Raw genomic sequence first — 144,179 nt, forward strand, 5'->3', positions numbered from 1 at the left:
TCACAAGTCTAAGTGAAGGCCATAAATAAAGAATGGGGTTTGTAGGATTGGATATGAATCTAGATTGGAACTTCTTATGGATTGTAGAATCTAGGGAAAGAAGTTGTTGACTGATTCTTTTTGAGGATGAGGTAGGGCATCCAAGATAAGATTAGTTGAAGAGGACCGATATTCTTTGAGGATTCAGGTTTGGGAATCCAAGATAAGAATAGTCCTAAAAGTACATACCTCGTAGACATCCAGATGGGGTATGTGTCTTGAGAGGTTGTGTGGAACCTTACGTAAAGCCTCCTAGCATAATGATCATAATTAAAAGATAAGTTTATCCAGTTAAGGCCTTCAGGGAAAATGTTGGTTATGATAAATATTCTTGACAAAAATATGGCTTATCAATTCGACTCTTCTTATTAGAATGCTTCAAGATTGAGATTCCTTGTACCATGAATACTTCCCTAGTTAAGAGGGAGTGTTGAAAATTGTAACTAGGTTTGATCTTCATAGTGATGTAATTGTAATCATGACATTGTATATTCTTTATAAAGAAAGAAAAATAAATTATATTTTATTTTGGAGTATGGGTTTCATACTCAAGTTTGAGTCAAAAGCATGTTCTTCGTGCTTTTAAGTCTTCTAGGTATTTCTAGGATAAAGAATAATATTGGTCATGTGTCATAGTCCCATTTGGACTCATTGTAATGAAAAAAAATATTTATTTTGTCGAGAAAAATCCATGGATAATCCCAAGACCAAGTCAGCCTAAAGGGAGGAAATTCGACCCTCAAGAAAGGCTATATAAAGGAGTGATGCTTGACTCATTTGGACACTCATCTCAAGCAATTTCAATCTGCAATAGTGAAGGTGAAGAAAATTAGTTGGGAGGATGAAGAAGAGGAGCAAAAGTCAAAGTTTTTCAAAGAATTTCCTTCCTTGTCTCGCTAGGGTTTGTGAAGTTGTTATTTGCAAGAAGCTTAAATTCTCAAGCAGTTGCAGGAGGTTGAAATTGCAAGGCTGAAACTTTGTTGCAGGCGCCGAAGTTGTAGCACCAAAGAAGTAGTATTGAAGTTCTAGAAGCTTTCTCAAGGAAGATCTTACTGGGGATTGGCTTAGGCTTGGAGGGTTTGTTGGTTTTGGTCTTTGGGTCTTGGAAGTCTCTTTTGTAAGTAGATTCTAAAGAATAAGAGAAGCATTTTATGGGTTTTCCACTTGGAGGGGTTTTTCCCTGGCGTAGAGTCTATATCTTGTGTACTCTGTCTCTTGTGATTTTTTATTGTTTCAACAGTTGTTTGATGAACAAAACTAAATAAGTAATTAAATACAAACTGACATAAAAAAATAATTATCAAGATAAGGAAAATCATTTATAAGTTTCAAGTCTCCAGATTTTCAAACAAATACTAATCTCCTTGCATGAAAATTGGCAAATTGAAAAAGTATTAATGAATGAGGATTCCACTGCAAAAAGAGTCAAATGGATTTTATATCAAGAAGCATGTTAGGACTTGTTGTACTATGTAACAACCCCCCCATTTATAGGGATGAATAGTTAGTATTTGACATATAAATGGGGACCCTTTTAAATTTTTAGCTTTTGAAAATAAGCGCTAACTCTAAAAATTTGCCTTAAACCTTTAGAATGGAACCCATACTTAAACTTTTATCATTGAAAATCACATTTCGCAGTTTTCATGTAACAATTGTAAACATCCTAAAGAAAATCCCGAAATGCGATATGCGATAAAGCCTCCACTGTGATTTGCTGATAACGACACTCTAAGAATATGTGATCACACTTCACAAGTCGCAATTTAATAAGGCATGCCATTGTGTTAGCCCTTAAAAATTGTGAAATGTGATATTGCGATGTTTCGCAATCACATTTCACATTATCTATGAATAATTCTATGTTGCAACATTTGAAAGTCGTGATGCGGAAAATTAGGTGTAAAGTGTGGGAAGTTATTGAGTTTTTAATGAAATATCAAGTGGGTTGACAGAGCAATTATTGTTTAGCAACTCAAGGAGAAAAGTTAATATTTTCAAGTCATGGCTAGTTAATATAGAGATTACGTTCAAATCTTCCCATGATTCAAGTCATTTCAAAGAGCTCTTCAGCCTTAATTGCCCTCTACTATTTACACTGATATATATCTGTCTTTCATTTCAGGAAAGCTACAAAAGATATTTCCGTACGAAAGTAATGCAAAACAAAAGCAACAGAGTGTTTCAGAATCTGAGGTTACAGAGATGTCACCCATATTTTCTGATACGGTTTTCACTGCTGATGGAGGAGAAACAATGTGGGAAGCTATCTATAATATACTTGAAGATCAGTGACCTAAAGTTACTGTTACCAAGGAAACAACAGATTCAATACAACCCTGGGCAGTTCAATTCAGAGACGCTGCTTGCTCTTTTCTTCACAGAATAGGAGCAAGAGCCAAGATACTACCATACACATATATGGTTATATGGGTGGTGGAGAATGTCAATATTGAAGACAGACAATTCAAGAATTCAAATATGGAGCTGATGGGATCATTTAAAGCCAAAGACCAGAAATAAATGTATCATCTTCCCGACCCTCAGGATATATATGATAGATAATCCTAGCCAAGTTTGCAAAGCAGAATGAAGAAAAGATGATTCAGGGGTGGAGAGTCCTAGAAAACAAATTCAAATATGATAAGATGAGTATGTACCCCATAGCTTCTTTAGAAAATCCCCATAACTATGCAGCCTCTATGTTATGTAGATTGTATGGAATGCCTAATAATACCAAGTTATCTATAGAATGGATCCCTTTAATTGATGCATGTATCAATTCTCATATAATGAATTGGGCTACTATCCTATCCGACAACTTAGCTATGGCTATTTCTGAATATCGTCAAAAGAGATCCACCTCCACAAAAAACTTTCCTCCATTTTATATGAGTGCTTATATCATGGACTCTATCTGCTTCTGTACTAAGTTTCCAATTATGGGTTGGAAATGGACCTTGCAAGACCCATACCCCATCCATCTCAGTCACAAACAAATGTGGGAATCCCATTTTATACCCCATTTTTACAAGATATGCCATGGTGTTATCCTACCATTACATCAAATGATTTTTGATAAAAAGGCCTCGAGATTTTCTAAGGAAGTCGCTACAGACCTTCTTGTAGTAGGCAAGCACTTTGCTGAGCAATGGTTCACATATATCAAAGTTTACGATAGTACAATAGAACCACATGTACTTCCTTTGTATGTCCCCAACAAGCTGTTAGCCAGAGAAATAGCTCACCAAACTGTTGGAAAAGGCTTAACCAAGACTTTGAAAGATAGCAAAAAATCACTATGGCCACCCTTTCCCATCTGGTGTGGTTCTTTTTCATTGGCGAACTTCAACCATGCAAACAAATAATTACCAAACATAGAGAGGCTCAGGCTGGCTACTCTGCCAAAGAGGCAATTTGACCCAGAGAAAGTAGCACAAAATTTTACTACGTCACTAAAGGTCAAACCCTTTATCCATGAAGATCATGAATTTGAAGATTTATTACAATCAGTTGAGTCATTTGAACAAGCATTCAATTGGGAAAAGGTGAATTTGAATCCTGACGACTTCGAAAGGTTTCAGGAATTTAGAAATCAGAGGCTTGAAACAATCCCATTGAATTTGTTAAGCACTGATGACAAACCTACACCCAATGTGACCATTAACAACGAGGGACCAAATTCTCAAACAAAATCTCAGGTGAATGCAGCCTAGAACACAAGGAAGACATAGGAAACAAAGGCTACGATAGAATCTAACAAAAGATCAGCTGAGAAACAGGTCAAAATAGACCTAACTCAGGATACCCATCCCAAAGGCGAAAGCAACAATATGGAGTAGGAATGGGACCGGTTTAACAAAAAACTCCAAGATACTGCCAAAGCAACAAATGTCCAAGAAACTACAGGATATCATACTCCACAACAAACTCAGAAAGTTTCAGAGTCTGATCTAATGAATGAGCAAGGGACAAATTCACAGAATGCAGAAATCGTACCTACATTTCCGACATCTGAGATTATCCTAAAGGTTACAGAAATACCTCCTTTAGATTTATTCTGCAGCCCATTGCATCAGGCTGTAGTAAGAATATAGAGGAAGAAGAGAGTGGAAACACTTGAAATCCCACCAGGGAATGAACCAATGGATATAGTCTGGAAGGATATTCCTTCAAATCCAACTGAAAATTTAACTAGCATGTCACAATTTCCAAGGGCATATGCCACTGCCGCCATTGATAAGGCCACTGAAGTATCTATTTTGTTAAGGGAAAGAGAAGAAAGGATAGCACAACTTTAGAAACAACTAGAAATCGAGAAAACAAATGTGAACAAGAAAGCCACATAACAAATAGTTCAATTGCAGCAAAGTATGGAAGTACTTAGGATAAGCCACGAAGCAGATATCTCAGCAAAGTATATGCAAATCCAAGAGTTACAATAAACTATGGTGAAATATAAATATGTCCCCACTATTTATGAGTTCATCAAAGAGACATTGGAGCTAAACTCCATTCTGTCATCAAAACAACAAGATATATTTTGTCAAAAAATGTCCCATATCACCCCTATTTGAATATCAATGATCAATTAATAGATAAGGCAATTGATCAGAGAACTGAGTTTAATGACTTAAATACTAAGATCTCTAACTATATTGAATGGCAAGAATCTGAAGAAGGAAGAAGCGCTAATATGCCAGAGATTGAAGAGACACATAAAGACATATTATTCACAGATTGGGATGCGCGGATCAAGCAGGCAGAATTGGCAGTAGCAAGAGCATAAGGAGTGGCAAAGAATATAATAAAGGAATTCAATCATACTTTGCACAAAACCAACTTGATAAAAGAAGGTGATCCAAAGTCACTACCAGATTTGAAATACTTGGATAAAAACTGGAAAGCAAAGATGAAAATCCAAAGAGAGGCAATCACAAAATTATCAAAGACTGACTGGGAGGCATATTGGCAATTTCTTGTCAAACCTCATAGCCAAATTATGACATTGAATTGTTCACTCAATTCAACACAAAGAATGTTTCCACCTCTTACAGATGCCATCTTTGCAGGACAGGTCAGAACGCAATTCAGAGCACCTCCTCAAGTAAAACCAATGTCCGACATATGCGACCTCAAGGAAAAGCTGGCAGACAACAAGACATTTTCATAGCCTCGAGTCATCAAATCGATTTTATTTTTAGAGTTAGTTACTAGTTAAGAGGAAGGTTGTTTGAAACCTCCTCAAATATTTTGTATAATATATTTTAAACTTTAGTTAGATAGTATTTATACACTTCTCATGCATTTAGAGAAGGGTCCACGATTTTATCAAAAAACATTTGCAAAGAATGCACTTTTTGTAAGTTTGTAGATGCCTTGATGAAATTATGGAACATGGTCATTACTTTTGAATCTCAAACTACTTTCTTTTGTTAATGCACTTCTGTATGCTTGGAGAATAATTTGATTGAACAAAGGAGCCGATCTATGTCACTAGTCAAACGAGCAAAACCTTACACATATGGTACTTTTATCTTGTTTGATCAATTCTGTTTTATTAAATCAGTGATAAAATTTCATTTCATGAATTATATATGGAGTATATTCTTTCTGTTACGTTTTAATTGCACTATTGTATAATAATTGGGTGAAATAATTTATTTTCATATATGATCATTAAATATATGCGATATAATTTACACATTTCTTTGACTAACTATTTAGTCAAAGAAATTATCTTTACATGTTATCATCTCTGTTTAACACATGAATGATCTTTATCACCACGTACCAAACAAATATATTTTTAGATCACATATCACACAGAATACCTTGGGTTTATATTAGATTAAGTTAATTAGAGATTTGCATGTTAGAATAGGTCATTTAGTTATCATTATCCTTATTGCAATTACTTGAAAACCACCCATCATCATTTTCAAACCCAGATTAGGAAATTTGTCCCATCATCCCCAGTCGGAGCCACCATACCAAATGGAAAAGGAGTTGCTTTCTCAGGTCGGTTCGGGTGGTTATCGCCCATCTTGGAGAAGCAGAAATCTAAGGCTTCAACATTTTGGCGCTAGAAGGAGGGCCTCAGACTATGAATGGCATATAAATCTAAAGATCAATTGAAAAACATTCATAAGAGTCAAAACCCCTCCACAACCTCTACATCTTCTAGATCTCGTTCAAAATCTCCGGATCAGAAATCTGAAGTTATAGAAACCTCTCCTCGTCTCCTGAAGTATTAAGACACATACCTTCTTCATAGTACATTCTTGAGTCTCCCGAAGTTCACTCCTTAATACATAAATTGCAACAAATATCCATTTCTGCTGAGAAACCCAAAGCTTCTGAAGAAAGTTTCACTTCCCTATTACGATATACTGGTGTATTAACTCGATTACAAAGTGAAAATCTTGGAGTAACCCCTTTTGAGTTTCCCATTCATTCACGACATAAGAAAGTTGCCACATCAAAGTTTGAATCAGATACCAGCGAGATCACATCATCTTCCCCTCCATTTACTCCTCCATCCACTTCTACTCAATCCGCTTCTTCTCAACTATCCATTTTTTCGACTCAAACAGTTAGCGATGCTACCAGTAGTACTAGTCCAATAGTATGTTCTTAACCATCCCTAACTACTTCCGGATCTGCCTCGTCATCTTCACAACCCTCAACACAAGTTATGGCCAATCAACCTACTCAACCTTGGACAAACCCTGGTGTTTTACTGGTTGCTAATCCAAATGCTCTCCCAACAAACCCAGAAAAATGGTTACCTAAGTATAATCCTGATGATGGTCTTCCTGCTGAAGAACATCCAAATAACTTTATGTTAGCCATGAATCTTAATGGAGTTGCACATGAACATGTTGTTATCAGATTGTTTCCTTATACTTTCCAGGGATATGTAGGATCCTGGTATTTTTCCCTTCGAGCAGGTTCAATAAGAACCTATGACGCTTTTGAAGAAATTTTTCGCGCAAAATTTGGTGATGATGGAATTGTGGCATCTTTAATCAATGATATTTCCAACTTAAAAGAAAGTTTCGATGAAAGGATCAAAGAATTCAACTCCATATTCAACAAGTTATTGAAAAAAATCCCAACTGCCTCTAGACCTACAGTAGATGTACAAATAGAGTGGTACATATCCTCCCTTCCCTCTAATATTGCAATTTTTGTAGATAGAGCCAATAAGGCTACCCTTGTAGAAAACATGAAAGAAGCGTTGTCTGTAGAAAGAAGAATTATTGCCTTAGAAAAGAGATCACAGATAGAAGAAAGGAAATCAAAGAAAGTGACATTCAAGGAAGATTCAAAAAAGAAAGCTCCAAAGGACCCTTTTGACCTTGAAGGCCTTCAAAAGGTGCTAAAGACCATGTCAAATGAAATGGTCGAAATCAAGAAATAGGTTGCAGAATCATCTGCTCCCAAGAAAGCTTTTCTCCCATTCAAAAGAAATCCTTCTTCTACATCCCAGCCACCAAATACTATTTCAAATGCTGAATCCAATCAAGAACCAAAAGAAGATTCATTAGCTGAAGAAGAAGCAGAAACTGAGGAAGAAGTTGAGTTAAATGGAATGTGGGATTTTATTCTGCCAACTGAAGAGGAAGTAGAAGTTATGCTAGTAACTTCAAGAAGTAAAAACTCCACTGATATGTCAACAACAAATCAAAAACAAAAAGATGCTACTCCTGTAAAGGATAAAAGAGTAAGTAAGAAATCTAAGGCTACTCAAACTAATTCTATTCCATTAGATCCTCCAACTTCTTCTAAAACTTTAGTAATCTCGGACACAGTGGAATACAATATAGTCGAAGATATGAAAAAGATGAGAGTAAATATTTCATTACATGAATTGACTAAACTCAAACAACAACCAAAAATCTTACTTAGAGTGTTAGAAGTAGTTCATGTAGCTCCTTTACAAGCTGCTGTAGTTACTCAAGTTGCTAAAGATATGGGGAAGCCTCCTTCATCTTCAAACAAAGTAAATCCCACATATCTATTTCTAATAAGTGATAGATCTATTTCTCATACTCCATTTCTTCTTACTTATGAGATTTTCAACAAAAACGTCCATAATTTCCTTATTGATCCGGGAGCCTCTTGAAACATCATGCCAAGAACTGTGTGCACTAAATTAAATATCACACCTCAAAAATATGCTATACACATAGTTCAACTGGAGAGGACAAAAGTAGAAGTAATCGAAGAAATGATATCTGTTTCAATTAGGCTTTCCTCCAACCCAAATGTTTCACAGGTAATCGATATTCTAGTAGCAGATATCCTTGAATTCTATGGTTTAATTTTAAGTAGGGATTGGTCTGAAAAGTTACACGGATACTTTGCAACTGATTGGTCTGATATGTGGTTACCATAAAATGGTAAACCTAACCAAATCAGAGTATATTGTGAGAAATTCATGAAGTACACAGTAACTGATCTCAAGGGGAGCAATGAACTAGTAGCTTTCAACAATAATATCATCGGAAATACTCAACTGGGTCATTCTTGGGATCCTTTAATGCATAAAGGTCTCCCTTTCCGGATAATGTTGTAGTATCTTAGATAGAAATTTTTTCACAAACAGAAGCTTCCAAGTGTATAAATGTAGTTGATAAACTAGTAGATAATTCATTATTCTGGACTCTTTATTTTGATGGTTCCAAGTCTGAAGATGGTGTAGGTGCTAGATGTATCTTAATCAGCCCGCAAGGAGAGAAAACCATGTTAGCCTGCAGGATTGAATTTCAATGCACTAACAATACTGCAGAATATGAAGCATTAATTCAAGGGCTATACAAAGCCATTGGCCTTGATGTCAAGTATTTGCAAGTATATGAAGACTCCGAGATAGTTATTAAACAAGTAAGAAACACAATATATTGTGTATCTGGGCATCTCAAACATTATCAATCCCTAGCCCATAATCTTACTTCTCACTTCACTGCTTTTAACATTTCTTCAATCCCCAGATTACAAAATGCAAGTGCTGATTTACTTGCTAATGTAGCATCTAAGCTTATACCTTCAGAGGAGTTTAGTCCAAATAGATTTTCTATAGAGTTAACTTTTGGGACCATCCATTCCAGATAATGTAACAAATTGGAAAGTGTTTAATAATGATGCTGATATAATTGATTTCCTTACATGAGAAAGATCTTATGAGGAACAAATCATAGATGAACACAAACATGACTTGCAAATCAACCATAAACAAGATCAAAATTGAATTCCAAAATCTGTAGTCAAAATGGAATATCTCTATGATTTTAAAGACAAATTTAAAAATATTACCAACTCCAAGACTCAGAGTTCTACTTTGAGATTTGAAGTGGTAAACCTAGGCACATCTGAAAAACCTAAAAACGTCAACATAGGTCTTGGTTTATCATCCGAAGAAAGGATATCATTCATCAAATTGTTGAAAACATATAAAGGTGTCTTTGCCTGGGATTATTCAGATATCAAGACCTGTGATATCTCTGTAATTCAACACACTATAACGATGACCTCTAATGAGAAACCAGTTCAACAAAATCTCAGAAAGATTCATCCAAATCTTGAAAGCCAAATCAAATATGAATTAAACAAACTTATGAAAGAAAAAATAATCTTTCTTGTTGGACACTCAAAATGGGTATCAAATATGGTTCCTTTCAGGAAAAATAATGGAGATATTAGGATTTATATTTATTTTAGGAACCTAAATAGAAATTGTCAAAAGGATAACTTTCCTTGGCCTACCATGGAAAACTATTGCAATCAGTTGCAGGCTTTGAGTTAATGTCTTTTCTAGATGGATTTTCAGGATACAATCAGATTCGTGTATATCCAGATGACAGACTAAAGACAACATTCAGGACCAAGTGGGGAACATACGCTTATCAGAAGATTTCTTTTGGACTTATCAATGTAGGTGCTACATTTCAATGTGCCATGGACATTGCTTTTAAAGGTCTGATTAATAAATCAGTTGTTATTTACCTATATGCCATTATAGTCTAATCTAGAAATAGAAATTATCATTTGAATGAACTAAAGCATATTTTTAAAAGATGCAAGAAATATGGCATTTCTTTAAATCCAAAAAAGTCATACTTTGCCTTAGCAGAAGGCAAAGTCCTCGGATTCATAGTGTCCAAGAAAGGAATTTATATTGATCCTGATAAAATCCAAGAAATTGAAAAGATTCCTCTCCCACAAAACAAAAAGACCATGCAATCATTCCTAGGCCAGATTAATTTTGTAAAAAGATTTGTTCCCGATTTTTCACAGATTGTTTTACCCCTTCAATCAATGATAAGAAAGAATGCAGTCTTCAAATGGGGTAAAAATGAAAGAGAGTCATTTGAGTTAATCAAAAAAGCTATTATCAATGCTCCTTCTTTAACAACTCCAAACTTTCTTAAACCTTTTGTATTATACACATTTTCATCTGATACATCATATGCAATAGTTTTAACACAACTAAACAATCAAAACATTGAGGCACCTATATCTTTTTTCAGTTCCAATTTACAGGGTGTCGATCTAAACTACTCAGCTGTTGAGAAATACGCTTTTGCTGTCTTTAAAACCTTAAAACATTTAAGACCTTTTCTCCTCAAAAATCATACAAAAATAGTAGTACCTTACCCTATAGTAATGAAATTACTGATTCAAAGAGAAGTGGGGGAGAAAAGAGCAAATTGGGTCACTGCACTTCAAGAGTACAACATAGAAATCCGACAAGCTAAAATTGTTAGGGGCCAAGGTTTTTGCAGAATCCTAACTGGAGCTTCCAATTTATCAACAGAAGAAGACCAAGGTGATGAAGTACAAATATAAGAAGTAAGCCTCAACGATGCACAATCACAGTATGATGATTTGAACTTTTATTTAAAGAATGGATATGCTCCTAGGCATCTCAATTACAAAACAAAACGTGCTTTAAGGTTGAAATCAAATCAGTATGAATTAATTGATGATGTATTATTTAGAAAAAATATGATTAAGTATTATTAAGATTCCTAGAAAAACCTGAAGCTGAAAAGGTTATGTAGGAGTTACATGATGGACCAGCTAGAGGTCATTTAAGAGGAAATACCATAGCTCACAAAATCCTGCATGAAGGTTATTATTGGCCACCACTATTCAAGGATGCACATGACTATGTGAGAAAATACAAAATTTGTCAAACTGCTGCTGGAAGAGAAAAGAAACCAGCATTCCCATTACAACCAGTGAATATACAACAACCATTTGAACAATGGGGATTATATATAATTGGTGAGATTATTCCTAACTCTTCCAAGAAGCACAAGTACATCCTTACAACTACTGATTATTTCACGAAATGGGTAGAAGCATTCCCACTAAAGGTAGCTAACACATAAAGTATTACAGACTTTATTGATTAGTACATAATCACTAGATTTGGCTTACCTACAACTTTAATGTTTGATAATTCATCTTATTTTTCTCAAAATACTATGGTGGAATTTTCCTTAAAAAGAGGTTTCAAACTGTAGTATTGAACCAACTATCATCCACAAGGTAATGGATTAGCCGAATCAAAAAACAAAAACCTTATCAAAATCATCAAGCGGACTATAGACCAAAATCATAGGAATTGGCACAAGGCATTGACATTTGCTCTTTGGGAAGATAGAATAACACAAAAGGCCTCAATCGGTTCTTCTCCTTTTGCTTTAGTTTATGGAAAAGAAGCAGTTCTCCCCACAAACATAGCAATCCCATCTCTTGCCCTAGTGCAATTTATTAATGAAAATCCTTCCTCTTCTCTTCAAGCAAGACAATTTCAGATCCTTAAGCTTGAAGAAGAAAGAGAAAAAGCTAAAGCCACCCATTCCCATCATCAACAGTTAGTCAAAGCCTCTTTTGATACAACCTCTGCTAGTCATAAAACCTTTGAAGTAGGTGATCTGGTTTTGAAATGGGACAAAGCACACGAGGAAAAGGGAAAACACACCAAATTCCAAAGGTTGTGGCTTGGACCATTCCAAATCATTGAGAAAATTGGTCCATCAACATTTCTTTTACAAGACTTGTCAGGTAGAATAGATTCTTTGCCTGTTAATGGGAAAATTTTGAAAAAATACTTTTCCTAGAAGAAAACCTCTTGTAATTTTGTATCATATTTTCTTTAAGATTCTTAGGAAAATAAAAGTTAAATAGTATTTACTTTTGGCTTCTCAAAATAAAGTCTCTGAGAATATTTCGATTTTTTGCTTCTATAAATAGGAAAAGTTAAAGAAATAATTAGAGCATTTGAGTATCAAAATGAACCCTATTTCTTTTGAAAAAATTGACCTTGCTAAAAAAACTTATTCTATGAACAAGCTCTTATCTTTATAAAGTATAGATGTTTCGTTATCAGTCAAGAAAAGAATATTTAACCTAGTAAGGACTATCTACAGATTATTATCTCAAAACTCTATTATTATCATCCAAAAACTCTTAAAAAGAGCCAACGATTCACCACATTTAATAAATTTTTTATTTTTTATTTATTTATTTATATTTTTTTTTCCAGAGTGTAATTCAAAAATATGCAAAACTTAGAAGATAATAAGTCATTACGAGCTTGTTTACCATGATCATAGGGGAATAATTAAACTGATATTACTAATACTGCATATCAAAACATGGTAATAGCCAATGATCTAATCAATCAAAGGACAAGGGTTCTCATCAAGAGCCAGCTTGTTTAGTTTAACTACAACCAGTGAATGGCGTTTTCATTAATGGGTTACCAAGCCTAGACAATGTCCTTTAAGAAACTTAAAAAGAAAAATTACATAAAAGGAAAAAAGAAGATCCAAATGAGAAAGAAAGCAAATGAATATCATTTTGAATTTTGAAAATTGCTTTGGATGGGACAATGAATCATTGTTGGTTAAAAGATAACCTTGTCGAGGCTATGAATGCCTGCTGGTAGCAGAAACTCTATCTATGATAAATGAGTAAACAATAAAAAATAATCTGTAGAAGACACCGACTATATCTCTTTAAATCTTAGCATAGAATGATGCAAACATTTATATTTTTATCATTACAAGAGTGAAGTACTTGAATAATTAAATTAAGTGAGTAATTATGATTTCAGAGAAATGTTGTTTAGTTTGTAACTCATGTAATTATTATTCCTATAACTCTTCTAATTTTGAAAGTTTTAGATATTTAAAAAGACCAATCAGAGATAGCTGGTTCTCCCAAGTGAATCGCTAATTTTTGTACTATGTAACAACCCCCCCATTTATAGGGATGAATAGTTAGTATTTGACATATAAATGGGGACCCTTTTAAATTTTTAGCTTTTGAAAATAAGCACTAACTCTAAAATTTGCCTTAAACCTTTAGAATGGAACCCATACTTAAAGTTTTATCATCGCAAATCGCATTTCGCATTTTTCATGTAACAATTATAAACATCCTAAAGCAAACATTGAAATACAATATGTCATAAAGCCTCCATTGTGATTTGCTGATAGCGACACTCTAAGAATATGTGATCGCACTTCACAAAATCGCAATTTAATAAGGCATGCCATGTGTTATCCCTTAAAAATTGCGAAATGCGATATTGTGATGTTTCGAAATCGCGTTATCTACGAATAGTGGTATGTTGCAACATTTGAAAGTTGCGATGTGGAAAACTAGGTGTAAAGTGCAGGAATTTATTGTGGTTTTCAATGAAATATTAAGTGGGTTGACAGAGAAATTATTGTTTAGCAACTTGAGGAGAAAATTTAATATTTTCAAGTCATGGCTAGTTAATATAGAGATTGTGTTGAAATCTTCCCATGATTCAAGTCATTTCAAAGAGCTCCTCAACCTTAATTTCCCTCTACTATTTACACTGATATATCTTTCTTTCATTTCAGGAAACCTTCAAAAGAGATGTCCTTACAGAAATTAATGCAAAAATAGAAGCAACAGAGTGTTCAGAATCTGAGGTTATAGAGATGTCGCACATATTTTTTGATACGATTTTCACTGCTGATGGAGGAGAAACGACGTGGGAAGTTATCTATAATAGACTTGAAGATGAGTGGCCTAAAGTTAATGTTACCAAGGAAACAACAGATTCAATACAACCCTCGGTAGTTCAGTTCAGAGACACTGCTTGCTGTTTTCTTCACAAAATAGGAGCAAGAGGCATGATACTACCATACACAGATATGGTTAGATGGGTGGTGGAGAATTTCAATATTGAAGACAGACAATTCAAGAATTCAAAGATGGAGCTGATGGGATCATTTAAAGCCGAAGATTTGAAACAAATGTATCATCTTCCCGACCCTCAAGATATATATGATAGATCATTCCTGGCCAAGTTCGCGAAGCAGAATGAAGAACCCTTCAAGATGATTCAGGGGTGGAGAGTCCTAGAAAACAAATTCAAATATGATAAGACAGGTATGTACCCCATAGCTTCTTTAGAGAATCCCCATAACTATGCAACCTCTATGTTATGTAGATTGTATGGAATGCCTAATAATACCAAGTTCTCTATAGAATGGGTCCCTTTAATCGATGCATGTATCAATTCTCATATAATGAATTGGGCTACTATCCTATCCAACAACTTAGCTATGACTATTTCTGAATATCTTCAAAGAGATCCACCTCCACATAAAAATTTCCTGCATTTTATATGAGTACTTATATCATGGACTCTATCTGCTTCTGTAATAAGTTTCCAATTATGGGTTGGAAATGGACCTTGCAAGACCCATACCACATCCATCTTAGTCACAAACAATTGCGGGAATCCCATTTTATACCCCATTTTTACAAGATATAACATGGTGTTATCCTAACATTACATTAAATGATTTTTGATGAAAAGGCCTCGATATTTTCTAAAGAAGTCGCTACAGACCTTCTTGTAGTAGGCAAGCACTTTGCTGAACAATGGTTCACATATATCAGAGTTTACAACAATACAACAGAACCACATGTACTTCCTTTGCATGTCCTCGACAAGTTGTTAGAAAGAGAAATAGCTCACCAAACTGTTGGAAAAGGCTTAACCAAGACTTTGAAAGATAACAAAAAATAACTATGGCCACCCTTTCCCATCCGGTGTGGTTCTTTTTCATTGGCAAACTTCAACCATGCAAACAAATAATTACCAAACATAGAGAGGCTCAGGCTGGCTACTTTGCCAAAGAGGCAATTTGACCCAGAGAAAGTAGCTAAAAATGTTACTACGTCACTAAAGGTCAAACCCTTCATCCATGAAGATCATGAATTTGAAGATTTATTACAATCATCTGAGTCATTTGAACAAGAATTATATTGGGAAAAGGTGAATTTGAATCCTGACGACTTCGAAAGGTTTTAGGAATTTAGAAATCAGAGGCTTGAAACAATCCCATTGAATTTGTTAAGCACTGATGACAAACCTACGTCCAATGTGACTATTAACAATGATGGACCAAATTCTCAAACTGAATCTCAGGTGAATGCAGCCTATAACACAAGGAAGACATAGGAAACAAGGACTACGATAGAATCTAACAAAAGGCCAGCTGAGAAACAGGTCAAAACAGACCTAACTCAGGATACCCATCCCAAAGGCGAAAGCAACGATATGGAGTAGGAATGGGACCAGTTTAACAAAAAACTCCAAGATACTGCCAAAGAAACAAATGTCTAACAAACTACAGGATATCATACTCCACAACAAACTCAGAAATTTTCAGAGTCTAAGCCAATGAACGAGCAAGGGACAAATTCACAAAATGCAAAAATTGTACCTACATTTCCGACATCTGAGATTATCCTAAAGGTTACAGAAATACCTCCTTTAGATGTATTCTATAGCCCACTGCATAAGGTCATAGTAAGAATACAGAGGAGGAGAAGGAGGGTGGAAACACCTGAAATCCCACCAGGGAATGAACCAATGGATATAGTTTGGAAGGATATTCTTTCAAATCCAACTAAAAATTTAACCAGCTTGTCACAATTTCCAGGGGCATATGCTACTTCCACCATTGATAAGGCCACTGAAGTATCTGTTTTGTTAAGAGAAAGAGAAGAAAGGATAGCACAACTTGAGAAACAGCTGGAAATCGAGAAAACAAATGTGAACAAGCAAGCCACAGAACAAATAGTCCAATTGTAGCAAAGTATGGAAGTACTTAGGATAAGCCACGAAGCAGATATCTCAGCAAAGAATATGAAAATCCAAGAGTTGCAAGAGAGTATGGCGAAATATAAAGATGTCCCCATTATTGATGAGTTCATCAAAGAGGCATTGGAGCTAAACTCCATTCTTACAAAACAACAAGATCTATTCTGCCATAAAATGTTCCATATCACCCCTTATTTGAATACCAGTGATCAATTAACAGATAAGGCAATTGACCAGAGAACTGAGTTTAATGACTTAAATACTAATATGTTTGACTATATTGAATGGAAAGAATCTAAAGAAGGAAGAAGCGCTAATATGTCATAGATTGTAGAGACACATAAAGACATATTATTCACAGATTGGGATGCACAACTGAAGCAGGAAGAATTGGCAGTAGCAAGAGTAGCATGAGTGGCAAAGAATATAATAAAGGTAGTCAATCATACTTTTCACACCACCAACTTGATAAAAGAAGGTGATCCAAAGTCACTTCCATATTTGAAAGACTTGGATAAAAACTGGAAAACAAAGATGAAAATCCAAAGAGAGGGAATCATGAAATTATCAAAGACTGCAGGGAGGCATATTGGCAATTTCTTGTCAAAACTCATAGTCAAATTATGACGCTGAATTATTCATTCAATTCAACACAAAGAATGCTGCCACCTCTTATAGATGCCATCTTTGCAGGACAAGTCATAACGCAATTCGGAGCAACTCCTCAAGTAAAACCAATGTTCGACATATGCGACCTCAAGGAAAAGCTAGTAGACAACAAGACATTTTCATAGCCTCGATTCATCAAATCGATTTTATTTTTAGAGTTAGTTACTAGTTAAGAGGAAGGTTGTTTGAAACCTCAGATATTTTGTATAATATATTTATAAACTTTAGTTAGATAGTATTTATACCCTTCCCATGCATTTAGAGAAGGGTCCACGATTTTATAAAATAACATTTGCAAAGAATGCACTTTTTGTAAGTTTGTAGATGTCTTGATGAAATTATGGAACATGGTCATTACTTTTGAATATCAAACTACTTTCTTTTGTTGATGCACTTTTGCATGCTTGGAGAATAATTTGATTGAAGAAAGGAGATGATCTATGTCACTAGTCAAATGAGAAGAACCTCACACATATGGTACTTTTATCTAGTTTGATCAGTTCTGTTTTATTAAATTAGTGATAACATTTTGTTTCATGAATTATATATGGAGTATGTTCTTTCTGTTATGTGTTAATTGCACTATTGTATAATACTTAGCTGAAAGCATTTATTTTCATATATGATCATTAAATATATGCGATATAATTTACACATTTCTTTGACTAACTATTTAGTCAAAGAAATTATCTTTACATGTTATCATCTCTGTTTAACACGTGAATGATCTTTATTACCACATACCAAACATATATATCTTTAGATCACATATCACACAGAATACCCCAGGTTTATATTAGATTAAGTTAATTAGAGATTTGCATGTCAGAATAGGTCATTTAGTTATCATTATTCTTATTGAAATCACTTGAAAACCACCCATCATCATTTTCAAACCTAGATTGGGAAACTGGTCCCATCATCCCCAGTTGGAGCCACCACACCAAACAGAAAAGGAGCTTCTTTCTAAGGTCAGGACCGGGTAGTTATCCCCCATGTTGGAGTAGCATAAATCTGAGGCTTCAACCTTTTGGCCTTAGAAGGAGGGCCTCTGACTATGAATGACATAAATCTAAATATCAATTGAAAAACATTCATAAGAGTCAAAACCCCTCCAAAACTTCTACATCTTCTAGATCTCATCCAAAATCTCCTTACTAGAAAATGAAGTTGTAGAAACCTCTCCCTCGTCTCCTAAAGTATTAAGACAAGCACCTTCTTCAGATTACACTCCTGAGTTTCCTGAAGTTCAGTCCTTAATACAGAAATTGGGACATATATCCATTTATGCTGAGAAACATGGAAAACTCGAAGCTTCTGAAGAAAGTGTCACTTCCCTATTACGAAATACTGGTGTATTAACTCGATTACAAAGTGAAAAGATTGGAGTAACCCCTTTTGAGTTTCCCATTCATTTACGACGTAAGAAATCTTCCACATCAAAGTATGAATATGATACCAACGAGATCACATCATCTTCCCCTCCATTTACTCCCCCATTCACTTCTACTCAATTCGCCTCTTCTCAACTATCCATTTTTTCGACTCAAAAAGTTAGTGCTGCTACCAGTAGTACTCGTCCAGTAGTAATTTCTTCACCATCCATAACTTCTTCTGGATTTTCCTCCTCATCTTCGCAACCCTAAACACAAGTTATGGCCAATCCACCTGCTGAACCTTGGACAAACCTTGGTGTTGTACTGGTTGCTAATCCAAATGTTCCCCCAACAAACCCAGAAAAATGGTTACCTAAGTATAATCTTGATGATGGTCTTCCCGCTGAATAACATATAAATAACTTTATGTTAGCCATGAACCTTAATGGAGTTGTGCATGAAGATGTTGTTATCAGATTGTTTCCTTATACTTTCCATCGATCTACAGGATCCTAGTATTTTTCCCTTCTAGCAGCTTTAATAAGAACCTGGGACGCTTTTGAAGAAACATTTCTTGTGAAATTTGGTGATGATAGAACCATGGCGTATTTAATCAATGATCTTTCCAACCTAAAAGAAAGTTCATATGAAAGGATCAAAGACTTCAAATCCAGATTCAACAAGTTACTAAAAAAAATCCCAGCTGCCTTTAGACCTGCAGTAGATGTACAGATAGAGTGGTACATATCCTCCCTTCCCTCTAATATCACAATTTTTGTAGATAGATCCAATAAAGCTACCCTTGTATAAAACATGAAAGAAGCGTTGTTTGTAGAAAGCATAATTATTGCCTTAGAAAAAATATCACGGATAGAAGAAAGGAAATCAAAGAAAGTGACATTCAAGGAAGATTCAAAAAAGAAAGCTCCAAAGGACCCTTACGACCTTGACGACCTTCAAAAGGTGCTAAATACCATGTCAAATGAAATGGTCGAAATCAAGAAACGAGTTGCATAATCATTTGCTCCCAAGAAATCTTTTCACCCATTCAAAAGAAATCCTTCTTCTACATCCGAGCCACCAAATACTATTTCAAACGCTGAATCCGATCAAGAACTGGAAGAAGCTTCATCAGCTGAAGAAGAAGCAGAAACTGAGGAAGAAGTTGAGTTAAATGGAATGTGGGATTTTATTCTGCCAATTGAAGAGGAAGCATAAGCTATGCTAGTAACTACAAGAAGTGAAAGCTCTACTCATACGTCAACAACAAATGAGAAACAAAAAGATGCCACTCCTGTAAAGGAGAAAACAATAAGTAAGAAATCTAAGACTACTCAAACTGATTCTATTCCATTAGATCCTCCAACTGCTTCTAAAACTTTAGTAATCTAGAATACATTAGAATACAATATAGTCGAGGATATGAAAAGGACGAGAGCACATATTTCATTACATGAATTGACTAAACTCAAACAACAACAAAAAATCTTACTTAGAGAGTTAAAAGTAGTTCCTGTAGCTCCTTTACTAGCTGTTGTAGTTACTCAAGCTGCCAAAGATATGGGGAAGCCTCCATCTTCTTCAAACAATGTAAATCCCATAGATCTAGTTCTAATAGGTGATAGATCTATTTCTCATACTCCATTTCTTCTTACTTATGAGATTTTCAACAAAAACATCCATAATTTCCTTATTGATTCGGGAGCCTCTTTGAACATCATCCCAAGAACTGTGTGCATTAAATTAAATATCACACCTCAAAAATCTGTTGTACACATAGTTCAACTGGAGAGTACAAAAGTAGAAGTACTCGGAGAAATGATATCAGTTTCAATGAGGCTTTCCTTCAACCCAAAAGTTTCATAGGTAATCGATATTCTAGTAGCAGATATCCCTGAATTCTATGGTTTAATTTTAAGTAGGGATTGGTCTGAAAAGTTACACGGATAGTTTGCAACTCATTAGTCTCATATGTGGTTACCATACAATGGTAAACCTAACCAAATCAGGGTAGACCGTGAGAAATTCATGAAGTACAAAATCAATGATCTCGAGGGGAGCAATGAACTAGTAGATTTCACCAATACTATCATCAGAAACTACTCAACCTAGTCATTCCTGGGATCCTTTAATGCACAAAGATCTCCCTTTCTGGATGCTGTAGTATCTCAGTCAGAAATTTTTTCACAAATAGATGCTTCCAAGTGTATAGATGCAGTCGATAAACTTGTAGATAATGCATTATTCTGGACTCTTTATTTTGATGGTTTTAAGTCTGAAGATGGTGCAGGTGCTGGATGTATCTTAATCATCCCGCAAGGAGAGAAAACCATGTTAGCCTGAAGGATTGAATTTCAATGCACTAACAACACTGTAGAATATGAAGCATTAATTTAAGGGCTATACAAAGCCATTGGCCTTGATGTCAAGTATTTGCAAGTATATGGAGACTCTGAGATAGTTATTAAACAAGTAAAAAACACAATCCATTGTGTGTCTAGGCATCTCAAACATTATCAATCCCTAGCCAAAAATCGTACTTCTCACTTCACTGCTTTTAAAATTTCTTCAATCCCCAAATTAGAAAATGCAAGTTCTGGTTTACTTTCCATTGTAGCATCTATGCTTATACATTTAGAGGAGTTTAGTCCAGATAGATTTTCTATAGAGTTAATTTTTAGACCATCCATTCCATATAATGTAACAAATTGGAGAGTCTTTAATAATGATGCTGATATAATTGATTTCCTTGCATTAGAAGGATCTTATGAGGAACAAATCATAGATGAACATGAACATGACTTGCAAATCAACCATAAACAAGATCAAAATCCAATTCCAAAATCTGTAGTCAAAATGGAATATCTCTATTATTTGAAAGACATATTTAAAAAGATTACCAACTCCAAGACTCAGAGTTCTACTTTGAGATTTGAAGTGGTAAACCTAGGCACATCTGAAAAACCTCAAAATGTCAACCTAGGTCTTGGTTTATCATCCGAAGAAAGGATATCATTCATCAAATTGTTGAAAACATATAAAGGTGTCTTTGCCTAGGATTATTCAGATCTCAATACCTATGATACCTCTATAATTCAACAGACTCTACCGATGACCTCTAATGAGAGACCAGTTCAACAAAAGCTTAGAAGGATTCATCCAAACCTTGAAAGCCAAATCAAATATGAATTAAACAAACTTCTGAAAGCACAAATAATATTTCCTATTAGACACTCAAAATGGGTATCAAATATGGTTCCTGTCAGGAAAAATAAGTGAGATATTAGGATTTGTATCGATTTTAGGAACTTAAATAGAGCTTGTCAAAAGGATAACTTTCCTTTACCTACCATGGAGCAAATATTGCAATCAGTTGCAGGCTCTGAGTCAATGTATTTTCTATATGGATTTTCAAGATACAATTAGATTCTTCTACATCCAGATGACAGACTAAGGACAATATTCAGGACCAAGTGGGGGACATACGCTTATCAGAAGATGCCTTTTGGACTTATTAATGCAGGTGCTACATTTTAATGCGCCATGGATATTGATTTTAAAGGTCTGATTAATAATTACCTAGATGACATTACAATCTACTCTAGGAACATAAATCATCATTTGAATGACCTAAAGCATATTTTTGAAAGATGCAAGAAATATGGCATTTCTTTAAATCCAAAAAAGTCATACTTTTCCTTAGCAGAAGGCAAACTCCTCGGATTCATAGTGTCCAAGAAAGTAATTTATATTGATCCTGATAGAATCCAAGAAATTGAAAAGATTCCTCTCCCACATAACAAAAATACCATGCAATCATTCCTAGGCCAGATTAATTTTGTGAAAATATTTGTTCACAATTTTTCATAGATTGTTTTACCCCTTCAATCAATGATAAGAATGAATGCAGTCTTCGAATGGGGTAAAAATGAAAGAGAGTTATTTGAGTTAATCAAGAAAGCTATTATCAATGCTCCTTCTTTAACAACTCCAAACTTTCTTAAACCTTTTGTATTATACACATTTTCATCTGATACATCATATGCAATAGTTTTAACACAGCTAAACGATCAAAATATTGAGGCACCTGTCTCTTTTTTCAGTTCCAATTTACAGGGTGACGCGCTAAACTACTCAGCTGTTTAGAAACACGCTTTTGTTGTCTTTAAAACCTTAAAACATTTCAGACCTTTTCTCCTCAAAACTCGTAAAAAAATATTAGTGCCTTATCCTGCAGTAAGGAAATTATTGATTCAAAGAGAAGTGGGGAAGAAAAGAACAAATTTGGTCACTGCACTTCAAGAGTACAATGTAGAAATCTGACCAGCTAAAATTGTTAGAGGCCAAGGTTTTTGCAGGATGCTAACTGGAGCTTGCCATTTATCAACAGAAGAAGACCAAGGTGATAAAGTACAAATATCAGAAGTAAGCCTCAACGATGCGTAATCATAGTATGCTGATTTGAACTTTTATTTAAAGAATGGATATGCTCCTATGCATCTCAATTACAAAACAAAGCATGCTTTAAGGTTGAAATCAAATCAGTATGAATTAATTGATGATGTATTATTTAGAAAAAATTATGATTCAGTATTTTTAAGATGCCTAGAAAAACCTGAAGCTGAAAAGCTTATGTAGGAGTTACATGATGGACCAGCTAGAGGTCATTTCATAGGAAATACCTCAGCTCACAAAAATCCTGCATGAAGGTTATTATTGGCCAACACTATTCAAGGATGCACATGACTATGCCATAAAATGAAAAATTTGTCAACTGTTGCTGGAAGAGAAAAGAAACCAGCATTCCCATTACGACCAGTGAATATCCAACAACCATTTGAACAATGGGGATTAGATATAATTGGTGAGATTGTTCCTAACTCTTCCAAGCAGCACAAGTACATCCTTACAGCTACTGATTATTTCACAAAATGGGTAGAAGCTATCCCACTAAAGGTAGCTAACACAGAAAGTATTACAGACTTTATTGATTAGTACATAATCACTAGGTTTGGCTTACCTACAACTTTAATGTTTGATAATGCATCTTATTTTTCTAGAAATACTATGGTAGAATTTTCCTTAAAAAGAGGTTTCAAATTGAAGTATTCAACCAACTATTATCCACAAGGTAATGGATTAGCCGAATCAAAAAACAAAAACTTTATCAAAATTATCAAGCGGACTATAGACCAAAATCATAGGAATTGGCACAAGGTATTGACATTCGCTCTTTGGGAATATAGAATAACACAGAAGGCCTCAATCAGTTCTTCTCCTTTTTCTTTAGTTTATGGAAAAGAAGCAGTTCTCCCCACAAACATAGCAATCCCATCTCTCGCCCTAGTGAAACTTATTAATGAAAATCCTTCCTCTTCTCTTCAAGCAAGACAATTTCAGATCCTTACGCCTGAAGAAGAAAGAGAAGAAGCTAAAGCCACCCATTCCCATCATCAAAAATTAGTCAAAGCCTCTTTTGATACAACCTCTGCTAGTCATAAAACCTTTGAAGTAGGTGATCTGGTCTTGAAATGGGACAAATAACATGAGGAAAAGGGAAAACACACCAAATTCCAAAGATTGTGGCTTGGACCATTCCAAATCATTGAAAAAATTGGTCCATCAATATTTCTTTTACAATATTTGTTAGGTAGAATAGATTCTTTGCCCCTTTAATGGGCAAATTTTGAAAAAATACTTTTCCTAGAAGGCAACCTCTTGTAATTTTGTATCATATTGTCTTTAAGATTCTTAGGAAAATAAAAGTTAAATAGTATTTACTTTTGGCTTCTCAAAATAAAGTCTCTGAGAATACTTCAGGTTTTTGCTTCTATAAATAGGAAAAGTTAAAGAAATAATTAGAGCATTTGCGTATCAAAATGAACCCTATTTCTTTGGAAAAACTTGACCTTGCTAAAAAAAATTATTCTATGAACAAGATCTTATCTTTATAATGTATAGATGTTTTGTTATTAGTCAAGAAAAGAATATTTAACCTAGTAAGGACTATCTACAGATGATTATCTCAAAAATCTATTATTATCATCCAAAAACTCTTAAAATGAGCCAATGATTCACCCCATTTGATAAATTTATTTATTTATTTATTATTATTATTATTATTATTAATTAATTATTATTATTATTATTATTTTTTTATTTTATTTTCAGCGTAATTCAAAAATATGCAAAACTTAAAAGATAATAAGTCTCATTACAAGCTTGTTTACCATGATCATAGGGGAATAATTAAACTGATATTACCAATATTGCATATCAAAACATGGTAATAGCCAATGATCTAATCAATCAAAGGATAAGGGGTCTCATCAAGAGCCAGCTTGTTCAATTTAACTACAACCAGTGAATGGCGTTGTCATTATTGGGTTACCAAGCCTAGACAATGTCTTTTAAGAAACTTGAAAATAAAAATTACATAAAAAGAAAAAACCAATATCCAAATGAGAAAGAAAGCGAATGAATATCATTTTGAATTCTGAAAATTGCTTCGGATAGGATAATGAATCATTGTTGGTTAAAAGATAACCCTGCCAAGGCTATGAACATCTGCGGGTAGCAGAGGCTCTATCTATGATAAATGAGTAAACATTAAAAAATAATTTGTAGAAGACACCTACTATATCTCTTTAAATCTTAGTATAGACTGATGCAAACATTTATATTTTTATCATTACAAGAATGAAGTACTTGAATAATTAAATTAAGTGAGTGATTATGGTTTAAGAGAAATGTTGTTTAGTTTGTAACTCATGTAATTATTTTTCATATAACTCTTCTAAGTTTGAAAGTTTTAGAGATTTCAAAAGACCAATTAGAGATAGCTGGTTCTCCCAAGTGAATCACCAATTGTTGTACTATGTAACAACCCCCCCATTTATAGGGATGAATAGTTAGTATTTGACATATAAATGGGGACCCTTTTAAACTTTCAGCTTTTGAAAATAAGCACTGACTCTAAAAATTTGCCTTAAACCTTTAGAATGGAACCCATACTTAAAGTTTTATCATCACAAATCACATTTCACAGTTTTCATGTAACAATTATAAACATCCTAAAGAAAATCTTGAAATGCGATATGTGATAAAGCCTCCACTGCGATTTTTCGATCGCAACACTCTAAGAATATGCGATCGCACTTTGCAAAGTTGCAATTTAATAAGGCATGCCATTGTGTTATCCTTTAAAAATTGCGAAATGCGATATTGCAATATTTCACAATCGCATTTCGCATTATCTACGAATAGCGCTATGTTGCAATGTTTGAAAGTCGCGATGCAGAAAATTAGGCGCAAAGTGTGGAAATTTATTGAGTTTTTAATGAAATATCAAGTGGGTTGATAGGAACAATTATTGTTTAGCAACTCAAGGAGAAACGTTAATATTTTCAAGTCATGGCTAGTTAATATAGAGATTGCGTTCAAATATTCCCACGATTCAAGTCATTTCAAAGTGCTCTTCAGCCTTAATTTCCCTCTACTATTTACACTGATATATCTCTCTTTCATTTTAGGAAAGCTTCAAAAGAGATGTCCTTACAGAAAGTAATGCAAAAATAGAAGCAACTCAGTGTTTTAGAATCTGAGGTTATAGAGATGTCGCCCATATTGTCTGAAACGTTTTGTACTGCTGATGGAGGAGTAATGGCGTGGGAAGTTATCTATAATAGACTTGAAGATGAGTGGCCTAAAGTTATTGTTACCAAGGAAACAACAGATTCAATACAACCCTCAGTAGTTCAATTTAGAGACACTACTTTCTCTTTTCTTCACAGAATAGGAGCAAGAGGAAAGATACTACCATACACGGATATGGTTAGATGGGTGGTGGAGAATGTCAATATTGAAGACAGACAATTCAAGAATTAAAAGATGGAGTTGACGGGATCATTTAAAGCTGAAGACTTGAAACAAATGTATCATCTTCCCAACCCTCAGGATACATATGATAGATCATTCCTGGCCAAGTTCATGAAGCAAAATGAAGAACCCTTTAAGATGATTCAGGGGTGGAGATTCCTAGAAAAAAAATTCAAATATGATAAGACAGGTATGTACCCCACAGCTTCTTTAAAAAATCCCCATAACTATGCAACCTCTATGCTATGTAGATTGTATGGAATGCCTAATAATACCAAGTTCTCTATAGAATGGGTCCCTTTAATCGATGCATGTATCAATTCTCATAAAATGAATTGGGCTACTATGCTATCTGACAACTTAGCTACTACTATTTCTAAATATCGTCAAAAGAGATCCACCTCCACAGAAAAATTTCCTGCATTTTATATGAGTGATTATTTCATGGACTCTATCTGCTTCTGTACTAAGTTTCCAATTATGGGTTGGAATTGGACCTTGCAAGACCCATACCCCATCCATCTTAGTCACAAATAATTGTGGGAATCCCATTTTATACCCCATTTTTACAAGATATAACATGGTGTTATCCTACCACTACATCAAATGATTTTTGATGAAAAGGCCCTCAGATTTTCTAAAGAAGCCGCTACAGACCTTCTTGTAGTAGGCAAGCACTTTGTTGAGCAATGGTTCACATATATCAGAGTTTACGACAGTACAACAGAACCACATGTACTTGCTTTGTATGACCCCAACAAGCTATTAGTGAGAAAAATAGCTAACCAAAATATTGGAAAAGGCTTAACCAAGACTTTGAAAGACAGCAAAAAATCACTATGGCCACCCTTTCCCATCCAGTGTGGTTCTTTTTCATTGGTGAACTTCAACCATGCAAACAAATAGTTACCAAACATAGAGATGCTTAGGTTGGCTACTCTACCAAAGAGGAAATTTGACCCAGAGAAAGTAGCTCAAAATGTTACTACATAACTAAAGGTCAAACCCTTCATCCATGAAGATCATGAATTTGAAGATTTATTACAATCAATTGAGTCATTTGAACAAGAATTCAATTGGGTAAAGGTGAATTTGAATCCTGACGACTTCGAAAGGTTTCATGAATTTAGAAATCAGAGGCTTGAAACAACCCCATTGAATTTGTTAAACACTGATGAAAAACCTACGCCTAGTGTGAATGCAACCTAGAACATAGGGAAGACACAAGAAATAGAGGCTACGACATAATCTAACAAAAGGTCAGCTGAGAAACAGGTCAAAATAGACCTAACTCAAGATACCCGTCCCAAAGGCGAAAGCAACGATATGGGGTAGGAATGGGACCAGTTTAACAAACAACTCCAAGATACTTCCAAAGGAATAGATTTCCAAGAAATTACAAGATATCATACTCCACAACAAACTCAGAAAGTTTCAGATTCTGAGCCAATGAACGAGCAAGGGACAAATTCACTTAATGCAGAATTCATACCTACATTTCTGACATCTAAGATTGTCCTAAAGGTTACAGAAATACCTCCTTTGGGTGTATTCTATAGCCCACTACATAAGGTTGTAGTAAGAAGATAGAGGAAGAGAAGGAGAGTGGAAACACCTAAAATCCCACCAGGGAATGAACCAATGGATATAGTCTGGAAGGATATTCCTTCAAATCCAACTGAAAATTTAACTAGGCTGTCACAATTTGCAGGGGCATATGCTACTGCCACCATTGATAAGGCCATTGAAGTATATGTTTTGTTAAGGGAAAGAGAAGAAAGGATAGCACAACTTGAGAAACAACTGGAAATCGAGAAAACAAATGTGAACAAGCAAGCCACAGAACAAATAGTCCAATGCAACAAAGTATGGATGTACTTAGGATGAGCCACAAAGCAGATATCTCAACAAAGAATATGCAAATCCAAGAGTTACAAGAAACTATGGCGAAATATAAAGACGTCCCCACTATTGATGAGTTCATAAAAGAGGCATTGGAGCTAAACTCCATTCTGTCAAAACAACAAGATCTATTTTGCAAGAAAATTTCCCATATCACCCCTTATTTGAATACCAGTGATCAGTGAACAGATAAGGAAATTGATCAGAGAACTGAGTTTAATGACTTAGATACTAAGATCTCTAACTATATTGAATGGGAAGAATATGAAGAAGGAAGAAGTGCTAATATGCCATTGATTGAAGAGACACATAAAGACATATTATTCACAGATTGGGATGCGCAGATTAAGCAGACAGAATTGGCAGTAGGAAGAGTAGCAGGAGTGGAAAAGAATATAATAAAGGAAGTCAATCATACTTTGCACACCACCAACTTGATAAAATAAGGTGATCCAAAGTCACTGCCATATTTGAAAGACTTGGATATAAATTGGAAAGCAAAGATGAAAATCCAAAGAGAGGCAATCACGAAATTATCAAAGACTGACTGGGAAGCATATTGGAAATTTCTTGTCAAAACTCATAGTCAAATTATGACGTTGAATTGTTCACTCAATTCAACACAAATAATGTTTCCACCTCTTACAGATGGCATCTTTGTAGGACATGTCAGAACGCAATTCAGAGCACCTCCTCAAGTAAAACCAATGTTCGACATATGCGACCTTGTTAGGTCCCTATAATATTAGTGATCCCCCCATTACTATTGTCATTGTATCCCTTATTATTGTGCCCCTATTGTCCACATATTGTTATTATTGTGCCCCATATAATCCCTCTATTTTTATTTTTGTGCCCCATAGAATCCGTCTATTGTTATTTTTGTGCCTTTATATTATTATTGTTAGGTCAGCTTGGTTATATTATGACCCCGTAGACTCCTATATATAGAAAGGAGGTTTTTTCATTTGAATCTTCTAAGAATTGTTCATTTGTGTAATTTAAAGGAGGTTGACCCTTATAAGAGGCTTATTTCTAAGGCGTTGATCTATCTTTTCTATCTTTCTATGAGCTGGTTTCATAACATTTGGTATCAGAGGTTTGGTTTCTAGGGTTTCGCTGCTCCAAACATGTCATCGTGCAATTTTCACTATAATTCTTTTTTTTTTTTTGCGACGTTTCCGAAGCTAAAAAAAAACCCATTTGGGCAGAAATAGTTCTAAACTTTGGGTCCAAATGTCAGAGCTTTTCGCACTACATTTATAGAGATATGACTTGAGGAAGTTGGCGTTTTTGCAGACTCACGAATTACATTCCAAACAGGTGACCTGGGGAAAATTGTCATAACTTTTGTTTTGAGCATCAAATTGAAATCTCATAAGAAGTTTTAGAAAGAGGATGGCCTATAGTTTTTTGTGTATCAGTTTCAGGTACTAAGGTCAAAACAGTGACACGTGGCACGTCATACAAGTTTTCTCTACTGAACTAGTCTATAATCAGGTCACCGTGGGAGATTTGGCATAACTCTTCCTTGGAGAATCCAATTTTGATTAGACTGGTGGCATTGGAAAGAGGACGCAGAGGGCTACTGCAGGTCACGATTTCAAAACTAGGAGATCCAAAATTACAGAGGTACATCAGATTCAATATCGAGCTCCTACAAGTGAAAAAAGGTGTGTATTTTTTAAATTTTTGCATAAGCTTGGTTTGAAAAATTAGTTTGAAGGAATTCAAAGGGCATAGTGAAGCATTATTATTGGTAATTGATGCCCCAAAGAAAGAAAATGGAAACACCTAGTAAGCAACCTGAAAGCTCTAGCATGACTCATGAAGAAGAGGAAGAAATGCAACATGATATATCAATATTACGAAACCAAGTGCAACAAATTTCACTCGCACAAAAGGTAACAGAAAATAAGATGGATGGTTTAAAGAAAGACGTAGAAGCTAAGATGGATGGTTTAAAGAAAGGCGTAGAAGCTAAGATGAATGACTTGGAAGCTAAGATGGACGGCGTGGAAACTAAGATGGATGGCGTGGAAGCTAAGATGGACGGCGTGGAAACTAAGGTGGACGGCGTGGAAGCTAAGATGGATGGCATGGACACTAAGATTGAAACTAAGATGAATGGCATGGATGATAAGATGGAAGAATTGAAGATAAATTTGAGTAAGGTGCTACAAGAAATGGTCACTAATGGTGAAAGGGTAGTAAATGAAACTCATGATGAGAACAAAATAAATGTTAATCATGATTTCATAGACTCTAATGTTGGATTGAAGACCCACCATGTTCCAAAAATTGATAAGAGGATGTTTGATGGCAAGGATCCCGAAACATGGATACTACATATGGAGAAAATTTTCGATCTTCATAATGTGAAAAACACACAAATGGTACGTATTGCAACTTTATATTTGGAACCAAACCAGTTTGTATGGTATCAATGGCTTTTCTCTCATAAAAAAATTGTCACTTGGGAAATTTTTATGGAAGAAATGATAGCACATTATGAGGATACAAAAAGCAACACCTTTTTTAGCCAATTGACAAATCTCAAACAAAAGGGTTCAATGATGGAGCACATTGAGGACTTCCAAAAATTGAACACAAGGGTAAAAGATATTCCAAAGGAGCATAGGATTGATGTGTTCATAGGGACTTTAAAAGATAAGATCCAACATGAGATTCGCCTTTGGGAACATGATTCATCGGAGAAGGCATTCAGGTTAGCAAGAAAAATGGAAAGAAAAATTATGGCAAACAGGAAGCCTACCACTCACAACTATAAAGATGGAGGTGTTGCTTCCCCTAGCCTTACACAACCTACAAGGTTGACACCACAACAATTGGAAGAAAAAAGAGCAAAAGGGCTTTGTTATAGTTGTGATAGCAAATACGCTAAAGGTCATAAGTGTGCTGAGAATAAATTATTCTACATAGATTGTGAAGAGGAGGAAGAAAATGAACAAGAAATGTCAAAAGAAGAGGATATACTCCAGGAAAAAACCTTAGATAAAGAAGAAATGAATCTGACCATATCTTGTAATGCATTAGCTGGAATTACCACTCCTCAAACTATCAAGATAGAAGGACATATCAAGAAGAAAAAGGTAATAGTGTTGATTGGTTTGGGAAGTACCCATAATTTTATTCATTGTAAGATAACAAAGGAATTGAATTGCTTCCTATATCCAGCATCAGAGTTTCAAGTGATGGTTGCAAGTGGAGGAACCATAAATTGCTCTGGAAAGTGCCATAATATCAGGTTATCCATGGGAGAATATGTATTGAATAGCCCAATGCTTTTCATTCCAATGGGTGGTGTTGATGTTGTACTAGGAGTCCAATTGCTACAATCCTTGGGTACAATAGCATTTATTTTTCAAGATATTTTCATGAAATTTTCTGCGGAAGGAAAGGAAGTTGAATTAAGGGGTATTGCAGGGAAACCGAGAAAGATAATCAGTTCTAACGGTATGACAAATCTTCTAAAGAAGGAACAACGAGGTGTAATTGCACAATTATGTTCACTAGAGGTTCCCACATCGAAATCATCTATTTCTCCAGATCTCCAAAAAGTCTTGGACAATCATTCCAAGGTATTTGAGACTCCCAAAGGTCTCCTACCTATTCATGATCGTGATCATGCTATTCATTTGATTCCAAGAAGTGTTCCTCCAAACATCAGGCCTTACAGATATCCCTATGCCCAAAAGAGTGAAATTGAACGTATGGTTGCAGAAATGCTAGAGGCTAGTATAATTCAACCTAGTCAAAGTTCTTTCTCTGCTCCTGTAGTATTAGTTCACAAGAAGGATGGATCTTGGCGCATGTGTCCAGATTATAGGGAGCTCAACAAGCTCACTATTAAAGGCAAATTTCCCGTTCATGTCATTGATGAATTATTGGATGAATTGCATGTATCAATTTACTTCACCAAGTTGGATCTTCGTTCAGGATATCATCAAATCAGAATGAAGACTGAAGGCATTCCAAAAACAACATTTAGAACTCATGAGGGTCATTATGATTTTTTTGTCATGCCTTTTGGCCTTACTAATGCACCTTCTACATTTCAAGGTTTGATGAATTCCATTTTCAAAACCTTCCTTTGAAAATTCGTGTTAATATTTTTTGATGATATACTAATCTACAACAAGTCTTGGAAGGATCATGTCCAACATGTTGACATGGTGCTCAAACTATTGGAGAAGAAACAATTATATGCAAAAATCTCCAAATGTTTCTTTGGAGTATAAGAGGTGGGATATCTGGCTCATATTTTATCTCATGAAGGTGTTAAGGTAGACCCTAGAAAAATTAAAATCGTTAAGGAATGGAAAATCCCCACCTCCATAAAACATCTACGAGGATTTCTCAGGTTGACAGGGTATTATCGCAAGTTTGTTAAGAATTCTGGGAGAATAGAAGCACCTCTAACAACATTATTGAAGAAAGATGCATTTTCATGGACTCTAGAAGCAATGAAGTCCTTTGAACATCTTAAAGAGGCAATGTGCCAAGCACCAATCTTAGCTACACGAGACTTCACAAAAACCGTTATTGTGGAATGTGATGCCTCAGGAAATTGAATCAGTGTTGTTTTAATGCAAGAAGAAAGACCCATTGCTTTTGAAATTCGTCCAATCAAAGGAAAGTATTTACACAAAGCTATTTATGAGAAGGAAATATTGGCAATACTACATGCACGTAAGAAATGGCGACCCTACCTAATGGGAAGATACTTCAAGGTAAAAACAGATCATGATAGTCTTAAATACTTTTTAGAACAAATATTATTTTCAAAAGAGCAAAAAAATCGGTCACAAAGATGTTGGGTTATGACTTTGAAATCATCTACAAAAAAGGGAAGCAAAATGTTCTGGCAGATGCACTCTCAAGAATGGATGACCATGTGGAAGCATTTCTTTGTGCTATTTCTATTATCCAAATAGATTGGATAAACGAAGCAAGGGATGAATGGAAGAATGATGAGGAAGTGTGGGCACTCATTCGAAAGATACAACAAGATCCCAGTACATCTGATACATTTATCTGGAAAAATGATTTGTTATGGTACAAGGATCGGGTATACCTATGTTATAATTCCCAACTCAAACAAAAGACTCTTAGGGAATTGCATACCTCTCCCTTAGGAGGGCACTCAGAATTTCTAAAAACCTACCACAGGGTTAAGAAGGATTTTTTTTGGGATGGCCTTAAATCGGATATTCAAATGTTTGTGGCAGAATGTTTGGTTTGCCAACAAAATAAGTTGAAACAATTAAGACTCTAGGACTATTACAACCTTTATCCATTCCAAGCCAACGTTGGGAGGAGGTTTCAATGGATTTTATCACAGGTTTACCCAAGTCTGAAGGAAAGAGTGTTATCATGGTGGTAATCGACAGACTTACCAAGTATGCACACTTTTGTGCATTATCTCATCCATTTAAAGTGAGTACAGTTTCTACTTCATTTATGGAAACAATTCAAAAGATACATGGAAACCCAAAGATTATTGTAAGTGACAGAGATCCCATTTTCACTGGAAATTTTTAAACATAATTATTTTCTTGTCTTGGTACTCAGTTAGCTCATAACTCATCTTATCATCCTCAATCTCATGGGCAAACTGAGATAGTAAACAAATGTTTTGAAGGATATCTTCGTTTCTTTGTATCTGATAAACAAACAAAATGGGCCAAATGGTTGCCTCTGGTTGAATGGTGGTATAACACTTCCTTCCATACTGCAACAAAAATGACCCCATTTATGGCACTTTATGGATATCATCCATCATCCATCACATCATATTTAAGGTTCAAGCAGTGGAAGATCACATCAAGCATCAACAACAAGTTCTCCAACTCTTAAAGGATAACCTCACCTTGGCACAGAATAGAATGAAACAACAGGCAGATCAACATCACAGCGAAAGAAGTTTTGATGTAGGTGATTGGGTATTCCTACAGCTACAACCGTATAAACAAATGTCCCTTAAGCAAGCTAAGAAGGATAAAAAATTATCACCAAAGTATTATGGTCCATACAAGGTGTTGCAAAAGATAGGTACTATGGCATACAAATTGGAGCTTCCTGCAGCTTCTCGAGTGCACCTAGTTTTCCATGTTTCATGCTTAAAGAAGGTTATAGGTGACAAGCTTCCAGTTCAGACAATATTTCCAGAACTTGATGAGGAAGGAAAAATCATATTGGAACCTGAAGCATCCAAAGAAACAAGAACTCGATAGCTACGAAATAGATCAATTTCAAAGTATCTCATCAAGTGGAAGAACTTACCCGTTGAAGATTCCCCATGGGAGGATGAGAATTTTGTACAGAAGCATCCAGAACTACTCAAGCGTTGAGGACAACATTTTTTTGAAGGAGAGGGGCATGTTAGGTCCTTATAATATTAGTGATCCCCCCATTACTATTGTCATTGTATCCCTTATTGTTATTATTGTGCCCCTATTGTCCCCATATTGTTATTATTGTGCCCCATAGAATCCCTCTATTGTTATTTTTGTGCCTTTATATTATTATTGTTAGGTCAGCTTGGTTATATTGTGACCCTGTAGACTCCTATATATAGAAAGGAGGTTTTGTCATTTGAATCATTTAAGAATTGTTCATTTGTGTAATGTAAAGGAGGTTGCCCCCTCGAAGAGGCTTATTTCTAAGGAGTTGATCTATATTTTCTATCTTTTTGTGATTTGGTTTCATAACAGACCTCAAGGAAAAGCTAGGAGACAACAAGACATTTTCATAGCCTCGAGTCATCAAATCAATGTTATTTTTAGAGTTAGTTACTAGTTAAGAGGAAGGTTGTTTGAAACCTCCTCAGATATTTTGTATAATCTATTTTTAAACTTTAGTTAGATAGTATTTATACCCTTCTCATGCATTTAGAGAAGGGTCCACGATTTTATAAAAAAACATTTGCAAAGAATGCGCTTTTTGTAAGTTTGTAGATGCCTTGATGACATTATGGAACATGGTCATTACCTTTGAATATCAAACTACTTTATTTTGTTGATGCACTTCTGTATGCTTGGAGAATAATTTGATTGAAGAAAGGAGCTGATCTATGTCACTAGTCAAATGAGCAGAACCTCACAAATATGGTATTTTTATCTTGTTTGATCAGTTCTATTTTATTAAATCAGTGATAACATTTCGTTTCATGAATTATATATGGATTATGTTCTTTCTGTTATGTGTTAATGGAACTATTGTATAATACTTAGCTGAAAGCGTTTATTTTCATATATGATCATTAAATATATGTGATATAATTTACACATTTCTTTGACTAACTATTTAGTCAAAGAAATTATCTTTACATGTTATCATATCTGTTTAACACGTGAATGATCTTTATCACCACGTACCAAACAAATATCTTTTTAGATCACATATCACACAAAATACTGCGGGTTTATATTAGATTAAGTTAATTAGAGATTTTCATGTCAGAATAGGTCATTTAGTTATCATCATTCTTATTGCAATCACTTGAAACCCACCCATCATCATTTTCAAACCGAGATTGGGAAACTGGTCCCATCATCCCCAGTCGGAGCCACCACACCAAACGGAAAAGGAGCTGCTTTCTAAGGTCCGAACCCGGTGGTTATCCCCCATGTTGGAGCAGCAGAAATCTGAGGCTTCAACATGACTTTATGTTGCAAGAAAATTTATAAGAATTTTGCAACCCAATTGTTAGTTGGTTATGGAAATGTTACAAAAATCCCACAGCGTAACTATTGGATAGTTATGGGAAAGCTATATGAATCCTACAACCCAACCATAGGCTAGACACATGCAATCTACAACACCTGTAGCGTGATTATTAGTAAGCCATGAGAGTTTAATAGGAAATTTTTTACCACCATATTAGGACAAAAGAATCACAACTTCAATTACCTCCAATTTGGGCCTATAAAGGATTCTTCTCATGATGTGCATTATTACTTCTCACTTCTCCTTCCTCCCCTCCTCATTTTATATCCATTGACCTAATATTTTTTTCTATAATCTACATCCTTTGATTGTTCATCTTTGATTATATATCCTTGTTCTTTGGAAAATGTGCACTAAATCAATGAATCAATATTTAAGACTGATAGCACTATTGTTGAGTATATAGTTACATGTTTCATATCCTATAATTGTTTTAAATATCATTCCATTATGGAGAGTCTAAGATTGACATTGATAATTTTATATCTAGACTATGCTCTTAGAGAAGTGGCGAGAATTGTGGCAAGTTACCTAGGTGTCCCAGTAGATGGAAATATGTACATAGGATGATCAATGGTTCAATATTTACACTCAGGTTTATCTAAGGCCCTGGAGTACATTAGATTCCTAGTCAATATTTTTAGTACTAGTGTTTGGCCAAAAGGTACAATTGAATCCCAATTGGTATCACAATCTTAATTGTAAGAATAGGATCATCATCATTTAATATATTCAATCCAAGCGCTCTCTATAGATAAATTTTATACTTCTATGGAAAATTAATCCAACTAACACTGTAGAAAAATGATCTGTGGAAGAAGTGCATTTTCATCAATTCAAAGAAGAAAAAACATCAAATATTCAAGGCTACCATCCTACAAGAATTTTTCAATCAAAGATATGTGATGCATTATTAATTTCATGAATTGGGTAGCTTTGCAAATCTTAGATTCTACTTTTTAGACATGAAAATAAGAATAATGTATGGTCTATATATCATAATATCATGTGATCTAGATAAATGATGCTTTTGTTATAGGGAATGATTACACTAGAAATATATACCCATAAAAAAATATCACATACCCAGATCATGCTTTTAGAGATATAGTATGTTTATCATATATGTAGCATATTTTTTCCACAAATCAATTAACAACAAAAATCGGATAGTCAGCTTATGGGACCAAATGAAGGAAATTTAAAACCATATTTTGAAGGAGAATATCCTTGGAATATATCTCACAACTAAATTTCAATCAATTCATTGATATCAAATAAATAATTGCATATCCCAAAAATCTACACTATCACAATTCTGCATTCCAACTATTCAACCATATATTTGGTGTATAAAATCATTACATTTTCCAAACATATTTTTAGTTGATATAGAAAAATAAATATACTTTGATCTCCCATTTGAATCATATCAAAAGGCTGTGTTTAAAATAGTGACTATTGATCCATGCTAGAAATAAAAAAGAATGTCTCTCTCATTTAGGTTATCCATTAAAATATTTCATATAACAATTCATTGTATCTTCAAATATTTCTTATGTTTGACATGTATACACGAAAATGATTTTATTTCCAATTGAAATCACATCAATGCGAGATATGATGAAAAATTTATAATAAAATTAGTCATTGCTTGTCCTAAAATTATATATTGTTAACAATTGGTATCTAGGACGTTATCAACCTATTTGACATATCATTCTAAGGAATTTTAAAAAACAAATTTTATCGGAAGTATACCATGAATCTACTTTAATATTGATTTGGAATCATTCCAATTAGATATCAACTAAAAAAATTGTGACCAAAGCATTATTAAGTAGACCAAGTTAGCCATCTCTCCTCGACATGTTGAAAATGAAAGTTATTTTTGTATCTTTTAAAATATATTTCACACCCTCTAATTTCAATTGTGTTTTTTTTGGAAGAATAAAGTTTGGACGCCCCCCTTCTTCCATGATCTCACCTTTTATTGCAAACCAATACAAATTTTTCATAGGTTACACACACCATTTGGGAAGGACTAATTTTGAAGACTAATTTTATGAAAAATGGATATACCACCAATTCATCCATGCAAAATAAAATTCAGTACCATGAGATTCCAAGTTTATTTGTAATAGGTTGAGATTTTTTGGTCTATAAGTTTGTTCACTAGTACAAATGGGGCTAAAATACAACATATGTTCATCAGATATTCGACTTATTTTCGTCAGTTATCTGATGTATATGAGTCATATTTTTTGTCAGTGAGATTCCGTCGGATATTTGACACTTTAATACTTGTTGGATGTTCGATGGGATTAACGTAAAACATCTATCGCCCACAGTGGCTAGTCATCAAGAATTTTCCAACGACTTGTAGTCAGATATCTGACATTATTTTACATCGAATATCCGATAATATATTATGCCTAATCATAAAGGAAGTACTGATGACTTGCATTCACAAAATCGACATTAACCTCGTCAATTTACATCGGATATCCGATGAACATTGGTGTCGGATATTCAACATCATAATAGCTTGTGCGGTGAGAATGTCATGGATCTAACAATTTTTTTTGTCAGTCTGGAATTGAATATCCAACGATTTTTTATTATCATTATCGTTGGATATTCAACGGTAACTAATAAAGTTGAATATTTAATGGTTCTATGAGCATTAAAAATATATATAATTTAATCTTCATTCTTGTGGCAAATGAAGAAGCCCGTAACTAACTTTTGCATCAAGAGGTGTAAAGGTCACATCGATATTATTTTGGCTTTTTTACCTGTCGAATATATATACAATAACATATGAAATACAAGGGTTTCTAATGTCTCACTAGAGGTTGGGGATCGGCTAGTCGAATGGGCTCGAAGGTTAGCTGGTTGAACAAGCTCGAAGGTTGGGTATCTCTTCAAAAGTCCAATGTGCCGAGGGGCCTGACTATTTGGGATGTCATTTTATAAAAAGAGTTGTTACCTAGAAGGAGATTGTAGCTACATATAATCTTCTCTATTTATCTGTGATTAACAACAACTAAACATTACATTTTTTATGCACCCTTTTTATGAAATTTGCATGCATTACTTTGGTTGATATTAGTTGGAGTCAAATCACCAGTGCCTTGGATAACTGTACATTCTATCAAATTCTAAAATCGTCAAAGGTGATAGGTTCATGTCACAAGTTCCATCTCTTTATGCAATTATGTTTGATCCCTAAGCTTTTCCATCTCAGAATCAAAATTTTATGCATCTTAGTAGTTGGAGGGATGTAGTTGAAAATAGGATGACTAGTCACTATACCAATCGAGGTCTTAAAAATTCAACAGTTTGCACCGACAAATGTCATTCTAGATATCTGATGTAGTTAACTAATTGTGCCAAGTGATATAATTGTTACCTTCAAAGAATACGTGACCATTTTCAATGGAACACAACTAATTGAAGTTTTTCTTAGAATACAACTCTCGATCGTTCACTCGAAAGGAAAATCAACATTTCCTTTGTTACAAAAAACTAGGCATAAGTGATAAGAAATAACAACTCTAAATTATGATTTAGTGTATAGTTTCGTGTCTTAACAGATATAAACTATGAGAAAGATTGTATATGCACTACACATGAGCTTACAAAAGTTTAATATAATTACTCTCTTGCTTTTTCAAAACTATTAACTTCATTTTTACAAAAAAATTGACAGCAATAAAAAATGGTTCACCAAAATCAACAAGAACCTTATGTTGGTTAAATATTAACGAATTTCATAAAAACAAATCAATTCATATATTGGAGTCCAAATATGATGGTAGAATTTTGGAATTTTAAGACACAAATTGGGGTAGGCTAGATCATGCCCATTGCATTTCTCCTATGTAGGTACTTCATCATACCAGCTATCCTGTTTTTGAAACAATATATAAATTTTATTCTTGATGAACTTCACAATATACAGACATAAACTACAACTTTTTTATTGTACAAGAAAATAATTTGATATCTCGTTGTGTTATCCCATAAGCACCTTGTGATAAAGTAAATAAGTAGGTCAACTGCATTTTTGAAATGAGAGAGGAAGACACATATAGTAATATTTCTCTGAATTGATATGATAATAACCTTAAGGTCATCATCATAAAATATTTAATGGTTGTTTGATCATCAACGTATCCCATATATATTGACATTCACAAAAACGAAGGAACACGAAAATGTCAATCAAAAGGCCAACTGAAATTTGAGATAAGGTCTAAACACTTTTGGTGGTTGCAAACTTTGTCTAGTTCTCATATGGGCTAAAATGGATACATCACCCAATGTCAACTCATTTTAAGTCTAATACATGCAGTCAAGTCAATTCATAAGATGGCCCAACCAATGTTTAAAGTTGTCAAAGAACAATAGCTAATAGGTGGAAAGTATACTCTCAATATATGACAAAAACATGGGTGAGAAAAGTTTTCTTTTACATTGATGCAAGACACACAAATAGGACAAAGGCAAGGCAATTTTGTTGAATTATTTTTCATTCTAAAGTCTACAATTTTTCTTCCCACTCCTCTTACCTTTCTTGCTTAATTCCCCTCCTAAAAATACAAAATTGAAATAACCAATGTGCCTTTAAGGTAAAGGATAAAAAGAACACCATACTTTTAATCCAATTACTGGGCAGAGGATATTGTATTTACTTACATGATGCAAATTACTCTTTTTCCTATACTAGTGTAATATGATTGTATTTCCACCTTCATCTGTAATGAATCCCACATGTAAAGGTTGCAAATATATTTTTCATTAATCAATATCAATGAATAAGTTCCCAATAAATTATCCATATGGAAAATGTATAAATAGACAGGATATGACCTGATGGACATCTCCCATAAAATGAGAGAGAAATAGTAAAGCTTCTGTTAAATTATCTGCAAGTTATACAAATGGGTATTAGCCTCCATTGGTATTTGAATTAGACCACATTCAAATATAATTCACTGTGAAAGCACTTCGAGATGTAAAACACATGTCACAGATAGAGAACTCATTGTAAGATGATGGCAATACAAGATAAACATACATTTTTCTCTGTCGGCTTTGTTGCCATAAGTTTGAAGCTGAGAAGTGTAATTTTTTATGGCACCTTCAAGGCACATGCCTATTTCTCCTTGGGCATTATGGCAGTCCCTTGTTTGCAAACAAATAGAAAAATTCTGAGATCTCTAATAAGGTTGTTACTCATATATTTCTTATAAGTTAAAATCCTTTAGTTTATCATGAAGATGAGATAATTCTCTTGAGAAATTCATGTTATACCCATCTTATGATGGTAAACACACAAATACATAAAAGTACAAAATTGATGGGAAATCCGAGAGTATTTGACTAAAAACAGAAATGAAAACCCAAATTAAAGTAATTAATTATGGGATGAAGTTTATATTAGATAGAATAACTTACTGGAATAAACATAAGAACACTTATTGTCTTGTGTGTCAATGAAGTACAATGGACTTCACCAGGGATAGTGGAACTGTATTTTATCAACACATGAACAAAGAGAAGCAAGATCACCCTCTGCATACTCAGGGAGAAGTTCCTTCACTACCATTTATTCTTCACTTAGGAGTGGCTACATTTTCCCATAAAACAATAGTCATTATAAGTGTCAAAATGTGGGTATATATGTAACTCAAACAAATATTCTCATCTAGCTAATAATTCCTAGACTCCAAACTAAACAACTAGTTTTAAAGCTTGACTAGGGCAACTTAGGGATGGATGGTTTATTGTCCTTTCCTATTTATAATAGTTTAAAATTAAAGTATCATTCTTATGTCTTATGCTTAATGCTTGGTTTGGTAGGTAAGATTAAGAAGTCTTATGGTGGCCATTTACTTGGAAGGTGGGGTGAGGGTCCATGCTCAATTGTTATGGGATAAATGAACATGGGACTTTAATATCGTAGCCATTGATCATGCATTCACAATTTATAGTCAATGTTAGTCGATGATAGGAATTATGGTAATGCAGTTCCTAATGATCAAGAAGGTAAGAAGAGCTAGGGAATTTGAGCTGATAGTTATTCCTTGATATCTGTAAAAGATATCTGGAATTGCATGAGAGTTCAAACCCTTATCTACGGTAGGTATATTTATTCATGTATGTTCTCATTCTCCTTGTCTTGAAGATTTCCCTACTCATTATTCATCATGGGATGATTGCATTGAATTTCTCATTGACAAGGATACTTTCCTTTCCAACATACGTTAAACAAAAGGATGAAACTTATTTCTCTGCACAAATTAGGTCTAGGACAAATCCAAACTTTCCAATAAGGTGAAACAGAATATATCATAATAATAATGTCTTGCATAATTGACTTGCTATATCTTTTACGAAGAAAAATACTCGACTTTTCGATCTCCTATGGAAGTTATGGAACTTTGATTACCCTGTAGTCCAGCAATGGCATCCTTCAATGTCCTTAATGCGAAATCAATGTTTTTGGAGCCATTGAAGCTTTTGTTGCAACTATGTTTTACCCCATCATGAAAACTCTCATTTTCGGTAAACTTTTATTGTTTCCAATGAAGTGATAAGCAACTGAAAAGAAAAAAATGTTAATTATCACTAAAATATGCCACATTAAAATAATCTACATTAATAACATCCTTCTTAAAATCATAAATCAGTCATAAAATGTTTGGATTAGCCTTTGTATCATTGAATACATATTCAAACAAAATTAAGTGTCTGGGTATTATGATCTGCCAATCCAAGGCCTCCTTTATCTTTATCCAGTGAGAAAAAACTAGTAACAATCCATATTTGAATTTCAAGAAGAGTACACTTTTCTTATTCTTTTATATGAAGATGAATCCTAAGTTTGTTTAATAGGGATGTGTACTGCTAAATTAGTTTTCCTTGATTCTACTGCATCTTTAGTCATTAACACTTGCAAATTTTCTATATCATGGCGGGTAGAAATTATTTTTTAGGGTTGTACATAGTGAATCCCATGTATTGATGGGGCTTGTGGATGGATTGGTTATCTAAAAAATCCACCATGCTTGAGAGCTATGGACCAAATGTAGTTCTATAATCAAGAGATGTTGAGGTTCCAGTATATCAAGGCAGGTTTTTAAATAGACCCTCATACTCTAGATCTAGGAATATAGTCTAGTTCCCTACATTACTCCATCATATCTTCAAAGAGAACTTGTTTTTTCAACTTGATAAGGCTAGTTCTTTCCCTAGTGTATCTAATTGACTACACACTAGATAATCTTTGATCGAAAGTATAAGATGTGATCTATGGATAAGTTGTGTTTCATGTGGGTAGGAGGGAAGCCTTAAGGTAACCATAGACACATTAAAAGAACTTGAAACTATTGTGTGGGGGTGGGAGGATTCCCTCAATAACCCCACAATGAATTTGAAGGTGTGACCTGTCACCTGGGTGGGGCGTTGGCCAAGAAACCAAATCTATGTTTCTTGTCATTGTTGCAAATCTTTCTAGGTGGGGAACTATAGAAAAAGGAATTAGAAAGAGAAGAGTAGGCTTGGACCATTGCTTTGATAGAAACTGATGAGAACTCAATCTCATCAACAATATAAACCCTAGATCTAAAGTGAAGCAATATACCTAAGAGAAATATTCACCCACATAACAACATATAATAAGAGACAAAAGGAGAGAGAAAAGTCTCCAAGAATAATAGCTTGATTTATTGGGAGGGCTATAGAACCTTTATCTACATTTACACCTCAAACCAAATCAAAATGCACTTAATCCACATGTTGGTTTATTTAATTTCTTATTGAAAACAACTAAATGCCAATATCAATTGTCAACTTGAGAATCGTCTGGTTGTTTCAAAAATTACATGCAAAGTATATGCAGGCTATAACTTCTAGTCACACATTTTTTTTCTAACTTAATAAATCTTGTAATGACTTTAAATATAAACTTAAAGCTACAAAAATAAATCATAAAGCTATAAACTTTGGTTATTACAAACATAGATAATGAGGGTGATTTAGTTTGAAGATGTTTAGAGAGCTAAATACAAAAGTAAATGGACTATAAAAGGATGGAAATCAAGTTGACATAGGGATGTTACATTTGGAAGAATCCCTTGAGGGGGGTATAAATTTGTTTTTTATACTTGTTTAATCACAATTTTTTCATATTTGAATCTTAGCTATGTAATAGAGTATATTGAATAAGGGAACAAGTTCAAACAAGTGCAATGACAAAGTGAATAAATGGACGTATTTTCAATATCTAGTAATTGAATAAATGCCTAGTATTGAATAACGAAAAAATTAAATGCTTAATGTAATGTTACCATGTTGAGTTATTTGCTTCCAATAGTTATTCCACTTCAACATCTGAATTGATACTAGTTGTCCTGCACGTATTCATGAGACCAAAAAGGAAAGATTATATTAAATTTGACCAAATATTAAATTTAATTGCATGAATAAATAATAATAAAAAATACTTGAGTCATGAATACCTGAATGAGCTCCTCTTGGTTTCGAGAATAAATTATTGGAGTAATTTAATCTTGGATCAAACCTCCCTCCACTTGACAAAGTAGTAGCGAAGTCAATATTGAATTTTTTGTTTCTCTATTGAATCGAGGGTGTTTTCCTCCAAGATTATCGAAATCCTAAGTTATTCTCTACTGAATAGGGTTAACCACGTGAAGGTGGAAGCTCTTGTGGTCCCTCCACCCCCTCACATCACTCTCAATTCCCCATTACCCAGTCTATCTACTAGGAAATAGTTGAAAGCAAGACATCAAGATACATAAAGAAAAAATAACAAACATTCATTCATCATTCATTTGTAGATACACAAAATATTTCATCTTAATAATATTTATCACAAAAAATATGTTTACATAATATGAAACAAGGTCATTCTATTTATATAACCAGCTTAGATCCATCTTAACCCCCAGATCTATCAAGTGCTGAGACGAATAAAATCTCTAGAGGTGCAAACCTCTTTTTTTAATGCAAAACTTGAGGATACGTTCGCACCTTGAGATATTTTATCCCTCTTGGTACTTGATAGATCCAATGGTCAAGATGGATCTAGGGTGGTTATGCAATACTATATAATATCTATATTTGTATATATGTGGCTCTTTCTTATTCCCTCTCTCAATCTTACCTCCCAAAAATACATGCTCTCTCTCCATCCCTCTCCCTCTCCCTCTCTCTCTCTTCCACTTATCTCTCTTTGTTCCCCTTCTCTCCCTCTCCCTCTCCCTCTCCCCTTATATATCTCTTTCCTCTCACTCTCCTCTCTCCCTCACTCTATCTCTCCATTTCTCCCTTATCACTCCCTCTTTCTCTTCACCTTTCTCCTTCTATGTATTTCTTCTTCCATCCCTCTCTCCCCCTTTCTCTCCCACCCCCCTCTTTCTCTCCCCCCCATAACTCACTCTCTCTTCCCTCCAACTCTATCACTATCTCCCTCTTTCTCTCCTTCTCTCTCTCCCCTCCATCTTTGTGTCTCCCTCTCTCTCTCTTCCCTTTCTCTCCCTATCTCTTTCCTCTACTATTCTCTCTCTTCCCTTCTCTCCCCTCTCCCTAACTCTCTCTCTCCATATATCTCTTGTCACATCTATCTCTCTATGCTTTTGTTCTTTCCTCCCTCTCTCTTCCCCTCTAACTCCATCTCTCTCTCTCTCTCTATTTTCTCTCTAGCTTTGTCACTCTCTCCCCCTTCTCTCTCTCTTAAATTTTATCCCATCGTATTGTGTTTAATAAAGTATATATATTAAATACCCAATTGGTTGTAAAATATTGAACCTGTATTTTGGATCAATCATGTCAAAGAAAATAAAATAATGAAAAAAATTTAAAAACCATGCACTATATTTCCTCTATTATTGTTAGTCACTTTTCTTGCCCTCTTGGATCATTCGTTAAGATGGATCTATGCTGGTTTTCAATAATATTATTTATATTATTTAAATTTCACATCTTTATATATAAAAATATTTTCATATAAAAGTATTCTCGTTTTTAATTTTATTAAAACCTTGATTTAGTTTCTACGGGAATATTTGTAGTACTCATGAGGATAGAGGGTTTAGATATATCTCAAAAGTAGTTATAACATTTTTCATTTTAGATTCAATTAAAAAAATGTTATGAAATTGAATTAAAATAAAATATTTTGATTGTAAAATAAGTTATGGTTTTTGGGCATGTGGTATTGATAAGTCATGGTATTGACCCATGAAATTGTAACAAAGAATATTCACAAGTTAATAATATCCATGTTAAAGTGGGGGCGAATATCCATAGTTACTAATCTTGTCATATTGTTATAAAATGTTTTTATCGTGAAATAAGTTATGACTTTTGGGCATGTGGTATTGATAAGCCATGGTATTGGCCCATGATATTGTAACAAAGCATATTCACAAGTTTATAATATCAATGGAAAAGTGGAGGTGAATATCCATGGTTAAGAATCTTGTCATATTGTTATAATATATTTTGATTGTGAAATAAGTTATGTTTTTTAGGGATGTGGTATTGATAAACCATTCATTGGCCTATGGTATTGTAACAAAGCCTATTTACAAGTTAATAATATCCATGGTAAAGTGGGGGTGAATATCCATGGTTAAGAATCTTGTCATATTGTTATAAAATATTTTGATTGTGAAATAAGTTATGTTTTTTGGGCATATGGTATTGATAAACCATGATATTGCAACAAAGCTTGTTTACAAGTTGATAATATCAGGATACAATGGGGGTGAATATCCATCGTTAAGAATCTTGTCATATTTTGGGTTTATATTACTTTTAACTTTTTATTATTAATTGAGCCAACATTTAAATTTGTTTACATACTTACGTTGCACCAACACATATACCCTATACTTAGTTGTAGCGCACCTTTTAGTGCAACAAGTACAATCAACCTCTCTGCACAACAAGTACAATAATTTATTATTCAGTCTCTTTCTCTTTTTTAGGAATTTAGCAAGGATGTCTTCTTCCCCTTCAGTTGTTATGGGCTCTTTATGTCTTGCTTCTGACCTAGTCATACATCTATGTTGCTGCAAGGGGGGCAAAGCATCAACTGCAATAAGAACGAAAGGTTAAATTCATATTTATAGTTGTTATTATTACAAGTGTTTTATTAATAAAAAGAGTAGTAGAGTGTTCTTTACCTGAATGAAATGTTAAATTCATATTTATAGTTATTATTATTACAAGTGTTTTATTAATAAAAAGAGTAGTAGAGTGTTCTTTACCTGCTTTAGTAGTGGAGGGAAGAAGAGTACTTTGGGACGTGGCCATATCTCCCTCCTCTTGTCCGGCCTCATCTCGTACATGCTATGGAGTCCATAACACAATTTTTTGATAACACATTAAATAACTCCAGTACTTATTTGAACATTAGTTTGAAGAGGCACTCCACTATCACTAGGCTCATGTGATGCATTATTACTTGGGACATTTGTATCTACATTGTTTGCCTACGTTTTACATTCAAGAACATTACTTTATGGCCAAAAATAATAACCAATAGATTGTATAGGTAATAATTATAAATGTTCTTCATTTCTTTTATTTACCTTTGTGTCAAGTTGGGTGCTATAAGGTTGTGTATACCCCAAGCTTGTCCTTTGGTCAACCACAACTTGATAGTCATCCTTGTAACCAATCATGAGGTTTTCCTCTATGGGAGCCTCTTTGAATTGTGCCCCTTGAAATTTTACATGAGAACATGAATTTTTCTTCTTTTGTGATATTAAATTAAAATTGTTAAGAATTTATAATTTGGATGCATTTTTTTTTTTACTTACAATTTTTGCAGTTTTGAGTAACCACCTGAGCCAAGATGATGTTGCCCATGTTTATCTATTCTAGCCTTCGTGGCTTTGGATGTATCTGGGAGCCTATATTGAAAATATTGAAAAACTTAATTAGATGTCGCAATGATGATAAATCATCATAATTACATTATTAAAAGTGCCTCGTACCTTCCTAGTCCTAGTAGTGTCTTCCTTTCTTTTCAAAGAACCTTATCAGTTGCACCTTCTAGGAGGGATTTCCAATCCCTCTCTGGAATCACTTGACGGTGCTCATACTTACTTTTCTTTTGCAACTGAACAATATATTGGTCCCACAGCTGTTTTAAATGTAAATCCTGCCTTCGAGGTAACTCTAGTTTTGTTGAAGGTACCCCATCGAACATGCCAACCATCTTGCTCATAAGTTCATCCTTGAAGTTGGAACTTTGGGATTTCTAGTTTGTGTGAATGGTGGGACCAAAGAGTTCCAATGGTAGGTCATACATGTGCCTATAGAATACATCATTTCTTGCAAAACAATATTATCATTTATTTGAAATAATCACAAACTATATGTAAACTTCAATTATATTGTACTTAATATTTAAAACACTTGTTAAATACGTGGAAGCTTCTCTAATTTCATGGTCATCATCTACCAAAAATGTAATCGATAGTGTTCCCGTGATAGTAACATGGGAATATCTAGGAAAACTTGCTTCAAAATGTGCGATGGGATCACGCTTTGCATGCACAACATCATGTGTAGATCTTGGTGTATGTTTTTCAGGGGGTGTAGATATTGGCGTGTGTTGTTCAAGGGGTGTACTAGTCTTAGTGATTGGTGTGACACTCATAGGCGGAGCAATGAGAATGCTACCAACATCACCCCCCATAGTTACATGATGAGGATCATACTCCCTTAGAAACTATTGTAAAATAAAGAGCTTTTTTATAAAGGACGAGATAATTAAAATCATAAATAAATAATTGGGATAATTAAATGAGCTGGTTACCCAATAGTGATATATTTGGCCCATCACGGTATTGATTTTTCCTCTTATCTCTTCTGTTGGTGGTTGAATACAAATTAAACAGATGAGTTTCTTGTTTAATTTGCTTTGAAGCTTCCTTATTGTTTGCATAAGATTGGTTGACAAAAAAAATGCTTCTTCATTAAGCACTTCGTCAGGATCATCTATGGACTGCTTTGAGGTTGGTGCCTTCCCCTTGTCACCCTATTGATCAAATAAGCGTAATTTGTAATTTGTTTCCACCATCCTCAACTACAAACATTCAAAGATTTGAATTTGGTGAAACCTTTTTAGATCAATAAAAATTTCCATGTTTTACATAAGAGGGAAAGTTTAGCCAATTAAACACTTGCTCGTAAATATTATGATATCATGAAAGTTCATTATGACAAGTTAAAAAAAATTCAAGTAATTCATTCACAACTAATCAACATTATATTAATAAGAAAACCACTACTAGCATATGTCTAAACTTATATAGAAATTTTGCATTATATCATGGCTAATATAAAAGGTTCTAAATTTATAAAAACTGCATTTCATGTCATTATATTAATACATGGACCACTCATATTATACAAAGAAGTGTTGAAAGTTATAGAAACTTCATCATTTACTCCTACCAAAGAACATGATTTAATTAATTAGAAAGACTGAAAGGTGGCCCTTAAGAGCCAGAGATAAGGCCAGGTTATCACTTGTTAAAACCACGGAGTTTAAAAAAAAAGTGATGATGAAAATTTAAATGAAGAGCATTTCAATCACTTTGTTCTTTAAATACAAACTATAATATTCTTAAAACTAGGGAATGAGAACGTTGAAGTGAATCTCGTGGTTATATTATTTTACATATCATTACATTGATGTTTACTTATTGTGAGTTCGGTGTCCTTTGACCTTGATCAACCTGCCACAATATCATAACCATGACATATTAAAATGTTTCCTTAACTTAGAAAATGCATGACAATATATTGTAGTAAATGACAATCATAACATATAATAGACATTTTTTACAAGTTGGGTAAAATACAATACATATTGCCCCCATAATAGCAACGTTTGTATCTATTCGATTCAAATTGTAACCATTGATCAACTCTTTCCCTACAGAAATTGATTTTATGGCACATACGAATACATGGTTTCCTTCACACTCCTTGGATATGTAATTGGGTTGCTTTTTTTATCATGGGTCGTGTATTATTTATAAACCCTACAATACTCCCTGCTGATTTTGGCCTTTCATGAATATACATAGTTGTTTCTTTATTTTGATCATTGTATTTTAGTTGTATATAATTTGTAGTCATGCCATTCCTTTGCATATTTTTTGTATATTGGACTAGTCATACCCAATCATTGTAGACGTGACAAGGTCCGACATACTCCATCAATTCAGTTAATCCATCGTAACATACCTTTATGTAATCCATGGAAAATAGCACCAAACCATGTAATGACGATGGGGTAATATGGTATATCCTTTCATTGATAAATATAATCAGTGTTTAATTCAGGAAGATCCTTGGGTACCCAACGTTTCACTAGATGTTTGTACGTCAAGGAAACATCGATGTCATCTATGTTGTCATTATCATAATAAGATGACCCCCATTTAACGAGAAAAAATTCCATGCGTCTATGGAATTTTATTCTAATATTTTCATCTTTAGTTGGTCTTTGATTGCTAGACAACATACCAGATGTTTAGTCAATTTCTGTAGAAAAACATGTAGATTCACAAGCTCATGCAATGTACTAAAGCACAGGACAAGAATCTACTTCTACTTTCAACCAATGGAAGCCAATAGATTGATGAAAACAATATGAACAAGAAGAAGATAAATCAATGGCACATAACACAAGACGTATTTGGGGAAAGCCCCTGCTCAAAACCCCGCTATCTATATTATATATATCAGAAATATGAGTGAAGATACAAAGATTGTTCTCACTAGAACAATTCTACACAAGTATGCTCAACTATCTTAGCTCACAAGCTAACTCAAGCCAAATCCTTAGCCTATTCAACATCTCTCCAGGACCCTAATCTCTTGCGTGATTCCTAGGATGAATAGTTTGTATTTAAAGGGAATTCATGCTTCCAAAATTGTGCAATCTAATAATAGGATCAATCTATGATGCGTGCATGATATTTACACTCTAGTAAATAATAAAACTAATAATACACTGTCCCTGCACTCTAGTCTCAACTGGGTCTTTCTTTGAACTAACATGCATGAGTTTCTCATGAGGGAATCTTCAATTAACTAGAGTGACACTTGTGGATGCACTAGTGCACCAACTCACTGTTAACTCTATATTAGTTTCTCAAATAGTTTGGAAATAATTTAACTGAACTTAACTCCGTAAATTGAGTGATCTAATTTCCAACTCAATTTAAACTCATACTGGACCCCTAAAACTTAGGGAGAACATATACATGACTACATAAATACTTCCAACAAAAAATTCCTAAGCTAATTAAGTTAATTAAACTTAATTAACTACTTACAAGTTTCTATGAGAATAGGATTTAATTTTAATTCACAATTTAATTCAAGGACAAATTTGTTGGGTCAAGAAAAAGGTATGTTTTCTCCTTGGTAATCGCTTTATTTAGCACTCATCCTCACATGATTATCTTTTTTTATGAATAAAACTAGAGGAAATAATAGCTAAAGTTGAGTAAAAGTAATCAATAACAAATTAGACGAATCTAAGCAGGAAAAACTAATTTTTACTATCTTTATGTGCAGAAGTCACGAATTGAGCGATAGTTTCCCAATCGATAGAACAATAATATCTCATAAGGGAAAGCGATAGTGTCAGAGGCAAGGCAAGACAATAGAAGAGCAGACAAACAAATGACTATTTTATGACATAATCAGATCCAGTATAGCGAAATCCTCAGGATCCCTTGATCCTGAGGATTTACTTTTATCTATTTACTTTATAAATGTAATATATAAGGCTGGAAGGAAGAACTGCATAGAGTTCAGAATTTCAGAGTTTGTAATTATTCTTTTTGACATATAATACTATTATTTTGGATGTTGTAACTTGGTTACTTATATTAATGAAGAAAGACTGTGTTTAACTCATACTTATATTTTGAGTATCTCTTAGCGGAGACTTCTGGCGACTTTGGGCCCAGTCAAGAGAAGATCTACTGCTTCACCTATGTCATAACCTTTTCTATTTCATTCTTGATTGCTTGTTAACGTTAACTTAATATTACTTTTGGTTATTGTAAGGATTGTTGATTCAGTTTGCTTTTGTTGTTCATTCCAGATTCAGATTGATCCGTGTGTTATATGCGAGTAATACTTTTGATTGAATTGGTTATGCTAATTCCAGCTCAGGTCGTTGTTCCTTTCAAGTAATGTTATCATAGATTTCAGAGATAGAATCAATTGCTTTATGCTTCTACAACCATTTGCTATTTAGATAACGTTTGTTATTCCTATATCATTTATTGTTCAATCCAAAATTGTTGTTCAATTCAGAATTGCTATTCAATTCAAATTTGTTGTTCAAGTCAAAATTGTTGTTCAATTCAGATTTGTTGTTCAAGTCGGAATTGCTGTTCAATTCAGGTTTGTTGTTCAATTCAAAATTGCTGTTCAATTCAGATTTGTTGTTCAATTCAGAATTGCTGCTTAATTAGGATTTGTTGTTTAATTAGTATTTGTTGTTCATTACCATTGTTGTTAACTATTAAAATTCTCTTTCATGAGTGAGCGAGTTAGCTTCAATTCTATCTAAGACTGCCAAGCGCGACTCTTTGCAAGGTGTATTCAGATCCATTTTCTTTCATGATAGGTTAAGTAGAATCACGGAGTGTGTTATGAATTTTTTTTTAGAATTGTTTGGATTGAGTTTGAAGAAGATAGTCATTAGCAATTGCAATGATTTGTTATTAGTTAACCTCTGAATTCACTGCATATATAGTTTTGACACTCTTGAAATAAAAAGACTTGCCTCGTGTTGAAAATTAATGTAGGAATTAAGATTGCCTATAAAAAGACATCTTAGTGCACCAATATTTTGGCGCCGTTGCCGAAGAGAGTGTTCCAAAGTGATTTCCTTTTTATCTTTCTACAAAAGAATTGGGTTTTAAAAATCGGAGGTAAGAACCTACGTACCTAGCAAGTAAAGTGCTTGCTTACCAGCTCGCTTTTCAGCAAAATCTTAGAGGTTAAATAGGAATTGGTTTTTATGAATGACTAGGAATAGAAAGATAGAAAAAGAACAGAACCCCCCTCCAAAATCCACAAAACCCAAGGGATCGGTGAACCTTGGGAGAACAACCTTTATAGACGAAATTGTGAGAAAAGTAGAATCTCAAGCATCAGTAGGATTCTGGGTTGTATCTAGAAAAAATCCTACTGTAATCCCTCAAGCAATAGGCTCACCATCTACAGCTCATGCTGAGATTCAAAGCCAAATTAGAGGATCTGAACAGAGTCTTCAAGCTACAGTAAGCTTACATTCTGATCCTCTGCAAGAGGGAAAATCATGTAACTTAAGAGAAGGAGAAGGAGAAACCAGTGGAACTGCTAAGGCAGGACCTTAGTTGTTTGAACAAGGGTCTCCTGTGATCCCAGATCTAGGCAGTGCTGCAAAGCCATCTCGGGTTGTTAATCCTCCGCTTACTCGAAAAACACCCCCTAAAATCCCTAAAGAGTATTGGCACATCTTTGACCAAATGGAAAACCAACCACCTCAAGGTCAAACCTCGACATTGGAATACCCCATAGTCGACCAAGTGGTCAATGCCCCCATGAAGGCTATTCCTCTGCAGAGCATCCCAAATTTTCATGGGATGATCACAGAGGATCCTGATGCCTTCCTATTCGAATTTGATGTCCTTTGCAGAGGGTATGACTACACCACTGACCCCAAAAGCTAAAACTATTCCCTTCTACTATGAAAGGAGAAACTTTAAGATGGTTCTTGGGTCTGGGTGGACATACTATTAATTCTTGGGATGGTATGAAAATCTCCTTCCTCACAAGATACCAGTACTTTTGGAAGACTAGGGAGCTAAAGGATGAAATCTTTAAGATGGATGCAAAGGATAATGAAACTTTAGAAGAATACGTTGAACGGTTTCATTATAACTTGCAGAGATCTCTATTACAGGTCTATTTGGGCACATCACTCCCGATGATCAGATCAGTACAAATAGGTCTCATCAAACCCTAATTTTAGTTGCTACATGCCCTAGACAAGTCATCATGTTGAATGTTTTCATCCATGAAAGTTTCCTAGTTTGACACCCTGTTGAAATGCCTCTTTGGGACACCAACGAAACCTTGGTCAGGGGCAACTACTCTGCATAGCAGGAAGGCCCATTCATATCTACGTTGCATAGCACTTAGGCCCACTTTAGCCTGCGTTGGGTGAGGATGAGCGAAATTAACATAGGATTCTGGGAATATTCCTTGACTCTAGATCATTCTAGAAGGATGCCCAACTCTTAACTCATCATATGAGCTCAATTTTGGATAGGCTATGGACCATTCAAACCTCTATCCTTTCATCCCTTTCTCCATGGAAACCAACTATCCAATTATGGAAAATCATTCAATGCCCTATTTATGACAAAACCACTTGCATTTCCCTATAAATTGACCACTCATCATAGTGATCAGGAAGCTAGAACTTGGATATTATAGAGAAATATTGTTGGTTTGAGACTTGAAATCATTGTCAAGTAATGTTATGATGCTGGATTGATGTGCCATTAGTGTGATGAGGGTTTGGACTAAGCTGGATGAGTGACACAGGATCGAACCACATTGAGTTTAACTTCTCCTTCTATTGATCAATAAAGTTCTTTGTTCCTTTTCCAATACTTTTGTCTATACCTATGATGAATGTATGTTCAAATGTTGTCAATTCCATTTTTTTACTATAGATAGATCATATACTTTGATTGTTGTCGTCTTCTATTTATGTTGGTAGGTACCAATTGAGTGAAATCAGTTTGAGCGAGAGTGACAGGAGAAATTCAAAGGAGATCAAAGGAAGCGAAGGATCACATGTAGGTTCCTTTATCTTATCTTTCTATTGTAGGAAAAGGTTAAACATCTTTACTTATGTTTTTCTAAGTGTAACTACCCACTTAGGGAAGATGTACTTATCCATAGGTATAATTTCCGTATAGAAAATTGGCGACCATAGTGGGGAATGACCATTGTTCCTGGTAGTTTACCTTTATCATGTTACATCCTTGTAGACTTTACTTGACTTCATTGATCTCTTTTCAGTCATTTTGAAGATTTTTTGGTCAAAAAAGTGTGCTTAAATGTCTGTTGATTGTGCTCTCTGGCATCAATGCAGTGTTGTTCTTGACACAGTGCACTGCAGAGTAGCCTTAACTTAGACACAGTGCTCTGCAACGCATTGTATCCAACTCAGGGTTGCATTGATCCTTGTCAAGCCAAAAACCCCATCTTTTGCTTGATTTTTCCAAAGTTGCTTCTGGTGTTGTTTGCTGAAAGATCAATGTTTTCTATGTCTCTAAAATCAATTTGCATTTCCTTTCCTAGCCCTACTTTGACCTTGATTTTTTAGTGTTTCTTAAGAGTTATCATTATCAATTCATTGTCAAAGTTAGCTTACATTGATTAGTCTTTACTTTTCTAAAAAGAATTGTCGCAAAGTCTTCATTTCTTTGAAAAAGAAACTGTCGTAAAGTCTTCGTTTCTTGTAAAAAGAATTGATTGACCATTTTGTGCATTTAGTTTATTTATGTTCATCTAAACATTAAAGGAATGAAAAGAAAAACATGCATAATGCATTTAGAAGTTTGTGTGTGCTTGTAGGAATGGTATATGGAAAGTTGCATTAGATGTGCTCTATGCTCTTTGTTTAAATATTCTGATTGCTCTATCTCTTTTAGTTACGGTTTTCATTGTTTAAATCAAATGAAAAGAATGTTTCTCATCTTATTTGCATTCTAGGAGTTACAGAAACATCACGCAGTGAACTTGAAAGGAAAACTTTTAAACAAGATCAACTAAAATTTATCTCAATTAACCTAATGGAGCATTGTAACTTAACGCATAACATTTAGAGGTCCAGGTTAGAGACATGTTCTTGCATCGTTAAACATAGCGGAAGTTGCTAACGGTCTGTGATACATTCCAAGTGTGATACCTCATTCCACGTATGTAAGTATATCATAGCTCGTCCACGTACTTTCAGGTATATCGGGTGGTGTTATAGTACAAAAAGTATAAAGGAATGCTCTCACTGTGCGGTTTCACATTAGACAGCACTAACACGGATTGGACCTCCACGTACTTTCGGGTATATTTGGGAGTACTACATTAGGTTTCTATCCATCCATAGGTAACCGAGTCGTCCGCCTTGTATATTGTGATACATCAAAAACAAGATTCAGGGAGATTAACTGCACGTATGTTAAGTCCTTAGCTTCTTCGTGGCAGTATATTGCAGTTCACAATTACTTGGTAATCCTTTTGCCTAGATTACCCTCTTTTGTTTATTTCCTTTTGTAATAAAATCAATCAACAATCATGGAGGAAAATCAACCTTTACCTCATTGTTCACGTAGGATAGCGAGTTAACTGCCTTTACTGCCTGAAGCTACACCTAGTCGACAAAAGCGATCTCATTTAACTGAGTCCTGTACATCACTAACTTTTGGTTCTTCATTTGATTTACCAGAGTCACCTATACTTGTACGTACTGCAAATCTAGTTACTCTTACTATTACTAGTTTATCTGCTACTGAAGTGGAACCTTTACAATTACCTGAGGACACTAAAAGTGAACTTAGTGAAACGGTAACTGAAGTTGTCCAACAAGAAGTTGATCCTCAACCCAAAGTTGTTCAACAAGAAATTACTTCTGAACTTGAATCTGTTCAACTGGAAGTTGATCACGAATCTATCATAGTTCAACCAGAAGTTAGTTATGAACCTGAAGTTGTTCAAGAAATTTATCTTGAACCCATTGTTATTTTACCAAAACACTTGGATCCCGAAGTGGAACAATCAAAAGTTTTTTCAGTACCGGAAGATGATCAAACAGTTTATCATCAGACATCTGTAACTATTGAGACTTCTCCTTTACCGCAGAGTCAAACACCACAAATTTATTATGGACCTGACGGTGAAATTATTCCACCTGGTTTGATTTCTATTGAAGATGGATTTGAAGAAGAAACTTCATATAGAAATCCAACCCATTTAGGACTAGGGCTTTATCTTTATCCTTCTTGTCCACAATTAACTGCTCCTTTTGATCTTGCTTACTTTCAAACCCCCATAGATTCATTAGGACAGTTATTGGGTCATTTGACTATGGTTGAAACAACATCCCAGACTGTATCATCTATTACAGCTGCGACATCATCTATTGTCACTACTTCTTCGATGTTGACCACAACACCTGAGTCACATCTGTATGTGGTCCGTCTGTCTCACTGGGTTACCAATCATTATTTGGTACTCACTCTGGTGTTTCTTCTAGTCCATGGTCTTCACCCACGTCATCCATATGAATTCGACCTGGTTCTTCACTAATGGATACTGAATAGTTTGATCCATGAAGTCAATATCAAGCTGGTCCATCTGGTTACCATCCAATGTATCCAATTTACACTCGATTACCTCCATATGGAGAACAATATGCCCAATCTACTTATCCTCCATTTTCTAGGGGGCCATCATATGGTAGTATACCGTCATCTTTAGGTCCAACTTATTCTGGAATGATTGTTTGTCAATGGAAGCCTACAATGCCCATTCAAACAAGGCTTGTGTATCCATCACAACCAATGCAACCTGTTTCTTCCATACCTACTATGCTTGTCATTACGACTTTACCAAAGTCACAAACTCAGTTGATTGAATCTCAACCTTTGAAAGATGGTCCTTCAACCTCTTACCCTCATGTTTTAGGTCTACAGACTCAGTCTTCTCAAGCCATTTTACAACAACCTTTTGTGTCTAGAATCCAACAACCTTAGGCCAATTTACCATTAACTGGGATGACTCAGACTTATATCGGTCTAATTTATTCACAATATGGTCAAACTTATATGTGGGCAACAACTGTTGCATCAACAACCCTGGAAGCCATAATATCAACAACAACAATTGCAACAGTACCAACCTTATCCTGGACTTGGTTAACAAGCCTATGCTGGATTTGGTCAACAACAAGCTTACCCTAGTCCTGGTCAACAAGCCTATGTTGGGTTTGGACAACAAAAAATTTATCCCGGTTCCCAACAATGACCTTATACTGGATATGCTCAACAAACCTACCCCATATCAAGGTTACCAACAACAAATTCCTTATGCTGGTATGCAAAGGCCTATTGCCCAAGAAATTCCATCTTACCCTGGTTACGCTCAACCCGACCTAAACCGATAATTGCCTTTTGTTGCAACACTTGAATTATTGGATTTAAATCGGCTTACCAATAATCTCATTCTTTATGCACCTTGGTGGCTGGTGATTCCACACAAATTGCCTTCTGATATTCCTAAGTTCAATGGAAACCTGGAGAATATCCGTCCAATCATGTTATGACTTTTCATTTATTGGGTTCATCCAGCTCCCTAAATGATGATTCAGTTAGACTATGTATTTTCCAGCAAACACTCATTGGTCCGACTGCAAAGTGGTATATTGAATTACCATGAGCTTCATTTGAAAACTTCACAGCCTTAGCCACTATATTTTTAACCCATTTCCAGTTACCCATCAGATATGAAACTAGAACGAAACTGTTGACCAACTTTAAACAAACCACTGCTACTCACATTTCTGATCATATTCATGAGTGGCGTTGTCGTCGTCGAATGGTAATTTTTTTTTGTTCCTGATCAACTTTTAGCTGAGTGGTTTATTAAATCCTTGTTGCCATCTATTACTAAGGATGTGGCTAAAGGAGGAGTTGTTACCGAAGAGCAAGTAATTGTCCGTTCACAATACTTAGACTTGATTTACACCTAGTCTAGCATGCTCTATGATAAGATTCCAAATGCACCTAGACCTACTATTCCACCACCTCCATCCAGTAAGGACTCTCATGCCGGTGATGGTGTGATAGGTTCTTCAAGCACTCAAAAAACAAGTAGACCGTCTAGTCAAACACTTTCTATTTCAAATCAAACTTCTAATACACCTGATAATACACTTGCTTCCGAAATAAATGTCGTGTCATCTCACAAAGGGAAAAATGAAAAGCAACCTACAAGCAAGAAAAAGGGGAAAACTAAAAAGAAACAAAAGTCTCCCCCTCAAGAGAAATCATCTAATGCCTCTTCTATGACTAGGAAACCTCATTCTCCATGTTTAATTTGTAACGATGAGCACTTTACATGAGACTATCATCACCGCTATGAAGTCTCAAAACTTCTTAAGACTTCTAGTACATCCGCTATGTTGACATACCATTTTCCAAACCTAGAGACTCATTTGGTTGCTACAGATCATGCTTCCAATTCACAAGTGCTTATGCTATCCGCCACTAAGCCTAATATTGATGTTTTGGTGACTACACAAGTAAAGATTATGGTAATGCACCGTCGTCATCGAATAACTAGGCTATAAATCAACCAAATAATTCGACTTCGACTTCATCTGATTCCATCCCACCACTCATTGCACCAGAGTTAACAATAAAACCATCTAAGGGAGTTGTTCATAAATCTACATTCAACCCTCGAGCTCGAGCAACGAAAAATTATAACATTGTAGAAGATTTGGCTGAGTCACCTTCTGCTATGTCGATGCTTGAGGTTCTTCAAAATTGTCCCTCCCAAAAACATGCTTTATTGTCAGCAATTGGTGGAATTGATCCAATAGATTCCAGTCTCGTGGTTTTTAACCATGCAGGTTATACACCACAATTATGAACACAATTAGCATTATTGATCCAAGTAATTGTTTTGAATAAACTCATTCATTGAACCATTGTTGATGAGGGTGCATCTACTTGTATCATGTCAATGAATTGCTAGAAAACACTTGGCTCACCGCCTTTGTCACGATCACCTACAATGTTAAAATCTTTTGACGGTCACACTTATACACCTAGTGGAATTTTAAGTAACCTGCAAATAAAACTAGGGGGCAAAACTGTAACTGTTGAAGTTGAGGTCATTGAAAGACCCCTTGACTATAATATTTTACTAAGAAGACCGTGGGTTTACGCTATGGCTGCTATGGTTTTGACATACTTTCGTATGATCGCTTTCCCTCATAAAGGCAGAATCACAGAAATTGATCAACTCACCTTCATCACCTCTAGTTCACAGGCAACTGGAAGCGTTCCGTTAGTTCACGGACCTCTGCTATCTCTTCAAAAACATTGGAGTACGTATCTTCAAAGATTCTTCCCTAATGGGAACCTTTTCACTATCGTCACCATCACAAACGGCGGAAGTTGCAAAAGTTGAGACCTGTAACATGTTATCTTCCACTTCATCTGACTCATGGAAGATTTCCAATAATTACGAAGTTGATATGCGTAATGAAACCGTGTCGCTAAGCCTAATTGATCTCGCATAGAAATCAATCTTTTTGCCTTGCGTGGCAAATCCAAATCCATCATCACCGATTGTATGGGTTGATCGTTTGTTAGAATATGGTACTTCCTCTGATCCTTTTTCACATACATTTTCTACTGATGAATGAATCATCCAATGAATGATGAAAAAAGAAGAACCATGGGCAAATTATCGTCATCGATTCCATCTTCCAGACCTGTTACACTAAAAATGTCACCATGGCTATTTACAGTTAGTATGGCTCTATCAACAGTCATGCTATCCTCCTGGCCAAGTCTTATACCTCTGCTCTCCATGTCAAACTCCAAAAAGAGAGAAAGTCTTTGTAAATGTGTTTATCTCTGGGTACGCAGATTCTCTCGGCCTTACCTGCGTATACGCACCTGATGTTCGCAAAAACTGTGTACTTGTACGCTCTGTATGTAAAGGGGCAGGTGCGTACCCCTGTAAAGGTCAAAAGGCGCAAGTTTCACTCCAAAAAAGTTACTTGTGGTCATTTCTAGAGGCTTCTAGAAGTATGTTTGACATGTATGAAGCGCCTCCAGATGGTTCATGTATCCCTACCAAAGAGGAACTTATCCCATCAATGAGGGAGCTATCCCATCCAAAGAGGGGATTATCCCATTGATGGTGGACCTGATTAACTTCCTCTTGAGCACTATAAATATAGGCATTGGGCCAGAAGGAGAAGAGGTTGAAAGCTAAACATTTCTAAGGGTAGATGCTGCTGGAATTAGGACTCCCATTTAGAAACTTGTGAGGAGAGATTGCCATCTTTGCTTGTTCTATTTGGAAGTGGGTGAGCTTTGTCAAAGTAAAGGAGAACTCTTGATGGACCCTGGGAGGGACTTGCACAACACCAAGGCTTAGGTTGTAATTGTTCCTTTTGTTTCCTATTAATGCAAATGAGTCCATTTTTCTCAATAACTTGTTATTTATGAGTTGTTTCGTGTACTCCTTGGTCTATGTGTTAAATATGTTTTATTTTATGAGATTATCAAGTGCTATTTAATCGTTTGATTGTTAGTGAATGCAGGTTTTGAAGTGAAGGAGGAGCTCATCCGGATCAGCGAGGCTGGACTGCTACAACAGCGTTGGACTATAGGTAGGATCTAAACACTTGATTTCTCGTATAGTAAATGCATGTTTAGAGAGGGATTGCTCTTGTTTGTCTTGTTTGTCACTAGAGAGTCTTAGGCTCCTAGGGAGGTTGGTTGTGTCCGCACTATCGACTCTTTCCACCTGACAAAATGGCGACTCCACTGGGGAATCCATTGATGAGAAAGTTTTTTCCTTTGTATGCAACTTTGATCTGAGAAAAGTCATTTATTTTCTGGTTTTTGGCTCTGTGACTTTGTATTTGGGTGGGTTAGCTTAGGGTTAGATTGAATTTAGTTTTTCTTGGTTTTTTCAGTAGTACGCACCCTCTGAGTATTGCACAGTGCGTACCTGTACGCACTGTTGCTGTGTGCACAGAGCGGACCCGCACCTGTGTTAACAGGTTGCCTGCGTACCCTGCTAAAAATTAAGAAATTTCCATTTTTTACATTTTTCCTCTTAGATTTTGCTTTTTCTTAGTTTTTACTGCCCAGATCCATTAGTCTCTTGTCAAAGATCTTCACCTGAACTTGTTTCGATAGCGTTGAGTGTTTTAGTGGATTTCATAGAAGTTTAAGCCCTAGGGTTTGATTTTTGAGTAGGTCCTGTAGTGACTTTGGCGGTAGAAGTTGTCAAGCCTTAGATCTCTCTGGTTTTGTCAGCCTTCTTAAGAGTCGGACCTATCATGAAGTCTACCTGTGAGAGCAACTTACCTTTGAGTTGTCTCTTTGGCGAATTTCGAAGTGCTTGTTGATTGAGTATTGAATTCCATTTTACAAAAAGAACAAAAAGATTTGAGTTTTGTTTTGACTGGTCTTTTGATTCTGCATTAGCTGGTCCTTGGCTTGATTGTGGTCAAGTAAAACAACCTAGAATCATCCTTGTAGGCTTTTGCCTCGTTAGGTTTGCTTTAGAGTAAATTTCTTTTTGATTTGCTTGTGAGTCAATTTTTTCATAGCTTTTATAGATTTTGAGATTGATTTTCTTTAAAATAGATTTATATGCTTTATTAAATAAGAAAAAAAACAAAAACATCTCCTTTGAAAAGTTTTGTTTCAAGTAGCTTTGAGGTATTTTGAAAGAAAAAGATTTTTTCGTGCACGTAAGGGGTGGTCATGTTTGTATGCTTGGAAAGATAAAGAGAATTGTTTCTTTGATTGTCTTTACTGAGAAAGTTGTTTTCTATAAATTTGCATTTTCCAACTCTCTTAGTTAGGAGTTTCATTGAAAGAGAAAAGTAGCGTAAATCATCTTAGGTGCATCTTTGTAGTGGTTTGAGTCGAGTCTACACACCATTGGTTTCATTTCCGCTACCTTTTGTCTTTAAGAAAAACCATAAAATTAACGCTTAAAGTAAAATCAACATAGTAACTTTTATTTACTAGGGCTCTGAAACACCAATTTAGATCAGGCTAGTGTCTTGGAGTAGGAGAGTAATTAACTCTCCAAGACAACAAAACCAAACAAGTAGCTTATCTTGTGATAGAATAAATCCAATTGTCTCATTTGTACTCTGGGAAAGCTCCTCTTAAAGGAGAAGCACGAGCTCGTGTCCGAACCAGTGAGGGGATCAATCCTCCCTCGTTGGGAACGACGCCAGACACGCATGTATTACAAACGGTAAACCTCAGATTAACCATTGTCGAGGAGCCAGGGGTCACTTGTCGGTAAACCTTGGATTATTGTCAAGGAACCGACAAGGGGATTGAGCTTGATACTCTGCCCTTGCGTGCTGTCGGAGTGTAGACTGTTCCCCCAGGTGCATTTGTTGCGGTTGGTAACCTTAGTGACCATTATCTTTAGGATTCTACCGAGGTGACGGTGGAGGGAAGATCCCACTGTACCTGGAGCAGACGTCGGCTAGACTCACTTGGATTTTCCGGGGGTTCACTTCACTCGAGACGGTTAAAGTGGAGGAACTTGTGCCGGTCTATTCATTAAGCAGGTTGCCGGGGTAACTGTTCCACCCGCCACTTCTGTACTGAATCCGGCGATGTTGGGTTTCATCTCCAACTAGCGTTTTTGGTCTGGAAGGCTACTGTTTGTGCTTGGTTTGACGCCCTAGATTCTTTAGGCGTGTGATTCAAATTTGTTTGGTTCTTTAGTGACTTTAGGTGGTTTGATTTGAGATTTTACTTTGTTTTCGTGTGTAGTAGTTAAAAGTTTTTAGCTGTGGCGGAATTACCGAGACAGTCCCGTAGACTTCGGGGCAAGTCACCTGAGATTGTTACCGGAACAGATTTGTTGAGGAAACTCCGTAGATCGCGGGGTGGACCTCCTGAAGACGTCCCGGGTCAGTATGAAGGATTGAAGGTCCTTGTAACTCCTCCTAGTGGCAGTAGAGTAGGTTCACCTGAAGAAGGAGAATCTTCCTTGGTAGTCCATCCAGATTACCAAAGTCTAGAGACAGGTTATAATCCCGAAGCTGTTACAGTTTCCGAGCTTGCTGGTAGTTTTTCATCTACTAGTGATATAGGCGAAGAACCTGAAATATCTGAACCTGTTACTCCAACTTCTAGTGTTCCAGATTCACCAAGAGTAGAACGAGTTATCACCGAAAATCTTCCTACTGGTTTGATTGCTATTGAAGAACTTGCTCCAGAGGAAGAAATAGGCGTCTCTAACCTTGAAGATCAACTTACTATTGAGCTCAGGGAGCGTGAATCTATCTTTTACAGTCCTCCTAGAAGTACTACTTGGTACCTTTCGTTAACCAATTATTTAGACAACTCAGGGATAGGTTTTTCTACACCTCGTACTCCTTTTCCACCTGGAGGTATTTATACTCCTGTAAATATGTCTGGTCAGTCGTCCGTGTTCACTCAATCTCCTGAATCTTTCTTACACGGCGGTCCTTCTGTTCCCACCGGGTATCAATCACTTTCTGGTATCTTTGCGGGGGCATCTCCTCAACCCGTCGATCATGGGTTATTAGCTGGAAACAATGGTAATAAACCGTTGGGTGTAGGGGACATTTACATGATGTCAGGTTCAGTTCCCGTTTCTCAACCTCAAGGTGGTCAATTACCGCCTGGGGGGCAGCCTCAGTTAACGCCTGGGGGGCAACCTCAAGGTACACAAATTGTGTCTGGGGGGCAGCCTCAAAGTCAGTATGTACCTATGGTGCAATACATGCCTCAAGGTCAACCCCAGCCTCAATATGTACCCCAGGGTCAACCTCAGTATCAATATTTACCTCAAGGATATCAACCCCAAGGGTATCAACCTCAAGGGTATCAACCTCAAGGTCAAGGTCAACCCCAGTATCAGTATTTACCCCAAGGTTATCAACCTCAAGGTCAATACTCGAGTCAAGGTTATCAACCACCTCAAGGTCAGTCATATGTTCAAGGTATGGGAACTATGCCTTTCAGTTATCAATCCTATCCTCAATCCGGTTATGGATCTCAGTATCCTCAACCTGTTACGGGTCAATACCCTGGAATGATAGTGTGGGATCCATCACAGGGTCAACAGGTGTTGCAACCAAGTATACAGTTGGTACCTCAAACTGGACAACCCGTAGTTTCTGGTCCACCCCAGCAACCGCAACCTGTCCAGTCAAATGTTCAAACTTCTGTAACTTCGGTAGTTACTCAGCCGCCAATTGCTCCTAGTACTCCATCTCAAACGGCTGCTGCAACTACCGCAACATCTGCCGCATTTACTTCTGGAGTATCGACAGCTCCAGTTTCTACTGTCTCTGCAACCACTCCTCAGACATCTTTACCGTTGTCTGGATCTACGATTCAAACCACGGTCCAGATGCCTATAGGTCAGCCTGGTATAAGTACGGTTGTCACTACTCAACCTCAATTTGTTCATCAACCGTACCAGGGACAGTACCAATATGGGCAAGCTGTCCAGCAGCCGGTTTACCAGTATCAACCGTATCCTGGGTACACTTATCAACAACCTCAACAACCCCAGTACGGTCCGGTTAATCCTGGTTTTCCAGGAGGATATAATATCCCTAATGCGATTCCTGTTCCTAGTTATCCTGGATATCCTCCTCCTGGGACTGGTCTTGTGACCCAGAGTTTTAGAGATCCTAACCGGCAATTACCGTTTATCGCAACTTTGGATTTACCAGACTTGACGCGCCTAACGAACGATCCAATTCAATATCTTCCGTTCTGGCCGCCAATGCCAAATAAGTTGCCCAGTGATATACCCAAGTTCGAAGGTAAGTCTGGAGAGGATCCGTCCAATCATGTGATGACTTACCACCTCTGGTGTGCTTCAAATTCTATCTCGGATGATTCGATCCGCTTACGTCTTTTCCAGCGTACACTCATTGGTCTCGCGGCCAAGTGGTACATTGAGTTACCACGGGCCTCTTTTTACAATTTTAGCCAGTTAGCTACCTCGTTCTTAACTCACTTTCAGTTGCCGGTCAGATACGATAACGGCACAGAGTTATTAACTTCACTAAAAAAATCGACGTCCACGTATATTTCTGATCACATTCATGAGTGGAGACGTCGAAGAAGGTTAGTGAAAGTTTTTATTCCGGACCAAATCTTAGCTGAATGGTTTGTTAAATCATTATTACCGAAGATTACTGAAGATGTAGCTAAGGCCGGAGTAGTTACTGAGGAGCAAGTCATTGCTCAGGCACAGTACCTTGACTTAGTTTATACTCAGTCAGGTACGTTACACGAGAAGATCCCAGATCTTCCAAAATCGAATCAAATCGCTGCTGCTCCTTCGGGATCTCATGCCGCTGATGGTATGATTGGTACGGTGAACACAAAGAGCAAGAAGAAGTCTTCCAAGAATTCTACTACTCCTATAATCACCTTGCCTGATTCCCCGACAGGAGAGTCTTCTCCTGAACTTTCCGCCGATATTCACGCTGTAGAGTCATCTACGGCCAAATCAAAAAACGGTGGAAAGAAGAAAGGAAAGAAGAAGGCTAAAGCAGACAAGGCTCCGAAGGAGAAAACAGAAAAGTCGGAAACCAATGACGAAAAGCGCAAACCTCGATATCCTTGTCTTATTTGTGAAGAGGATCATTTTACGAGAGATTGCCCTCATCGGGCCGAGGTTGTGAAAATAGTCAAAGGTTCTCCCACTCCTGCTGTGTTGAAAGATCCATTTCCAAAGCAGGAGAGTAAGATGATAGGTTCTTCCTCGACTGCCAGTGAAGAACCCATTTTGATGATGTCTCATGTGAGGATTGCGACTCGATCGCAAGATTATGGTAGTAAGAATCCTGTTGATGGTAAGGAAGCAGAATCTTCTCATTCTAATCCATCAACCTCAGCTCCTGGTTCCGATCCACTACAGATCGAAAAACCTAACCCGGACTTAGTAATCAAACCGCCCGCCAAGGGTGTACTTCGAAGGTCTGCTTTCAATCCACATGCGAGAGCGGCCCAGAATTACAACATTGTTGAGGACTTAGCTGTTTCACCCTCAGCAATGTCGGCTTTAGAAGTGCTGCAATCATGCCCAGCACAACGAAAATTACTTTTGTCGGCTATCGGAGCTGTTGATGTTCAGGACCCGAATCTGATAATCTTCGATCTAGAAAATAGTACACCGCGCCTCCCCCATCAAATGGCTTTCCAGATTCCAGTGATAGTCAAAAACAGGCCTATTCATCGGACTGTAATTGATGAGGGAGCTTCCACGTGTATTATGTCGATTCAGTGTTGGAGATCGCTTGGTTCTCCTTCGCTGAACCAATCCCCGACCATCCTTAAGGCCTTTGATGGCCGTGGGTTCCGTCCGTTTGGTATTCTACAGGAATTGCCTATAGGGGTAGAAGGGAAAACCGTTAGTCTGGATGTGGAGGTGGTTGATGCCCCTCTAGACTACAACCTTCTTTTGGGTCGAAGTTGGTCATATGCTATGACAGCGGTCGTTTCATCGGTCTTCAGAGTAATAAAGTTTCCACATAACGGCAAGATCGTGACAATTGATCAGCTGACATACTTTTCATCCGACCCAGCCTCTTCAGAGAGTATCCAGCATGTCGGTAAGACGACAATCCCTTATAGGGACGTTGGCGTAGGTTTAGTTAAAGATTCCGGTTTACTGGGAACTTTTCCTTTCCCTCCAATCAACGCAGACCCTTCATTTGCATCAATTCATATGATTACATCAGACACCATTATTTATGACGATCCTTGGATTGTCCCATCTGAATCTGAGATAGACTCATTCGGTGATGCTATGCCTTTGAGTCCATATGAAATTGCTTATGAAGCCGTCATGTCTTTTACCGACTCGCGTTCAACCCAAATCGACCAAATGAATGTGGTCAGTGAGGAATCACTTTTCACATCAACCTCAGAACGGATAGCGTTTCCCGAAGTCGTGTCATCTGACGAACAACTTCGCGAAATCCTAAGTGTAGACGATCTACCATGGGAAGATCTCCATCATAGATCTTCGTTTTTACCTGAGGATGATGCTTTTGAAAATGATTTTTCATCTATTTTTACCGCTGAATATGTCAAAGACGCTCAGAATCCAACGAAACATTCTGATTCAGAGTTGAATTTAGGGAATATTTCTCGCACTATTCCCATTGACATTTCAGTGAAGCCCGGAATTGAGGAAAACATTCATATAGGTGCCTCATGTACAGAAGATGAAATTCAAACTTACAAGGCCCTATTCCAAGAATTCCGCGATGTGTTTGCCTGGTCTTACGAGGAAATGCCAGGAATCGATCCTGCCATTGTTGTTCATGAAATAAAGACCTACCCGGATGCTAAACCCGTCCGGCAACGGTTGCGTCAGATTCACCCTCGAAAAGCGGCTGCGATTAAAGCAGAAGTCGAGAAGCTGTTGAAAGCAGGTTTCATTTATCCAATCCCGTTAACGGATTGGGTATCGAATATTGTTCCGGTTAACAAGAAACAAGGAACAATAAGAATCTGTATCGACTATAGGGATATAAATCGAGCTTGTCCAAAAGACAACTATCCTACGCCTATATCGATCAAATAATTGATGATTGTGCCGGAAGTGAAATTTTTCCTTTATGGATGGTTTTTCGGGCTATAATCAAATCAATATTCTACCTGCCGATCAACCAAAAACGGCATTCATTTGTCCATGGGGGACATTTGCTTATTGCAAATTACCTTTTGGGCTTAAGAATGCCGGAGCCACTTTTCAACGGGCGATGTCTTACGCATTTCATGACATCAAGCACATTGTGCAACCGTACCTCGATGATTTGCCTGCTCATTCTTTACATCGAGCTGATCACCTTGTCCACTTACGAGCAATCTTTATGAGGTGTAGGCATTATCGAATTCGGTTGAATCCCCACAAGTGTGTATTCTGTATAGAAACGGGTCGATTGCTGGGATTTGTTGTTTCAAAAGCCGGCATTCGCGTCGATCCCTCGAAGGTCGAAGCTATCATCAAATTGCCTCCTCCTTCGAGTTTGCGCCAACTCCAAAGTTTGCAAGGGAAAGCAAACTTTTTACGCCGATTCATTCCAAACTACGCCGAGGTCACTAAAGGTTTTACACGGTTGTTGAAACAGAACGCTCAATTCTTTTGGGACGAGATTGCCCAACAATCTTTTGATGCACTTAAGCACGCGTTGACCCATGCACCGTTGTTGCATCCTCCCAACTACAACCAGGACTACTTCTTATACCTCGCAGCTTCGCATTCCACTATTGGAATGGTGTTAGTCAAGAAGATGAATTCGGAGCGGAACATGTGATATATTATCTTAGTAGGACATTAAACCCCACTGAGCTAAAATATTCGCATGTGGAGAAATTGGCCCTGGCAGCCGTTCAAGCTGTCCAGCGTTTTCGTCACTACATTCTTCTCCGTAAAACTACAGTTATTTCGGATTGCAACCCTATGATTTATATTTTGACTAAACAACTGCTAGGGGGAAAGTACTCTAAATGGATCGTTATCCTGCAAGAGTTCGACTTGGAGTTCGAGAAGTCCAAGTCTAAGAAATCCTTAGTTTTTGCGGAATTGATGTGTGATTTCCCGCATGTTGACACAGAAACTGTGGCAGAGGAGTCCATTGCGGACGAATCTTTGTTTCTTATCAGTACTTTAGATCCGTGGTACGGGGATATAATCATCTATCTCCAAACCCAAACCTTTCGGCCTGAAGCTTCAAAGTCGGAACGTCGAAAAATTCGGTTTCAATCCCAGCAATACAGAATTATTGGAGATACACTTTATCGCCGGGGGGCAGACTTAGTTTTTCGACGTTGTTTAACTCACGAAGAGGCTGAGAGGGTTTTGAATGATTGTCACTCTGGAGCATGTGGCGGTCATATGTCTGGGTATGCCACAGCTCAGAAGGTGTTGCGCGCTGGCTATTTCTGGCCGTCCATGTTTAAAGATTGTATCATTGCGGTCCGAAAGTGCCACAACTGTCCAGTGTTTGATCGCAAGATGCGCGCACCACCTGCTCCTCTCCATCCTATAATTGTCGTTGGTCCTTTCGCCAAATGGGGTATCGATTTTATTACTTGTAACCCTCACTCGGCCGGGGGGCATGCGTATATCATCCTCGCGGTTGATTATTTTACTAAATGGGCCGAGGCGATGCCTACATTCGACGCAAGCGGCAAAACAGCTGCAGTTTTCGTATTCAATCACATTATAACTAGGTTTGGTGTCCCGCAAGCAATCATCACTGACCATGGGAGCCATTTTCGAAACATCATGATGACTGAGCTTACAAGCCAGCTTGGTTTGCGCCACGATAGCTCTACTCCTTATTATCCGCAAGCCAACGGTTTGGTTGAGTCTATCAACAAAGTTCTGGTTATCATGATCCGACGAATCATTGGTATTCATCGGTCGAATTGGCACAACATGTTATTTTCAGCGCTATGGGCATACCGAACTTCAGTGAAAACTTCAACAGGGTTCACTCCTTTCCAGCTAGTTTATGGCTTGGAAGCTGTGTTACCCATTGAATGCGAAATCCCATCACTTCAAATGGCTGTCGAATTACTCCTAGCTACTTCCGAAGAGGAGAGACGTTTATTATACTTAGCTCAATTAGATGAGACTCGACGTGACGCTGCATTGGCAATCGAGACTCACGCGAAGCGAATGAAAGCTCAGTATGATAGAAATGTGACCCCTCGGAATTTTTCGGAAGGAGACCTAGTGCTATTATATGATCAAGCTAACGATAAGCTAGGTGCTGGAAAATTCGTTCCTATGTGGCATGGACCCTACATTGTAAAGCGAAAGCTAGCAAAAGGGGCCTATGAGCTGATAGATTTTGATGGGGACTCTTTGGGTAAACCCAGAAATGGACTTTACCTAAAGAGGTATTATGCTTAAATGGTGGGTATGGAGAATTTTAGTTAGGTTAGGTTTTCTTTCTAGCTAGTATGTTTGTTAGTTTAGATAGTGTGCTTAGCTTAGAAAGTGTGTTTTTTCGTCGTTATTCTGGCTTATCTTGGTTTTACTCTTGATATTGCAGATGTCGACGCCTCTCCAAACATACATTGGATTTGCCGATGGTGCTTGTCGTAGTACACGGAATATCTCTTCCGCAGCTTGGGTTATCTATTCGCCCTCTGACGAGTTAGTTTCTATGCATGGGGTGAGCCTCGGTCAAACGACGAACAACATTGCAGAATACAGTGCAGTGGTTGAATTATTGTCTGAATCTATTTCATTTGGAATTCGACGTTTGATAGTGAGGTTAGATTCTGAACTCGTTGTATTACAGCTTAATAGAGTATATGCCATTAGAAATCCTGTGTTATTAAGGTTGTTTTTGAGAGTGCGCCTCTTGGAACGTGAATTTGATTTCATTGAATATCAGCATATTCCAAGGTCTTTAAATACATTAGCAGATGCAATTGCTTCTCGAATGTTGGACAAACATTTACGATAATCATGCAAGTAAATTTAAAAACATTTCATCACATATGTTAAACAAGATAAGCCGGTAATAATGATATATATATAGATAGGAGTGTGTCAAAAATATACATCGTCTTCGATCATAGGTTGAAAAACACCTTATGATCGGCAAAAATGATAAGTACAAAAAACCAAAAATGTCATATGTGTCTACAAAAGTGACTAGCCAATCACTGGTGGTGCTCTCTATACGAGACCACTGCCCGCGCTATCCTACACAGGAACCTCCTAAAAGGTCCTGGGACTACGACCACATAGCGCTGAAGTCGAATAGGAATGTCATCTATGGTGATCTCTGGTATACCCGCCGTCAGACGCTCTAGATCCTGTTCCAGCTCGGCTAAGGTCTCTGCGGCCGCATCCTGTGGGGCTGGTGCTGGTACAGCTGGTACTCTCCTCTCAAAAGCCCGGAGGTTGGCCGGACGCCGTGGACCTACATCTGCATTTTGAAAATTTGTGCTGTCAGTTTTGAGGCGATATATAAAAACAAAAAATATATATAATTTAAAAAAACTTGTGAAAAATGAAATACCTCTGTCGTCCCACTGTTCTCCCTGTGGAAGAACCATGTCCGGATCATTCCGAAAATCCATTCCGGCATAAGGAAAGTCATGAATAGCAAAGACCTGGCTCTCTAGCCAGCGAAAGTAACCATCAGGAAATCAAACAACTGTTGCTCCCTCGTCAGGATGCCGGGCCATTACCGCAACCCATCTCGTCAACTTAGGCTCCCGAGGAGCCCCAACTGGAACTGTAAGATGCTGGGGGATCAGCATTGGAACTCTTTCTAGGGAAAAGCTCACGACTAAAGGCCCATATCCAGAGGTCTTCAGTTGTCCTCTCTTTGCCCGGGTTAGTTGGCCCTTCATATTGGCCAACACAGCATCGCACCAGTTGAAAATGGTGCCTTGGAAGCAATCTATAGCCATCCGCATTTGGGACCCCGTGGCATGGTGCAAAGCGGCCGCGCCGCAAAGTCTGGTAACAGTAAAGGCTATCACCATAAGTTCAGGTCGGGATATGTACTTGATTTCTATCCCCTTCTCCTGGTTTTGATTGTTGCACCACTCTAGCTGGAGACTAGCAAGGGATTGGCCACCCGGCCTAGTCCCGAATAGAGAGAGTTGCTCGCCCCTGTTAGGCAAGCCAGTGAGAAAATATATGTCGGAGGGCTCTATCTCGAGCTGGTGCTCTCCGATGTAGAAACATTGCTCCTGAATGTTCCACCTTTCAACCAGCCACTCAAGGAATGGCACCTGGCCCCTCATGCCAGGTATGGCCCAGTATTTGTACAGTCCGCATGCTTTTAACGCATCAATGGAAGGTTGATGACCTATTGCGGCCAAATCAACATCCTCGTGTTCTCTTTCACGCCAATCAAGCATGGTGTGCACCCTGCACATCATAAAACATCTGTTAGAGTCCATAAAATTTTAAAATTTTGGTTCATTTTGGAGAAATGAGGGTTTCAAAATGCGTTTTGCGGGGTACGCACCCCGGCTTTTAGGGACAGAGCGTCTGGACGCAGCTTCCCTTAAGGCCGGGTGCGTACCCCTGGTATTTTCCCCATTGAGAAAATATCGGGGTACGCAGGTCAGCAGTGCATGACCTGCGTACCCCGAAGGGCGCATCTTGAAACCCCAAGACCCCCAAAAAATCAAATAAAAACCTAAAAATGAATTTTAAACGGATGGAAAGCAAGAGAAGGATGTTGTAGAATACCTGATGAGACGGCGTTCGGTTCTGACGGTCGGATTCTCCGCAATATCCACAGGAAGTTTCTTGTCAAAAGCCTTTTTCTCAACCTCAACAGTAAAATGGTAAAAATGACATGGTAAAAGGTCTTTTTATAGGTTTTTTGGATGAATGAATGCTAAGTTTGTTTATTTTTCACCATGAAAGGACATTTTTCAATGTATTTTTACCCATCTTAAACAGGTATGAGTAATGTGTCGTTTTTGTGCAGAGAAAAAGGACTTTAGAGTAAGATCATCATTTTTCACGAACCAAAACATCAGAGTCATCTTTTAAGCTCTTTTCTGACTCCTAAAACATGAAAAGATTGCCGAGCATTTCTTTTACACTCGTTAAAACGGAACTAAAAGACGGTCCCCTTATAGCTCTTTTCTGACCGTAAAAAACAGGAAAAGATCGTCGGGTTTTTGTCGTTTCAAACTCGATATGGAAATAAAACGACGTGTCCTTGATCGCTTTTTACTTTTCAGGTCAGAGACACTAATCATGAAAGTACTCCTTGGTCGCAAGATCAAGCGGTTCTCCCAGGTATTATTTTATACTTTTTCGGGCTTGGGGGACACAAATTTACGAAAAAGTTCAACCTGGAGTCTTCTTAAGTTTTTCAGACTCTCTAAAATTGAAAAATGCCAAGTTTCTCCTATACTGGGCTCGTTAAAATTTCACAGTAAAGGACCTGTTCAATTACAAACAGGAACGAACCTCTCCTTCCTAGGGTTCGAATCAAAACTAGGTTGGACTCATCCGAAGGATGAGCTTATAATCAAGCATATGTTATGCTCCTCAAGCTTGTTAAAAATAAAGAGGTACTTGCCAGAAATGGTGGGGGAAAAGAGAGAAGAATGAACCTATTTGTTATCTTTTGTTACAAAAGAACCTTATCATCGCTCTTGAACACGACACTTTCCGTTCACCTGGTTTGGGAAATCCTTTGCCTTAAAAGTTGATCAAACCACTTTGAAAGTCTTCAACCGTTTCCGGGTATTAACTTTGGGTCAATCGTAACCAAACCATCTGTTGTGTCGTTATGTGTTCAAGAGGTCTCTGCAAATAAACTTTCATCTGCAAAATACTTGTCATCCATTTGACCATCCCTGAGTCAGTCCTTACAGCAACATTTCTTCAACTTGAACAATGATTTCGTGTTGTGGGCTTGCCTGCAACGGGTCGCTTTCTATCGACATCAGCACATTATCTAGAGATATGACTTAGAAATCGTCAGTACCTTGAAGTCTGCATGCATCAATGGCAGGTTTCTTGCCTTTGACGTCAGTTTACATCATTGACTTTCGATCGAAGGATTCCGTGAAATGTTCGACATCAACTCATTTACTCACATCTCATGGATTGTACTGGGTACTTTGAGAACCATTGACATTACTGGTGGTTTCTCTCACACTTGTTAACGGTTTACATCATCGACTGGTAATCAAGTGGTTTCTACCATGTTCGACATCAACTCATTTATTCGCATGGCTAGAATCGTACCAATTCGGGGAGTAGAGATGAAGACCCTGGATCTAGTTTCTACCATCCGGGCTGCGAGGAGTTTTGTATTCATTATATAGTAGACCAATTATAAACAGATGGCTGCGTCCATACTGTGTCTACGCAAGTCTATGATTATGATGTACTGCAAGATCATTCCTGTATCAGAGTAGTTAGTCTGTTAGTTAAAGTTTTGATCTGAGTATGGGAATGCCTACCTCAGCAATGATATAATCTTATACATGTATTTTGTGTTGAAAATTGCAGGTTCTGACCAGGCTCTCCACGAGATAATCTTTGAAATGATAAAGAGCTTCACCCTTCCTAGATAATACAAAACCCTAATCTACTATAGGCTTCGCACTTTAGGGGGCAATCTGTTACACTAAAAATGTCACCATGGCTATTTACAGTTAGTATGGCTCTATCAACAGTCATGCTATCCTCCTGGCCAAGTCTTATACCTCTGCTCTCCATGTCAAACTCCAAAAAGAGAGAAAGTCTTTGTAAATGTGTTTATCTCTGGGTACGCAGATTCTCTCGGCCTTACCTGCGTATATGCACCTGATGTTCGCAAAAACTGCGTACTTGTACGCTCTGTATGTAAAGGGGTAGGTGCGTACCCCTGTAAAGGTCAAAAGGCGCAAGTTTCACTCCAAAAAAGTTACTTGTGGTCATTTCTAGAGGCTTCTAGAAGTATGTTTGACATGTATGAAGCGCCTCCAGATGGTTCATGTATCCCTACAAAAGAGGAACTTATCCCATCAATGAGGGAGCTATCCCATCCAAAGAGGGGATTATCCCATTGATGGTGGACCTGATTAACTTCCTCTCGAGCACTATAAATACAGGCATTGGGCCAGAAGGAGAAGAGGTTGAAAGCTAAACATTTCTAAGGGTAGATGCTGCTGGAATTAGGACTCCCATTTAGAAACTTGTGAGGAGAGATTTCCATCTTTGCTTGTTCTATTTGGAAGTGGGTGAGCTTTGTCAAAGTAAAGGAGAACTCTTGATGGACCCTGGGAGGGACTTGCACAACACCAAGGCTCAGGTTGTAATTGTTCCTTTTGTTTCCTATTAATGCAAATGAGTCCATTCTTCTCAATAACTTGTTATTTATGAGTTGTTTCATGTACTCCTTGGTCTATGTGTTAAATATGTTTTATTTTATGAGATTATCAAGTGCTATTTAATCGTTTGATTGTTAGTGAATGCAGGTTTTGAAGTGAAGGAGGAGCTCATCCGGATCAGCGAGGCTGGACTGCTACAACAGCGTTGGACTATAGGTAGGATCTAAACACTTGATTTCTCGTATAGTAAATGCATGTTTAGAGAGGGATTGCTCTTGTTTGTCTTGTTTGTCACTAGAGAGTCTTAGGCTCCTAGGGAGGTTGGTTGTGTCCGCACTATCGACTCTTTCCGCCTGACAATACCACATAGAAGATATTCCGAATGGACTAAATCACCCTTCAATCGCTGATTTCCTTTCGAATTCTCTATTTATAGACAAAGTTGATTTTGAACAAAACTTATCGAATATCGAAAAAACCATTTCTATCGATATTTGGACCAAACTTGGAATTGTAGAAAACATCCATGTTAGAAAATCTTGTTTTCCATCGGAACTTGAAACTTACCGTGCTCTTTTTCGTGAATTCTGCGATATATTTTCTTGGTCATATGAGGAAATGCCAGGTATTGATTCTAGTATAGTTGAACATGAGATTAAAATGTATCCTGATGTCAAGACGGTATGACATCGCCTTCGTCCTGTTCATCCGAAGAAGGTTGTTGCCATAAAAGTAGAAGTTGAAAAACTTTTGCATGCTCGTTTCATATACCCCATCCCTCTTACCGATTGGGTTTCCAATATCGTTCTTGTCATCAAGAAACAAGGAACAATATGAGTGTGTGTTGATTATAGGGATGTTAATCATGCTTGTCCAAAAGACAACTATCCCACTCCCTTTATTGACCAGATAATTGATGTTTGTGCCGGATGTGAAATATTTTCATTTATGGATGGATTTTCTAGCTATAATAATATCAATATATGCCTAGAGGACCAATATAAAACTACCTTTATTTGTCCCTGGGGCACATTCACATATAGGAAACTCCATTTTGGTTTGAAGAACGGTGGGGAAACTTTTTAGAGGGCAATGAATTATGCCTTCCACGACATCAAACACATTGTTCAACCCTATCTAGATGATTTACCTACTCATTCACGGAAACAAACTGATCACCCGCAACATTTGAGAGCCATCGTTTTACGGTGCTGACACTACAAAATTCGATTCAATCCACATAAATGTGTGTTTTGTGTTGGTTCTGGTCATTTTCTTGGTTTCGTAGTATCCAAAGAAGGAATTTGACTCAACCCTTTGAAGGTTAAGGCAATTCTTGATTTGCCTCCACCTTCCAATTCACTTCAGTTACAAAGACTCCAAGGGAAGGCTAAATTTCTAAGGAGATTCATTCCCAACTATGCCAAAATGCATAAAGGATTCACTCGTCTTTTGAAAAAGGGAATTCCCTTCCATTGGGACTAGGTTGCGCAAGCTTCCTTTGATGCTCTTAAAGATACCTTGATTTTAGCATCACTAATGTATTCCCCTAATTATCAGAACGATTATTTCATGTATCTCGCCACTGCAGATACAACCATTGCTATGGTTTTAGTCCAAGAAGAAGATGGGATTGAACATCTGATATATTATTTGAGTCGTAATCTCAATGCTATGGAATTTAAGTATTCTTACGTTGAGAAGATAGCTTTGGCTACCATTCAAGCTGTACAAAGATATCACCATTATATCCTACTTTGAAAGACCATTGTCATTTCAGATTGAAACCCTATGACATACATCTTGTCACATCAATCTCTCGGGGGAAATATTCAAAATGGATCATCATTTTGCAGGAATTTGATTTGGAATTCATCAAATCCAAGTTAAAGAAATCTATAGTTTTTTCCGGGCTTCTTTGTGACCTTCCCTCTACTGCCACTGACTCAACAACAGAACCATCAATTCTAGATGAGTCTCTGTTTCTGATCTCATCATTTGACCCTTGGTATGGAGATATAATGATCTATCTCCAAACCTAAACTTTCCAGCCCGATACCTCTCGCTCACAACAACAACATATTCAATATCAAGCCAAAGATTATCTGATCATTGACGACACCCTTTACCATGCGGTATCGATACAATTTTACAGAGGTGCCTCACACATGAGGAAGTTGAGAAAGTTCTAAATGATTTCCATTCTCATGCTTGTGGTGGACATTTATCTGGTTATGCTACCACACAAAAGATTCTATGTGCTGGTTACTTCTGGCCTACCATATTTAACGATTTTCTGCTGTTAGAAGTTGTCATGCATGCCATATTTTTTAACGTAAAACATGATTACCACCTGCACCAATGCATCCTGTTGTCGTTGTTGGACCATTTGCAAAATGGGGCATTGATTTCATGACATGTAACCCTCATTCGGCCAGTTGACTATTTTACGAAATGGGCCGTGCTGATGCCTACATTAAACAATAGTGACGAGATAGCTGCACTTTTTTTCTTCAACAATTTGGTTTAACGCTTTGGTGTACCACAAGCCATAGTTACAAATCATGGTTCGCATTTTCACAATCACATGATGACTGAATTAACTGCCAAGTTAGGACTTCACATGATAGTTCTACTCTTTATTATCCACAGATAATGGACAAGTTGAAGCCATCAACAAAATCCTTAAGCGAATGCTTCAATGAATGATAGGAGTTCACAAACGAAACTGGCATTTGATCCTGTACTCAACTTTGTGGGCTTACCGAACCTCGGTAAGAAACGCAACTAGATTCACACCTTTCCAATTGGTGTATGGTCTCGAGGCAATCTTTCCAATACAATGTGAAATTTCATCACTAAAACTAGAAATTGACTTGTCACCTGACACTTCTGATGAGGAAGCACGCTTCTTAGAACTCATCCATCTAGATGAAACATTTCGTGACGCCACAATGGCTAATGAACCACATAAGAAACGAATTAAGGGGCAATATGACCGTAATAGAAAGCCTCGCCTATTCTCAGAAGGAGTCCTGGTCTTGCTTTATGATCAGGAAGCCGATAAATTAGTTGTAGGAAAATTTGAATCACTGTGGATGGGCCCCTATATTGTCAAGCGTGTTTTGGCAAAAGGTATTTACTAGTTGGTTTATTATGATGGAATTCCATTGTCACAACCTCGAAATGGGTTGTATCTTAAACATTACTATGCTTGATTGTGCGTAGTAAAAACACTGTATATATGCTTTGATTGTGTGTGTGTGTCACAAGTTTTTATGTGGTTAGTAATCAGCTTTGCATTTGTTGCAGATGTTGAAATCTTTGGAACCATTTGTTGGTTATGCCGATGGTGCTAGTCTTAGTACACAAAACCTATCTTCTGCAGCATGGGCCATATTCGCTCCAAGTGGCGAGTTAGTTAGTTTTCAAGGGATTTGTACCAGTCGTTATACAAACAATATCGCTGAGTATAGCGCATTGATTGAACTCCTCTTTGATGCCGTTTTGATTGGCATTCGCCGAATCATCATTAGGCAAGACTCACAACTTGTCATACTACAACTTACGAATGTTTATACTGTCTGAAATCCAACTATTCACCGTATGTTCCTTAGAGTTTGTCTCTTGGAAAGACATTTTGATTACATTCAATATCAACTAATTTCTAGAAACTTTAACACATTGACTGATTCTTTAGCGAATTACGTGTTAAACAGACATTTACGACATATGTAAAGAGTAAATTTTCAATTGACATCAACAGTTGAATAGGATTACACATAACCATACAAAAACACTGAAAGTAAAATACATAAATGTTCAAAGTTTTTACAAAAATTTGTGTCCAAGACATGTTGGTCATCTGGCCTCAAAACCTCAAACTGAATACAGTAAATCATCCTAAGTATATCTAATGATGCTCATGATAACAGGTCACTGCCTGAGCTATCACACGCAATAGCCTCATCCAACGACTAGGTACACCAATAGTATGGCGCTATAGTCTCATCGGTAACTCCTAGATCCAAACATCAGGTATACCAAGGGTTAACCCCTCTATATGATCCTGCAACTCCACCAGTGCCTTGGCCAGATCCAAATCTTGGAGAACTGCTCTTCTGACATTTCTCCTCACCGGTTCACCCACCTCCTGTTGATGACACATTGGTTGAACAATGCCAACATTTGTATACATGAGAACATTTTTAGTTTAGTCTTGGAAACATCAAAAAACAAAAAAACATGTAAAAACTCAAAAAATCAAAATACAAGGTCAAAACAATTTACCTATAACACCCCATTGAGCACCCACTTGTAATCTCAATAGTCTCAAATTTGGATCTCCACGAAAATCCATCCCTGTATATGGATGCTCCTCAATGAAAATATGTTGTCGATGAAGCCAACTGAAGAATGCAGTGGAAAATGAGATTGATGACTGACCAGCATGTCTAGCCATCAACTCTACCCATCTCTACATCCGTGGATCTCTAGGACTAGCTAAACTCAGTGTCACATGCTGAGATTGCATCAATGGAATTCTCTCCAAAGTAAAAGCGATTATGATCGATCCATAGCTGAAATTTTTCATCTTACCGCTCTTTACTTTTTTCAGCTGCTCTTTCATCAAAGAGAGTACTGCCTCGAGCGCATACTGCATGTATGATCTATTCATGACATGAAGTGTCGTGCTACCTGCTAACTACATGATAAGTAAAGAGGATTGTTTGCAAGGGCGTATCACGAACATCCTTGATGTTTATCTTTCCATCCTTGCTAGGCTTTGTACCTAGCCAACAGAATTGTCGAATGTAGTCCCTCACTGATCAACCCCCATCAGCAGAACCTGAAAGAGAAATGGGGGCACCACGTCTCGACAATCCTGTGAGAAAGTAAATATCATCGATCAATATAGGGAGCACTTTTTCCCCTATGTGAAAAACATGTTCTGCTGGATCCCATGAATGAACTAAGAACTGCAATAATTCTAATTGTAGCCTCATCCCGGATAACCTGAAATATTTGAGTAACCCACAATCTCTGAGGGCCTCAACAGTACCAGGATCATTTAGGGAAACCATATCATGTTCTTCATGTTGTCTTTCATGCCAAGTAATAGCCATGTTGATCCGATCAAAGTCTGAAATCACACCATAGGCTTAATTAGGATCCACTTCATACAAAAAACGGAAGAGACTTTGTGTAGAAATGATGAAACAAATTTCTAAAGTTCGCCCAGTGCACCCCTAGTCTTGAGACAGTGCGCTGCAGAGCAGTTCCCCTTTTGTTTTACTACACTATAGCACAGTTTTTGATGCATTGGGGTGCGCTGATCCCAGGGTGTGGTATATTTACCCTAGGGACCCCAAAACCCTAAACATTTTGCCTGAAATTGAAAAAGAATGACCTTAAATGAAAGAGAAGAGGTAGATCTCCTACCTAGTGCCGATGGCACGAAGAATGATCCACAGAAGCTCCTGTGATCAACGGCTGAAGTTTGAGGTAAAAAATGGTTCAAAGCACAAAACTGAATGGTAAAATGACTTGGTAAATTCTTGTTTTATGGTTATTTCATATTCATTAAATGAATGAACTATAGTTCTTACCTATTTTTACCAACAAACATGTATGTTTAATCTATTTGGTGGTTCTTTGAGCAGGTTTACAGTTGACATAGTGAATTTGACGTGCATGATCATAAAATGTACTTTTGAATACAAGGAATACTTTTATCTCTTTTTTGAGCTCTATTAAACATCGAAAAAGGAACCCCCTTGGGGTCCTCTTTAAGCTCTTTTTAGACTCTCAAGACATGACAAGATTGCCGAGCGCTTGTCCTTTTCAGCTCGTAAACAGATTGGAAATGACATCTATTCAGTATAAGTTTAACCCTTTTCCGAACTGAGATAGATTACTTACGAAAAAGGAATTCATTGATCGAACATGGTTAAAAGGTTCTCTCTTGTATTATTTTATGGTTTTTCGGACTTGAGAGACAAATTTACGAAAAAGAACTTGTGGAGTTTTCTTTTTGTCCCTTTTCAAACTCTCTAAACATGAAAAGGACCGAGTTCTCATTGTCATTAAACTCGTTAAAGCCTCAAATAGCGACAAAATTGTCCATCATGACAAGATCGAGATTCACCTTCGCTAGACTCGTTAAAACATAACATAGCGATGGATTGACCTGAAGGGTGGAATTATACATCAAGCATATGTTATCCTCCTCAAGCTTGTTAAAAAAAATAAAGAGGTACTAGTCAACAATGACTGGGGAAAATGGGAAAATGGATAAATCACTTTATGGTAGCAAGTCGCTCTTGAACATGACACTTTCAATTCATCTCTGTGACTATTTGGGTTGGGTTATTTGCTTGATGGTTATCATACATATGGTCTATCACACCATCCATCACTTTGGTTTTGGGTCAATGCTGCCAATTCATTCAGTGTCGCCGACATGTTCAAGAGAAGTCACTCAGTAAACTTCATCCTTTGCAATACTCATAAACCTTCATTTTCATGACCACCATTCCTGAACATTGTGCCGTCAGTCACATTCTGTCTTCAAAATCATTACACTCGTTTCATGTCGTCTATGGGGGATACATCAAGTGCCTCCTGCGACGAGTCGCTTCTTGTCAACATGAGCACATTATCCAGGAATTTGACTTAGAAACACTCTTCTAGTAACTTGAGGCTTGCATACATCAATGGAAAGTTTCTCGCTTCCTGCGATAGGTTGAAATCAAAGACCTTCGACCAAAAGAATTTGTATGGTGTTCGACATCAAAACATATATTCACACCATGTAGAATGTATTGTAGTACTTTGACATCATTATCATTATCAGTGATTTCTCTCGTGTCTGTTAACAGCTTACATCATTGGCTGGTAATCAGACAGTGTCTTCCCATGTTCGACTTCAGATCACATTTTCACATGGTTAGACTCATACTTGAGCGAATGATTGGACGAGATAGAAGACCCTGGATCTAGTTTCATCCATCTGGGCTACGATTTCAGGAGAGTACTAAATCATCTGTACAATGGCTTTACACAGATGGTCATCCTATTATGGGTCTATATTTGTAGATGACTATCTGATTTATGTACATGTAATGAAAAGATTCTATGCTGAGTATGGGTATGCCTTCCCTCAACAATTCATGAAAAATTCAAATATATCATGATATTATGTATTGTAATTGATGCAGGTCACCATCCGCTTCAGATCCTCCTCATCACATCATAAAGAATATCACTCAACATTATCATTTTCGACTTCATGCTTTACGGGGTAGCTGTTATAGGTCTATTTGGGCACATCACTCCCAATGATTAGATCAATACAAATAGGGCTCATCAAACCCTAATTTCAGTTTCTACATGCCCTAGACAAGTCACCGTGTTGAATGTTTTCATCCATGAAAGTTTCCTAGTTTGAAACTTTGCTGAAATGCCTCTTTGGGAGACCAACGCAGCCTTGTCAGGGGAAACTGCTCTGCATAGCAGGTAGGCCCATTCCGACCCGCATTATAGAGCACTTAGGCCCACTTTAGCCCGCGTTGGGCAAGGATGAGCGAAATTGACATATGATTCTGGGAATATTCCTTGATTCTAGAGCATTCTAGAAGGATACCCAACTCTTATCTCATCCTATGAGCTTGATTTTGGATAGGCTATGGATCATTCATCCCTCTATCCTCTCATCCTTGCCTCCATGGAAACTAACTATCCAATTATGGAAAACCATTCAATGCCCTATTTATGACAAAACTACTTGAATTTCCCTATAAATTGACCACTCATCATAGTGATCAGGAAGCGATAACTTGGATATTATAGAGAAATATTGTTCGTCTGAGACTTGAAACTATTGTCAAGTAATGTTATGTTGTTGGATTGATGTGCTATTAGTGTGATGAGGATTTTTACTAAGATAGATGAGTGACACGAGATCGAACCATATTGGGTGAAACTTCTCATTTTATCAATCAATAAAGTTGTTTGTTCCTTTTCCAACAATTTTTTCTATACCTATGATGAATGTATCTTAAAATGTTGTCGATTCCATTTGTTTACAATAGATAGATCACATGCTTTGATTGTTGTCATCTTCTTTTTATGTAGGCAGGTACCAATTGAGTGAATTCAGTTTGAGCGGGAGCGACTAGATCAATTCAAAGGAGATCAAAGGAAGCAAAGGATCACAGGTAAGTTCCTTTATCTTATCTGTCTATTGTAGGAAAAGGTTAAACATATTTACTTCTGTTGTTCTAAGTGTAACTACCCACTTAGGGAAGATGTACTTATCTGTAGGTATAAATTTTGTATAACAATATCCACACACCACCCTACCAAAACAAGTCCTAAGAGCTATCTTAATTAAAGGAATGAAAGAGGAGTGGCTAGAAACTCTAAATTTAATGGGGAAAGGAGATATTTATTAGTCATATTATGAGGAAATCATTTCTTGTGTATCAGGTGTTCGCGAGGAATTTCACGCACAGGAGAAGCAAGCCGAGATCCCATGAGTAGGGGAAGCAAGCCACACAGTGGAGGTCTAACATGAATGGAAATCGGTAACTCCTAGAATATTTAAAAACGGACATATTGGGCACCCTCACAATGCAGCTGGAAGTCCTATAGGCTAAACAAAAACAAGCTTTAGCAGAACAAAACTTGGCCATTTTTTATCCACGCTTTCGGAAGAAGCACAACCAACGTGAGTGTCCATTAGACATGGTTCAGACATGCGCTATCTGTACCAATGATCATGCCATTGAACAGTGTCCATCACTGTTGGGGTTGAAAGTAGTGTTCAAGGAAGTAGAAGAAGAGATAGAGCCAGTATATCTAATGAACTAGCGTCGACAATGGCAGGCCAAAGCTCTAGGTATGTCACAAGATGCATCCAAGTTCTTTCCTTCTTCACAGTTTAATCAGCAACAGAACCCTGGGGCAACATGGAAAGGCCAATCACACTACTCAAATTGGAAACCTCAGCCATTCCCTATGACACCATGGTCAACTCAATCCTTTCTGGGTAATGGCTGGCCAAATTCTCCTTTTACTCCTGTTTGGCAAGGCAATCCCTATCAATCCCAGTGGCCTAACTCCACTTCTCAAAACCTGAATTGGTCTACAAATAGGCAATGACCTTTGGGAATATCCAACACTCCTATGGGGACAAGTCCTCAACCTCAACTCCCATTGTCAGCTCCTTATCCATTACAACAAAATCCTCAGCCTCTTTTGCACCCTCAACTACTAGCCCAACCAAATCCAAATCCCAATAATAGATCAGTCCAGCTGGTGAAAATTGTAGAAAGCTCAGACTATGAAATTGACCAAAAAGAATGTAATGAACTTAGATTAAGGTCAGGATATATCATCACCCCTAAAGAAAATAGGGATTAGTCATCAATTGAGATCGAAACACCACATGTACATATACCACCACCTGTAATTGATACTGAAATGAAACAAGGAGAAGAGACAGATCAATAGAAAGATCTAGAGGAACTCATAGTCACTTCTCCCCCGTTCCCCGAAAGGTTAATGATACCTAAGCCGATTGTTTACCTAGATTTTGATCTTGTAGCGGAACTAAAAAATATTTGTATACAAATTTCACTCCTCCAGGCCATTCAGGACATTCCCATCTATGCTAAAACAATTAAAGAGTTATGTGTAAAGAAGCCTGTGAGGAAAGCAAAAACTTCACCCACCATTCATGTTGTAGGAACCTTATCTGATTTACTCTTGGGAGAGGAGACTCTGGTAAAGTATGAATATCCTAGGAATCCCATAGTGACAGTTCAGATATATGGCGCTCTTTTCCCAATGCGCTAGTTGATCTGGGTGCAACCATTAATATTTTAATAGCAGAAACCTGTCAAGCACTTGGTATTACAGCCTTGGAACCAAACACCACCTTACTAGAACTTGTTGATTGTTCGGTGGTAAGGCTAGAAGGAACTCTACAAGATATCGCGGTCTTTGTTGATTCATGGGAATATCCAATAGATTTTCTTGTTATAAACTCGAAGAGTCGATTGGATGGGCACCCTATGATAGTGGTCCCACCTTGGCTGGCGACAACTGATGCATATATAGGCTGTCGGGAAGGCAAAATGACTATTGCAAAGGGGGATGCTATAAAAAATATTGTTTTGTATCCCCCTTCCAAACCAAGTCTGCCCATTGTAAAAATATGTAAACAACCACCAGCATACCTAGAAGAAAGCATCAGTTCACCAGTCACAGTAGCAGAGGCACTAGAATTCAAAGATCAGACTGAAGATGGCGTTATTAACAATTTCATCAATCAGCCAGTTGATGTGAGCAACATAAAGTGTCAAATGCTGAAATAAATGCTTGATAACGAAGCATTGGAAGATCCCTTGAAGGATATTGATGATCAACACATCCAGATGACTGCTGTTCATAACAACAAGCCGGTGGAAATTGAACAAGGAAAAGTTTTAAACATTAAGATAGCTTGGAAAATGATCAGTAACAAAAGCTCATTCAAATCCTGCAAAAATATAAAGGGGTTTTGTCTTGGGATTATCCCGATATGAAGGGTATAGACCCATAGCTGTGCACTCATCGCATCTATACCGAGAAGGATGCTCGACAGATCTGGCAGCCTCAACAGAGATTGAATTTGCACCTTAAGGATATTGTGAAAGAAGAATTACAGAAGCTACTGGATGTGAATTTCATTTATCCTATTTCAGACAACAAATGGGTTTCTCCATTGGTGGTTGTCACCAAGAAAAATGGGAAACGACATATCTGTGTAGATTACAGGGAACTGAACAAGGCAACACAGAAAGATAATTTCCCTCTCCCATTTATTGATCAAGTCCTTGATACCTTGGTAGGGAAGAAATTCTTTTCCTTCCTAGACAGCTTCAGTGGCTATAATCAAATTCAGATTTCCCCTGAAGGCCAAGACAAAACAACCTTCATCTGTCCCTGGGGTACATTCGCTTACAGAGTATTACCATTTGGCTTATGCAATGCCCCAACCACGTTTCAAAGAGCTATACTTAGGATTTTTTCTGACCTGATAAATGAAGGACTTGAGGTATATATGATGAATTTACTCCATATGGGGATGACTTTGATCAAGCACTATGAACATTAGAAATTGTTTTAGAACGATGCATTGCTACCAGGTTATGTTTAAGAAATGTCAAGTGTCACATGATGATGACCGAAGGTGTTATCTTGGGACATTATATTTCTGCAGCAGGGATATAGGTAGACCCAACAAAAATACAAGTAATTCTTTTACTGCCTACTCCCTGTACTCAGATAGAGGTACATAGTTTCCTGGGGTATGCAGGCTATTATCGCAGGTTTATTAAAAGCTTTTCACAAATTGCTGCACCTTTATATGCTTTAACTGGAAATGTTGAATTTAAATGGTCTAACAAATGTGACAAAACTTTTACAAGTTTAAAAAAGCTACTCTCGACGACACTAGTATTATGTGGACCAAACTGGGAGTTGCCTTTTCACATAGCCACGGACACGTTAAATGTAACTATAGGCGTTGTCCACGGTCAGGAAGAGGACATGAAGCCTTATGCTATATATTATATTAGCAAAAACCTTACTCCTATAGAACTTAATTATACTGTAACAGAAAGAGAATTCTTAGCTATTATTTATGCAATAAACAAATTTAAACATTACATAACTGGCTACCAAGTTTTTCTGTATATTGATCACTTTGCCATTTGGTATTTAGCTAACAAACCTATCACAAATGGTCGAGTGACTCGTTGGCTATTTCTTTTGCAGGAATTTGACATTACTATTAAGGATCGTCCAGGGAAGGAAAACCCAGTTACTGATTTTCTGTCTCGAATCCCAAAGGTAAATGATCCACTAGCAGTGGACGACCAATTCCCAGATGAACATTTGTTTGTTGTGACAGTCAAGACACCATGGTACATAGATGTGGAAAATTATCTGGCAGTAGGGAAGCTGCCCAAGAATTTGAAAGCGAGGGAGAGAAAACAGGTCGTTCAACACAGTGCCCGATTCTCTTGGATTGGTGGATATCATTTTCACACAGGGTCCGACATGTGTATACGCAGATGCATTCACGAGGATGAGATTTATGACATCCTGAAATATTGCCATGATGAGTCCTGCGGAGGACACTTCATAGATCGAAGGACATGGCATAAGGTACTACAGATGGGATATTATTGGCCCACTATTTTTAAAGATGCTAAGAAATATTCCCAGGCTTGTGATAGCTGCCAAAGGATGGGCCGACCTAGCCAATCTGATGAAATGCCGCTACAACCCCAACTAGTCATAGAACCCTTCGAATGATGGGCATTGGACTTTGTTGGCCCATTCCATCTACCATTGAATCAAAAAGCCTACATATTGGTTGCCACAGATTATGTGACGAAATGGGTGGAAACAATAGATTTACCAAGAGCCATAGAGGAAGCCGTGATTAACTTCCTCTTTGGGCTATTCGTGTGGTATGGTTTACCACGAGAAGTGATAACAAATGGGTGAGGGAAATTCGTAGGATACAAGCTTACCGCCACTCTCAGAAACCCTCACATTACACATAGGATCACTTCCCCGTATCACCCGCAGGTGAACGGGCAGGTCGAAAGCACCAATAAGGTCATTGAAGCGATTCTAACCAAAACAGTCTCAACACATCAGCGAGATTGGGCTGCTAGATTGCCAGAGGCCTTGTGGGCCTATCACACGACTTGGAGGAATACTACTGGATACTCTCCATACCAGCTCGTGTTCGGCAAAGAACCTATTTTTCTGATCAAATTCGAAATAAAAACTCTAAGAACGGCTCAGGAAGTGGGGTTGGATTTAACAAAATCCCAAACCAAGTGACTTCGAAAAATCAATGAACTAGATGAAGCTCAACTGCTAGCTTTGCAATGGACTGCAATTATTTAGAAGCAAAGGGAAAAGTGGCACGACAACCTCATAAAAAAGAAGACATTTCAAAAAGGGGATTGGGCACTCCTTTACGACTCCAGATTCCAGGACTTTCCGAGCAAGTTGCAAACAAGATGGCTCGACCCTTATGAGATTCAAGAAGTACATAACAATGGCACTCTTACTTTGACTACCATTGATGAGTCTGGCCATTCTTTTAAGGTGATTGGGCATCGGGTGCGTCTCTACCACAAACCACTCACCAAGGAGTCTTTCTGCTAGTAGGTACGCAAGGATCCCTCCATGCAAATCTTCACTGCAGAGAGCGATGACCCTGCAACTTTTCTTTCAAAAAACTGAGATTTTTTAAAATTGTAAATAATGTATATATTATTTTTTATTGATTGTAATATAGTTAGGTACCACCATGTAAATATGAGGATTTTTCTTGTTTTAGGTGTTTGGTAAGTGTTATTCAATCGGTTAAATGATTGTTGTTCAATAAAATGAACAACACTTATGTTTATGTGTGCGTCGTTGTTCAGTCGATTGAACAATTGTTGTTCAATCAGTTGAACAACACTTATTTTTGTGTGTGGAAATTGTTGTTCAATCGATTGAACATCATTTTTGTGTTTTTGATTTTGCTGTTCAAACATTGAACGATTGTTGTTCAATCGTTTGAACAACACTTCTGCGTTCTTGTTGACATTTGTTGTTCAAACAATTGAATGATTGCTGTTCAATCGATTGAATAACACTTTTTGTGTTTTTCATTTTTTACATTTTCGTTGTTCAAACGATTGAACGATTGTTGTTCAATCGATTGAACATCACTTCTCACGTTTTTAAATTTTCCCTGTTCAAACGATTGCTATTCAATCGATTGAACAACACTTTTTCATTTTTCATTTTTACATTTGCGCTGTTCAAATGATTGAACGATTGTTATTCAATCGATTGAACAACACTTTTTGTTTTTTTAAATTTTTGTTGTTCAAACGATTGAACGATTATTGTTCAATTGATAAAACAACACTTTTTGCATTTTTTATTTTTAAAATTTTTGTTGTTCAAATGATTGAACGATTATTGTTCAATTGATTGAACAACACTTTTGCGCTTGTTATTTTTCAATTCTCATCGTTCAAACAATTGAACGCTTGTTTTTCAATCAAATGAACATTGATTTTATGTTGTTATTTTCTTTCAGTTTTTTCTGTTCAAACGATTGAATGATTGTTGTTCAATCGATTGAACAACACTTTTGACTTTTTAGCTTTAATTTTTTGCTGTTCAAACGATTGAACAATTGCTGTTCAAACGATTGAACAAGTGCTGTTCAATCGATTGAACAACACTTTTGAGTCTTTATTTTCAATTTTTGTTGTTCATACGATTAAACGATCGTTGTTCAATCGATTGAACAACATTTTTGTGTTTTTTTTCTTATTGTATTTGCCGTTCAAATGATTGAATGATTGTTGTTCAATCGTTTGAACAAAAATCTTGCGTGTTTTCTTCTCGATTTTGATATTCAATCGATTGAACAATTGTTTTTCAATCAATTGAATGACAGTTTTGTTTTGTTTTCGATTTTGTTGTTCAAATGATTGAATGATTGTCCTTAAATTAATTGAACAACACTTTTGTCTTTATTTTAGGACGAATTGTGATTTCTTTTATTGATTCATTGTCGATCATTGTGCCATCTTCTTTTTCTTTTATGTTTTGAATAAACACCATCTAAGTGGATTTGTGCCTAACATAAAGAGAAATAGTAATGTCAACACTATTATGATTTATGAAGCCTCTATATGGTTATCTTTATCCAAAAGCTAATATGGTGCATCTCTATAATGATTGGCTAAACATCTTTCTTTTTGGACACATCATAAAGTGATTCATTATTTCAAACCATGCTGGCTTATTTACCACACTTTCAAATGGAAAAATCCCTTTGAAATGATGAGATGGGGGTAAAAGTATACCCTTTCATTGGCATATTTGTACTTCTTACACCATCCCTGACTCTTAAGGAGCAAATGAGCCTCCCTCTTTTTATAAAAACATCAAAAGATGAGAAAAATGAAAATAAAGAAATATGAAAATGCAATGAACACTGTCTTAAAGAGGATAAGGGGTCTCATCATGAGCCAGCCTACCATGATCATAAATAGGTAACAGGTGACATTCCATTTTTGGCTACCAAACCAAGGTAATGACCTTCTTGATGATTAAAAACTGTTAGAAGGACAGGGGGTCTCATTACAAGTCAGCCTGATCATTTTTTTATATCTTGGTGAATGGCACTATGATCATTTGGTCACCATGCCAACATAGTGGTCTCTTTATGGCAGAAAAAGAAGAATCAACTACATACTAAATGGAGGACTCTGGATCATTTGTGGGGTTAAAAAGAAACCCTGTCGAGGCTATGAATGCCTATTGGCAGTAGTGGCTCTTATGGTATTGGAGTATTATCTTCCACTACCAAATGCTCTCTATTCTATTGCCACCTATGGATTCATTTCTAATAATATTTCCCATTTGAACAACACTCTTACAAGCCAATAAGCATGGTAACTTATGTTATATATTCATTATATTATATTTGTCCAATCATTTCGTGAAATTCATTACTACTTACCGCCAATTATGCGTTTATTACTAATACCTCTTGAGGTGAAAATATTTTCACATAATAATTTGGATATATGTTTTTATCTTTTTTCGGCCATTTTTTCCTCTCATACTGTCTTGCTTTAATTTATTTGTCATAAATTTCACCTCTTTTCTAGATTGGTTGTTTGCATTTATGAATCCTCAATTCATGCGCTTACTTTTCACATGCTTGTTGGACATGGACATTCTTTTTCCCATTGGAGGGAGGATGGTCTGCGTATGAATAACGTGTGTGACAGTTATGAATAATTGAATGCTAATTATTAAATTGATTTTTGGGTAAACACTACATGATGATTGGATATGCGTAATAATTAGCAAGGTATTTCTGATTGGAGAAATGACGACGACCATTATGGATGGCATGCAAATTGATTATGAGCCTCCATAAAAAATGGTTGATGAGACAAATGACTTGACTGTATATGTTGTTAATTCCCAAATCAACGTCATTTTCCTGTTAATTGCTTTAACAATATTTGTTGCTGTTCTAAATTGTGAAAGAACAGGAGAAGTCCATGCAGGAGAACCCGTCACAGGAACATAGTAGCCATGAGAGGTAGAGCTATTCGAAATGAGTCCACAATACTCATGGTATCGGACCAGGCTTGTGAAATTCTCGAGTGCGCAGGATGGCTTCAATATCTGAATAAATTACAGGGATTTCACGAAGAAATGAAACTTGAATTTTTGTAGAATTTGCAAAATGACAGCACCACAGTAAGAGGCATGGATATAATAGTACCCGAAGCGGTCATAGCTGAAGTCACTGTACTTCCAGCTGAGGGAATAAAGTGGACAGACAAGCATGTCCTTCTGCACAATGCGGTTGCAGTGTTCCAGGACCCAGATGAGAAATTTGCGCGAACAGGGAAAGGGATTCACCCTCCAACGTTAAAACAACCATGAAAGGTGTTGGCAGTCATCCCGCAATGGTACATCACATGCGATGGTCGCGAGGATGTGGTAAAGCCGTGTCAACGCAAATTGTTAGCCATCCTAAAATAGAAAATTTTAGTTAATTTTTTGTTTGATTTGAATTCTCTATTACATGATGTCGCTCGACGAGTTAGGAAAGCTAAGGACCCACGCATCGTCATCAGTCATAACAGACTGATTAAATTTCTTATCATACATGGATTGGCCCAATAGCAGTTAACCTGGGACAATATTGTAAATTCTACTCTGGCCCCACCTCCAGAAAACCTAGTAACATAACAACAAGGGCCTAGAACCCTAGGTTCAAGAAGGACACTGAAGAGGAAAAATTCCTCTATGCCTTTGAACCCAACAAAACAAAGGTGCTCTATGTGGGTGAAGTCCCATCGGCATAACCAAATTCAAACAAATGAGGCCGACCCATCGCTCACACCACCTCCAAGTCCCTAGAATACCACTTTGCAAGACTATGAGGAAGAGGTGGCCAGGGTATTGGAAAACATGGGGATGTTTGGCGAGGGAAGAGAACAATTTGAGAATGTTGAAGGAAAGAATTGTGCCCCCAACTAGTGTGCCTCTACTGATAGCCCTGGTTGTCATCAAACCCTACCATTTACTTATTTCTTGGAAGAACAGAGAGAATGAGTCCCTTCTGTGGGAAAACCCCTTAAAGCTGAGATTCATAAAGAGGAAACTATTAGAGAAGAAAATCAGAGAATAGATACTGGTCCAGTGGACCCCCCAGCTAAAGAAAATCCTGCAGATGAGACCCTGGGAGATGAAAATCAACCAGGCAATACTATTTTTTCTAAGTCCCCTAAGGATGAGGCCTACCTAGAAGAAAAACTGGAGAACAATAACTGCTCAGGAGACACCATTGTATTGGGGTCTCCTGAGAGAAAAATTCATGTCGAAGAATAACTAGAAGGTGAAGCTCCATTGGGAGATACAGTTCTAGTTGAAACCCTCCCTGATGCTGACACAATACCACTCGAGCATGAACCTGAGGAAAATGCAATTGCACCACCACCAGTTGGAAGTCCTAGAATAAAGAAGTCCTACAAGGACAGGCTCAGAAAAATGCTAAAAAAATATAGAAAACATAAGTGAATAATTGCGTAACTAAGACAATGGTTAAAAGAGGCCATCAAAGCAAGAAAATTGGAAGTGGAAATAGAGACCACAGGAACACAGACATTACATTGTTTTGGAATGCATACTGAAACCCAAACTGAGATTCTTTTGGTCTATTCAAAGGAAACTCAGATAGAGCCTTGTCTTGTAGAGGACACTGAAATGTAGACTGAAGACCCCTATGTTTGTTTGTAGGAGACCCAAAAGGACTACCCTACTGTGAACGTTGTCATTCAGACTGATGCTGAAGAAAGCATCCCAATTGATTATTGCATAACTCAAGAAGCAGCTAAGGCTACTGTCCAAATTGAGCCTATGGAGACATGATATAATGATGCCCAAACAGAGGAGACACTTGCTTATATTCCCTTAGTAAGGGAGGCATTTATTAGGAGAATGCAGAATGAACTACTAAAGGTTCAGTAGGAATTAACCCAATACAAGGAGGAGGTAGTGTCCCTACGGATGCATCAAGAATTAAAGAAAAAGTTTGAGGCACTCACAGCGATTGAGGATGAGACCTTCGCTTAGTACAAGTCTGAACAGAAAAAGGTTGAGAATGCACAGGAAAAATTACAAAAGGCTAAAGAGTAGTTGGAGACTGTCTTCTCTCTTTATTCAAACACCCTGTCTTGCAGAGCTGCTACTACAAATTATGCCCTATTCCTGCTGGAAAGAGACCTCCTATTGAAAATCAAATCTATTAAGGCTGGGAAGTCTGTGGAAATCAAAACTAACCCGAACTTTATCAAGTGCTTTAGAGAAAAGAATGAGTAGGTACAACGCCTCCTTTGTGAAATTTATATGCAGAATTTCTTTATGGAAGATGACAGAGACATCAACCTTGGCCCCTTTATAGGGGATGTACAATTCCAGGAATTTCTCTCTTTTGCTACTAACTAACTCAAGTGGGCCAAGGCTCACAATTCTTTTAGAAAGCATGAAGAAGGAATCGAACTATGGGTCAGTGGGGAACCTACAAAACCCCTACATCTCTTGGTTAGGCACAAGAAATTCATGAAGCAAGATGGTGTTGTGGGCCAATTGGGGCCATTTTGCACAAATATTATACAAGTTGGAAAGGGGTACTTACAAGAGATTAAGGAGGAATCCATATCTGCAACCAGACAAAGGTGGGAAGTCTCGAACACTACTGTTAGAAACTGAGAACCATTTGGATACCGAAACTTTAAAGCTGCCTCCTCTCGTTTGCATAAGTACAGTAACACGGTCTTAACCATGGGGCTTGAATGCATGGGATGTCGGTATAGAACTCCAATAACATGGTATCCTCCATATATGTGTTGCAGTGACTATGCCTTGAGGGATCAAGACTTTAACCAGGCTTTTGCTATACTTAAAAATAAAAATGGCTTCAAAATTTATAAGGAGCAGGTATATCCTGCCTATTCCCTAACTCAGCTACACCTCAACTATTTAATTGCATGAGGTCATGCAACAAGGTAAGTTGGGGAGTCTGTTGGGTTAAGAAAAAGGTATGTTTTCTCCTTGGTAATCGCTTTATTTAGAACTCATCCTCACATGATTATCTCTGTTTATGAATTAAAGTATAGGAAATAATAGTTAAAGTCGTGTAAAAGTAATCAGTAACAAATTAGATGAATCTAAGAAGGAAAAAATGATTTTTACTATCTTTATGTGCAGAAGTCACGAATTGAGCGATAGGTGCCCAATCGATAGAACGGTGGCATCTCATAAGGGAAAGCGACAGTGTCAGAGGCAAGGTAGGACAATGGAAGACCGGGCAAACCAATGACTATTTTATGACAGAATCAGATCAAATATAGAGAAATCCTCAGGATCCCATGATCCTGATGATTCGCTTTTATCTATTTACTTTCTAAATGTAATATATAAGGCCGAAAGACAAAACTGCACAGAGTTCATAATTTGACAATTTGTAATTATTCTTTTTGACATATAATACTGTTATTTTGGATGCTATAACTTGGTTACTTATATTAATGAAGAAATAATGCGTTTAACTCATACTTGTATTTTGAGTATCTCTTAGTGGAGACTTCTGGTGACTTTGGGCCCAGTAAAGAGAAGATATTGCTTCACTTGTGTCATAATCTTTTCTATTTCATTCTTGATTTCTTGTTAATGTTAAGTTAATATTACTTTTGATTATTGTAAGGATTGTTGATTCAATTTGCTTTTGTTGTTCATTTGAGATTCAGATTGATCGTGTGTTATATGCGAGTAATACTTTTGATTGAATTGGTTATGCTAGTTCCAACTCAGGTCATTGTTCCTTTCAAGTAATGTTATCATAGATTTCAGAGATAGAATTAATTGATTTATGCTTCTACAGTCATTTGCTATTTAGATAAAATTTGTTATTCCTGTATCGTTTGTTGTTCAATCCAAAATTGTTGTTAAATTCAGAATTGTTGTTCAATTTAGATTTGTTGTTCAAGTTGGAATTGCTCTTCAATTTAGATTTGTTGTTCAAGTCGGAATTGCCTTTCAATTTAGATTTGTTGTTGAATTTGGAATTGCTGTTCAATTCATATTTGCTGTTCAATTCAAAATTGCTGCTTAATTAGGATTTGTTGTTTAATTAGTATTTGCTGTTTAATTACCATTGTTTTCAATTGTTACAGTTTTCATGAGTGAGCGAGTTAGCTTCAATTCTATCTAAGACTACCAAGCGTGATTCTTTGCAAGTTGTATTCAGATCCATTTGCTTTCATGATAGGTTAAGTAGAATCGCGGAGTGTGTTATGAATTTATTTTAGAATTGTTTAGATTTAGTTTAAAGAAGATAGTCATTAGCAATTGCAATGATCTGTTATTAGTTAACCTTTGAATTCACTGCATATATAGTGCTAACACTCTTGAAAGAAAAAGACTTGCCTTGGGTTGACAATTAATGTAGGAATTAAGATTTCCTGTAAAAAGACATCTCAGTGCATCAACAAAATTAGTTGTCATTTCTCAACACTCCCTCTCAACAAGAAATGGATTATCATCTACCCAGATCCTACCTCTCTGAAAATCAAATTTACATCTTGATAATGCCTTTGTCAAAATGTCAGAATCTTGCTCCTCCATGGGGATGTACTCTAACAACATAATTGCCTCAATACAAAATCTCTGAGATGATGATATCAGATATCAATATGCTTGGAATGATCATGAAAAACTGGATTTCAGAGAGCTTGATACAACGCTGATTGTCGCAGTAAATCATAGTTGGATCCATCTGCTAACCAAACAAACCAACTAGGATCTTTCTCATCCAGATGGCCTCACATGTTTCCTGACTGGCATTCATATACTCTGCCTCTGCCGAACTGAGTGCAACCAATCTGTGTTTCCTATTGTACCAAGAAACTGTCGTTGACCCAATACTGAAGATCCCTTACGATGTGCTCATCCTGTCGGATGGACTGCCTGCCCAATCTGTATTGGTGAAGCCTTGAATCTTCATTCCCTCTGTCCGTCTATACCATAATCCATACTGATAAGTGACCTTGATGTATCTCAACACATGATTTTTCGCATTTCAACACATCTTGGTAGGCCTAACCATCGCTTGACTATGTTGATTAACTGCATAGCACAAATCTGATCATGTGTTCACCAAGTAAATGAGTGATCCCACAAGCTGCCTGTAAAAAATAGCTTCCACTACTTCCCCCGAAGTAGCATCCTCCTTCTGTCAGTTACCTGCTGAAGGAGTCTCCATATGTTTGCTTCTCTCCATGTGGAATATCCTGATTATCTCATTGGCATAGTTTCCCTAAGACACAAACAAATCCCAATCTCCTTGCTATACCTCCATGCCAAGAAAGTAATGCATGAGCCCCATGTCCTTCATCTCAAACTCTCTTGCAAGGTCATCCTTGCAAGACTTGATCAGCTGATCATCACCTATCCGTATGAGATCATCAACATAAATTACAATGATCAATAGTTTACCTTCCACCACTATGTGGTACAGGTTTGCATCCACTTCACTCTTTGTGAAGCCTAACCCAGTGAAGTAGCTATCTATCGTGGTGTACCAAGGACGGGGTGCTTGCTTCAGCTCATACAACGCTGTCTTGAACGGACACACATGAGAATCATGGTCAAAGGTCTCGAAATCTATGAGGTGCTCTATGTAAACCTCTTCCTCAATCATGCCATTAAGGAAGGTTGCATTCACATCCATCTGATGTATCTTCCAACCCATCTGTGCTGTTAGTGCCAATATAGATCTGATTGATGAGTACCTTGCAACAGAAGCAAAGGTCTCATCATAGTCAATCCCCTCTACCTGTGAAAATCCATGGGCCACAAATCTAGCCTTGTGCTTCTCCACACTACCATCTGCAGCTTGCTTTACCTTGTAAAGCCAACAAGAGCACACCACTGACTTGTCCTATGGTCTGAGGATCACATCCCAAACACTGTTATGAACTATGGAGTCATACTCCGCCACCATGGCATCAACCAAAACCATCTGTTTTAATGCTTCCTTAAAGGAAGATGCCTCTGTCACAACACATTCTCCCATAAGAGACATGTATCCAGTGTACCTCTCAGGTGACTGTTGGGAATGGGTCCTCTAGGGTCATTTTTGCGGTTAAAAGGCAAAGTTTTGGGGCAGAAAGCCCAAGTTTTTGTATAAGAAGTGTAAAGTCTCCACATTTTGTGGTCGCGGAGAGCGAAGATGTGAAGTGTCATAAAGGGTTTCCACTCTTAGTTTATGTAAGTCATGTCGGATTTAGGATATCTACCCATGGTTTTTGAACCATGGGATTGTATAAAAAGGGAAGTCTTAGAAGAGTCTAAGCAATTCTGTTCTTGGTATGTTTTGAGTCATTGATGGATGTAATGGGTCGGTGAGAGCTAAGAGCGAAAAGTCTTAGTGTAGGAAAGAGGCTCTGTAGCTGTGTGCACAGAGGCCTAGGGTAGAAGTCCACAATTGTGTGTGTAGGGCGATTAGAGTCTGTAAAGAAGATCTGAAGCATCAATAAAGATAAATATTCTGGAATTATCTGTGTATGATCTATTTTACTTCTATTATAAATGCATATGATTATGTTATGATGAATACTTGGTTTATGTTTTAATGTTGTATTGATGCATGAATCCACATGTTTTTCTTTGTTATATGAACGTAAGTAAGAATATTTGTTTACGCAAAGATCATCTTAATGCATGTTGAAGTTATCAGATACTTAAGCTAATATAGGTAAATAGAGAAGTAAGAGTAATTACAGAGGCACGTAAGTGTCTGATCTGCCTAATTAGGGTACGCGAAGGATAGTCGTAGACCATCATGTACGTCTATAGGACGACTAAGAGAAGTATATCAATAAGCCCTAAAAGGCTTATCGACCTGTGCGAAGGAAGGTTTATGGTATAAACCGACATCACTACCATCTCTAGGTGAGGAAACTTGGTTCTTACATCCTCCCATACTGCTTTAGGTGAGACTTTAGTCTGCGCTCTGCGGATTGATGCTGAAAGGGCCAATAGTGTAGGGATTTTCTTGGCTAATTAACACTGAACCTGGGTCAGGGCCCATCAAGCCAACAAATGGTTCCGTTGTCGGGACCGGGATCTGCATAAAGAGATGTGTGATGCCGCATCACTGGAATCCAACTAAGAAGGAGATCGAAGACTGGTTGGATAGAGAGATCCATGAATTCACGACGCAAGATAACAAGAATCCGCGATTGACGAAAGAACAATGGTTGTATAGATATTTGTACACAAAGATACATGAAATATTCTTCTGTTTCTTCCCGGTCAAATTATACGAGTGGATCGTAAATTGGAAATGACCAAGGAAGGTGGAGGCTTGATGGTCCAATAGTTTGAACCCTTGAGTTAGTTAGGAGATTAGAAGCCTCTGAAGATAAGATCACACATGTTGTTGATCATTGGCTCGGTCGTATCATAGGAGGATTCGTGACAGAGTTCGCGATCGATACTTCGGTCAATTATAATGAAGCAGAGCACTGCTTCTTCAAGGGACTACGAGGTAAGTATTTAAGGTATTTAAATACTTGGATTAAGATGATCTTGTGTGAAAAGTGGGTTATGTAGTTACTTTGATGTTTGGAGCTATGCAAAGTAGAAATATCTTTAGGGATAGAGGGAAAACAGGTCTTGAATATAGCCCGCTGATTGGACCTCCTCTGAGTGACAACGAGGAAGCAACATAGGCTTCTCCATAGAGCATTGTTCTACTGATAAGACAAGGGTTCCCACGAATACCCCATATACTCACACCACCTCCATATTCACCTCCGCCGCATACACCTTCACCCACACCACCGCCACCATCCAATATGACGAATCCAGTAAAATTTCCTGTGTTCAAGAGGTCGGGAGCTGAGGACCCAGACCAATTTTGGTTCGTTGCAAAGGATGTATGCGAAGGTCAGGGTATTACAGATGATCAGATGAAGAAATCAACGTTGGTTACTTCGTTGTAGGAATGCGCGCTGACATGGTACATCAAGTACTGCATTGATAACCCGACGACTTCATTAGCAAATATTCAGACCGCTCTGAATAAGGAATTCGGCAGGCCCAAATCAAAATCTCAGTCAATTGTGGCATTCCAGGAGATCATGATGAAGCCTACCAAGACACCCTAGGATTAGGATTATAGGTTGAAGTGCACAATCTGTGAAGCCAACATGAATCGTACAGATGGGCAGCACCGCGAATGGTTTGTGGCTTTGCCCCTGGCTCATCTAATGGTTGCTTTGTCATAGCAAAATATTGAAACCCAAGTGGAAGCCCTAGATATTGCAATGAGATTTCATGAGACACCTATGTAAGATGCTAATTTAGGGGTTCAGAAGATTCAAGCACAATTGTTGAACCTATGCCTAGAGTTTCAGAGTCTGAAGAAAGATAGAACAGTTCGGCCAGAGGTGCGCGAATAAGTTTGGTGCCTGAAGTGCAAAAGTCAGGGGTATGACAAAGATCACTATCCAGTCTTCATGAATTATGTTGCAGTAGGGGGACCGATGCCTCTGAGGCTGGAAGCTCAAGCAGGGCCAAGTACAGAGCCCACACTATGGTGTGCTATCTGTCAGGTAGTTGGAAAACATGTGACATACAATTTCCATTTGCTAAAGAACTTTATACAGACACCGCAACATCTCTTTTGCAGCTTTTGTCAATAGGTGGGTCATGATGAGCATAATTGTTGTAGTTATGAGCTAATGATGGATAGAACACCCGAATATAGGGTGCAGGTAGAAACCTGACCTCCGGACCAAGGCGCTGGGGGAGCGTGGTGAATACTAGGGGCGCGGACGAGGCTGAGGTGGAGGAGGAACTGGTAGAGGTCGGGGATATGTTATTTTTTACAACTATGGAGGACCAAGACACTACACATGAGAGTGCATGAACCCGACACGTTTGTCATGCTGATATTATACTCAGTTTGACCATCCAACCGATGATTGCCCTGTATTATTAGCTAAGATACATGAAAAGTGGGCGCAGCCTCAGCAGTCGACTCAGAACTTGGAAGATGATGAGGGCTGAGCGTGGCGAAGAGGATCCTAAGGTAAATATTATGATGCAGAGTGGAGTGATGACTAGCGAAGATAAGGCAAAGCAGCCTGAAGAAAGTGAATGGGTCCACAAAGCGCTAGAAAAGGAGATCGGGTCTGATCTAGAGTGTGTAAGAGAAACATTTATGGAAGCAAAGAAAATCTTTGCTGAGGCCTCTACCTCAGGAAGTCAAGATAATCCAGCTGAAGAGATGGACCCTTCCATGCTTACTACTTTCTTGGAGACATGTATGAAACTGCGTTGTAATAGCAAGGCTATGAAATGACTGCAAGAGTTGATAAATAAATGCATCGGAAAAGAAAATGTTCTTGACGGACCTCGTGTAGTTAGGAAGATTGGTAAGAATAAGGCAAGAATGGGGTTTGAGATGAGGCTCACTACGCAGATAGGAGAATATGAGATGGATCAAGTTATTCTGGATCTAGGGTCGGATGCGAATATTTTGCCTAAATAGACATGGGAGAGGATGGGGAGACCTTTGCTGCAGTGGTCTCTGATTTAGTTAAGAATGGAAAATAAGCAAAAATGCATCCCCATGGGAAGATTGCAGGGAGTGACAATTGATATTGAGGGTGCGAGCACATTGGCTGATTTTGAAGTGATAGAGATTATGGATGACAGCAATCCCTACCCTACGCTCCTTGGGATTGATTGGGCCACTAACATGAATGGGCTAATCAATTTGAAGAGAAGAAGATGATATTTGAGAAGAAAGCTCTCCGCGTAGTAGTGCCCCTAGACCCTGCGAAGGACTGCGCTATACTGAACCAGTCCGCAATTATGGAAGCGATGATGATTTGGACCATATTTATAAGATAATGACGTGAGATCAGGATTGAGTGAATCTGACAGCAGATGGATGCATTTCCTAGGACCATGAAAGTTCCTGCACATCAGATTCAGATGAGGAGTTGGAGTACAGGCATAATCAATTGCATGAAGTATCTAAGTTGCGCTGTAATATGATGACCAAGTCGTTGCACTGTGTATCATTAGAGGTAAGAAGTTTGCCTTACTATGATGATTTAACTGATGTCGATAAATTTTTTTATGCATTCAAAAGGGAAGTGCCAGAGAATCATTGCTTCCAGGCCTTAGATTGGGCGTTGCGCGCTAAACCTGTGAGATGGTGGGGTACGCACAAATATAGTTTTGATGATTGGCACGTGTACAGAAAGATGATGAGATTACAGTTTCTTCACCCACAAGTGCGGCTAACAGAGAAATATTATGGAAGGGATGACCCACACGATCACCTGGTCAAATGGACTAAGGTTTATGGAGCGGAGCCTCAGCATGAATGGGTGCATCTGTTTTGTCATACTTTGGATGTAATACCGATGAACTAGTACTTGGAAACAGATCTTCGCCATGGCACTGAAGAATGGGACGTTTTGCAACAGGAATTCTTGATGACGTTTAGTGTTGAGGATGGATTTGAATGTATTTATGAGGCATTGCAGGAAGTTAAGGTAGCGATCTTCAGAATACTATAGGATCCCTTGGACTTAATTCAATCAGATTGGACCACCTAGGTGCGCCATGCGCTCGAGTGCTACAATGTGACTGCTAAAGAAGAGGATGAGGATATGAGTAACATTAATATCCTAGAGACTGAAGGTCACCACGAAGTTGAAGGACCACAAATTGAAAATCCAGATATCACCGCACCGCTAAAAACAAGACAAGTGATCATTGGAACAAAGGCGGAGCTGAAATTTGCAAATATTGGGGACTACTAGGATGATGCAGCAATAGATAAGGTCATTGAATTTCTCTTCGAATAATAGGACTTGTTCCCTACAAAGTTCTCAGACCTGAAGGGCATAATAGGGGACCTAGGAGATATGAAAATTATGTTGAAACCAGACGCGAAGCCGATCAAGCAGAGGGCTTACTGCCTCAATCCGAAGTATAAAGAAAGGGTCTGCTTAGAGTTGGATAAAATTTTTGCGGTGGGTATTATTGAACCAGTAGAAGAGTATGATTGGGTGAGCCCAATAGTAGTTTAGGAAGAGAAGTAGAAGGATGAAATAAGGATATGTGTAGATCTCAGGAAGTTGAATGACACCTGTGTACATGATCCCTTTCCAACTCTGTCCACTGATGAATTGTTGGATAATGTAGGAGGACATGAAGCATATTCAGGGTACCATCAAATCAAGATCGAGCCGAAAGATAGAAGTAAAATGACCTTCGCAACTGAATGGAAATTATTTCAGTATAATATAATGAATTTTGGGCTAAAGAACGTGTCGATGATCTTTTCACACGTAGTCATCACGGTGTTTAAGTACTTCATTCACAAGTTTCTGGAGGTATACTTTGACGATTGGACGGTGTTCAGGTTGGTGAAACACCATGTATCCAACCTACTACTGATGTTGGATACATGCCGGAGCTATCAGATCGTGCTCAATTTGAAGAAATCTTTGTTTTGTGTTCCTTTTAGAATCTTGCTGGGCCATGTGGTGTGCAGACAAGGATTAATGGTCGACCTAGCTAAAATAGCAATTATAATTAATTTAGAGGCACCAAGAAGTGTGAAACAACTGCGTGCAACACTGGGCATACGGGTGTTGTGGCCAGCAACAACCCCCCTTCTTATTGAGTGTTATTCCTAATACTAAATAAGAGGGGACCCTTAGTTAAAAATCTAAAAAATTAAAATAGTGTTTAAATTTCCTTTTTGAATAAAATTACCATCATAAGCTTAGGAAACCCTCTTGAAAAATCCAAAAAAGCTAAGTTTTATGATAAGGTAAAATAAAATCTTTCCTTAGGAAATATCGCATCGCATAAGATAGTGGGATGCCACCTTATAAGCACGATTCCAACATTTGTGAGATCGTGATATGTGATAATAAACAAATATCGCACCGCATTCAGCATAACTTACATGAAACACTTTAAAATTTGCCGATATGCGATAACGTCGATCGCAAGATCGCATCTCGTAGGAAACATGTTAACGAAATCTGTCATATATAACATTTCTGCGATTTGCGATATCGCGATTTCGCGATGCAGCGATAATACTATAATGAGATGTCACGAGCGATCGATTTTGCGATATTGTGATGTTGCGAAGCAAATCGCAAAATCGCTTCATCGCAGATCTTTTGGGCGCGTTATTCAAGAAAAGTATTTTCCCTAAGATGACACCTGGTTATGCACTTTAATGCTAATAAATGAGGTAGTTGTCAGTTATTATGGATTATGGGTGCATGCTTATCGAAAGAATCATTTCACGTAAGGTGGTATGCTTGATATGTCTGTGACATTTAAAACTTTTCCCATCACCCTTCCCTGTCATTCATTTTCTCTTTACTTGTGAATTGCAGGAACGAACAACAGAGGCGAATACAAAACATTAGGCAGGTTGAAATGGGAAAGAAAGGAAAAGCCCCGAGCTTAGAAGAAAAGGAAATGGCACCCTTATATACAGACACAACCTGTAACAGAGACACAGGAATAGCTACGTGGGAAGGCATGTATAATCTGCTCGAAAAGGAAAATCCCAGAGTAATGGAAGTAGTTGCTACCGCGGGCTCAAATGGTTCTTCAGAAGCATCCCTTTCAGAGCTAGCTTGCTCATTCTTACACCGGATAGCAGCAAGGCCAAAAATCCTCCCATACACGGACATGGTCAAGTGGATATTGGACAGTGCAGAAATTAGAAACAAACAGTTTAAGACTCAAGGTCAAGAATTCACAGAAGTATTATTTTTACAAATTTTGAACTTTATATCTGTTGGAAGGAAAAAGTGCAAAAGGCGAAAAATGCATCAAGGAAACTCGGATCAAGAAACGGAGGCAGTTTCCGACGTGCGATTAGCGCCTAGCGCTAATTGCGCATCGCTGAGAAAAATTTCTGAAATTAGGAAAGCTGCTAGTTGCCCAGTCACCTGCAAGTCCTGAAAATCACAAGAAAATAACGCTACAAGCAGATTGGAAATAGAGAGCTCAAGAAAAGGCAAAAGCAGTCCAAGGGTTAACCAAGTTAAACTGGGATTATTACTGGGCTTACTTGGTAAAGCCACATAGCCAGTGGATGACTGTTAAGTGTATCATCAATTCAGCCGAAAAAATGGCGCCAGCTCTAGCTGATTCTGTTTTCTCAGCTCCGCTAAAAGCGGAAGTCAGCCAGCTGACTCTTCTCAAACAGATGCTGCATGCGTGCGATTTTAAGGACCAAATACAGAAGTAGTTTAATGTTAAATTTAATTTTAGCTTTAATTTTGTTTTATTTTCCTGAAAAGAGGACGATCATTTAAACCACATCCTACATTTTTGTAATAATTTATTTTTAGAATTAGTTTAGTAGTATTTAAACCCTTCTCATGCATTTAAAGAAGGGTCCTGAAATTTATCAAAAACTTATCCCCAGAACATGCACTTCTGTACCAACTAAGGAGGTTTTGATGAACGAATGGAACATGATTTATTAATGTTTGCATTTGATATCTGCTACTGATGTTTCACTTTTGTACTCTTAGTGGATATTTGATCAAGGAGAGATAAATTGTTATCGCTCGAAGCTCATGAGTAGGACTAGTTATAAATGGTATTTCTATCTCTTAACTATTTCTGCCTTGTGTAAGAGTGATTTCTAGTTCAGTTATTTATATATTAATGTATGAATGCCTGAGTTATCATTTGGCACTTTTGTACGGTGATAGCTATTTATTTATGCTTAGTGTATGAATAGCTCATTATGCGATATGTTGCTCACAACTGTTTCATCTAACCTTTTATACGAAGTGTTTCATATTTATTGAATTCTTTTCTCATAATAGCTGAATGATCTTTATTACTAGTTGTTGTTTGAAATCATTTTAGATCGCATAAAGGAAAGGTTACACCCTGGGTTAGTGTAGATTTACATATTCCTGTTTATTAGAATATAATTATTAGACTAGAATGAGAATAGAAGTATTCCATTTAGAAACTGTTAGAAACAGAAATATCAATCTTTCCCCCACACACACTGAAATTGGGAAACTGGTCCCATATCCCCAGTCGGACCTGCTATACCGAATGGAAAAGGAGCTGCCAACCAAGGTCCGGACCGGGCGGGTATCCCCCTTGTTGTAGACCCAATTTTCGGGGCTTCAACATATTTGGTGCTAGAAGGAGGGCCCTGAACTGTGAATGGCAAGCAAATCCAAATCTCAATACCATTCTGAGAGTAAATCGTCCTCACCATCTCCTCTGACTTCCCCGTTGCATTCAGAGACTTTAAATCCAGAATTAGAAGTCGCTGGATCAATAGCCGTTGCTAAAAACCCTGACATTTCAGAACAATCTACTATTGAACCTCCTGAAGTTGAATCTTTGATTCACAAACTTCAACAATTTTCTATATCTCCTCAAAAATCTGATAAATCTCAAGGCAACGTGACTTCGCAATACAATCCTGCTCATCCTCTTACCAGGTTAAAAAGCGAAAAGTTTGGTGTTCAGCCAACCAAATTACCTCTACCTTCTAGGAAGAGAGCAAGGAAGTCTCCTAAAGGATCTGATAGTGACACTCTTTCATCATCATCATCCATCTCAACCTCTCCACCGCGAAGTCAACCATCCACTCCTCCACTTCAGGTCATCGTCCATCAGCCTATTGCAACTTCCTCAGCTCCTTCTCAAACATCTGGAGTTATAATATCCTGATCTTCTCAACCGCAGGGATCATCTTCTGCACTTTCCTCTGTTAGTAGTTCAACAATGGCCCAATCTCCATGGAATAACCCAGGGGTAGTCTTAATGCCTGCACCCTTGAGTCAGATACCAGCCCATCCTGAAAAATGGCTGCCTAAGTTTAACCTTGAGGCAGGCATGCTAGTAGAAGAACATATAAATAACTTTATGTTGTCTATAAATCTCAATGGAGTTGTTAATGAGGATGTTGTTGTTCGACTTTTCCCTTATACTTTGCAAGGGACAACCAGATCATGGTATTTCTCGTTACCATCTGGATCTATTACTAGTTGGGACATCTTCCAAGAACAATTATTGACCAAGTTTGGTGATGACAGGTCTACAGCGACACTGATCAATGACTTGTCTAACCTTATGGCCGAGTCAAGAGAACCTATCAAAGATTTCAATTTACGTTTCAATAAAATCCTAAACAAAATTCCTACTGCTTCTCATTCTAGTGAAGAAGTGTGAAGTGAATGGTACAGTACTGCTTTACCATAAAACTTAGCAATCTTTGTTGATAGGACTAACAAAACAACCTTAGTTGAAAATATGAAAGAAGCAATAGCAGTAGAGAAACTTATTATGGCCTTAGAAAAGAAAAATGCGATGGAAGAACGAAAATCTAAGCAGGTCTCTTTCAAAGAAGACCCCAAGAAAAAGCAAGCCAAAGATCCATTTGATTTAGAAGGATTACAAAAAGTTTTGAAGACCATGTCTAACGAAATGGTCGACATTAAGAAGCAAGTAGCAGAAACGTCTTCTAAAAAGCCATACAGACCTTTTAAAAGAAATTGTTCAACTGATTTCAAACCCCCTAACGCTATTTCAAATGCTGAATCAAAAGAAGAAGAAGAGGAAAATGCTACTGAAGAGCATACCGATGAAGAAGAAGTTGTAGAATTACAAGGTATGTGGGATTTCATCCTCCCAAATGAAGAATATCAAGGGGTATTCTCGGTTAGTACTCGTAGCAGAAATCAACTTGATCCTCCTCAGCCTACACCTAAGCCAAAGAGCGTAAGCTCAATGACTAAGGATAAAGTCGTAGCCAAGAAAACATCACCTAAAGCGACTCAAACTAGCCCAGTCCAAACAGGCACATCTACTCCATCTAAAACGCTAATCGTTTCGGATGAAATGGAGTATAATATTGTTGAAGACATGAAAAAGACTAGGGCCAATATTACTCTTTTTGAATTGAGCAAGTTAAAACACTAGCAGAAAGTACTTTTGAAAGAATTACATGCTGTGCCAATTGTGCCTTTACCAGCTGCTGTAATCTCTCAAGCTTCTCATGATATGGGAAGACCTCCAACTAATATGATAAATAAAGTTGAGCCAAACGATATCGCATTAATTGGAGGAAGATCGAGATTGCATAGTCCCCCATTTCTCCTTATAAAATCTTCAATAAAAATGTGCATAATTGCTTAGTGGATTCTGGAGCTTCATCAAATATTTTGCCAAGATCAATTTGTGCAAAATTGAATGTTCAACCACAGAAATCCGCTGTGCGCATAGTTCAGCTAGATCGATCACAAGTTGAAGTGATTGGTGAGTTAAATCAGGTTACCATAAGGTTGTCATCCAATCCAAAGGTATGTCAAGTTATCGATATTTTGGTTGCTGATATTCCTGAATTTTATGGCTTAATTCTTAGCAGAGATTGGTCAGAAAAACTTCATGGATACTTTGCGATTGACTGGTCACATATGTGGCTACCTTATAATGGTAAACCAAACCAAATAAAAGTTAAACGTGAACAAGATCAGAAATACATAGTAACAGAACTCGAGGGAGAAAATGAACGAGTAGCATATAATTCTAACATCATTGGCAACTATTCAGTAGAGTCTTTCTTAGGAAATTTTAATGCTCATACTTCACCTTACTTAGAACATTCTGTTTTGTCTCAAGTAGAAATTTTTTCTCAAACAGATAGTTCTAAATGGATTAATTTTATAGATAGTTCTGTAAATAAATCTTTGTTTTGGAAATTATTTTTTGATGGTTCTAAGTCTAACGAAGGAGCAGGAGCAGGATGCGTATTAGTAAGCCCAGAGGGAGATAAGACCATGCTAACTTGCAGACTCGAATTCGAATGCACCAACAATACCGCAGAATACGAAGCTTTAGTCCAAGGCTTGTACAAGGAAATCGGATTAGATGTCAAATACCTGCAAGTTTTCGGAGATTCTGAAATTGTAATCAGACAGGTACGTAATACTATACACTGTTTATCAGGTCATTTAAAGCATTACCAATCTTTAGTTCAAGATCTGACTGAACATTTTATAGCATTTAATATTTCATCAATTCCCAGACTCCAAAATGCTAGCACAAACCTCTTAGCCAACGTAGCTTCCAAGCTCATTCCTTCAGAAGATTTTAGCCCTGACCGATTTTCAATTGAGTTAATTTTTAGACCATCTATCCTTGATAACATCACCAATTGGAGAATTTTTAATGACGATCCTGATATCGTGAGTTTTCTCACATCTGAAGGATCCTACACCAATCAAATAATTGACGAAGACCAACATGACCAACAATTGCAATAGGATAGTACTAACAATGCTATACCTAAATCGGTAGTCAAATTAGAGGACCTTTATGATTTGAAAGATTGATTCAAAAGATCTACCAATTCAAAACTCCAAAGGTCAACTTTGAATTATGAATTAGTAAATCTAGGAACTGATGCCAAACCACAGAATATCAACCTAGGCCTTGGCCTAGCCCTTGAAGAGAAATTAGCATATATTCGTCTCTTGAAACAATATAAAAGTGTATTTGCCTGGAGTTACGATGAACTCAAAACATACGACACCTCCATCATCCAACATACTATCCCAATGATTGATAATGAAAATCCTGTCCAACAGAAGTTGAGAAAGATCCATCCAAATTTAGAAAATCAGATTAAAACTGAACTCAACAAGTTATTGAAAGCCAAGATAATCTTTCCCGTTAGACATTCTAAATGGGCCTCCAATATGGTACCTGTTAGAAATAAAAATGGATATATCAGAATCTGCATTGACTTTCGAAACCCTAACAAGGCCTGCCAAAAGGATAATTTTCCTTTACCTCCCATGGAACAAATACTGCAGGCAGTTGCGGGCTCAGAATTAATGTCATTCTTGGATGGGTTCTTAGGATACAACCAAGTATTGGTACATCCCGACAATTAGTTAAAAACCACATTCAAAACTAAATGGGGCACATACGCATATCAAAAGATGCCATTTTGTTTGATTAACGCGGGTGCCACATTTCAAAGAGACATGGACATCGCATTTAAAGGGTTAGTTAATAAGTTAGTAGTAATCTATTTGGATGATATTAATGTTTATTCCAAGAAACGAAACAACCACCTCAGGGATTTAAAACAAATCTTCTAACGTTGTTTAAGGTATGGAATTTCGCTTAACCCGAAAAAGTCCTTTTTCGCATTAAGTGAAGGAAAGCTTCTAGGATTCATAGTGTCAAAATCTGGAATTCACATTGATCCTAACAGAATCAAAGAAATTTCTGTTGTTCCCCTACCTCACAATAAGAAAGCCATGCAATGTTTCCTTGGCCAGATCAACTTTGTAAAGAGATTCGTTCTGGATTTTTCTATAATCGCGTCTCCTCTACAAGCCATGATTAAAAAGAACGCAAACTTTAAATGGGGCCAAGATGAACATGAGGCTTTCAATCTAATCAAACAAGCCATTATCAATGCTCCATCGTTAGCAACTCCAAATTTTTCCGATCCTTTTATTTTGTATACCTTTGCCTCAGATAGATCATATGCTGCGATACTCACTCAAGCAAATCAAGAGAAGGTGGAAGCCCCAATTGCTTTTTTCAGTTCCAATTTACAAGGTGCTGAACTGAATTATTCAGATGTGGAGAAACAAGCCTATGCTGTTTTTAAAGCAATTAAATATTTCAGACCTTTCTTACTCAAGACACATACCAAGATCATAGTACTGTTTCCAGTGGTAAGAAGTCTTCTAGTACAGAAGGATGTGGGTGATAAAAGGGAAAATTAGGTTACTGCCTTACAAGAATATGACATAGAAATCAAACCAGCAAACATTGTAAAAGGTCAAGGCTTTTGCAAATTGCTGGCAGGAGCATCGCTAATGCCCGAAAATCCATTTGAAGAGGTACAAGTAAACGAGGTAAGCCTAAACGATGCTGAGTCATTATATGCTGATATTATTTATTATTTAAAGAATGGATATGCTCCTCCAAACCTTGATCACACCAAGAAAAGAACCCTGAGGAGAAAAGCCAAACAATATCAACTTGTAAATGATGTTCTTTTCAGAATAAATTATGGTTCTGTTCTACTTAGATGTCTTGAGAAAGCTGAAGCTGAAAAAGTTTTGCAGGAACTCCATGATGGGCTAGCAGGTGGACACTACACTGGAGATGCAACTGCTCACAAGATCTTATGTGCAGGCTATTACTGGCCCACATTATTCAAAGACGCACATAACTACGTAAGAAAATGTCAAGTCTGTCAAACTGCTGCTGGAAGACAAAAGAAACCATCGTTGCCACTGCAACCAGTTACCATCGAACAACCTTTCGATCAATGGGGATTGGACATAATAGGTGAGATCATTCCTCACTCTTCTAAATAGCATAAATACATCATCACAGTGACATATTACTTTACTAAATGGGTAGAAGCAGTTCCACTCAAGACGGCTAATGCTGAAAATATCCTTGAATTTATAGATCAGTTCATAATCACCAGGTTTGGATTGCCTTCCGCTTTAATCTTTGATAATGCAACATACTTTTCTGGTAATGCAATGACTGAGTTTTCACTCAAAAGAGGTTTCAAACTTAAATACTCGGCCAATTATTATCCACAAGGGAATGGGTTAGCTGAATCCACAAATAAGAACTTAATTAGAATCATCAAGTGAACCATTGACCAAAATCATAAAAATTGGCATAAGTCTTTAATATATGCTTTATGGGCAGATCGAATAACATAGAAAGCCTCTATCAGCACTTCTCCCTTTAATTTAGTTTATGGGAAAGAAGTGGTTCTTCCAACGCATCTGGCAATTCCCTCTTTAGCCTTAGTTCAGTACATTGATGAAGTACCAACTTCTTCTTTACAACTTAGGCAGTTGGAATTAATTAAATTAGAAGAACAACGAGAAAGGGCTGATATTACTCACGCTCATCATCAAGAATTGGTGAAAGCCTCTTTTGATTCCAATATAGTATCCAGAAAAGATTTTCAGATAGGAGATTTAGTTTTAAAATGGGACAAGGCTCATGAGGAAAAGGGAAAACATACAAAATTTCAAAGAATGTGGCTTGGTCCTTTTCAAATTATAGAAGTCATAGGCCCATCGACCTTCATGTTACAAGATTTAGCAGGGAAGAGGGATTCTTTACCTGTTAATGGTCAAATTCTCAAGAAATATTTTCCATAGAAGATCAGTCTTCTATTTTTGTAGAATAGTTGTTTTTCTTTTCATTATAAGACCAGTTGCGAATGGTTACGATAGGCATTTATGAAAAAGACACCAATTCTCTTTCAAATTTTGATCTTTCGCTTGTATAAATAGCAAATCTTTTGGAAAATTGATCTTTATTATTGAAAGATACAGTTAAAAACTCTAGCCTAGATATGATACTAGTTTCAACTTCATAAAATTTGATGAAAACAACCTTTAGTGAGAAATTGTTTTATATCAGTGCAATGAAAAGTATCAATAACAAAATAAATATTCTCTGTAGAACAGCTATTTCCAAAAACTCTACTATTTTCGTCTAGAGCTGTCTTAAGGAAACAATGACTTCCTCCCTACTAAGGGAATCACAACTTTCAGAGGAACAATCCAAGGATACACTTTATCTTAAAGAGTGAGAGGTCTCATCACGAGCTGGCTTATCATAATCACAGATATTATAACTTGCTGACTTTGCCAATACTGCATACCACAACAGGGCAAAGACTCAAGATTGTTGCAATCAAAAGGCAAGGGGTCTCATCACGAGCCAGCTTGTTCAACAAAGTTATAAATCAATGAATGACTCTATCATAAATTGGCTATCAAACCAAGACATTGCTCTTTAAGGAAAAAAAAAAGAAAAAAGAAAAAAAATGAAAGTAGAAAGTGTGGATATGGATTCTTCTTTGGGAATTGTGGGTTTCTTTAAGTAGGATACAGGATCATTGCTAGGTAACAGGTAACCCTGTCGAGGCTATAAACACTTGCTGGCAGCAGAGGCTCTACCTATGACAAATGAGCATATTTAAAACTGGTTTACAGAGAAGACTTTGTTTTATCTTTACAAACTAAGTAATGACTGGTGTAAATACAAGGACTAGCTTGAGGCAGAAAATAATCAAAGTTGAAAATAGTTGAAACAAAATGTCATTGACAGGTTAGAATATAATTTACTTTATCTTTCTATAATAAAGTTTAACTTTCTGGAAAATTTTCTTTTTTGGAAGTTTTGAAAATTCAAAAAGTAGCAGAGATAACTGGTTCTTCCAAATGAATCGCCAATTGTTGTGGCCAGCAACAACCCCCCTTCTTATTGAGTGTTATTCCTAATAGTAAATAAGAGGGGACCCTTAGTTAAAAATCTAAAAAATTAAAATAGTGTTTAAATTTCTTTTTTGAATAAAATTACCATCATAAGCTTAGGAAACCCTCTTGAAAAATCCAAAAAAGCTAAGTTTTATGATAAGGTAAAATAAAATCTTTCCTTAGGAAATACCGCATCGCATAAGATAGTGGGATGCCACCTTATAAGCACGATTCCAAAATTTGCAAGATCGCGATATGCGATAAGAAACAAATATCGCATCGCATTCAGCATAACTTACATGAAACACTTTAAAATTTGCCGATATGCGATAACGTCGATCGCAAGATCGCATCTCGCAGGAAACAGGTTAACGAAATCTGTCATATATAACATTTCTGTGATTTGCGATATTGCGATATTGTGATTTCGTGATGCAGCGATAATACTATAATACAATGTCATGAGCGATCGATTTTGCGATATTGCGATTTTGCGATGTTGCGAAGCAAATTGCAAAATCGCTTCATCGCAAATCTTTTGGGCGCATTATTCAAGAAAAGTATTTTCCCTAAGATGACACCTAGTTATGCGCTTTAATATTAATAAATGAGGTAGTTTCCAGTTATTATGGATTATGGGTGCGTGCTTATCGAAAGAATCATTTCACGTAAGGTGGTATGCTTGATATGTCTGCGGCATTTAAAACGTTTCCCATCACCCTTCCCTGTCATCCATTTTCTCTTTACTTGTGAATTGTAGGAACAGACAACAGAGGTCTATACAAAGAATTAGGCAGGTTGAAATGGGAAAGAAAAGCAAAGCCCCGAGCTCAGAAGAAAAGGAAATGGCGCCCTTATATACAGATACGACCTGTAACAGAGATGGCCTGTAACAGAGACGCAGGAATAGCTACGTGGGAAGGCATGTATAATCTGCTCGAAGAGGAAAATCCCAGAGTAATGGAAGTAGTTGCTACCGCGGGCTCAAATGGTTCTTCAGAAGCATCCCTTTCAAAGCTAGCTTGCTCATTCTTACACTGGATAGCAGCAAGGCCAAAAATCCTCCCATACACGGACATGGTCAAGTGGATATTGGACAGCAGAAATCAGAAACAAACAGTTTAAGACTCAAGGTTAAGAATTCATAGAAGTATTATTTTTACAAATTTTGAACTTTATATCTGTTGGAAGGAAAAAGAGAAAAAGGTGAAAAACGCATCAACAAAACCCAGATCAAGAAACGGAGGCAGTTTTCGATGCGCGACTAGCGCCTAGCACTAATCGCGCATCGCTGAGAAAAATTTCTGAAATTAGGAAAGCTGCTAGTTGCCCAGTCACCTGCAAGTCCCGAAAATCGCAAGAAAATAACGCTACAAGCAGATTGGAAATAGAGAGCTCAAGAAAAGGCAAAAGTAGTCCAAGGGTTAACCAAGTTAAACTGGGATTATTACTGGGCTTACTTGGTAAAGCCACATAGCCAGTGGATGACTGTTAAGTGCATCATCAATTCGCTCGAAAAAATGGCGCCAACTCTAGTCGATTCTGTTTTCTTAGCTCAGCTAAAAGCGAAAGTCGGCCAACCGACTCTTCTCAAACAGATGCTGCATGCGTGCGATTTTAAGGACCAAATACAGAAGTAGTTTAATGTTAAATTTAATTTTAGCTTTAATTTTGTTTTATTTTCCTAAAAAGAGGACAGTCATTTAAACCGCATCCTACATTTTTGTAATAATTTATTTTTAGAATTAGTTTAGTAGTATTTAAACCCTTCTCATGCATTTAGAGAAGGGTCCTGAAATTTATCAAAAACTTATCCCCAGAACATGCACTTCTGTACCCTCTGAGGAGGTTTTGATGAATGAATGGAACAAGATTTATTAATGTTTGCATTTGATATCTGCCACTGATGTTGCACTTTTGTACTCTTAGTGGATATTTGATCAAGGAGAGATAAATCATTATCACTCGAAGCTCATGAGTAGGACTAGTTATAAATGGTATTTCTATCTCTTAACTATTTCTGCCTTCTGTTAGAGTGATTTCCAGTTCAGTTATTTATATATTAATGTATGAATGCCTGAGTTATCATTTGGCACTTTTGTACAGTGATAGCTATTTATTTATGCTTAGTGTATGAATAGCTCATTATGCGATATGTTGCTCACAACTGTTTTGTCTAACTTTTTATACGAAGTGGTTCATCTTTATTGAATTCTTTTCTCATAATAGCTGAATGATCTTTATTACCAGTTGTTGTTTGAAATCATTTTAGATCGCATAAAGGAAAGGTTACACCCCGGGTTAGTGTAGATTTACATATTCCTGTTTATTAGAATATAATTATTAGACTAGAATGAGAATAGAAGTATTCCATTTAGAAACTGTTAGAAACAGAAATATCAATATTTCCCCCACACACACTGAAATTGGGAAATTGTTCCCATATCCCTAGTCGGACCTGCTATACCAAACGGAAAAGGAGCTGCCAACCAAGGTCCAGATCGGGCGGGTATCCCCCTTGTTGTAGACCTGATTTTCGGGGCTTCAACAACGGGATACTATAGAAAGTTCATTAAGAGTTATGCCCAGATGTTGGGCATGGAATCCCCCCAAGGCATGTTTTGGGGTCTAAAGCCCAAGTTTTGATTGAATCTTGTTGTAAAAGCTCCACGAATTGTGGGCATAGGGCGCGAAATTATAATAGAGTCACAATGTTGTCCACCCTAGTTTTTGTAATGTAATGTCAACTGGATAGACCTACCCATGGTCCTGGACCATGGGATTGTATAAATAGAGTGAGGCTCTAAGTGTAAAATATAACCAAGGAATAGAGGAATAGGAGAAGAGAAGTCTAAGTGATTGAGTCGAAGTGTAAAGTGTGTATGTGGGTCGTAGAGTAGGAGAAGGCTCTGCAACTAAGTGTGAAGAGGCCTAGAAGTCCACAACTGAGTGCGCGGACCCGTGCAGTTGAGTGCATAGGGCAGGTCGAGTCTGTAACTGTTGGAAGAATCAATAAAGAGAAGTTTTGTTATAATTTTGTGTATCTTTTCCTGGTTTAATGCATGATTAGATATAATTTTCAAATACAATGTTTATTTACTGCGTAATCGTGTATGAATTGTTTGTATTACTGAATGCTTTGTATTGCTAATTATAAGACATTCAAGTAGGCAATGGTAGTTAATTAACACTGGAAGATAAGTAAGATCTCAGGTAGTAGCGCAGAGCGTGGAACAACCCTTGGTTAGGGCTGTGCGAAGGCAGTGTATCAGGCCATGAGGAACATGAAGTGCACGAAGCAACCTACGCGCAGGAGCAAGCAAAGGACTAGTCGAACCTCTCAGACATCTCAAGGGTGCGGGTGGGACCTCAGTCCACGCTCCGCAGACTATTACCGAAAGGTCGAATAGAACATGGATTTTTTTAGCTAATTAACTCCGAACTTAGGTCAGGCCCCAACAAGCCAACAAATGGTTCCGTTGTCAGGACTGGGATCTACATAGAGATGTTGAATGTCGTATCACTGGAATCCGAAAAAGAAAGGAATTGAAAATTGGCTGGACAGAAAGATTCACGAGTTCACAGTGCAGGAAAATAGGAATCAATTTCTATCAAAGGAAGAGTGGTTAGACTGCTACTTATATATGGAAATCCACAAAATTTTCTTTGAATCCTTCCCCACTGAGTTGTACGAGTGGATTGTGAAGCTAGCAGATAGCCAAGGAAGGTGTGAACTCGACAAACCTATTGTGTGGACTCCAGAATTGGTGAGCAGACTGGAAGCATCGGAAGATAAGATCACGCGCACTGTCGATCACTAGTTCGATCGAATCATAGGGGGATTCATCACCGAATTCGTGGTAGATACTTCAGTCAACTATAACGACACTTCCTCAAGGGACCGCGAGGTAAGTACGTTAAATCTTTGAACACTTGTATTAAAATTTTTCTGTGTGAAAAGTGGGTTATGCGAATAAATTGATGTTTGGGGCTACGTGAAGTGGGAAAACATATAGAAATGAAGGTAGCATAGAACTAGAAACTAGCCCCTTGAATTCATCTCCGTGAGGAGGCGAAGAAGAGCTCGTGAAGGTATCACCAAGAAGTGCGATCAATCTGATAAGGCAAAGAATTCCGCACATACCACCTCCACCCACACCAATGCCAGTTTCACCGTCTTCATCCCCTTTTTCGCCCATACCACCTCCGCCACCACCGTGAAGCAGTATGGCAAGCGTGATAAATCTACCAGTGTTCAAGGGAGTAGGGAATGAAGATCCGGACCAGTTTTGGTTCGTGATAAAAGCTGTATGGGAAGCATAGGGAGTCACGGATGACAATATAAAGAAGGCAACATTGGTCAGTGCTCTGTAGGATCGCGTACTGACCTGGTACATTAAGCATTCCAATGACAATCCGAATGCGGGGATCACAGATATCCAAGCTGTGCTAAACAAGGAATTTAGCAGGCCAAAGTCAGAGGCACAGTTGATCATTTGGTTTAAGGAAATCACAATGCTGTCAGGTGAGACCCCTTGGGAATTGGATCAGAGACTGAAGTGCACAATTCGCGAAGCTAACATGACGTTGAAGGATGGAAAACACCACAAATAGTTTGTAGCATCATTAACGCCACATCTAAGGAACGTGTTGTCACAACGGAGGCTAACAACTCAGGCCGAGGCTTTGGAGGTCGCGATGAGATTGCACGAGACTCCGATACAAGATCCTAACCTAGGAGTTCAGCAGATTCACGCGCAGTTGAAAAAATTGTGCCTAGAGATGTAGAGTTTGAAACAAGACAGGACAGCTCGCCCAGAAGTGCGTGATGAGGTATGGTGCGTAAAGTGCAAGGGCCAGGGGTGAGACAAGGACCATTGCCTAGCGTTCGCGAATTACCTCGTGGGAGGAGGACCAATGCCATTGAGACCAAAGGCACAAGGAGGAGCAAGCGTGGTGCCTGTATTATGGCGCGCGATTTGTCAGATAGGAGGAAAGCATGCTACAGATAACTGCCATCTATTACAGAAGTATACATAGAATTCACAGCAGTTGTTCTGTAATTTCTGTAGAACAATAGGCCATGATGAGCGCACCTGTAGAAATTATGAGTTGATGATGGATCAGACTCCTACCTAAAAAGTTCAGGCTGAAACACAACCCCTTGACCAGAATGCAGGCATGGAACGAACCAGATTTTAGGGGCGTGGACGAGGCTGAGGTGGAGGGGGACCAAGAAGAGGTCGTGGACAATTGATATGTTACAATTACGGAGGGCTAGGGAATTATGCTTGCGATTGTATGAATCCAACACGACCATTATGCTTGTATTGTACGTTGTTTGATCATGAGATGGAGGACTGTCCCACACTGATAGTGAGGTTGCATGATAAAGGAACACTCCAACCTCCCCTGACTCAGAACTTGCAAATGGTGAGGTTTGAGCCGCGCGAGGAAGACCCTAATGTAAATATCGTGCTCCGGAGTGGTATTATGACAGGGGATGACAAAGGCAAGCAACTTGAAGAAAGCACCTGGGTTCGCAAGCCTCCAACGAAGGAACCAGAATTTGATTTGGAGTGCACTAAGGAGACCTTCATGGAAGCTAAGAGGAGCTTCGTTGATGCCTCCACTTCAGGAAGTAAAAACAGAATGGATCCAAAAATGGACCCATCGATGCTCACTACGTTCTTGGAGACATGCATGAAGCTGCTGCATGACAGTAAGGCTATAAATGGGCTGCAAGAACTCATAACTAGATGCGTTGGGACGACGCTAGGAGAACTGCGCATAGTCCGGAAGCTTGGGAAGCACACGACGCGAACACGAAGGAAGATGAGATTGACCATGTAGATTGAGGAATATGAGATGGATCAAGTGATTTTGGACCTAGGATCAGATGTGAACGTCCTGTGAAAGCAGACATGGGAGTGCATGGGCAGGCATGCGCTGCAATGGTCTCCTATCCAACTGCGAATGGCAATCCATCAAAAGATCCTACCTATGGGGAGATTGCCGGGAATCACAGTAGATATTGAAGGAGCGGGCACGCTAACAGATTTTGAAGTGATAGAGATTGTTGAGTACAACAATCCCTATCCCACGCTATTGGGAATAGATTGGGCCACTAACATGAATGGAGTAATAAATATAAAGAAGCGCAAGATTATCTTTGAGAAAAAGTCACTGCGCGCAGTGGTACCTTTATACCTTGCAGAAGGATCGTGCTACACAGAGCCAGTGCGTGACAACGACAGCGATGACGATCTGGACTGCATCTACAAGATAACCGCGCGGGAGCAAGATTGGGTAAATCCAACCGCAGATGGCTGAATCTCTTGGGAGTGCGAAAGCTCCTGCACATCAGATTCTGATGAGGAAATAGAACGATGGTAGAACCGGTTGCACGAAATAACCACTCTCAACTGTAACATGATGACAAGGTCGTTGCACTGCGTGGCAACAGAGGTAAGAGATCTTCCTACGTATGACGGGTTGAGCGAGGTGGATGACTTCTTGAACAAATTTGAAAGAGAAGTACCGGAACAGCAGCGTTTCGACGCTCTAAAATGGGTACTGCGAGCTACGCTCGCAAGATGGTGGGGACGCACCAAAGAAGTTTTGAGGGCTGGAACGAATGCAGAAGGATGATGCGCATATGGTTTGGGAAGCCTCAAATGTGGTTAAAAGACAAGTATGATAGATGAACCGGCCCACACACCCACCTATCCGGGCCGATACAGGCATATGGTGTGAAATCTACACGAATGCACCCCGTCCTAACGTTAGGAGACATGATCGATAAGTAGGTGTGGGTAAGGCAATGGCACGAATGACCCCTCCAGTTGGAACTACGAAGTATGGAAAGACCAAGTGCACAGAAGAATATCCACGTAGAAGATTTTAACAAAGTACGCAAAGCCCTGAACAAGGTCCACAATGTGAAGCGGACTGATTGGGACCTGCGCATACCAGCGGTTCTTTGGGCTTATAGGACCACGTGAAAAAACCTGACCACGTAGGCACCGCCAAGGCTGGAGTATGAAGCAACTACAGTAAGAACTATAGTACTTGGAGAACTTAGACCGTGCATGATAGCACCGATAGATACAATGGTTCATGGAACCTTGGAAGGAGAAATCCAATAGGGAAATCTTAGACTCCAAGAACTTGAAGAAGAAAGGGTACGGTTAAGGAAGAAAATCACTCTGGTGGACGTGGAAGTCAAGAAGATGGAGGACGAGATAAAGGAAGATTTTCTCGACAAAAAGTTCAGGGTGAAAAGGCAGGATGCGTATGATCACGATGACAGGTTTAAGGCCTGTTAGTGTCGGTATCTTCATCCCTCCATCAATGATAAAAATTCTCTTTTTTGCATGCATTTTAGGTGTCTCATCCAATCAGCTGCATTCCATTAGGTCATGGATCATCTGATGGTAGTGGTTCTTTATCAATTTCCCTCATGCTTTTCATTTGCTGACCTATTTGCACATGTACAGATCATTTGCTGTCATTTTTATTTCATTTCAGTTGCAGAAGTCATTTTAGGGTTTTCAAGTCTCATTAGGTCTAGGGTTTGCCACCATAGTCATGTAAAAACTCAATAATGGTCAGCAGGCACATGAGGAGGTCTAATAAGGTCTCAAGATCAAAATTCCAATGATGATTTGCTCCATAAAGGGTTTTTATCTCAAAACTCTGTTTTGAGGTGAAAACAGGGTTTTTCCATTTCTTGTACAAATTTTATGTAATTTTATTGTTTTCATATGTAATATAACATCATCTGCAGCCCTGGGTCACCTTGCCAAACTCCTGAACTCCAGCTCCTACAAAAGAGACAAGAAAATCCAAGCATTAGTCCATCAAATGACAAAAAAGGGCCAAACTGCAAAACAGAGTTTTTAAAAAGAAAAGTGAAAAGGAAACATTAGAAACTGGGTCTTTCCTAAACGAAAAATTAAAGTCACTTGTATATAAAGGGATCATTTGTGTTGAAGACATAATTTTTGTGCTAAAGTGAGAGAAAACAAGAGACAAAATCGCATTTGAGGTGAAAAAAGGGAAATTGCAGCAAGTTTCGAGATTTCTCTTGGCGCGGCGCACTTGGGCATTGGCGCGGCGCACCAGGCGTAGGATTTACACTGAGTTTTGAACGGGCGCGGTGCACCTGCCAGGCGTGGCGCAGCAGTCCGCCAAGCCAAAAACTCATTCAATCGACTTTCTAAAGCTTTAAATTTTGCAAATACCATCCCTTCAAGTAAGTAAAACCTCCTATTTGCCATAGCAAGACATTTTATCATCCTTGATGGTGTTTTGATAGGTGAAAAATCAAACCCTAAATTGCTTCACAGTTGTATTGCAAAACTTTCTAGGGTTTTGAAATTTTGGTCATTCTTGTTGTTTCTTTTGCTCCTTTGCATAATTTTCCCATATCATATCCCTCTTCACTACATTTCCTTAATTTTCTTCCTCTTTCCCTCTCTCATTGACACTTATCCTACCCCCTATCCCCAAACCCTAAAACCCTAACACATAATTCCCACTATTCCCCAAGCCCTAATCTTCATTTCCCAAACCTTATCACTCCCTAATAACCCTACAGCCAGCATCAAAACCTTCCACTCATTAGTCCACTCATCATATTCCACTCATCAAATCCCAAAGAAGAAAACAACAGTCACCTATTCTTGAGAAAATCTCTTCATACTCATCATTTTACACCATACAGTGGGAAATATGGAAATAGATTCAGCTTATGAAAGGGATGAGGAAACTGTGAGTGATTCCTCCCAAGAGATTCATGCACCAAGAAAACTAGATAAGGGAGGAAAACAAATCTGGGAGGAGCTCACCACACTCACAGAATTATTGGCTTGTGTAAGGCAATGGCACGAATGACCCCTCCAGTTGGAACTGCGAAGTATGGAAAGACCAAGTGCACAGAAGAATATCCACGTAGAATATTTTAACAAATTACGCAAAGCCCTGAACAAGGTCCACAATGTGAAGCGGACTGATTGGGACCTGCGCATACCAGTGATTCTTTGGGCTTATAGGACCACGTGAAAAAACCTGACCACGTAGGCACCGCCAAGGCTGGAGTATGAAGCGACTGCAGTAAGAACTATAGTACTTGGAGAACTTAGGCCGTGCATGATAGCACTGATAGATACAATGGTTCGTGGAACCTTGGAAGGAGAAATCCAACAGGGAAATCTTAGACTCCAAGAACTTGAAGAAGAAAGGGTACAGTTAAGGAAGAAAATCACTTTGGTGGACGTGGAAGTCAAGAAGATGGAGGACGAGATAAAGGAAGATTTTCTCGGCAAAAAGTCCAGGGTGAAAAGGCAGGATGCGTATGATCGCGATGACAGGTTTAAGGCCTGTTAGTGTCAATATCTTCATCCCTCCATCAATGATAAAAATTCTCTTTTTTGCATGCATTTTAGGTGTCTCATCCCATCAGCTGCATTCCATTAGGTCATGGATCATCTGATGGTAGTGGTTCTTTATCAATTTCCCTCATGCTTTTCATTTGCTGACCTATTTGCACATGTACAGATCATTTGCTGTCATTTTTATTTCATTTCAGTTGCAAAAGTCATTTTAGGGTTTTCAAGTCTCATTAGGTCTAGGGTTTTCCACCATAGTCATGTAAAAACTCAATAATGGTCAGCAGGCACATGAGGAGGTCTAATAAGGTCTCAAGATCAAAATTCCAATGATGATTTGCTCCATAAAGGGTTTTTATCTCAAAACTCTGTTTTGAGGTGAAAACAGGGTTTTTCCATTTCTTGTACAAATTTTATGTAATTTTATTGTTTTCATATGTAATATAACATCATCTGCAGCCCTGGGTCACCTTGCCAAACTCCTGAACTCCACCTCCTGCAAAAGAGACAAGAAAATCCAAGCATTAGTCCATCAAATGACAAAAAAGGGCCAAACTGCAAAACCGAGTTTTTAAAAAGAAAAGTGAAAAGGAAACTTTAGAAACTGGGTCTTTCCTAAACGAAAAATTAAAGTCACTTGTATATAAAGGGATCATTTGTGTTGAAGACATAATTTTTGTGCTAAAGTGAGAGAAAACAAGAGACAAAATCGCATTTGAGGTGAAAAAAGGGAAATTGCAGCAAGTTTCGAGATTTCTCTTGGCGCGGCGCACTTGGGCATTGGCGCGGCGCACCAGGCGTAGGATTTACACTGAGTTTTGAACAGGCATGGCGCACCTGCCAGGCGTGGCACAGCAGTCCGCCAAGCCAAAAACTCATTCAATCGACTTTCTAAAGCTTTAAATTTTGCAAATACCATCCCTTCAAGTAAGTAAAACCTCCTATTTGCCATAGCAAGACATTTTATCATCATTGATGGTGTTTTGATAGGTGAAAAATCAAACCCTAAATTGCTTCACAGTTGTATTGCAAAACTTTCTAGGGTTTTGAAATTTTGGTCATTCTTGTTGTTTCTTTTGCTCCTTTGCATAATTTTCCCATATCATATCCCTCTTCACTACATTTCCTTAATTTTCTTCCTCTTTCCCTCTCTCATTGACACTTATCCTACCCCCTATCCCCAAACCCTAAAACCCTAACACCTAATTCCCACTATTCCCCAAGCCCTAATCTTCATTTCCCAAACCTTATCACTCCCTAATAACCCTACAGCCAGCATAAAAACCTTCCACTCATTAGTCCACTCATCATATTCCACTCATTAGTCCCACTCATCAAATCCCAAAGAAGAAAACAATAGTCACCTATTCTTGAGAAAATCTCTTCATACTCATCATTTTACACCATACAGTGGGAAATATGGAAATAGATTCAGCTTATGAAAGGGATGAGGAAACTGTGAGTGATTCCTCCCAAGAGATTCATGCACCAAGAAAACCAGATAAGGGAGGAAAACAAATCTGGGAGGAGCCCACCACACTCACAGAATTATTGGCTTGTCCTCTTGCGGTAACATGTTTTAAACATCAGTCTTGTTACCATTTTTGTGAGATGGTGGAGAGGGTGAAATACCATCATGAACTTGCTAGCCTATTTTTCCTTCATCTTCACAATGGCCAGGTGAACTTAGCAGGTGTTTCCTTCACTTTGACACCTGAAACTATAGCTTCAACAACATGTATTCCAAATGTAGGTGAACAGTGGAACAAATGACAGCTTGTGGGCAAAGAGCATTATGAGCCTTATAAAAAGGTTAGTTATCAAAATCAAATCAGTAGGGACTTTCCTTTCAGATACCTACAGGACACTTATGCTCCACTCATGAAGCTCATTATCAAATACTTCACCTGTGAAGGGAGATTTTTTTCGCTTGTACACTTATCATGTTAGATTATTGATGCATTTCACTAGAGTGAGGATGATGAACCTCCCCTATTTCATATGCAGAAATATTGAGAAAATGGCTACGTTGGTGCAAAGAAAACCTCTTCATCAATAGTTCAACAACATTTATCATTTTTCATTGATCAAAATTGTTGTGTTGCATCAACTGAGCTTGTTGAATGTTTCATGGGATACTTTCATTTCACATGAGGTTTTCAAAAGCCCTCAAGTGACCCCATCAATGTTTGAAGAGGAAGGAGAGCCTTCAAATCAACAAGAAGTTCATGAGACTCAAACTACAGGTGTGCCAGTAATTTTCACTTATTAAAAGGGCACAAGGAGATTATTTGCAGCTGCCAAACGAGTACTATCTCCACCTAGGGTGGAAGGGGTCTCATTTCCTTCATCAGACCACAGGCAAATTCTATCTTCACTTGGGGTGAAAGGGGATTTTCCTTCTTCTTCAATAGAGTAGGTACAGGATAAAGGGAAACAACCATTGCATGATGAAGGGCCTTCTGAAGGTCAAGATAGAGATTTTATTTTGATTCAGGATGAGGACACTGATTTGGGCTCCCAAAGCTCAAGACTCAAGGAGATCATCAAAGAACAAGAAGCTGACATCCATGCCTTATCTCTTAACCTTGAAAGGGCTAAGTGGATCATTAATTACCTTGAGCAATGGAACAAGTAGTTGGAGGATAAACAGACAATCATGGAGTTGCAAACCATAAGGGAAAACAAGCAAGCAGCAAAAATAAGGAAAGTCAAATTGACACCGCTTGAGCAAGAGATTGATGCTGATTGGGAACCATGGCTATAGAGGGAAAATATGCACTTGGAGAAGCTGCTTGAAAAAACCAACAAGGAGAAAAAGATGTTACGGCACATGGCCTATCACTATTTGGCATGGAACAAGGTTTGCAAAACAAGGATAAGGTGCCTAAAAGCCAAGTTGAGGAAGACGTTGAGGATCAAGAAAGAGCAAGATAAGCTCAATATCTTTGCTAAAGCTTAATTGGCCCAGCATAGTACTTGATGCAGATCATTCATGCCAAATTTCAAGAAATTTGGTAAAATTTTTGGCAATTTTGAATTTTTCATGGAAAAATAGGTTTTTCCGGCAGGTGCGTAGCTTCACCTGGCGCTTGCTTTTGATAGGGACCTCCTTTGGAAGAAAAATTTGCATTTTGGATTCCTTATGAAAATTTATGCATGCCCAAAAATTAATAGGAAATTTTGACAAGTTTTGGACCTCCAAAAGGGCCAAAAACACCTCAAAAATGCCCTCTCTGCCACTTTTTGGCCACACAGAAAGTAGTGTTGGGAGAATTGATTTTTGGAGGGGCAAATGGATACCAAATTCAAAAATTCCACTTGTCCTAGAAATTCAACAGACAGGCCTTTCGAACAAGCCAACTTGGAGCAAAGTTTGTGAAGGGGGAGGCCTCCAAATTCAGCTGGGAAAAAGCACTACGCACAGAAAAGTGGTGCTACGCACAGGATGAAAAAGTTCCAATTTCGCTCAAAAACTCTATTTTTCGCCTGGTTTTCTTCTAGCTTGACTTTTTCTCTCTTATGTTCAAATTCATGATGTGACATGATGTAAAATGATGTATTATGATGTAAAAATGATAAAAATTGACTTGAAAAGGTAGATACATCATTTGTAGGTGGTTTGGAGTTGAATGAATCAGTTTCCTAGTTTTAAGAGGCAAGTTGTTTCATTGCCTATTTTTGTGTTCCTAGTTTAGATATGGTTGAAACCACCCCTCTTCTCATGGATTTGACCCTTGATGGATAGCACAGGTGGTTTGGAGGTCTATATAATGTTTTTTCAGTCATTTTGAAAGGTTGGACTTTTGTGAATGCTTTGAGCATTATCGTACATTCATCTCTGCAGTTTGGCAAGGAAATAGACCAGGGTTTGCAACATTTTGTGGGATTATTGTGGCAAGGTGATTTAGTATTGTTTTTCCTTCTGTGATTCAAGTTATCATGTGTTTATGTGTGCCATCATCTTTTTCTTTTCAGCTTAACTTAATGAATCAAGTATAAAGGTTGAATTCATTGATGTTGTAGTGCTCTACCTTAGGGTTTATTTGGTTTTACATGTTTTCAACTGTTTTAAGAGTACTCATGACACTTTCATTCCCTCTCCAACTCCTCATCAGTATTAAGACTCTCAATTTCACTTAATTCAAAGTACTAAAGCATTTTCCTACCTCACCCCACAGAAACCTCTGCAAGATTGAGTCCATTCCCCGGACCCAAAACTGCCTTTCACTTTTGATCCAGCAAACCAACATAAAACTCAATCAAACTCCTATAAGCATATACCTAGCCTAAAATTAGTCTTTACATCAGTCATCTCAAGCCTCATTTGCTATATTTTCCTGAGATTGAAAAGGAGAGATCCCTCTCCCGACCTGGTAGGGCTAGCTACTAGGTTAAGCGTGGTTTGATGTTACCCTAGACCTGCCTTTTTCAGCCTGAGGTAGATTTAGGCAATAACATATTTGTGACTCCATTGGGGAAGAAAATTTTGTTTGTTATTGTTGTTTGCTTTATAAACTACAGACAGAGCTTGAAGTTAGCCAAGTAGCCTTCGAACTGCTCTTGCTTTGCAAGTGCATAAGTAGATGAATGCTGCTTCAGTCAATCTCCGGTTTAGTTTATGAACTGAACATCTAAACTAAAAACTATTACCCCAGTATCTTAAAATAAAATCTTTCCTTAGGAAATAATGCATCGCATAAGATAGTGGGATGCCACCTTATAAGCACGATTCCAACATTTGCGAGATCGCAATATGCGATAAGAAACAAATATCGCATCGCATTCAGCATAACTTACATGAAACACTTTAAAATTTGCAGATATGCGATAACGTCGATCGCAAGATCGCATCTCGCAGGAAACAGGTTAACGAAATCTGTCATATATAACATTTCTGCGATTTGCGATATTGCGATATCGCGATGCAGCGATAATACTATAATACGATGTCACGAGCGATCGATTTTGCGATATTGCGATGTTGCGATCTGCGATGTTGTGAAGCAAATCGCAAAATTGCTTCATTGCAGATCTTTTGGGCGCGTTATTCAAGGTAGTTTCCAGTTATTATGGATTATGGGTCTAGTTATGCGCTTTAATACTAATAAATGAGGTAGTTTCCAGTTATTATGGATTATGGGTGCGTGCTTATCGAAAGAATCACTTCATGTAAGGTGGTATGCTTGATATGTCTGCGGCATTTAAAACTTTTCCCATCACCCTTCCCTGTCATTCATTTTCTCTTTACTTGTGAATTACAGGAACAGATAACAGAGGTCGATACAAAGCATTAGGCAGGTTGAAATGGGAAAGAAAAGCAAAGCCCCGAGCTCAGAAGAAAAGGAAATGGCACCCTTATATACAGACACGACCTGTAACAGAGACACAGGAATAGCTACGTGGGAAGGCATGTATAATCTGCTCGAAGAGGAAAATCCCAGAGTAATGGAATTAGTTGCTACCGCGGGCTCAAATGGTTCTTCAGAAGCATCCCTTTCAAAGCTAGCTTGCTCATTCTTACACTGGATAGCAGCAAGGCCAAAAATCCTCCCATACACGGACATGGTCAAGTGGATATTAGACAACGCAGAAATCAGAAACAAACAGTTTAAGACTCAAGGTTAAGAATTCATAGAAGTATTATTTTTACAAATTTTGAACTTTATATCTGTTGGAAGGAAAAAGAGAAAAAGGTGAAAAACGCATCAAGGAAACCCGGATCAAGAAACAGAGGCAGTTTCCGATGCGCGACTAGCGCCTAGCACTAATCGCGCATCGCTGAGAAAAATTTCTGAAATTAGGAAAGCTGCTAGTTGCCCAGTCACCTGCAAGTCTCAAAAATCGCAAGAAAATAACGCTGCAAGAAGATTGGAAATAGAGAGCTCAAGAAAAGGCAAAAGCAGTCCAAGGGTTAACCAAGTTAAACTGGGATTATTACTGGGTTTACTTGGTAAAGCCACATAGCCAGTGGATGACTGTTAAGTGCATCATCAATTCGGCCGAAAAAATGGCGCCAGCTCTAGTCGATTCTGTTTTCTCAGCTCAACTAAAAGCGAAAGTCGGCCAACCGACTCTTCTCAAACAGATGCTGCATGCGTGCGATTTTAAGGACCAAATACAGAAGTAGTTTAATGTTAAATTTAATTTTAGCTTTAATTTTGTTTTATTTTCCTAAAAAGAGGACGGTCATTTAAACTGCATCCTACATTTTTGTAAGAATTTATTTTTAGAATTAGTTTAGTAGTATTTAAACCCTTCTCATGCATTTAGAGAAGGGTCCTGAAATTTATCAAAAACTTATCCCCAGAACATGCACTTCTGTACCCTCTGAGGAGGTTTTGATGAATGAATGGAACAAGATTTATTAATGTTTGCATTTGATATCTGCCACTGATGTTGCACTTTTGTACTCTTAGTGGATATTTGATCAAGGAGAGATAAATCATTATCGCTCGAAGCTCATGAGTAGGACTAGTTATAAATGGTATTTCTATCTCTTAACTATTTCTGCCTTCTGTTAGAGTGATTTCCAGTTCAGTGATTTATATATTAATGTATGAATGCCTGAGTTATCATTTGGCACTTTTGTACGGTGATAGCTATTTATTTATGCTTAGTGTATGAATAGCTCATTATGCGATATGTTGCTCACAACTATTTTGTATAGCTTTTTATACGAAGTGGTTCATCTTTATTGAATTCTTTTCTCATAATAGCTGAATGATCTTTATTACCAGTTGTTGTTTGAAATCATTTTAGATCGCATAAAGGAAAGGTTACACCCCGGGTTAGTGTAGATTTATATATTCCTGTTTATTAGAATATAATTATTATACTAGAATGAGAATATAAGTATTCCATTTAGAAACTGTTAGAAACAGAAATATCAATATTTCCCCCACACACACTGAAATTGGGAAATTGGTCCCATATCCCTAGTTAGACCCGCTATATCAAACGGAAAAGGAGCTGCCAACCAAGGTCCAGACCGGGCGAGTATCCCCCTTGTTGTAGACCTGATTTTCGGGGCTTCAACAACGGGATACTATAGAAAGTTCATTAAGAGTTATGCCCAGATGTTGGGCATGGAATCCCCCCAAGGCTTGTTTTGGGGTCTAAAGCCCAAGTTTTGATTGAATCTTGTTGTAAAAGCTCCACGAATTGTGGGCACAGGGTGCGAAATTATAATAGAGTCACAAGGTTGTCCACCCTAGTTTTTGTAATGTAATGTCAAGTGGATAGACCTACCCATGGTCCTGGACCATGGGATTGTATAAATAGAGTGAGGCTCTAAGTGTAAAATATAACCAAGGAATAGAGGAATAGGAGAAGAGAAGTCTAAGTGATTGAGTCGAAGTGTAAAGTGTGTATGTGGGTCGCGCGGACCCGTGCAGTTGAGTGCGTAGGGCAGGTCGAGTCTGTAACCATTGGAAGAATCAAACTCCTATAAGCATATACCTAGCCTAAAATTAGTCTTTACATCAGTCATCTCAAGCCTCATTTGCTATATTTTCCTGAGATTGAAAAGGAGAGATCCCTCTCCCGACCTGGTAGGGCTAGCTACTAGGTTAAGCGTGGTTTGATGTTACCCTAGACCTGCCTTTTTCAGCCTGAGGTAGATTTAGGCAATAAAATATTGGTGACTCCACTGGGGAAGAAAATTTTGTTTGTTATTGTTGTTTGCTTTATAAACTACAGACAAAGCTTGAAGTTAGCCAGGTAGCCTTCGAACTGCTCTTGCTTTGCAAGTGCATAAGTAGATGAATGCTGCTTCAGTCAATCTCCGGTTTAGTTTATGAACTGAACATCTAAACTAAAAACTATTACCCCAGTATCTTAAAGCAATTCTAGACTTTGGATGATGAGTTTAGAATTTGATAGGCTGACAAATTGATAATTTCCATTTTATTTTTGGGAATAATTCAACACACTGGCTTCCAGACGATACACTAGGGCCAATCCTAATCCTGATCCTCCTCGCGTGTATGAAAAACCAAATTTCATTCCAAGAATTATCCGACAAGAAAGTTCTGTGATTCCTGTTTTCAGATCTCATTCATGTCCAATTGTTTTTGAATACCTTGAAGATCTTGAGTTTGATGAACATTTTGATATATCGTTGTTTGAAACTAAATCTGAAAGTGCAGTTGGTTCTACTGTTCTAAATCCAGAGTTTGTCAAAGATCTTGAAACTGAAAAGGATAATAGATCAATTGATGATTATATCTTGAATCTTCTAACTTCCATTATGGCTACAAACATTCCCGAGTTCTTAGAATCTGCATCTGCAACTCTTGGTTCATCTGCTGTTGTATTTGGTTCAGAGATTCCTACTAAAACTCCTTTTATCCCCACCATTCCCGTGCAGCCCACCATATCTGATTAGAGACCCCCTGTCTCTTCTCCCCCATCAAGCCCTTCAACACCTCAAACATCTCATATTTTCTCCCCTCCTTCTACACTTCATACACCCATTACATCATCTGCTATCATTGTTCTGACTCCTCCTGCATCCCCAAGGCCAGTTTCAAATCCCCCTAGAGCAATGGCCGCCTGATGTGCACCTCTCGTTCTGCCTCAAAACTTGGATGCTATGCCTGCTGATTACCAAAGAAAAATTCCATTGTTTGATGGTACCCAAGGTATCACAGTGCAGCAGCATGTGGATAAGATGACTGATTTCTTTGACCTTCATGAGATAGATGAAGAAAATGTGACCATGAGATTATTTGTACAAACTTTTGGAGGCGAAGTGCGAAAGTGGTTCAAAGCATTGCCAGCTGGGACTATCAATACACTGGTGATTCTTCATAGGCAATTTCTGGATCGTTAGGAGGTAAAGAAAAATCCACTTCAAATTCTTTCCGAATATGAAAACATAAAGAGGAATGTTGGTGAAAGTGTCCAGGATTACTGTGTTAGATTCAATACTGTTTATAATGCAATTCCAGCTGATATAAAGCCACCAATGGGGCTGGATTTGATTAAATTTCCTGATGGCTTTGATAATGACATGGAATATCAATTGAGAGAAAGAGACTCAGCCACATTGGAGGATATGCAGAAAATTGCAGTGAGTGTGGAGGCAAATCTGCTAGCTAAGAGAGCTAGAATGAAGACCGAGAAGAAGGTGACCATAAAGGAGGAAGCTTCTTCCTCAGATCACTTGCTTCGCAAGATAGAAAATATGTTTGATAGACTCACTATTGCAGATAAGCCTAAGGCACAGATCAGAAATCCAAATTTCTGTGGTTAGCAGCAACCACAGTTTAGAATCAAACAACGCGAAAAAAGAGCACAAGACCAAGCAACACAACAGCAAGTTAAAACACCATTATAGTAGAATTTTGTACATGGTCTGGAATTAGATGATGATGAGAATATAATAGGAGAGGAGAATCATTTCTTTACACCTGATGGTTTGCCAATTTATATCACGGAGGATGAAGAGTATTCAGAAAGCCCAGCTGTACAAAAGGATGAAGATTTTATCTTAGCAAATGAAACAGTCCTAGAAGAAGAATCTGATGAATATCAGAGGGGATACATGAATGCCTTGATAGCCCAACAATGACAATATTCACTCAGGAGTAGAGAGGTACCCATCAATCCAATTCAAAAGAGGAAGGAAGCAACACCACCAAAGAATGATTCTCCAAATGTGCAGAAAAAGGGAAAGGAGGCAGCAGATCCTACCACCAGCAAAACACAATCAGCAAATGAAAAGTCAAATCAACCAAGTGCATCAAAGGAGAAGACTAAAAAGAAAGATGCTCCACTCAAAGAGGTAGAAAAAACTACAGCCTTTAGCTTAGAGAATGAGATTGCTAAGTTAAAAGTGTTGATACCTTTGACTGAATTAATGAAGAATAGCAGCTATAAAGGTCATGTGTCGAAGATTTCAAATTTAGATCCATTATCTGATATGGTTAATGTGGAGGATGACCAGTGTGAGCTTATCTTTGGTTTGACATTAGAAGGTCAATCTGAGGATAGTGATGTAGCTCCTTTTTACATCAGCCTTAGATTGTATGATTATGTCTTGAACATCGCCATGTTTGATTCAGGAGCATCTCATAATCTGATGCCAAAGGAAATTATGGAAAAATTGGGTTTAGATATCACTCGCAAGTACCATGATCTTTATTCCTTTGATTCTGGTAGGGTTAGATGTATTGGTCTCATTAAATATTTGGTTGTAACTTTAGATCAGATTCCAGCAAAGAATGTTCTTATGGATGTGGTTGTGGCCGACATTCCCCCTAGATTTGGCATGCTTCTATCTAGATCGTGGGGTGCAAAACTCAAAGGGACATTGCAGCTAGATTTCTCCTATGCCACTATTCCCATGTTTGGTCAGTTGAAGAAATTATATTGGGAGAAAAAGATGAAGTATATGATCACAAGCAAGGAGAAACCTTTAAATCATCCAATCAATTATGTACATACAGATTTAGAATCTTTTGTTCTTTATTTCGATAGTTTTAATGATGTAAATAGTCAATTAGTTGAAGTTAAAGATATTCCAGAGATTATAGAAAATTTTAGAGCCATACTTGATCAAGAAAGACAAAGGCTTGATAGTACCGCTAAACAAGCAACCTTCCGCCAGCAACAGAAAATTGATGGACAACAAGAAAAGGTAGAAAAGCAGGCAGAATTTCAGCACTTGGAGGACGAAGCCGGTTTGTGGAGTATGGATTTTGATGGAGCAGTAGGTAAGGATGGTGCGGGAATTGGTATTTGGATATGCAGCCCTGTTTTCCTACCAAATAAAGTCCCGAGTAATGTTAGAGTTTTTTCATATAAATTGGCATTTGACTGTTCCAATAATGAAGCTGAATATGAGGCTCTTATTGCTGGTTTGAAAATCCTAAAGAAGTTGAATGCAAAGAGAATTTCAGTTTACGGAAACTCTGAATTAGTAATCAAGAAAGTCAAGGGTGAATACCAAAGCAAACATCCTCGAATGCGGGCTTGTCATAATGCGGTTTTAGATATTTTGAGGGTGTTTCCAGATTATACTTTGACATGTGTGCCTTGTGTACAAAATGTTATTGCAGTTTCCCTTGCAACAACTGCAAGTAACTTGAAAATCCCGATGAATTGAAACAATAAGTTTGAAATTCATGTGAAACATCGCCCAGATGTCCCTGATAATCAAAGATATTGGCAGGTGTTTTAAGATGACAAAGAGATTGAAGGATTTCTGCAAAATGAAGGCAAATATAAAGATACTTCTATCGATGGAGAGCAAGATGATGGTGAATCAGACATAGAGGTAAATCAGATGGAAGTTTTGTAGCTGAAGGACAATGTCATTCCTAAAGGCCTAATAACTTTAGAGGAGTTATTGGATCAAGATGATATAGCTCAGAAACCAAGCTTGGTGCCGACCGAGAAGGGAGTTGAGGATGTGAATATTGGAATAGGAGAAAATCCAAAGATGGTGAAGTTGTCAAAGGCATTGCCTCCTCAGGTAAAGGAAAAATACATTAGTTTATTGTCTTCATTTACTGATGTATTTGCATGGGACTATTCAGATTTGAAGGAGTACGATAAAAGTATAATTCAACACATCATTCCAATCAAGCCAAACCAGAAGCCATTTCGACAAAAGTTAAGAAGGATAAATCCAAAGTTGTTGCCATCAATAGAGAAAGAGGTGAATCGATTGTACAAGGTTGGTATAATCGTTCCAATAAGATTTTCAGATTGGATTTCCAATTTGGTGCCCATGCGGAAGAAGACAGGTGAGATTAGATTATGTATTGATTTTAGAAATCTGAATAAGGTGTCTTTGAAAGATAATTATTCATTTCCAAAAATGAACCACATACTTCAAGGAGTAGTTGGAGCATCTCGTATGTCGCTACTCGATGGGTATTCCAATTATAATTAAATTCTGGTCCATGAGGATGACAAGGACAAAACAACATTCACCACTCCATGGGGTACTTTCCATTATGTGAAGATGCCATTCGGATTAAAGAATGCTAGTGCAACTTTTCAGCGGGCTATGGATATCACCTTTGCAAATGAGAAATATGTGTTTTTAGTAGTTTCTCTTGATGATTTGACAGTTTTTTCCAATTCAGATGAGGATCATCTTTACTATTTGAAGATTGTTTTTCAGCGGTGTAGAAAGTATGGCATATCTCTTAATCCAAAAAAGAGCTTGTTTGCCATGGATGAAGGGAAGCTTCTCGGTCACATTATATCCAAGGAGGGCATCCGAATCGATCCTGATTGACTGGAAGCCATTCATAAAATTGATTTTCGCGTAGTAAAAAGGAGATCCAAGCATTCAACAGTAAGATGAACTTCTTATGTTGTTTTGTGCCAAATCTAGCTGAACATTTGAGGGAAATCACAAACATGTTAAAGAAGGATAGTGTAGTAAAGTGGACTGAAGAAGCTATCAAGTCTTTCAATTTGGTAAAGTTGGCTCTTTCTTCAGCTCCAATTTTAATCAGCCCGGATTATTCTCAAGATTTTATATTGTTTTCATTCGCTTCGGATCATACTATGGTAGCGGTCTTAATGCAGAAAAGAGACCAGCTTGAGAAGCCAATTGCCTTTTTCAACAAAACAATAAGAGATGCAGCTTTAAAGTATAACATTATTGAAAAGCAAGCTCTTGCCTTGGTAAAAGCTTTGAAAGATTTCTGGGTATATATTCTGCATTCTCATATTCTTGCTTATGTCCCTAACGCAGCCGTTAAAGATGTCTTAGTACAAATAGATCCGGAAGGGAGACGAGGCAAATGGATCACAGCTTTGTTAGAATATGACGTGGAGATAAAGCCAACAAAGCTCATCAAGGGCCACGGGCTAGCAAAACTGATGGCGGAGTCTAATTTGCATGCCTTGGACATAAATCTGATTGCTGCTATGTCTGAAGAAGATGAAGAAAGTTCGCTTGTTCAGGTATCTGAATTTTTTCTCCAATATCCATGGTATTCAAATATTGTATATGTGCTCCAGCATCTTTCACCACCACTGGGGATGGCTAGAAATAAAAGTAGAACTCTGAAATTAAAGGCTGCCAAATTTTGTATTATGAATAATGCACTTTATTGGAAAGATCCCAGCGGTATTTTGCTGAGGAGGAAGCAAAATAGGTCATGGATGATTTTCACAAGGGAGACTGTGGAGGTCACCTATTTTGGAAGACAACAGCTAATAAGATTTTGAGAACGGGGTATTATTGGCCTACCCTTTTCGTTGATGTGTATAAAACTATCACAAGCTGTCATGAATGCCATATTTTTCAGGGAAGGAGAAAGTTGCAGCCTTTACCTCTCAAGCCGGTCGAAGTTAGTGCTCCGTTTCAGTAGTGGGGCCTAGATTTTATTGGCGAGATTCATCCTACATCTTCAGCTCAGCACAAGTGGATCCTCACAGCGACAGATTATTTCACAAAATGGATTGAGGCGATTCCCACTCGGCAGGCCACCGACTTGGTAATAATTCAGTTTCTTGAAAACAATATTTTGTCACATTTTGGTTGTCCTAATAAGTTGATTACAGATAACGCAGTAGCGTTCAAGTCCAAAAGGATGATTGAATTTTGTAGCAAATACAAAATTACCTTGAGACATTTTACTGCATACTATCCGCAAGGTAACGGATTGGTGGAATCTTCAAATAAATCATTGGTCAACATCATCAAAAAGCTGCTGGAAACAAACAAAAAGAGCTGGCATAAGAAATTGGTTAATGCACTATGGGCAGATAGAGTAAGTCAGAAGAAATCAATAGGCACGTCTCCTTTTTATATTGTCTATGGTGTTGACACAGTGTTCCCGACATCTCTTGCTGTCCCAATTGTTAAACTTCTACGAGAAGCTGGCAGTGAGGAAGATCATTTACAGCGAAGAATAAACCAAATAATCCATTTACAATAGACGAGAGAGGATTTTTTTGAGAATACCTTCAGGCTACAAGAGAGAATCAAGAAAATCTATGATCGGAAGGCAAAGGCAGACAAATTTCAGATTGAAGACATAGTGCTGAAATGGGATGCTAGAAACGAGGACAAAGGCAAGCATGGCAAGTTCGAGAATCTGTGGAAGGGACCATTCAGAATTGCTGCATATCGGGGTCAAAATGCTTTCCTACTGAAAGAAATGAACAGGGAAGATTGTCCAGGAGGGCTGGTCAATGGTCGGCTGCTGAAACGGTATTATCTTTGAGATATTTTCTGCTGTCACATATATCACTGTACATACCATTTTATTTCCTTCATTGCAAAGTGTGTACTGTCGTCATTCATTCAGTTTGGGGCCCGAAGTGAAGGCTATAAAACTAAAGGTCTGATTTCAGTTTTTGATTACTTAGTGTGGATTGTTTGAGTCAGTTTTCAATCAGTTTTCAGTCTTGTAATTGAGTCAGTTTTGAGTCAAGATATTGGTTTTGGTTTGCTGAAGTTATTGACTCCATTTAGCCCAATGGAAGAGGCACTGTCTGCTTTCCAGAGATCTGTAGTTCTTGGCACCTCCTAGGAGCTACCATCCCCATTGGAGCCAATGTTAGTGTCAGTATCTTCATCCCTCCATCAGTGATCAAAATTCTCTTTTTGCATGCATTTTAGGTGTCTCATCCGATCAGCTGCATTCCATTAGGTCATGGATCATCTGATGGTAGTGGTTCTTTATCAATTTCATTCATTCTTTTCATCTGCTGGCCTATTTGCACATGTACAGATCATTTGCTGTCATTTTTATTTCATTTCAGTTGCGGATGTCATTTTAGGGTTTTCAAGTCTCATTAGGTCTAGGGTTTGCCACCATAGTCATGTAAAAGCTCAATAATGGTCAACAGACACATGAGGAGGTCTAATAAGGTCTTAAGATCAAAATTCTACTGATGATTTGCTCCATAAAGGGTTTTTACCTCAAAACTCTGTTTTGAGGTGAAAACAGGGTTTTTCCATTTCTTGTACAAATTTTATGTAATTTTATTGTTTTCATATGTAATAAAACATCATCTGCAGCCCTGGGTCACCTTGCCAAACTCCTGCACTCCAGCTCCTGCAAAAGAGACAAGAAAATCCAAGCATTAGTCCATCAAATGACAAAAAAGAGCCAAACTGCAAAACAGAGTTTTTAAAAAGCAAAGTGAAAAGGAAACTTTAGAAAGTGGGTCTTTCCTAAATGAAAAATTAAAGTCACTTGTATATAAAGGGATCATTTGTGTTGAAGACATCATTTTTGTGCTAAAGTGAGAGAAAACAAGAGACAAAATCGCATTTGAGGCGAAAATAGGGAAATTGCAACAAGTTTCGACATTTCTCTTGGCGCGGCGCACCTGGGCATTAGTGCGGCGCACCAGGCACAAGATTTACACTGAGTTTTGAACGACCGCGACACACCTGGGTGTTGGCGCGGCGGGTCTGCTAAGCCAAAAACTCATTCAATCGACTTTCTAAAGCTCCAAATTTTGCAAATACCATCCTTCAAGTAAGTAAAACCTCCTATTTGCCATTGCAAGACATTTTATCATTCTTGATGGTGTTTTTACAGGTGAACAATCAAACCCTAAATTGCTTCACAGTTGTATTGCAAAATTGTCTAGGGTTTTGCAGTTTTTGTCATTATTGTTGTTTCTTTTACTCTTTTGCATAATTTTCTCATATCATATCCCTCTTCACTACATTTCCTTAATTTTCTTCTCCTTTCCCTCTCTCATTGACACTTAACCTACCCCCTATCCCTAAACCCTAAAACCCTAACACCTAATTCCCACTATTCCCCAAACCCTAATCTTCATTTCCCAAACCCTATCACTCCCTAATAACCCTACATCTAGCATCAAAACCTTCCACTCATCAGTCCACTCATCAAATTCCACTCATTAGTCCCACTCATCAAATCCCAAAGAAGAAAACAACAGTCACCTATTCTTGAGAAAATCTCTTCATACTCATCATTTTACACCACATAGTCGAAAATATGGAAACAGATTCAGATTATGAAAGGGATGAGGAAACTGTGAGTGATTCCTCCCAAGAGATTCATGCACCAAGAAAACCACACAAGGGATGAAAACACATTCAGGAGGAGCCCACCACACTTACAGAGTTATTGGCTTTTCCTCTTGCAGTAACATGTTTTAAGCATCAGTCTTGTTACCAATTTTGTGAGACGGTGGAGAGGGTGAAATACCATCATGAACTTGCTAGACTATTTGTCCTTCATCTTCGCAATGGCCAGGTGAACTTAGTAGGTGTTTCCTTCACTTTGACACCTGAAACTATAGCTGCAGCAACAGGTATTCCAAATGTAGGTGAACAGTGGAACAAAGGGCAGCTTGTGGGCAAAGAGCATTATGAGCCTTATATCAAGGCTAGTTATCACAAGCAAATGAGTAGGGTCTTTCCTTTCAGATATCTACAGGACACTTATGCTCCACTCATGAAGCTCATTATCAAATACTTCACCTGTGAAGGGAGATTTTCTCGCTTGTACACTTATCATGTTAGACTATTGATGCATTTCACTAGAGTGAGGATGATGAACCTCCCCTATTTCATATGCAAAAATATTGAGAAAATGGCTACATTGGTGCAAATAAAACCTCTTCATCAAAATTTCAACAACATTTATCATTTTTCATTGATCAAAATTGTTGTGTTGCATCAACTGAGCTTGTTGAATGTTTCATGGGATACTTTCATTTCACATGAGGTTTTCAAAAGCCCTAAAATGACTCCATCAGTGTTTCAAGAGGAAGGAGGGTCTTCAAATCAACAAGAAGTTAATGAGACTCAAACTACAGGTGTGCCAGTATTTTTCACTTATGAAAAGGGCACAAGGAGATTATCTGCAGCTGCCAAACGAGTACTATCTCCACCTGGGGTGGAAGGGGTCTCGTTTCCTTCATTAGACCACAGGCAAATGCTATCTTCACCCGGGGTGAAAGGGGCTTTTCCTTCTTCTTCAGTAGAGCAGGTACAGGATAAAGGGAAACAACCATTGCATGATGAAGGGCCTTCTGAAGGTCAAGATAGAGATTTTATTTTGATTCAGGATGAGAACGCTGATTTGGGCTCCCAAAGTTCAAGACTCAAGGAAATCATCAAAGAACAAGAAGCTGAAATCCATGCCTTATCTCTTAACCTTGAAAGAGCTAAGTGGATCATTAATTACCTTGAGCAATGGAACAAGCAGTTGGAGGATAAACAGACAATCATGGAGCTGCAAACCATAAGGGAAAACAAGCAAGCAACAAAAAGAAGGAAAGTCAAATTGACACCGCTTGAGCAAGAGATTGATGCTAACCAAGAATCATGGCTAGAGAGGGTGAATATGCTCTTGAAGAAGCTGCTTGAAAAAACCAACAAGGATAAAAAGATGTTGAGGCACATGGCCTATCACTATTTGGCACGGAACAAGAATTGCAAAACAAGGATAAGGTGCCTAAAAGCCAAGTTGAGTAAGACTTTGAGGAGAAAGAAAGAGAAAGAGAAGCTCAAGATCTTGGCTAAAGCTTCATTGGCCCAACATAACACTTGATCCAGATCACTCATGCAAAATTTCAAGAAATTTGGTAAACTTTTTGGCAATTTTGAATTTTTCATGGAAAAAATAGGTTTTTCCGGCAGGTGGGTAGCGCCACCTGACGCTCGCTTTTGATAGGGACCTCCTTTGGAATAAAACTTTGAATTTTTGGATTCCTTATGAAAAGTTATGCATGCCCATAAATTACTAGGAAATTTTGACAAGTATTGGACCTCCAAAAGGGCCAAAAACACCTCAAAATGCCTTCTCTGCCACTTTTTAGCCACACAGGAAGCAGTGTTGGGAGAACTGATATTTGGAGGGGCAAATGGACACCAAAATTCCACTTGTCCTAGAAATTAGACAGACAGGCCTTTCCAACAAGTCAACTTGGAGCAAATTTGGTGAAGGGGAAGGCCTCCAAATTCAGCTGGGAAAAAGCGCTACGCATAGGATGAAAAAGTGCCAATTTTGCTCAAAAACTCTGTTTTTTGCCTAGTTTTCCTCTAGTTTGACTTTTTCTCTCTTATGGTCAAATTCATAATGTGACATGATGTAAATTGATGTATTATGATGTAAAAATGATAAAAATTGACTTGATAATTTATATACATCATTTGTAGGTGGTTTGGAGTTGAGTGAATCAGTTTCCTAGGTTTAAGAGGCAAGCTGTTCCACTGCCTATTTTTGTGTTCCTAGTTTAGATATGGTTGAAACCACCCCTCTTCTTATGGATTCGACCCCTGATGGATAGCACAGGTGATTTGGAGGTCTATATCATGTTTTTTTTCAGTCATTTTGAAAGGTTGGACTCTTTTGAATGCTTTGAGCATTATTGTACATTTATCTTTGCATTTTGGCAAGGAAATAGACCAGGGTTTGCAGCATTTTGTGGGATTCTTGTGGCAAGGTGATTTAGTATTGTTTTTCCTTCTATGATTCAAGTTATCATGTGTTTATGTGTGCAATCATATCTTTCTTTTCAGCTTAACTAAATGAATCAAGTATAAAGGTGGAATTCTTTGATGTTGCAGTGCTCTACCATAGGGTTTATTTGGTTTTACATGTTTTCAATTGTTTGAAGAGGACTCATGACACTTTTATGCCCTCTCCAACTCCTCACCAGTATTAAGACTCTCCATTTCACTTAATTCAAAGTAATAAAGCATTTTCCTACCTCGCCCCACAGTAACCTCTGCAAGACTGAGTCCATTCCCCGGACCCAAAACTGCCTTTCACTTTTGATCTAGCAAACCAACATAAAACTTAATCAAACTCCTCTGAGCATATACCTAGTCTAAAACTAGTCTTTACATCAGTCATCTCAAGCCTCATTTGCTATATTTTCCTGAGATTGACAAGGTGATAGCCCTCTCCCGACCTAGTAGGGCTAGCTACCAGGTTAAGCGTGGTTTGATGTTACCCTAGACCTGCCTTTTTCAGCCTGAGGTAGATTTAGGCAATAACGTATGATCGTGATGACGGGTTTAAGGCCTATCATCGTGAATTGATCAGTTGATGCCTTGGCTTGGACCGCACATTACTAAGCATATTGACCAGGGCAGTGCTTTGCAGATGGTAAAGTGCACGAGGCTGACCACAACAATAAAATGTGGGTATTCTTCAGGAAACATGATGGATGACAAGATGAAACTTTTCACGGGTGGTGCAACCGCCTGACTAGCCGAAGGAAGAACAGTCTTAGTGATCCAACAATTTGAAAGGGAGTGCGGGACCATAAACTATTCTGCTCGGGAGCTGCGTGATGTTGGAGTTGCGCGTAGAAGCAAGAGTCACAAGGTCCACGACTACGGACGGGGGGCTGTGCTGCTGCACGGGTTGACCAGACAGTGACCATTGAAGTCACTATTCATGATGGGATGCTCGACTTGAGACTAAATGGAGCGGGCATCAGGAATTTAAGATGCGATTTATGGGCAAGATTTGGGAAAATCTGCCACCAAGGGAGCATTAATGAACCAGATTTGGGGGGAATGGTCAAATTCAAATTCAAAAATCACTATAAAATACAAAGGGCTGCCCAGCAAACAGAACTTGGTCATTTGCGAATTGAGTTATCAAGCAGAGCCCTAATTTTTGTGTGATGAGCACTGATTGAGCCCCTGAGTTCGTGAGTGCTAGATTTTCAGACGGATATGATGGCAACAACTAAGGACATTATGGAGATAACAGAAATGACCGCAGAAGAAGTCGCACAGGCCCTGACTGTGCGGATGCTTCGGAAGGTGCCGGGATTGTGGTAGAAATCCCGAAATCACCGTGCACACCAAGACCCAAGAAGGACAAACAAGCGATGGTTCCCATACGTGTGTCCCCGTGGAACCCACTGTGCACCAAGCTGTCAATGGAGGAGAAGGGGAAATTGGTCACCATAGAGACCGATGAAGAAGAAGAAGATCTGGAGGATCTTATCATCGCAGAGGATGAGGATGAAGGCATGGAGGAGGACACTCAACCTGCGCACCCCTCGACAAAGTTGCCAGCCTATGCCCCCCCCGCAAAAAGGGAAGGCTATAGTGCCCAAGGACCGTGATGAGATTAAGAGCTCGCTCCAGACCCTGCTCCTCCTAGACAACATTATTTTTTAGGGCACACTCCTGGGACGGGTGCTGAGCCTAAAATTCGAAGATTGGGACCTCGCTGACCACGAGAAGTTCTATCATCTTAAGACAAGAGACCTCATGAAGCCCAAGCAGAACACTGTGGCGGGGGTTATAAAACTAGAGCCGCGAAAGTGCTTGCGCGGGGTGGAAAAGGCTAGGCTATTGAACCTGCTCTAGGTGTAGCATTTCCACTACACCCCAATAACCATTTTCGTCATCAGGCAGCTGCTCTGCCTAGTGCATGATGGGTGTTTGTGGCTGGAGGAGCCCATCCCCATCACGGAAGACTTGATTCACCGCATCGCTTGACTCTCGTGCAAAGGAGAGGACCCCACGAACATCTCGGAAGGAAAAGCAGTGACTTGGCCATCGCGGAGGCCATGAAGAAAAAGTACAAGCTGGAAAAGTAAAAAAGGGGATACGCGATATCCAACATCAATGACAAAACAGTGAAAGTGGCAACCCAAATTTTGGCTGGTAAGGTTATGTGAAAGTGTCGTACAAATGAAGTGCCCACACCGGTGGTCGCACTAGCTAAGCAGTGTGCAGAGGGGGTCCACTTTAACTGGTCCAAGTTCCTCTACAAAGAGTTTTTAGAGAATTTTCACGAAGCTCAAGAACATGTTAAAACATTCCACTATGAATGGCTTCTGTTGTCCATAGTGCTCGTGGCAGGGGAATTACCAGAGGATAGTCAATTCCCCATAATTGAAAGGGACCTACCCGAGGCCACGAAGTATGCATCGCTTTGGGCCACAAAGGATGCCAAGACGATCCGCAACAGTAAAATGTTCTGTGTGTTCATGGAGATGAACCTCAGAATGGGGATCAACCACAAGCCGTGGTTGTCTCCCACTATCTACAACAGCTTAGAGATTTTTGCAAAATTCAAAGCGGACATCCACAACATTTACATCAGAGTGCTCAAGGACCCAACCAAATCGTGGATAAAGCTACCCTTCATAGCCATTCACGACATCAATTTTAACATACTGGAGGCATGGCTGTTGGAGTGGCGCGCCCCAGACATCGCGGAGATAGAGAAGTCAGTGTCACAAAGAAAGAAAGACGAGGCCAAGTTGCACATCGTACAGTTGTCCGAAAAGCGAAGGAAGGAAGTAGCGGAAGTAGAAGTGCAGGTGATGCGGGATGCTGCACAGACAGCAACTAAGCAGGAAAAGGCCACAACAGTAGCAGCAACAGCGCAGGAAGCAGCCGTGAAGACGCGCGAGGGCCAACTGAAGCCCTCACATGGGTAGGAAGCAGAGGAGGATGAGGAAGGCGCGGATCCACGAACCGTGTCAATACAGTTAAAGTGCCAACACCCAGCCAAGCGGGCAGGGTCGTGTAAGAAGGTCAAGGCATCGAAGTTGTCGATTGACTCGATCACCCTAACCAAAGGTGATCTTCACGACATTGGCGAGACAGTGCGCGATGTCACATCTGAGGCCCTCCAAAATTTCATGCAGGAGAACCAGATTATGTTGGGGGCCCTCAGAGAGCAGCTGCAGGAGTTGAAGGTGTGCCCTCCTCAGGCTGGTACCCTTTCGACCATCCTCGAAGT

Source organism: Pinus tabuliformis, chromosome 7, assembly GCF_031772625.1.
Source record: "Pinus tabuliformis cultivar Carrire ecotype Pingquan chromosome 7, CPIR1, whole genome shotgun sequence".
NCBI classification, from domain to species: domain Eukaryota; kingdom Viridiplantae; phylum Streptophyta; class Pinopsida; order Pinales; family Pinaceae; genus Pinus; species Pinus tabuliformis.